This window comes from Styela clava, chromosome 13 (genome assembly GCF_964204865.1).
Source record: "Styela clava chromosome 13, kaStyClav1.hap1.2, whole genome shotgun sequence".
Taxonomy (NCBI): Eukaryota; Metazoa; Chordata; class Ascidiacea; order Stolidobranchia; family Styelidae; genus Styela; species Styela clava.
In genome coordinates this window covers 11416506-11544607 of record NC_135262.1, presented here as the reverse complement: position 1 = coordinate 11544607, position 128102 = coordinate 11416506, and the positions used below count along the sequence as shown (strand labels likewise).

The 128102-nt window shown below is 34.0% G+C and overlaps 12 protein-coding genes across 13 annotated transcripts; 5 read left to right on the top strand and 7 right to left on the bottom strand.

Moving 5' to 3' along the window:
- Nucleotides 1-10083: 10083 nt before the first annotated feature.
- Nucleotides 10084-14905, top strand: LOC120333439 (uncharacterized). The gene is made up of 5 exons (XM_039400868.2): nucleotides 10084-10183; nucleotides 10290-10423; nucleotides 11844-11994; nucleotides 12277-12440; nucleotides 12770-14905. The coding sequence occupies exons 2-5, from the start codon at nucleotides 10354-10356 to the stop codon at nucleotides 13165-13167; spliced, it is 783 nt and encodes a 260-aa protein (XP_039256802.2). The 5' UTR covers nucleotides 10084-10183; nucleotides 10290-10353; the 3' UTR covers nucleotides 13168-14905.
- Nucleotides 14906-20964: 6059 nt separating this feature from the next.
- On the top strand, nucleotides 20965-28596 carry LOC120333410 (solute carrier organic anion transporter family member 4A1-like). Its single transcript, XM_039400830.2, has 13 exons — nucleotides 20965-21158; nucleotides 21733-21864; nucleotides 22021-22290; nucleotides 22807-22922; nucleotides 23030-23120; nucleotides 23198-23404; nucleotides 24089-24261; nucleotides 24543-24704; nucleotides 25124-25284; nucleotides 25677-25829; nucleotides 25912-25965; nucleotides 26048-26218; nucleotides 27459-28596. The coding sequence occupies exons 1-13, from the start codon at nucleotides 21079-21081 to the stop codon at nucleotides 27567-27569; spliced, it is 1881 nt and encodes a 626-aa protein (XP_039256764.2). The 5' UTR covers nucleotides 20965-21078; the 3' UTR covers nucleotides 27570-28596.
- Nucleotides 28597-28616: 20 nt separating this feature from the next.
- Nucleotides 28617-38605, bottom strand: LOC120333402 (solute carrier organic anion transporter family member 4A1-like). Of its 2 annotated transcripts, XM_039400820.2 has the most exons (14): nucleotides 38387-38605; nucleotides 37073-37217; nucleotides 36007-36138; nucleotides 35598-35864; nucleotides 34557-34672; nucleotides 34315-34405; nucleotides 33806-34018; nucleotides 32459-32631; nucleotides 32042-32203; nucleotides 31324-31481; nucleotides 30452-30625; nucleotides 30164-30217; nucleotides 29720-29890; nucleotides 28617-29459 (listed from the first exon to the last, which is right to left on the bottom strand). In XM_039400820.2, exons 2-14 carry the CDS (start codon nucleotides 37204-37206, stop codon nucleotides 29268-29270), a joined length of 2037 nt encoding a protein of 678 aa, XP_039256754.2. In that variant the 5' UTR covers nucleotides 37207-37217; nucleotides 38387-38605; the 3' UTR covers nucleotides 28617-29267. The 2 variants fall into 2 exon arrangements, with proteins under 2 accessions (XP_039256754.2, XP_039256755.2); XM_039400821.2 differs by lacking the exon at nucleotides 38387-38605 and having other exon boundaries at nucleotides 36059-36138; nucleotides 37073-37211.
- A 2100-nt stretch (nucleotides 38606-40705) lies between these two features.
- LOC120333448 (lactadherin-like) lies at nucleotides 40706-44816 on the top strand. Its single transcript, XM_039400877.2, has 5 exons — nucleotides 40706-40991; nucleotides 41435-41479; nucleotides 41762-41914; nucleotides 42815-42981; nucleotides 43077-44816. Exons 1-5 carry the CDS (start codon nucleotides 40724-40726, stop codon nucleotides 43230-43232), a joined length of 789 nt encoding a protein of 262 aa, XP_039256811.2. The 5' UTR covers nucleotides 40706-40723; the 3' UTR covers nucleotides 43233-44816.
- On the bottom strand, nucleotides 44680-49804 carry LOC120333414 (uncharacterized). The gene is made up of 2 exons (XM_039400834.2): nucleotides 48113-49804; nucleotides 44680-44967 (listed from the first exon to the last, which is right to left on the bottom strand). The coding sequence occupies exons 1-2, from the start codon at nucleotides 49485-49487 to the stop codon at nucleotides 44696-44698; spliced, it is 1647 nt and encodes a 548-aa protein (XP_039256768.2). The 5' UTR covers nucleotides 49488-49804; the 3' UTR covers nucleotides 44680-44695.
- A 3696-nt stretch (nucleotides 49805-53500) lies between these two features.
- Nucleotides 53501-67891, bottom strand: LOC120333394 (venom phosphodiesterase 2-like). Its single transcript, XM_039400811.2, has 21 exons — nucleotides 67776-67891; nucleotides 67436-67505; nucleotides 66069-66185; nucleotides 65438-65498; nucleotides 64996-65090; nucleotides 64342-64421; nucleotides 64079-64198; nucleotides 63679-63851; nucleotides 63053-63234; nucleotides 62196-62389; nucleotides 61591-61694; nucleotides 60135-60198; nucleotides 59770-59860; nucleotides 58650-58816; nucleotides 58217-58268; nucleotides 57341-57504; nucleotides 57036-57156; nucleotides 55998-56075; nucleotides 55233-55359; nucleotides 54657-54843; nucleotides 53501-54531 (listed from the first exon to the last, which is right to left on the bottom strand). Exons 1-21 carry the CDS (start codon nucleotides 67797-67799, stop codon nucleotides 54199-54201), a joined length of 2604 nt encoding a protein of 867 aa, XP_039256745.2. The 5' UTR covers nucleotides 67800-67891; the 3' UTR covers nucleotides 53501-54198.
- Nucleotides 67892-70879: 2988 nt separating this feature from the next.
- On the top strand, nucleotides 70880-77903 carry LOC120333446 (uncharacterized). The gene is made up of 7 exons (XM_039400874.2): nucleotides 70880-71065; nucleotides 71357-71490; nucleotides 72446-72618; nucleotides 73115-73275; nucleotides 73620-76015; nucleotides 76945-77093; nucleotides 77340-77903. Exons 1-5 carry the CDS (start codon nucleotides 71008-71010, stop codon nucleotides 73880-73882), a joined length of 789 nt encoding a protein of 262 aa, XP_039256808.2. The 5' UTR covers nucleotides 70880-71007; the 3' UTR covers nucleotides 73883-76015; nucleotides 76945-77093; nucleotides 77340-77903.
- Nucleotides 77904-78634: 731 nt separating this feature from the next.
- On the bottom strand, nucleotides 78635-80809 carry LOC120327225 (uncharacterized). Its single transcript, XM_039393685.2, has 4 exons — nucleotides 80370-80809; nucleotides 80127-80198; nucleotides 79405-79640; nucleotides 78635-79107 (listed from the first exon to the last, which is right to left on the bottom strand). Exons 1-4 carry the CDS (start codon nucleotides 80638-80640, stop codon nucleotides 78907-78909), a joined length of 780 nt encoding a protein of 259 aa, XP_039249619.2. The 5' UTR covers nucleotides 80641-80809; the 3' UTR covers nucleotides 78635-78906.
- Nucleotides 80810-81387: 578 nt separating this feature from the next.
- Nucleotides 81388-88811, bottom strand: LOC120333408 (sodium- and chloride-dependent GABA transporter 2-like). Its single transcript, XM_039400827.2, has 13 exons — nucleotides 88624-88811; nucleotides 87105-87236; nucleotides 86718-87033; nucleotides 86212-86344; nucleotides 85953-86087; nucleotides 85507-85610; nucleotides 85251-85344; nucleotides 84541-84684; nucleotides 84127-84264; nucleotides 83589-83795; nucleotides 83280-83450; nucleotides 82472-82568; nucleotides 81388-82217 (listed from the first exon to the last, which is right to left on the bottom strand). The coding sequence occupies exons 1-13, from the start codon at nucleotides 88766-88768 to the stop codon at nucleotides 82147-82149; spliced, it is 1887 nt and encodes a 628-aa protein (XP_039256761.2). The 5' UTR covers nucleotides 88769-88811; the 3' UTR covers nucleotides 81388-82146.
- A 6369-nt stretch (nucleotides 88812-95180) lies between these two features.
- LOC120333418 (protein-cysteine N-palmitoyltransferase HHAT-like protein) lies at nucleotides 95181-102395 on the bottom strand. The gene is made up of 8 exons (XM_039400838.2): nucleotides 101882-102395; nucleotides 100497-100691; nucleotides 99586-99810; nucleotides 98335-98497; nucleotides 97752-97938; nucleotides 97165-97363; nucleotides 96387-96501; nucleotides 95181-95758 (listed from the first exon to the last, which is right to left on the bottom strand). Exons 1-8 carry the CDS (start codon nucleotides 102251-102253, stop codon nucleotides 95664-95666), a joined length of 1551 nt encoding a protein of 516 aa, XP_039256772.2. The 5' UTR covers nucleotides 102254-102395; the 3' UTR covers nucleotides 95181-95663.
- Nucleotides 102396-106246: 3851 nt separating this feature from the next.
- On the top strand, nucleotides 106247-110437 carry LOC120333433 (collagen alpha-1(XII) chain-like). The gene is made up of 7 exons (XM_039400856.2): nucleotides 106247-106503; nucleotides 106700-106888; nucleotides 107107-107292; nucleotides 108123-108234; nucleotides 108494-108645; nucleotides 108926-109089; nucleotides 109720-110437. The coding sequence occupies exons 1-7, from the start codon at nucleotides 106413-106415 to the stop codon at nucleotides 109876-109878; spliced, it is 1053 nt and encodes a 350-aa protein (XP_039256790.2). The 5' UTR covers nucleotides 106247-106412; the 3' UTR covers nucleotides 109879-110437.
- A 6218-nt stretch (nucleotides 110438-116655) lies between these two features.
- On the bottom strand, nucleotides 116656-125876 carry LOC120333400 (soluble guanylate cyclase gcy-31-like). The gene is made up of 18 exons (XM_039400817.2): nucleotides 125666-125876; nucleotides 125471-125592; nucleotides 125149-125259; nucleotides 124400-124588; nucleotides 123592-123732; nucleotides 123264-123384; nucleotides 123072-123147; nucleotides 122899-123004; nucleotides 122507-122642; nucleotides 122226-122366; nucleotides 121966-122067; nucleotides 120383-120584; nucleotides 120186-120295; nucleotides 119558-119687; nucleotides 119423-119471; nucleotides 118813-118967; nucleotides 118491-118598; nucleotides 116656-117615 (listed from the first exon to the last, which is right to left on the bottom strand). Exons 1-18 carry the CDS (start codon nucleotides 125783-125785, stop codon nucleotides 117404-117406), a joined length of 2331 nt encoding a protein of 776 aa, XP_039256751.2. The 5' UTR covers nucleotides 125786-125876; the 3' UTR covers nucleotides 116656-117403.
- Between the last annotated feature and the right edge of the window lie 2226 nt (nucleotides 125877-128102).

Sequence of the window (128102 nt, the reverse complement as noted above, 5' to 3'; positions counted from 1 at the left end):
TAAAATTCTGCTTTGAAATTTCTGTGGTGCCCCTGTTTGCTTGGTGCCCCTAAGCACGTGCTTATATTGTTCTATGGTTAATCCGGCGCTGACTGTGTGCGACGCTTATTATGGTCTGGTCAGCCAGAAAAAAAACACTGCAAATCGCACTACAAGCCAATAAAACACAAACAAAATAAGCTAGAGTAACCAACTTTCAGGAGAACCATACGAGGTTTCCACCAATTAAGCGAGACACGCGTTGAGCGAAGAGAGAAACATAGCATATTATTGGAGAATTTTCATTGAACTACTGAATCCTAGGGAAACTGCGTTCGGAGTCAATCAAATTCGCACTCTGGCTTTGGACTCCAGACCAAATTCGTATGTACAAAAGCATTCAGGACTCTCATGCAGCATCTCTCTTTGGCCATCTCGTGTTTACGATAAATGTTAGAGTGTCTGTCATTCCTCGGAAATACTACATAGGATTTTGTAGTAAGTACTATAACGTCAACATTATATTGCATACAGAATTTATCGAAAATCTCAAAATAAGAATGAAATATATTGCTTGAGACTAAGTGTTCCAATTCAGAAATATCATGCTCTTTCGAGGTTGAAATATAAAAAGGTTTTCCAATGCAGCTTCTTCAACCTTTTTTTTTTTATCTTGGTATACCTTTTACACTTTTTTTCAAGAACTTTGTATACCTTACAAATACCAATGTTTATTCATGGCATAAATAAACATTTTAAACAATAAAATTTTTAAGCACATATTGTACTGCAATATCATCATGCAATTTAATAGGCTAGTGTTCGCAAGTTACAAATTTGACTGACGGCCTTAGCGGCAACGGGAATAATGTTCAACGTAAATCAAACGAAGTGCGCGGCAGCCGAAATCACCAACCCAGACAAGTGACCGCATTATCTATATAATTTGTGATGTAACAATGTGCTCACATCGGTTCTTTGCGTAAATGACACTTTATATTTCATGTGCGCCGCTTTTGCATTGTTCTCTCCGATTGAATATTTTATAATTTATTATATTAGAGTTTCGAATCCCTGACTTAGGCTGTACACCCTTTGTATACCCTTTATCAGTTGTATACACAACTTATGGTCCGGTATGCACTTGGGTATACCGTATACCCGGTTGAAAAGCATGTTCTAATGTATTGCAACTTTTGATTGTACTATATAGAATTCAGTTGTTGCAAACCGTTTTGCCTCGTCGGACAGGTAACATCAAATAAAATGACTTCGCGGAGCGGCAAAAATATATTGAACTGGCACAAAGCATGGAAAATAAAATAAGAGAAATATGAACGAGGTCTCATTTCATTGAATGCCTTTTTTGCTTTAGAGTTGTTTTTACTGCGTAAAACACTTCAAAATCATAAAATAGGATTAAAAAAATAGCAAATTGTTACACTGTATACAATTTTCGGCATACGTAACTTAATATGAATTTTTCACTAGAATAGTACCGGGGTCTTAAGTTTTGCAACGAATAAATCATCAACTCTGAAACGAGTTTTTCGATTCATGAGACCATCATTTATCAACGCATTGAAAAGCAAACACCCAAGTAACGTTGTGGCGTAATCATAAACTAATCGGAGCTTTAAAAGTTGCACGCTTCAACACTAGGACTGGAAATGGTTAACCGATTTTAGATGGTTAACGGTTACTTTTCATTTTGATCGTTATCTAACATCATTCTCAAATTCTCAATGCATCCTGCGAGATCTAATATTTCCAGAGGTTAAAGATTGAATTTTTGACTAGAAGGCTATTACTTTTATTTATTTCGAATATTTCTGTGAGCTGTAGGCCTATGGGATTAGTTAGTTTTTTTTGTGAGTTATGACGTCGTCAAGATTTTTCCACCTCCTCCAGGTTTCCCGAACGCATATCAACGGATCTCGTGATTAGCCGGAGTTTTTATGGGAACGGTAGACCGAGGCGCCTGAGAATACAAAGTGACTGGATTACTGGAATCAATTGGTAGCCTATATCACATCACGTTGAAACTGAATCAAGAAGAATATACTAGTAAGTTACCGCATACGTATCTAATCTGGTAATACAGAAATGACTCGGAGAATTTGGTATTTCAATTCACGGTGAAACTGAATTAGTATAGGTTTATTTCGACTACATAATCAGCATAACTGAAAATAAAATGATTGATAAAAACTGATTATGAAATCAGGAGAGCTAGCAAACCCTTAGATAAGGTTTAAAACGTACAGATTCACACATGCGCAGAGAAATTATTAAGTAAAATAAAACGCGATAGTAAACAAAACGCAAAAAAGTGAATCCTCGTCAGAAGACCTGTAAAAGCCATGATAGTCTATGTATCGTCACGTACAGCGATGTAGGTACTGGTGAGTTACTGCAGTTATGAAACCGAATAGGCTTGCACGTAATTGAAAAAAATCAATTCCGTAATTACGGCCAAATCGATTACGTAATGACCCCGTAATTGCGATATTTTTTTCACGCATTTAAACCTATCATAACAACCAATTTAATCCACTTTTATTCCGAATGGGACATCGAAGTTTGGTTTTCATTTTCCCGGCAGTACTACACGCCGGCGACAGATGTTAAAGACAAATATCAAGGAGTGAATTCAAAATAATTTTATTCTGATTTTTATCTTTTGTATTAACTTTGATTTTTTTATCCACTTTATCACCAAATTTTATGCGATCAATTTTATCATTACCAACTCTGGTAATATATTTAAGAAACGATAGTTCACTTTTTTTAAATCGTATTAACGTATTAATACGACTTTCGTATTAAATGAAAATTCCGGGTTGCTAATTTATCAATCAACTACAAGCGTATTCTCTCGTTTGATTATACTTTCGCTTGCCTCGCGACGAAGACTTGTTATTTCACCGTTTTTTACAATATCCGACTTTACTACTTAGTTAGCATTTTATAATAATTATTGATGCCGACTTATTGACGATATTCCGAATTCCATGCTTCATTTTACATTAAATCATTTCGCGGCCTAAAAGTTATAACATTATTTGCGATAAATTTAGATCAAATATTAATTATTTGCGCATTATTTAAAATACCGTACTTATATGACATGCCTTCTCCGAAAATACAAAGTTATATCGCAAAACAATGCATTTTGTGACATTTATTTTGCACTCATGAAAATATTAATTTATTTTTCTAACTCAAGTCGACAATCCTATTTGCCAAGATTGACACAAGTTTGGTCGAGTGCCGGTGGTATTCGAGTCGACGATAAATCAAAATAAGTTGCCGCATTTGGTAAAGACAGGTAATCATATTTGGCCGACATATTGCGAGGCATTGTGCAAAACATATTGAGCAATGCCAAGTCCGGACAGATATATAACGATAAAATCGGTAACAGAACATCAATATTTTGTAATAGAAAATGGATCTCGCGCAGAATAAACACGGAAAATCCTGTCGTATTGTTGTTTCTCTGCCGTCTCAATCGCTTTACCGATGCCGAAAAGACTAAGTTGCGTTGGTTCATTACGCAGTTTCTCTTCCGTCTTTATATTGCTGTTTGATAAGCGCGACATTAATTATCACGGCATTTACAAATAGATCATGTTTTATAAGTTGATCTCTTAGATTCTTTAGTCATTTCACCCGAAGAAGTTGAAACCAGGTGTGTTGACGTCCATCGGTCTCAACACAATTTTATTCCTTATCTACGGTTATTATGTACATTGGCCATCCTAGATAAGTTGATAATAGGTTAGTAAATGACGCGTTATGCCTTCCCCATCTGCCTAACAAGAGAGAGAAAAACGGCTGCGAATACCGGAACTCTAACTTCTTTTACTTAAACTTTAATTTTTTACAATCGACGGAATTGGCTGCTCTGAAGAGAGCTCGTTTCAATCGCGAAAGCGCTCGACCAATAATTACGACTTTACGTAATTCGTAACTTCGCTTCCGTAACTCGAAATAATTCCGTAATTCCGTGCAAGCCTAGAACCGAAGAAGAGAAAATGTGATTACTAGGCGCCAAGACGACGCTGAGGCAATTAAAATACCACACCTATCATACACGTAATATAACAACGAATGAGAAATCGCTTCAAGCAACGCAACTTCGGCGAAGTAGTTGTACCAACAGAACAACAAGAAAAACAAGAATATCGGTCGGAGACCGAAGACTTATCGATTGAAACTGCGGTTTCGATTCAAGACTCTATAGTGACACCGCATGTCCCATCACTAATTAATTAATAACTCGCTAATTATACGACATAAAATAATTCATCCAAAATCAATAGGCTTCTGGTCCGAGATATGATAAATGCACATGGAAAATTTGGAGCAGATTCAACCACGCCTTCGTGAGATATCGCGTGCATCTAACAGACAGACAGACAAATACCTATCAACATACTTACCGATCTAAAGATCGATAAGTAATAACGGAATTTCTCACGGCCGACTGAAAAGCTTTGCGGACCAGCAATTGGGAACCACTGCATAGATTAACTTTATGCACATTTATAACAATATTTTTATATTTATACCAGTAAAGCAAAATGTTGTGAACGACGATAAATTGAACGTTTTAAACAAAACGGGAGTAACAAAATAAATTCCCTCTTATAGATGTAACCTTGATGTTTACCCTTGACCCCAGAAAATTTATCCCTATACTTTACTATTGCAAAATTTTGGATGTTTACTCTGTGAGTGTTTTTGAAGGTTGGTACTTACAAACTGAATTACATGATCAAAACATGATTTTATCAAAATATACAACAAAGTGCCGTTAACAGGTACCGGTAATGATAGCTAATTTTGGCTTAGTCTATCGCATAGGTTCTCAAAGTGCTCCGTACGGAGCCCCAGGGCTCCGCGAGAGAAACCTAGGGGCTCCGTGAGCTATCTGATTACTTTTTAAAATAATGACTAGTTTTGTAACTGTTCAAAGAAACAATAACAGCTTTGATAAAATTTGACAACATTATAGCCTCGAAATATGGCAAAGAGGCGGAATCGAAAAATGACATTATTTATAAGCTGGAGCGCAGCCAGGATTCTCAAGAGGTGGGGATTTGAATCGGAAATTTCCGCGCAACATTCTTTGCGATTATAAAAAACGGATAACGAGATTTCTGTTGCGTAAAATATTCAATGTATGGCCGATGCGAGCATTTAAAGTGTCTCGTCGTAATAATTCAATTGTACTCATAGTTACTCAAGTTTCATTCGAGATTACTATTAGGATTACTAAAATGAAGGAATACTATTCTAAAATAACATAAAATACGTGATAAACTGCCACCTATGAATAAATTGGAGTCGTATTTTTGCGATCTTGGAATTTGTCAAACTTGATTTGTTCTTTTGCACTCGAGATTATTATTAAGCAAGATATCGCCGTTAAAAAATCACAAGATCTGGGCAAAATACGACTTCCGAAAATGTCAAAAGGGAAAAGATTCGACCCCTAGTTTATTAATATGTTTGTCAAGTGTCAAATTTACAGCTTTAGTAAGAGTATATATATAATTTATCTTTGAAATTTTGATTTATTTATGACTTGCATTAACCCCATTAAAAAAAGGTTTAGCCTTTAAATTAAGTTAAGTACTTTTAACTTACTCAGGAATATTTATCGGAAAGCTACAATTTTAACATTTCTTTTGGGGCTCCGCGAATAAAGGTCAACCTTTTCAGGGGCTCCGCAACACCAAAAGTTTGAGAACCCCTGGTCTATCGTAGCTTCTCTGGGACTCATTTTTGATTACTGCAACCGAATTAAAGCTCATCGACAGACATAATGACAAACGATTTACTTCAATTACAACTCATTATTTGAAACACAACTAAAACTAGACAAATAACAAGCAAAACCACGAAAACAAGGCAATATATACAACCATGCTTGAATATCTGCCAGAGCGTAAATATGTCAGAGTCAACGGAGTGTCTGAGCGACTTCAAAAATCGCCATTGTTACGTCATCATTTATTTACTTTTAAATAATGTATGATTGCCACCAGGTAAACTCATGTTAAACACCAGGTAAACTCGGTGTTAGCAAAACGATGTAATTTGTCGACGTTTCGAATTTCTATACAGAAAAACGTCATCAGGGCATGATATGGAAAAGACACAAGTGGATATATATAGAGCAAGAAAAGGAAAATAATATGAAACAAGAGAGCTACGCCCAAATATATGGACACGTCTGTTCGCAGTACAGTACGGTTTACCCAAACCAAGTGAGGACAACCATTGGTAACGTTATAAGCGCTCGTGTGACGTCACACCAGCCATTTTGTGTCCAGAGTTCTATCGCTGTATGATCCTAACTAGGTGATTTAAACCTGCGATCGTAAACAGCTGATTAAGTTAAAAAAAAACGATGCTCAATAATTCGGACCAAACTTTCGCAGCGGCAAAACGAATAAACATTCTTCTAAAAATTTAATTATCCGCAGATGTTTCTTAGATAATTCGGCTCGGTGGTATGGTCAGCATACACGAAGTTAAGGTTAAAGTCATCAAACTTCACTCGATAAATCAACAACCCGATAAGACCAAAATATTAAACAAAAAGATACACATTTTATTATTGAAATTATTATAAAATTCCTGGTGTAATTATCGCTACTTGCACAGAACCTATTTTAACCAACTGACAGAACTACAATACAACTTATACTACAGAAACTTGCACTATTTTTGCGGTACATGTCATGATATTAAAATATGCGTATCGCAAATTTTCAACAAGGTGTACATTGCCAAAATAATATCCAAAAAATATACTACATGCATGGAATGAAGGAGAACGGCGTATATCAAGTTTACAGGAACATATAATAATCTGGAGTGTCTAAAATAATATATTATTTATTTGACTTGAGCTCTTGCCGCAGGTCTACTAGCATACCGTTTTCAATAATTTTATTTGTCTCCTCTTTTGCGTGAATATTTCACCTTAAATTGAGAAAACGTTTCAAAATTTTAAAAGCGATATTGTGGCAGGATGGGAAATTTTATTTCAAGCAACTTTATCTGTCAGAAAAGTAACAGGCGAACATACATTAAGAAAGGCATTAATATTTGCGCGAAATATAGTTTATACTTCGCGCAAAAATACGACTGCTTTTTTGGATGGGTGGCATAAATATTGGGTAAAACTATCAATTTTCAAATTTTTATCAGGTGTGTAAGACCTGAAAAGAGTTAGTAACGATTGTGGGCATTCATCGGGATTGACACTTTCCATAGAAACAAACAAACAATTTAAACTCCGTGTCTTTATAGGGTTCCCCCGAAAACATCAAGGCTAATTTTTCACTGTTGGATATCGATAAAATTACAATTAAGTTTTATCAACGAGAACGTAGAAGACATGATGGCGTCGCTAGATCACCTAGTAAATATTTTACATTTTTCGACGCAAAAGAATCGAAATATCCTGCCAATAATAAGTTGATAAGAGATGCAACACCAGTCGCGGCTGCTGGTTTTTAAATTTTGTACCTTATAATGTACATGCTTCGATGAAATTCATTAGGCCGCACAATGTGCTAGCCATGAGATCGTTTACATTCTATAATTTTTGGAGCAACTGTTGCAACAGCTCGTTAAATTAAGAAACATTTTTCCGAGAAAAATCATTTCATCAGCTTCTGGAATGATTAATGTAAAACGCAGGCTTTAAACTTTCGGCATGGTGTGAACAGGTATCATAATACCAGTTCAAATAGTACCTGATTTAAACGTATGCATTAGGTTAATGACGTTTCACGCTTGCGAAGGAAAGCGATATGTTTTTTCCATACAGAACGTTGCTACGTTGCGACGTAATTGCGTAACGAAGTAATTAGGTAACGTTGTTGTTTTACTCAAGTTTGCGCAGTGGACATGTCAAGAATTGGAGAACATTGAATGAAACAGCTTATACAATTTTACTGGTGCACGATAAATTCTATCTAATGTCGAAAGCTATCTTTAACCTCTGCAAATGTGTCGATGTCATATTAGGTTAAATCAAGAACAAATCGAAGTTTTTGGTATTTAATTCAAAAGCTTTTCAAAAAAATTCCACGATTTTCAATTTTTGTATGATAATCGCAACATTTTATCTCCATCTCATAATTATAATTAGTCTCCTGGATTGTCTTTCAAACAATATAAAACTTATCTGCATCTAATATAAGGTTCGTGAGATATGAAGTTTCAAAGTTGCATAACTCACACGAGAAGATAAGATAACTATCGCAACTTTCACGAAACCGCACGATACAAGTATGATTCCACAAAGCAAATAGCAAAAGAAAAATGATGAAATTACCCCAATAAAATGCAAAACATTAAAAAATCTTCAAACAAATTTACGAACGAGACCTTCTGGCGAAGCTGAAACAAACCGACACTGTCGCGTTCCCCCGATTTGTTGGACACAAAATGGCGTCCGATATGCATCATTGCACTCGTGTCCCACTTGGTTTATAGTCACTTTGGGTTTACCGTACCGTCAGATCACAGTCTACAAATATATTTACACCAAGCGAAGCAGTACAGTTGGACACAAAATGGCGTATGGACACGTCACAAGGTGTCGCTGTTTTCCATTCTGACACATAAAAAACGAATCTCTCGAAGTCCACAGGAATTTTTGAAATGAGTAAAAGTAATAGCCTTCTGGCAAAAAAAATCAATCTTCAAAGCAATTGATTCAGTATTTGAAGAGAAAAGCGATTTTTTAATGATAATGATGGAGAAAAATAACAATAACAAGAGAGCTACGCCCAAATATATGGACACGTCTGTTCGCAGTACAGTCATTGCGGTGTATTAACCTCAGTGAGTACAGTACGGTTTACCGTACCGTCAGATCACAGTCTACAAATATATTCACACCAAGCGAAGCAGTACAGTCGGCACAAAATGGCGTGCGACGTCCGATGAACGTTCAGTGACGTCATAGCAAACAAAAACAAATCTCACCGAGCTAACAGAAATATTTGGAATAAAAAAATGAAATTGCCTGCTGAAGAAAGGTTTCATCTTTAACCACTAAAAATGTCGAAGCAATTAGTCCAGTAATCAGAAAGCGTTTTTTTTAATATTTCCACTAGGTGTCCAAAAAGTGTCAAAGAACAACAAGAACATATGTGGAGTTCCACAGGGTTCTACAATTGGCCCATTGCTTTTTTATGCTATATAAATGATCTACCAGCTGCATTTTCTTTCTATTCAATGCTTTTGCAGATGATACTTCTCTTGTGAAGTCCGCCTCATCTCTGTCCGAACTTGAGACTGTGGTTGCCCTAATTGCCCTACCTTAATATAAGTATAACATGGTGAAAATTTTTTCATTATTGTGTCTGTGCTATTCTGTTTATTTATATTTTATACTGAGCCCGACTCTGTTATGGCGATCTGATCTATAATGTACTAGATCGCAATGTAGTATCGGTATTATATATATTTTACACATGTCCTCTAAACTCTATCACAATGTGCTCTTAGTGTTGAATCATGGAACAAAATATCTGCTGACCCATTCTCCGTCTTTTCTATATTTATATTGTAGCAATCAATTCCGAATTTTTGGTAACAGTGTTAAAAATTGGTCAGGAGCCTCGATGACCTTCAACGGTCCTGCATACTGGCCAACACAAAACGATGTCTAAATTGGATTACTTCTATAAAAATCATCGATATTGTTTTATACTGTTTTTCATTGTTTTCATTATAATCTAACTCTATAAAAAAAAATTGTTTTTGTTTTTGGGGAAATAAATCTCTCTCCAAGAACAACATAACAACAAGACGATTCTTATGTCCACTAAACGTGTCCAAAAATTATTATGGCGTAAACTCTAATCTGAAAGGATGATGATAAGATATCATAGATAAACAAATTAGCGCAAGTTCAAACAAAAAGGGGACTATTGTAGCCTATAAATTGTATAAAAAGTATGAATCATTATTTAAATAAAGAACAACAAGAGGAAGAAGAGTGCCAGCATTAAATGCAAAACGATCGTTATGTCCACTGACGTGTACAACAAGGAAATCGCTGCTCTGGGAAACATCTATCAAATCGTAAATATGATCAAATGCATCACCGAGCCTAACGAGGTTGCCTTACTTGACACGTGATATATGACGTCATGGTCATGTGGTAAGTTTTACTTTAGGGGATTTTTGCAATGTTGTGAATAGTTTGGGTGTTTACTTGCGTTTGCTGTCATATACCGGTAATCTACCCTAGGATCTGCCATTTTCAGGGTTAAAGTTAGCTTGAACTGCGTGAATATAAACAGGACATAGATACACTTTCGCGAGGTAAAGATGGGTGTCTCAACGAGATCGCTACCTTTTGGTCTTATTTTTTTACTGAAGAACTTGGACATAGTAACAGGTGAGCTGATGAGTTCTATAGCTTAAAGCTGGCCATTGAAATCATTTTGAAATAATACCTGTACGACATTTGTAATGAAACACACGGTAAAATGTGAACGCACCCGCAAGCATAAAATTACTGTGTAAATGGACAACAGGCTTTATTACAGTATTACCGGTTCCGGTACCCAGTACAGTCTTATTGCAGTACCGTATTGAAATATTTGTTAACAAAAATGAATTTGAAAATAGAGAGATAAGAGACATATTTTTATCGCATTTCATCAAAACCTTTTGCTAGAATAGCCAAAGTCTACCAAAGACACTATCACCCTTGAGTACCGTAGTGCATAGCATATACACATAAAAAATTGAACAATAACACTTACTCAAACATGACCATTCCATACCACATTTATATTATGTGGTACCATCGCTCAAGGGTGTTGTATTTATGTCCAAATTCTAAATTTTAGTATTATTTATACATGCAGTTTATTTTGTGTTGTGTTACGGTATGTCTTATTTATAGATGATGCTTGTCTTACAAACTCTCTTGTACAAACAGTTTGTATACTCCACTCTTACCACACCCACCCACTCTCCTTGCACAACTGTCTATAAAGGACCGTATTATATGTATTCAATTTATTTCTTTTTAAAACTTTTCAAATGGGGTGCACGAGACAAATAAACATACATATACATACATATATACATACATGTTGATACAAGCTAGTTGAACCTCTTTTTGAGTCTTGTGTAGTTTCGTACCTCAAGTACTTTCAGTGGGCGTAGCATAAAGATTTTCACACATGCCAATCCTAACCCCCATCTGACTACGCCATTCAAAAATTATGTCACTACGACGCCACATTTTGGGTCTTGTGTAGTTTCGTACCTCAAGTACTTTTAGTGGGCGTAGCATACAGATTTTCACACATGCCAATCTTAACCCCCATCTGACTACGCCATTCAAAAATTATGTCACTACGACGCCACAATCACGTCATAGAGCTCGCCAAAGTATACCTACGATTGCCCGAAATGGCATCTGCGCCGACGATAAAGAACTCACCAACGGCAGCGATCTCTCTCATAATGGCATCTTTGCGATATGAAAACAAGAGAAATAGTACGTTCAATTTAGGTGATCATCTGCGTGTCTTGGATGACAGTTCGTGTAGTTTGAAGGGCCTTATTATGTCACTGTGACATAATTTTTGGATGACACAATCATATAGGGGTTACGATTAACATACGCAAAATTTTTTCTGCTGCGCTCACTAGAAGTACTTGAGGTACGAAACCACACTAAACCCCGTCTTTTTTATACTTAAAAATTTCGTTCATGCTTCATTAAAATCATATTTTATTGAATTTGTATAAAATTTAGGCCTATAAAAGTTTTATCTATACTTTCAATATTTCGTTTACAGCATATTGCTACTCTCATTCAAGCTGTAACACTTATCCAAATAATTGGTGTTGTACAAGCCAGAGCGAATGCTGTACATTTGAGGACTACACTGGAAATACATTTGATGATGATGATGTTCGAGAAATTGCTGAAACAAGTGGAAAAATTGCGTATGTTCTATTAACTTTCAAATTATTAAATCAGTTTTTGATGTTTAAGAAATGTTTGTAAATTACCTTCAACACTAATAATGTTGTAAATACTTTTAATTCTTTTTAAAACTCTAGCTGAAATTGAATTGAAAACTGTGCTGTAATGTATGTATACGAAACATTGCTCAAAGTGGAGAAGTTCCAATGACAAACTGCAGTTAGAATCTGCCTAAGCATGCATATAAATTTAGATTCAAGACCTAGTTGTAAAAGCAGTTTAATGTGTTCATTGTTTCACAGAGTTGGAATTGTTGTAGCAATTGTTATTGCCATTATTATTGCAATTGTTGCCTGCATTGTTGGATGTGTAATATGCTGTCGTAGGAATTCAAACAGACAGGGACAAGTTGTGGGAGGACACAGGGTTGTGACAACGACCACAACAGTCCATGCTGGACAGCCAGGTATTTGCGCATTTTTTATTTCATAATAAAGCACTATGGATATTGTTGCTGTGATTCCTAACCATTTCGATAAATTCCTCATTTTGCGTATTTTGCCACTTCTTATCCCTATTTTCCTTCTACCCTCCTTCCTATGCATGAAAACTCTGTTTAAGACAAGTGTCTTAATTAATGCTATTCGAAAGTGAAATCCTTTTTTATCACTAACTAACTTTTCAATGGCGACATCATTTAGATTTTCTAAAATGGAAACTATTTGCAATATTATATTTAGAATATCGACACGTTTTTATACTTCTCTTACTAAATTATCAAACATTTATATCCAGGCCAAGTGCAGCAGGGTGGTTATCAGCTTGGCCAACAACAGCCCAAAGTACACTACCCGCCGAGTGGACCAGCCCCACCATATGTACCTCCAGGACAGCCAATGCAACCACCACCTTATCAACCTGGTTACCCTCCACCAATGCAAGGAGCACCACCTCAAGGTCCCCCGTACGCAGCGGGTCCTGGGTATCCACCAATGCCTACTCCTCATGGGCAACCTGGAGCAGCACCTTACCCTGCTGCTCCTGGACCACAGCCTGGAGCCGCACCTTATCCTGTTGGTCCTGGACCACAGGCTCAACCAGCTTATGCTCCCCAACAACACCTAGAGATGCAGCCACAGCATCAATATCCCACCAAAGATTCAGTGCAAGCATCTGCACCACCCATGTCTTAGAACTATTGTTAATATTTTTCATGTAAGTTTCAAAACAACAAATTTTGGTGAGTTGATAACATGATAGTTCAGAATGCAGAATAGCATTTACCATGCATGCTCGTCTGAATGGTACAACATGATTCATTTTTCTCTTGCCTTGGTCCTTCTTCACTTTGAACCACACAATTGAATATTAATACAAACAAACAATGAAAATAATACAATATAAATAATATTGCTCACCATACCTTCCATTGTTTTCGATTATTTTATTTTATTTGATACTTACGTTATGTTACATCATGGATTGCAGTCACAATTGTTTGAACTCTTTTCTTTAGGACTATCTTTTCATTATATTCTACTTTTTCATCTCTCAAGGTTTAGAATTTCGTGCTCTACACAAATGAACTACCTTTTCCCTGTGTATAATACTATTCTCAGTTGGTCATGAGATGTTTAAATGGAGACAAGTTATAAATACATAAATCCCATATCCATATTCTCTCGTATTATGATTAAGTTTTTTATTGGTTCAAAAACCACTAAGTACGGTAAATAGATGTGTATATGGCCATTAATCACTATTGGAATTACCACAGACTATTGCACTATTACACAAGTTAAGTACTGCCTTTCACGTTCAATTTATATTGAATTCTTAGTAATATAAAGTGTGTCTGGAGACAAATGTAAAACTATGCGAGTCACGGTGAATGTGCAAACTCACATGGGTCAAAGTATAAGAAAATATAAATAAACATGAGAATAAAACTTGCATTTTTTCTGGAATGAGAATATAACTTTTTCACTGTTGTGAAAAATTACCCACATAAAGATATTGAATAATAATATCATCGAATCAATGTGTCGTATCATTTCACTTATACATGTGTCACATTTGAAAATGACCATTATCTGCATGCAAATGAACAAACTCTTTAATGTTTGTATTCGTTTTTACTTACTTTTTATGTGTGGCCCGAGGCCCAATGCTAGCAGCCAATAATGGCAATTTTCAATCTGATTTTAGCATCTTGAGTCCATTAAGTCTGTAGTAAAACTATATTTTGATTAACAAGATAGCGTTTAGCTTTATCTTGCTGTCATTTCAAGCTAAGGATCTTGGATTTCACCTTTTTTATTATTTTTTACCAAATATAATAGGGAATTTCAGTCATTACAAACCTAACACTTCCATTTTTTTTTATATCTGCGTACCTGCTTTTATGAAGCCTCGTTCAGGAAGGTGTGGGATACCTAATTAAAAATATATTTCCTTTAGGTGTATGTCGGTTTTCACGGCACAGCCACTTATTTTTTTTATACCATGGTAGCAAATATGATGCACTTGTTTTTCAATCTAGTTTATCAAAAATCAGTTCAATGTGTTAGAAAATCATTATTGATGCTAACTTCTTTATAATTTGTGACACTTAATACCTAATAGTTTCGTTGCGAAAAGTGGTGATTTTCATGTTAAAAACTGGTCAGTATTGCTCATCTTAATTTCTAAAATCTCAATCCGAAAATGTTTCACACTGGACTGTTTTTATATTGCATTCAATTCTTTAGTTTTCAAAACTGGTTATATCCATGTTAAGTGAGATTTATCTGTTTCTCTTGCTGCAAATTTTGTATCTGTAATGGTTGTTTACCTAAGCTATCATGTCTTTTTTATTTCAGTTTTTACAGAATATCATCTTATCGTTTTAAATATATTTCATTGTAATATTGCATGTAACAATCGGGTTCATTTTTGTCTGTTTTTTGAATGCAGTCTGGGTTGTTGTAGCACGGCTGATTACCCAGCACAAGTAGTACTTTTGAATCCTCGAGAAGGATATTTATGTACTAAATGACTAATGGAACTGGTTAATTATTCCATTGACTCCCCCTATATTCGACCGGTAGTCGTACGAGAGGCTTATCAGAGGTTGCCCATGGTGGTTGTATATCAAGTGGGTGTCTCAAATCTGCGTTTTCGTCCATATCATGTCAAGTTGAATTTCCATGAAGTCGGAATTTCAGATCTTAGACGGGATTTCGAGTTGAGAACTTTCTTCTGAAAAGAACAGAAAAAAAACACGGGCGCCAAAGTATATCATATTAGTCCACAATCGGAAGCTAGATAGAGCAGTGTTCTTCAACCTTTTTTACCGTATTATACCTTTTACAATTTTTCGAGAACTTCGTATACCTTACAAATACCAATGTTTATTTCAAGCTAAAATAAACATTAAATGTTAGGCACATATTGAAAAAAACTAAAATCTAGATGGCGGGGCGAGTCATTATAAATGCTGCTTTAATTTTTACTTACAGATGCAATTAATTTAACACCCAAATGTGTGAAAAAGAGGTAAAGACAATGTTAATTTAGTTTCAGTGGCTTTCTTGTTCTTGTAAAGTTTCGGCAATTCGTTCATAACAGGGTTTTAGATCCTTTTCAATTGCTCCCCGCATAAGTGAATTGATATCAAGTATTGAGTTTTGCTTTTTCGACTTGATTTCAACAAGACCGGAAACTCCTTCTTCACACAAATAAGTCGTAGGCATCTGTACCAGGGAAGCAACGGCCTTTTCTGCCAGATTTTTGTACCCGGGAAATTCAAAAAGAGAAACCCAAAACTCCCGAGTTATCAATTTCGCGGAATGAAATTTTTTGATTTAAATCCTCTCGGAGTTCCAACAATTCTTCGTCTTCTGTTGGTTCACTTGTAAATGGCTGCATTATCCACGAGTTTTCTTCCAGACGCCTGCTATTACCTTCAGAAAGGTACAAAGCCAATTTATCACCCAGTAAGTTTAAATGACCAACAATTAGGGTAGACATGGTATTTATCGTTGAAACGTTCTCAAACTCCCACCCAGACTCTTTCAAATATTGATTTAAAAGAGGAAAGTCAATAAAGTTTCCTGAAGAAGCATTGTTTTTCCAGAGTTAAATTTTCATCTTCAGAGCATTGATTTCGCTAGTTGATCGAAATAAATCACCTCCTTTCCTTTGAAGACTGACGTTCACTTGATTAAAACGATCAAAAATCGACGCTATGTACGCTAACTTTGCAGCCCAATATATATTACGAAACTTGGTGGCTTTTTGGTCTCCTCTTTCAGTGTAATACGCCCCTAATTGCTCGCGAAGTTCACACACACGAAAAAAGGACTTTTCCTCGGGGCAGCCACCGTACTGCTGAATGTAAAAGAAGTTTTTTGGAAGTGGCGGCTGTTTCTTCACAAAGTTTCGAGAAAAGTCTCTTTTGTTTTGAACTTTTTTTAATCGTATTCACAAAATATACGACTTCCCGTAGAACAGGCCTGCACAACTCAAATTACCACGAGGGCCGCAAGCATAAATCTGGATGCCCCGCGGGCCGCTAACTTTGTCACATACATATTTCACAAGATGAACTACAAATCAAAATATCGTGAAACAGTTAAATTTAATGAAACACTTTCATTACTGTGGAACTTAAAAATTTGAAGAATCCTATTTTCTTGAGTAAAAACAAGGTACAGTATTTTTGCATATGAGATGGCAAATATGTATTTGGTGGTTCATCTACATTGAAAACCCACCCTTCATTTTCAATATTTCTTTTTTGTTAGAATTGGGTATTGCGTATTGCAGTATATACTGACTGCAGGAAAATATTTCACTCAGGTTCAGTTTTGTAAAATCGTCCCAAATATATGTATATATGACAATTTATCTAGTCATATCTACCATTATTTGATTTTTCCATTGTAGGCTAGACAAACAATCCGTTTAGTATCAATAGATCTTCCTCTGTTGTACTTTTTTGACTGTTAAATTACATTTTTCTACAAAATCTGCTTTAATTTATTCGAGGGGTCAGGCGACGATTTTTAGGGATCGCGAAGGGCAATCCAATTTCACACAAAGTTCGATATTTATTGAAACTAGTGCAAAACATAAATCTCACGTTTCGAATATGATCGGAGGAGCGCGTTGGCGGAATCTCATGGTATAGTGAGAATGACGTCATCGGAAACACCGCGCTCATTAAAATTTCAGTGAACGATTATCAAAAATCTTAACCATGTTTATCATGCCGAAATATTTTAAAAAGATTTAAAAAAAAAAATATTCTCAAAACAGCTCACGTATACAATGAAAGATATCTAGAAAATCACAAAAGATGCAAATTTCTGCTCTGGTGATCACATTCCCCATAAGAGCTAATGTTAAAATTGTTTTGTTTACATCACTTTTCTTTTTGCGCGTAGGACGGGTTTTTAATGAATAAGGTCTATTCTCACTGTACTTTCAATTTATTGCACAATACGTACATTAATCGACAGATAGTTGCAAGATACAAAAGAGTTTGTGGAATTCATAAATCACTGACAAAAAAATCAACGATTGTAACGAAATCATGCCCAATGAAAATAGCACACGTTATCAGCGACGCAGGAGGATTTTCAGTCGACCAAACTTTGTGTCGTGACCCATACGTTGGGAAACACTAAATTCTTATAAAAAAAAAAGCATTTTTGGAAATGAATAATTTTAAAACCGTATAAACTTAAATCGTTCTATACTCCTTCTGCCCGGCTCACCTCATCCGCACATTCTGTGATTTTCTATTTTTCAAGCAACCCGGTCCCAAACAAGCTGTTTATACACGCTCCTTGATTTGTCTCGTTTTTATACTAGTTCTGCCGGCATTCACCGACGTTAGTCATCAGCCTCTTTCCGGTGACGCGACAATACAAATTCCACTTATGCCGGTTTGGATACAGAAACAACTTTTTGATCAGTTCGTAAACACTGCTAGCGTCTACCAGTTTGGTCATGTTGGCTTCTATGAGCGTGAAAGATTTTTTGAAGTCAAAGGTTGAAAATAATGCATGGTGTTCATATTTTAAGTTGATTTTTATATTTATCAAAGGGAAGACGCATATGAATAGGCCACATTTATAAAGCGAATCACGCTCACCTATTCGAGTTGGAAGTTAGCTTCGATTGAATGAGAATTTTCAATTTGTATATATGCTTGCAATCGCGCAACTTTCATAGATACTTTCTCATTTTTTGGCGACATTCTAGATAAAAAAAATATCCGGCGTTAACTGATGCGTGAAGAAGTGAGTAAATTCAGACACATGCTGTTTCTGTTCGGTTATGAAGCGTATCCCTAAATGAGTTTAGTATGCTGCCAGACTGTCACAAAACGATCTTAAATATTAACTTGAAGTAAACGTTTTGCAGACTTCTACGGTTGCTCAATAAGTTTCAAATATCTCATCATGATTACTGGGAATTTCTAGTTAATTTACCTTGGGATAACATGCAGTGTATCTAGTGTTCATACGGAGTGCGTAAAAACAACAAGTTACAGTAACGGGTTTCTAAAATATTCAGAAATGAAGCAACGTTTAGAGTTTTATTTGGATCTAGCAAGGGTTTCCATTAAAGAATAGGTTTTTAGTTTTAGATTCAAATTTCTGGTAATTGCGTGAAAAATTGTCACTGGTTATATGTAACAGTTTTCCTAAAATTTTTCTATCAATTTTGTACAAGTAGATGCCGATAATAAGGAGCAGATATACTGTATATATTTTTGCAAAAATAGGACACGGCTAATTCGGCAAAATATAAGCTATTTTGTACACATTGAGTGAGGTTGGGTTAGTTTATTTCAGACGATAATCTTGCGCGAATAGATTGGACAGCACGATAACCACTAGCCTATCTATGTTTATAGCCAATATATCATAATGTATTTGAGTTGTATAATGTAAAGGAAGATGGGTTACAATTCTACGTTATCTCACTGATATATACAGTTACTTTCTGTCTCATTTCTCCCTCCTCATACAACCCGTGACTTGATTATATATATATAATGAATTTGGCCCCTAAATTGATGTACTATCAAGCACGGTAGAAAATCAACTTAATTGTCCGATCAAATCAATACGTTTTCCCTCAGGCCACGGGTCTGCGACTCGAATGCGAACTAACAACAGCCAATAGTTAGAAAATAAATTATTATGATTATCTCGTTTTTCCCAAAGATTCAGAGGTAAAAACCCGATTTACAACTTATAATATTATTTTTGCCAGAATTACCGAAATTCAATCAACTTGATATGAATGTGCCTGACATTTAACGCGTTCACGAATCACGTGTACGTCATTTGTTTCTCTGTTGAAGTTCGAAGACGTTAATATGATGTCAGCGACGTTAACTTACGCGAATATATTACATCTAAAAACTTCAAACCGTGTTAAAATCGTTAATATGAAACTCTGCCACACCTGACTCAGTCTTACATCCTATATTATAATAAGTAGACAAAAAGTCATCGTTTCCTTCAGCTATGATTAGACCAATATGTGATAGAAGGCGTCTCACATACAGACCATATTATTATGATACGAAGAACGAGCCGAAGTTGTACAATGAAAGTTTGAAGAAGTGAATACTGATATAAGAGCTGGATGTTTTGTGCCAGACATTACTTGTTTAGGAGTGTCATGCATTCAAACGTTGTGCATTTATAAATTTATTTCTGAAGCTTAACTAATGAGTTTGAAAGTCAGTCGATGTGTGCAACCCGTTTACTATTCAATATTATGGATACAGGTACGTAAATGCGATGATATCAGTATTTATAGACGCTGTTGAATTATTGAGAGAATCCCTTTTCAGTCGTTTGCTTCGAATCGATGACAGCCGAGTGGATAGTAATTTTTCATTGCAGTCGGAGTTGAACGTAAGGTCTTAACCGGAATGAAGACGGCACTTATTTTAACTTGCCAAGATCTCGTTTTTGCCAGAATTTCCATGGATTCAGAAAGCGATTTAGAGTCAAGTGAGGTATAGCCTAGTAGAGGCAGACAAGAACTTATAGCAGCGGTTTCCAAACTATGGGTCGCAAAAGGAATCTTAGTGGGTCGTGAAAAGATGTAGAAAGCTTTGGTTAAGTATACTGGTTATTAGAATCGGTGGCGACTCGAATACGTGAATCTTCTAAAAAACAAAACAAAAAATTAAATTTAAGTTCTAATCTGTGAAAGTTTCCTTTTTACGATCTTCTCAAAAGAACAAAAATTTGCTACACCAAGAATGGCCATGTGGCTTTTTTACGCATAGCAGGTTTGTACGCTGTACAGCACTTCCTATCGTGTTTCCCCGAAATTTAGACAGGATTTAGATTTATTTTCTTTTGAAGAATAACACTATGTTTTTTTTGGAAGAGGTCTTTTGTGTTCATTTATCAAAAATAAAATTACATTGTAGAAAATCACAAGATTTTTACTAAACATTATATAAAATCCGACATCCATTGTTTTTAATTTTATATTTCCTATACAAAAATCAAGTGACAAATATCATAATTGTGATATCACACAATCTTGAATAGTGGTGTGATCTTCACCTTACCTCAGGCCAATGAACCTTTCCTCTTCCACACATTTGAAATTTATTTTAAGGGTAGGGTTTAATTAAAATCATTTTGAAAATCAAAAAAATTATCTTATTTCCAGACTAGGTCTTTATTTCGAGGAAACACGGTAGTTTTGCGATGATTAACCATTGCTGTGTTCTGTGTTATGTCATAAAAAACATTAAAGTTAAGTGGGTCGCCATGGGCTGTGGTAATAAATAGTGGATCCCAACTCTAAAAAGTTTGGGAACCACTGAGATAGAGAGATGCAATAAATCTGGCGATCGAAGTCTTAACGAACGAACATGACTAAGCGGTGTCTCAGACAAGCTACAGTATGCGAGTAACCATTCTATGAATTTTTGCAATTTCTTGCCAATTTACATCAACAAATGAAAAGCTAGTATGGACATCACATAAATTTACTTGACATTTGCCAACACGTAGGTAATAGGTATTTTATATATAGTATTACCCCAAGCATCTATTGGAATATATTTTGAAATGGAAAAGATAGATTACGAATCGGATGTCGATGAAACGTGCGGATGTCAAATAAACTGCGGCTGTATAAAATTTAGAAGGTAAGTGTTTACCTGAGATACGTACAATTTTGTTATTTTGGAAATACCTTTACTTGAATGCAATTCTACACCCACTTTATTGCGTGACTAATTTCCGCTGATTGGACGGATCGAATTTCATTCATATGTTATAAGACTGCAATAAAATTAAAAAAAAAATTGGCTGGAGATGAGTACAAATATTTTTTCTGTAGATAGCATTCTAGTATCCTACATTCATTGAATTTGAACTCGAGTCTATGATAAAGAAACGGGCCTTGAATGACCAATAGTCGTTAAGAGAGCTAATCTGGCCTGATACATACCCGTTCCACATACGTAATAAGTTACTAATAACTACGGCAACGATACTAAATCGTACATTCAAATTGAATATACCATTTTTTCGTCATCTAGCATTTGTAAGTCCTTTATTTTACCCTGGTTGAGCATTTAAGATGTCATAATTGCTGTGGGCACGAATTTGTTTTGTGACTATGTGCTGAGACTGGGAATTCAGATACCCACATTTAATGCCTGGCCGCACATGGCGGTAGATGAAAAAATGTTCATGTCCTATCATATCTCATTTTAGGAGACCATTAAATCAATTTGAACGATTTAACAATTCGAAAGGTGCTTTGCTGGTTTTCTGTCTTGCTTTTCTAATACACACTGCTGTTTCCAATGGACTACTAATCGCCGTTTTAACAACATTAGAGAAACGGTAAGATCAATTTCATATTTTTATACCAAGTTTACTAGCCTAAGGTATTTAATATAATAATATCACACATAAATATTTTGAACGTGTCTTGAATTAATTACAGCTATTTTACAACTATGCTCTAGTTCTTTAAAATATCACTTTTTTTTTATATAGATTTCATTTAACGAGCAATGAAACCGGATTCATATTCGTATGCTACGATATCGGCGTTATATCCAGCATTCTGGTTGTTACATACATCGGGGGAAAGGGTCATAAACCACTTTGGCTTGGATGGGGATGCTTCATTGTTGGACTGAGTTTCCTTTTATTTGCTCTACCTCATTTTATTGCACCCAATCACGTAGTTTCAGATTCAACTTCATCTGTTTGTGATATAAATAACACGGCACACTGTGAAGAATCAAGCTTACGATCGTATAGGTCAGATTGGATTTTGAATTATTTCTACATAGTAACATCGGTCATCCACGTCCATGTACTACAACTATGCTACCATCCCCAGCACTTGGGATATAAAATTTGCATTAGTCCGAATTGTATTTCGTCCTATTTAAATTATATCAACATCAAAGTGGGAAACTAGTAACCATAAAAATTTTCATCTCTCTTTTACTTAGATTACATGTTATATAAAGGCAAAGTCTAACTCACCTTTTTATCACGTTATACGTTGTAATCTTTCATATCTTTGGCCATTTCATCTTGGTTCGAAAGAAGTTTACGTCGATTGTTTCTGCTATAAATACAATTCGCCGTTACAAACACGAAGAATGTAGGCTTCTTCCTATACACTTAATCTTAGCGTTCAAGAATTTGATGAAATCATTCACGAAAAGTCCTATTCTCAAAATTTCCTTCTCTAATGATCATAAATTAAAACTTCCAAGTGTCTAACTTATGCTTTCTAACGATATACACCACTTCACCTATTTTTAGGTCATTTTTTATTGCTGCAAGTTTTTTCAACGGCGTTGGATCGTCGCCATTTTATACTCTTGGAATTACATATCTTGATGCAAATGTAAAACAATCAATGTCTTCAACATATAATGGTAACCATTTTGTGATTATCTTCAACACGCTTGAAGTCATCTATACTTTCTTTTCTCGTCATTACTCCTAAACTAAACTCCTCACTAAATATTTTATTATTTTTTAGGAATTATTTATGGCGCTACAAGCGTCGGTCCTGCTCTCGGATTTGTGTTGGGTGGTTTTTTACTTACCTTTTATACAAATATCACTGAAAAGTAATGAATTTTATCTTTGTTTTTTTCTTGATACTAACTTTTTCATAATGATTTAACGAGTCTTATTTTTATGTAAGTGTATTAGTCAATGACGGTGATGCGGAATGGATTGGGAATTGGTGGTTAGGATTTGTAATGGCTGGAATGCTAATTCTCCTCTTATCTGTGCCAATAATGATGTTTCCAAAACAGTTGCCAAATTCGGAAAAGTTTCGTTTCAATCGTGAAGACGAAATTCATCAGATTGCCCTAACTACTGACAAAAATAGACATAATGTTGACAGGTACAGTAACCGCTTTGTAAATATATTTTATAATTCGTTTATTAGTAGGTCAGGGGTTACTTTTTGATATATTTCTCCCTTTACCTATTTCAGATCTCAATATTACTCACTCACTACGCATATAAGGTTAAACAAGGTTATTTGTTTTCGTTAATTGTTCAATATTTAACGAATACTTAGCTATAGTTATACGCGCAGTTCGCACTCTGGCATTTGCAAAGCGGGGAGTGTACAGAAACAAGAGAAAAAAGTGAAGTACTCAGTTATAGCAGGACTAAGGAATTTTCGAATACCTGATGATTCCAGAATCGTATCGAATATTTTTTTCGAATCGAATCTCGAAAACCTTGGAGATATATAATTTTATGCGATTTTTATATTGTAATTGGTCCTGTCAACAAATGAATTACTGAAAACGTAGAATACATCACTCAAACAGATTACTGAGCGTTCACACACAAAAAGCAACAAGTTTTATAAATAAATCACTACAGAAAATAGTCATATGTCAGAATTGCGCTGAAAAAATGGGGAATTTACCTCGACCATTGGCGGAAAGAAATAAAAATCAAAATGGCGAAGATTCGAAATTTTGCTCTGAACCGATTCGAATAAATTACTATTCGATTTAAAATGCCCAGCCCTACTCAGATATGACTTAATATTTCATGTGCATTATTTCAGATTTCGAGACGTTCTTCGTAGTTTAATCACAGCTCTGTCCAATCCCGTTTTACTGTTTCTCTCGATCGCTGCTGCATTTGATTGTGGAGTCATGACGTCAGTTGTTTTATTTGGGCCAAAATACATTGAATCAATGTTTGGAATGTCATCTTCAACTTCTGGGATTTACTGTGGTAAAAATATTTTGTAATTATTGAGAAGTCGTTGTTATTTCTGATACAATTATGTCCCAATACACTCACAAACGTAGTTCTCCATTATAACAAACATGCATTGTTTGGTAAAAAAAACTTTTAAAATATGCATCAAAGTTTAAAGAAATTTAACTCAAAACCTTTCGAAATTGAAGATTTTCCATATATTAAATAATTCCATATGTTCATAAGTACCCTCTGTCATTTTTTTGTGACTGTTCTCGATACATTTAATCTTCAGATTTAAACTAACATTTCAGGGATTATCGCGATCATATGTGCAACAACGTCATATGTTGGTGGTGGAGTCTTAATATCAAAATTCAAAATGAAACTCAGACAAATGTTAAAGTTGTGCATTGTCTGCTCTGTACTTTCTGTCGGAATTTACATGATTTATCTCTTGAGATGTGAAAAACCTCGTGAGTTTATTTTATCAGTTTTGTTCTTTAATATGGTTACACAGATAATTGAGTAAAATATATATGTATAATATCACATGCACACCCCTACGGAGGTATATGATACAATCTAAGTAAGTGTTTACTAATTAATTGATAATTAACGGATGCTTGTAAGACTGATTGTAGACTTTCCTTATTTTGCGGGTGTCTCAAAACTGTCTTACACTTGTCCCACTTGTATCACTTGTGTGTATTAAAAGATATGGGACATGACGGTCAAGTATGGGACAAGTGGACGTGATGTTTTCGTCTTTTTCGACGATATTATCTGAAGTACCATACCATCTGAATTATATACCACGGCTTTTCCAGATGGCAATAATGTTTTTGCAAACTTTCGAAAACCCTTGTTTTAAAATCGCGTGATCCTATTTCAGCAATTGCGGGATATGGTGTCAGTACTGGTAATAATATTTTGAGATGCAAGTCAGTATGCGGATGTACTGTTGACACATATAGTCCTATATGCACAAATGAAGGTATGACGTATTTGTCGCATTGTGATATGAACTGCATTTACACTAACACTGGAGCAGAGGCAAGCATTTTTTTTATGTATATAGGGGTGACCGTACATTTGAACCCACGTAAATTTGACCCCATGTGTATATCCGCGGGTTCAATCTATATGCGGGTGCTAGAACCCATGGGTTAGGGTTAGTTGGGTTCAACTATTCGCAAAACAAAAAAATTTCCATGGTGCAATAGTGTGCAAGTGCAATTGTCGTGGGTTCAAATGTATGTTCAAATTTGATTCAGGAAGCGTTTGGTCGAAGCTGTTTTAATTAGTACAAAACCATGTTATAGAGTCTTTAGACTGTTTAATCAACCATGAATTTCAACCCCGATAACCTAATCTACCTCATTTTTATTTACGGTTCGCACAAGGATGTTCGTGCATAAAAAGTTACCTGTTCTCATTAATTATAGGGTTATTATAACTGTACTGTACTGCAGCGGAATATAACAGTAAAAAGCGGAAGATGTATAAATGAATCATGTAATAGTCGAGGTTACATTTTCCTGATTGTCGCAGGGCTCGGCTTATTTACAACATTCTTGAAAGCCATGCCAGGTTTGCAGGTAGGCTATTTTTCTTTTATGCCTAAAAATTCTGTTATACTTTCTTGCCAACATGGAATAATATAATGTATGTTATTTTCAGACCTCTCTGAGAAGTGTTCCATTTAATCAGAGGTCATTTTCAATTGGCGTGCAAGTAAGATATCATGATTTTGATACAACAATATTTACAGTTTTCTACAATTTTGTTTTATTTATTTTATAACCACTCTTTTTAGTGGACGATTATTCGACTACTTGGACAAATACCAATGCCGATTATCACTGGAAAAGTTCTCGATCTCACTTGTTTAGTCTGGGATAAAGAATGTGGGGAATGTGGTGCATGCAAAGATTATGACAACCAGAGCATGTCGATTTACCTTACATTGTTTCACACAATACCACTGGTACGGAACAAAGGTTTCAATTATCATAATGAAAATAGTTTCTGTAAAGAAAGTTCACAAAACTTGTTAAAATAACACAATTTATTGCGCATCATTAATGAAACGCACATAACTATATATAATTTCTAAATGCTGATTCTGGTCAGCTGTTGATCAGTTAGTCGTTTTTTTGAATATTAACCGGTTACAATTGATTTTGAACGCTAGTCACACTTCATTATTATACGTCAAATTTGATGACGTCAACTTATGTTCAGCGACGGTTAAAAGAATAACCAGCAACCATTTCTCGGCTAACGATTGAATCGTTTTCGATAAACTTCCCAGCGCTGCAAATTATAAATTTATACAGACTAGAGCATTTGTTACCGAGCATCTTGGTAAGCTGCGGAAGGTGTCGGGCCCACTGACTACCCAGTTATATGCCGCGATAACACTTCCTTCTTGATTTACTTCCAACGTAGATGCGGTTGTTGCACTTTGGATAAATATGGTCGATGTTTCGCAATCGTTTAAACGTAAATTTAGATTTTCAATATTTGCCCACTTTCCGGCCAGCCGCAATCGTCGCTTCACTCATACCGCCCATACCTTACTGAAGTCACGTATACTCAGATTTATATACCTAATTATTAAAATGACAATAAAGCATGATGACTTCAAATGTTTAGATTAGATATTCGATTCAAACAACGACTTGAATATTCACCCCTTTGAGCAATATTTAGGGCTTTCTTCGCCTGTAGTGTATTCTTGTTGCAACTGATGATATTTTTGATCCTTTAATTTGATCAGACGCTAGCTCTAGTCCATTAAATATATATACATAAAAGAAGACTAGAGTTCCACCTCACCAGTAAAATGTTTATGCTGAGATTTGTATCCTCCTTGTGGAATCCATTTCCTACTAGTAGTTTCTTGTTGATGCTGATTAGAATTTTTTTCATACCTGACCATCTGACTAATGAACAAGGCTAAACCCTTTTTTTCCTTCTAGAAAGTCACTAGACGATTGAAATTTTTCACTTTTATTTGGGAAATCACCCCACAGATTAAACTAATCTACATATTACTTGATTGCATAAATATAAAACCTAATTTTACATTTTTGAAAATACTTTCAACTGGTTGTCTATTTTATAAATAACTCAGTAAATTTGAATTGAATTATTTTCATTTTATTTTTCAAATGTAGTCATTCAATTCAAATATTAAAGGGGCTTTTATATTTTTTTAACAGGCATTGGGAGGATTTTGTTACATGGGTGCGTTAAAAGTTTACAAACCACCAAAGATGGAAAAAGAAGAATCTGATTCTTCGAACGACAAATTTGACACGAGTTCCAATTAATATGTCGTCATTGAAACATACAATTTGTTTTACTTGGAAACATCATATCGATTTTTAGATGTTTGTGGCTATATTTTTGAATTAGCCTACTTACTTTAAGCATGTGTCAAGATGAAAATAGTATTTGACAAAGCATTTGACACAGCGTTTGTGTGCAACTGCTTTATTTTCATGTGCCTTCAAGTCAGGGTCGGCCAACCTTTTTGACCGAAGGGCCACATGTGGTTCACCAATAATTGCACGGGTCACTTAACATGGTAGTTATGTTCTAGTTTTGCTACACTAACTACAGGTTGATGAAAAAACAAAAAATATCCTCACACCAAACTTTCACAAATATTAGAACAATAAAACTGTTGTTTCCCAACTTTTGGTGGGGCGCCATCAGTGGTTATTCCTGAAAGTTTCGCCAAGGACAAGACAAAACGCTTGATCATGTTTATCACAGCTCTTAACAAACCAATGCCTCTAGTCGTACTATCAACAGGGACAATGGCTGCGATCTCCGCTGTAATTTCATATCATCATTAACTCTCCGAAAGAAGATCGCCAAGTCGCCAACTAACCAGAAATACGATGAAAATTTTCTCGCTTTTGCAATTAAAGTTTCCGCTATAAAGTTCCTAAGCTCTTCAACACGACGAGTTATAATCTATCTGTCTTGACAGGCTATTTTTGGAAACACCTCTTTTATTGCCGGACGTAAAACATTGACAACCCGAACAATACATAATATACATTCCTTAACGAATTTTTTTTTCTGAAAATGGCTTCGATTGTGGCACCTTTATGTATCGATATCTCTTCTCAGTTGGCATCGAATCAAAAAATCACTCATGGCTCGTTTGGAAGAGCTGGCAGAGCGCATTTCAGGGAAATAAACAAAATTTTTGTATCACATCTTTATAAACTACTTCACTCGAAAAATAGTTTTACTCAATTTTTTATTCAATTCTGAAAATTCAGCGTGGGCCACTCAAAATGCTTCCGCGGGCCACGGGTTGGACGACCCTGCTTTAAGTTATTGATCGACAGTGACAATATATATATATATTAAACTGAGATTTATTGAACTATGCAACCATATTTTGCAGTACTGCTGATTTGTTTTTGGTGAAGTAATAATGACTTCGTATTGCATTATTTGAAATTACTGAAAACATGTGATTAGTATCGAACGTTTTTATTTTCTTCCTGAATACAAACAGTTCTTTATTGTTTTACACTTGGAATTACACTCCAGATAAAGCCTACAAAATAACTATTTGGAGATACGAATTCATTTTGTTTCTCTAATACATGTACACATAGTTAGAAAGGTTGTGTTCAATTCCTCGCATATGTTGTTTATCTGAAACCTAGTGAGTTGGGTAACACTGCTGTGGCATTACTCAAAATTTCAATTATGGAATTCCTCATTGGAGTTATTTACCCCGAATGAATTACACTCCAGGAATTACACTCCAGATAAAGCCTACAAAAAAACTATTTGGAGATACGAATTCATTTTGTTTCTCTAATACATGTACACATAGTTAGAAAGGTTGGGTTCAATTCCTCGCATATGTTGTTTATCTGAAACCTAGTGAGTTGGGTAACACTGCTGTGGCATTACTCAAAATTTCAATTATGGAATTCCTCATTGGAGTTATTTACCTCGAATGAATTTATCATATTGGTCTTGTATACAGTTAGCTCTCAACTATCACTAAACGCTGGATTATCAATAGCACTTGGTGGTTCCTTCTTTGTAGATTCTCCGTTAGCAACGTTAGCACCAGTTGATCGTCTGTTGAAGTCATCAGAAGCAACTACTTCTTCGCCATTTTCTTTTTCGACAGGCGGTTTATATACTTTCCATACGATGAGGAGACATATCAAACTTACACCCTGTTATAGACGTAATTTATAAAAAAAATAAATAAACCATATTTTGTGTATTTTTAAATATTACGAAAGTCTTTGTAAACAATATTGCGCCACAAAAAAGTTGTTCGCAAAAAACTCAAGTTGCTAGTTGTTCAATTTCGTAAACTAAATATTTATTGTTTTATTAAAACATTATGGTTGAGTTGTAATTCTGGCAACATTATAATTGAGCAATGAACCTTTGGTATTGTAACATAATAATATTATAAATCTCAACCTACTTTTGCAGTCGTGGCCATTATAGTTAAATATTTTGACATCGATGGACCATCGTACATTTTGCAAGCTCCACATTCCCCACATTCTTGTCCCCATAAAATACAAGAAAGGTCCAGTATTTTTCCAAGAATGATTGGTAGAGGAATCTGACCCAATGTTCTCATAATCAACCACTGATAATTATAAAAAGTTGGTATCAGATTTAAATAACTTGCTGTTATTTAGTTGATAAAAGATAATTTTTTCTTCTTGCAATATTGGGTTGATAAGTTTTAGTCTGCTACTACTATTAGTTGATTTAGTGACCCAAAATAACCAATTTATTGGCTTTGAAATATTAGACTTTTTTAAATCCTGAAGATGGATATTGTCGTACACGTACGTTCAATTAAAATATTACATCTGGTTGTTATCCACTTTGATTATGGCAGATTATTTGAACTCACCTGTATTCCTAACGCAAAAGAACGTTGATGTAACGGAATGCTACGTAAAGATATCTAAAATATATATAAAAGTTTTGAAAGTGATGCAGATATTGTTTTTTTTTAAGTATTTTATATGGGTGGTATCATTTTTCTTCCTATTTGTAAATATGCTTACCAATAATAGAATAAAAAAACAGCAGTTTTGCCAAAAAAGAGCCGATATCATTCTTGACACAAAACATGGTATCAATATATTGAGTTTTTTTTTTTATAGTTATACGAGTTTTAGAAAAAAATGCCATTAACCTGTAGAGCTGATTGCGATTTGAGGTAGCCGAAGAATGTTGCTAATCCACCAAAAAATAAAAATAGTGCAACACTGGGACATGATCCAGTGCTACATTTCCCTTTAGTAGCTGTTGCGTTTTTAAGTGAGGTAATGATAGTGGAATTGAACACCTTGCTGCAGTTTGTATAGCTCTAGAAAAAAATTTAAAACATACATACAGTCATCCTGAGTAATTCAATAAATAGTCTTGATGCACACTAACACAAATATATTTCTGTTCAAAAAAACTAATTCTAATTAAAAAAAACGAGATCCACAGTGTCCTACCCGACCAGAAAAACGGAAATATATTTGTGTTAGTGTGCAGCAAGACTATTTATTGAATGACTCAGGTTAGTTATCTTCACTCTTGCTACAGCATCCCCACAGATTGTAGTTTTCGCTGGAAAGCCATTACTTTTATTTATTTCAAAAATTTTTTTTGGACTCCGAGTGATTTGTTTATTGTCTACGATGACGTCATCAGAATTGAAAGTTGCGCCCCTTGTGGCGGTTCCGCGTTTGCGATCTGGTTGTGAGGCGATGTCGTGAACAATGCCGTACCGGTAGTCTACTGTGGCAGTTGGCATACCCGTACCACTTCGTTTCGGTCTAGTATTCACATATTTGAGCATTGTTCGCTTGTATTGAAGACAAAAAGTACCGCTACCGACGATTTTGCATTAAGATGGAGCACTAATTCGCGATGATATTAAACGGCGGGTATTTGCTCAAAACCTCATCTGTTATCTGAAATTTTGAATGTGATCTGTACAGTAATTAACTTCTGTTTTTGAAAGACAATTAATAACTTCAATCTAGAGTGTGAGAATAAAAGTTGAAAACTTACCGGATCCTCTACGCTGCATTCCGCGTCACAAAATGACACATACGTCAGCTGATCTGCACCACATATAGGACTGAAGAAGTTAGTGCTGCAACCACAAGAAGATTGACACGTAGTCATTTCAGAGTTTGTATTATATGGCATGTTTACTCCCGCAACATCTGTGTGTTAGATATATATATTAGAAAAGGAAATTACCAGTTTTAAATCCTATGCAAAAGACTTTCCCAGTGACATGCAGTCTTCAGAAGACTTCGAAGTAGTCGACTTCAAAGAATCCTCCCAGAGAAAGAATTTTATCGTTCTCGGGGAGGAAGTTTTGTATTTGATGTAGTATTACTAATATTTTTTAGTTTTTTTTTATTATTTGTCACTTTTATACTTATTTATACTTTATGAACTTCCTTAATTGTACAAAAGCGGTAGTGCGACTGGAGCATAACACTAGCTAATGATCCATTAAGCATAGAATAAATAAAGTAGTTTTTACTAATAGTGAGGGAGGACAAAAGAGTGCCAAAATAGGCGAAATGGAGAAATTTAACAAAAAAATGTTTGGAACCACCCCTAATCAGTCATGTGTAACGTTACGTAGATTATTTACCATCGAAAACAAGTTTAAACTATCACCTAAATAGCACAATTCATTATATATACAAAGCGAGTCAGATACAATTACTACAGAATTGATTAATGTTTTCTTCTTCTTCGTTATTCTTACCTGGAGTCTCGCAGTATATCAAAAACGCAAACAAACACGCAAACGCCAACGATGTTGCTACAAGGCAAAACCTTATCATCTGAGGTACTTTCAATTCAAATTTTGACACCAATATTCCACTTAATAAGTTGCCAGTAAAGGCTGATACAATCACGGCAATTCCTGAAGCAATGCAGAGCAAAAAGATTGATATATTAAACAAACCCTAACCTAAATGTTGACAATGTAAAATATATATTCGTGAAACTTTTTTTTACAAAATCCTAAATAACATATTAACATAATTAATCGAACCGAACACAAATATTTAAATACTGTATATATAAACCGATTCTATATATATGTCTCTTCTCGCTTATATACCTTAAATATATATAGTAATGGTGATAGATATTTCTAAAAACAAAAATTTCATACCAAAATATATAGCCGCTGTTGAAGATGTCATATTAAACATTGTTTCAATATATTTCGCTCCAAATGCTGAAAAAGCCGACACGATCCCGGAGTCCATTGCACCACTGATGGATATGACAATCAACGTTGGATTTTTCAGAATAATATAAAGACATCTAGGTGCGTCACGAATGCTACATCAATTAGAAATTGATTTAGGAAGAAAGAAAATGGATAGGTCCAAAAAGAACTCGATTTTGAATTGCATTTTTGCTTATGGTTACCAACGAACATCCACGAATAAAGAACTTGAATACTAAATGGTGAGGCTAAAAACCTATGACTACACTACAAGTTAGAAGCAATTAGATCAGCGTGGTCCAAGGTTGTTGCCTTCGCGGGCCACAAAATTGTTTTTGCATTGTTCGCGGGACACAATAGTGTCAGAAATAGGTAAACAGGGCAATACAAAACAAACTTTTTTATTGTGCAAACAATTGATCATTGTTTGTCATTTATCAAGCTGAAACATTCAAAATACGCCAGAAAAATCACTGAAACATTTATCTACATTTAATATAAGATTTCAAACTCTTCACAACGGAGAAAGTGGTCGTCCCGTAAATGTAAGTGCTCTCGAACATCGACGGGGTTCTCGATATTAAAATTTGGAAATGCTCATTGCTCACATGATAGCAAAATGGCGTTTTAGACTATATTTGTCCTAACTGCTGAATGATTGATTATCATATTTTACCGAATGTAAGGTACAGGAGAGTAATTACTAATTTTTCTAACATATTAGAAACATTTTTTTAATACTGTTTAGGCTGGTTGCAAAACATCACCGGAAAGAATTATATTCTCAGGACATAACATTAAAATTTAGTTAAAATAACTGCTGAAATATATTCCCAACCAAAAAGATAGAAAGCCAGTGAACAATTTGGACTACCCAGGCACACTATTCAACTTTGCTAGTTGCTTCAGCTGGCCGTAACACTGATCAATTCAATGACATTAGTGATGTAACGAGATGTCGAAAAGATTTTCTGGTTATTTTTATGACGAAACAACACCAAATGCGATTTTCGATTACCCTTCAGCAAAGGCGACGTGGGCCACAGATATTGACGCTGCGGGCCGCATGTGGCCCGCGGGCATGGGTTTGGACCACCCTGATTTAGATATTACAAGTGCAGATCGTCAGAAATGGACACGCTCCACTTTTAATGGTATTATGTCATTATATAGCAACATATTAATTAGATTTCAGTCTATAAAATTCCAAATGAACCGCTTGAAAAAAATTTCTTTGCAAGAAATTGCTTTGGACATCATGCAAGTTGAAAAGATGAAAGTGCTCACTCTTTCCCGAAATTTTCATCGCCCTTGATTTTAATTGCGTCTTTCTGTTGATGCATTTCCTTCTCTCGATCCAGTCTGACTTTATCTGTATTTGGCAATTGTCTCGGATACATCATAATAGGAACAGAAACCAGTACTGCTAAACCTCCCATGATAAGAAAACCGATCCACCAATTTCCGATCCAAAACAGACTAGTAGATTCAACTGAAGGACTAAAATATAATTTCAATTAAAATTCTATAAAATGAACTTTGCATAATAAACCACCAGCTTGTGATTCACTCTTTTCAATAGTAATTTACATATTTAATCTCATAATTCGCCTAGTTATGAAAATTTTCTTTACAGATATTTCAAAATATACAAATATGCTGCTATCGTGTTTTTACAATTAATAGTATTTAAGCCAAACCTTTTATGTTTCAGTGACATCTTAACCCTATAACAAAGTAATTTAAAATACTTCACAGTTTGCGTAATTGCCGCTACTTAAAATGAAACAACTCACGTTTCCCAAGGGTTAACATAAATATTGAGAAAATATCCTCCCAGTAGAAATCCGGCACCAGGACCAAGCAAAGCAAAGGCGAAGAATATTCCTGAAAATTGACTCAAATATATCACCCAGCATTGAAATACAGATATGGATTTTTTTTCTCATAAACGGAGGTCTTAGTAATTGAGACCCAGATTCTGTATAAATTAGTTTTATTTTTTTTTGTACAAGGCAAGAGTTTGTGAATAAATTACCATGGTACGTTGAAGAATATTTTTCTTTAACATTCTCATCAAGATAGTTTATAGCTAGAGTATAAACTGGTGATGCTCCTATACCAAGCAAAAGCTGGCCGACAATGAAGAATCCTCTGAAATGTCATACGAATCAAATAATAATATGAGATTATTATACAATTTTAAAGTAAAAATTAAAAAAATGAATCAATGAAAACCTATCAACAACGACGAATCGGTTCAAAACAGCAATGCTTCTCAATTTCATCTTAAATAAATCATTGAACTAGTTTTGACGAGAGGTAATTGTATTATAAGTGGAACTTGTTATCATTTACTCCTGAAATCATATACTAGACATGGAGTTGGCCTATGGTTTACTTTTTATTTTAATTTTCGTTGTTAGTGTTTTGGGTATTTTTGTTGTTGTTGTTGTGAAAAAATCTCTCTTCTTTTCAACTACTGAACCAATTGCTTTGAAATTTCCGGTGGTTAAAGATTGTTGTTGTCTAGAAGACTATTACTTTTATTTATTTCACAAGTTTTTGTGGGCTCTGTGGGATTCTTTTTCACCGCGAAGTTTTGTGCGACGTCGCCATTAACATTAAAAGTTGCGCACCGTGTGGCGGTTCCACAATGTCAGTTCAGTAATCTTGGTGTTCAACTCCGGAGAATGTGTGAATGATTTGATAGTACGTTGTTTTTGGCATTCGTGTCAAATTTATTTGAACATTGCTCTTTTGTTGAACGAAATCATAGTTTTGTAATATATTAATGTCGAAAAAATGGCATCATAAGACAAAACTTCAAGTTGCTTTGTAATATAGATACGTATGACGTTTCCGTCGTTCTGCTTAACTTATTTATTTGAGCATTGCTCTTTTGTTGAACGAAATCATAGTTTTGTAATACATCAATGTCGAAAATGGCATCATAAGACAAAACTTCAAGTTGCTTTGTAATATAGATGCGTATGACGTTTCCGTCGTTCTGCTTAACTTATTACCAATTTTAACAATTTAGTACATAAGGCACATACGGAAACAAAATTACACTAACCTGTATACTCGCAAGCTTGATGCTTCGCAATCTGTGGAATTCTGATCACATACGAATGTGTTGACGTTAATAATTGTATACGTTGGAGCAATAAAGTGGGGTAAAGAAAACACAATTGCTCCAACCCCAATGATAAATATACCCCAGCCCAACCAGATGGGTCTGTGTCCCCTTCCACCGATGTACGTTACGATAGGAATGCTGATACAAACCCCAATTTCGTAGCAACTTGCAATAAAGCCAGTTTCTGAACTTCGCAAATGGAATCTGGAATAGTAGCGCAAGGGTTTATGATCATAGTTATAAATATGGGGGACAGTTTTTAGGATACGTTTGTTGATCAATAGAGTGGCGACACATCGGATACCAACTTTTACTCTTCACAAAATATGACATACACAAATATTACCTTCTTTCCAGTGTACTGATTATAACACTTGATATTCCATTTACAGTCATACCTTGAATGAAAACTCCCATACAGAAGAATGCAAGAGCCCATTTTGCGTTGTTGAAAACGTTCAGAAAAGGTACTGTACACCTACAATAAAAATCAGGTTCATAAAATAATTTATTTGCAAAATGAAACGTCAAATTTGAAGTTTGTACCAACCATGTAATCTGGTAAATAGTTAGAATAGCCTGATTAGTGAATAAATTCTCAATTATCGGGAAAACTTGACATGACCATTTCATTGAGTGGACTATGATTTTGTTTACACGTATTGTGTAACTTTTTGTAATCCGTTTTCATTAATCCCACTCTTCGATAGTACTTCAACCGAAAACCAAGCGCAAATTGTTGTTACTGTTAAAGTGAATCGTACTGAATCATTTGTTTGGAATGCGCTATTATTGCACATAGGGTTGTTTTTGCGAAGTTTGATAGAAAATGCTATTCCTAAATATCGAACTTGATGAAATAAAGTTGCAAATCATTAAAATCAATCCAGCTCAATCGATGTTGATTCTTGGAGAACGTGAATATAGTGAATGCGTCGCGATTAAATTTTATATCAGTAATGCCATCATAACAAAATAGTAAATTTAATGAAAGTTTAGTGAAAGGAAAAGAGATTTTGAATAAATTCAGCCTGTTTGACCATTTTATTTTATGATAGAAATATTGAAATTTATTCTAAATCTTGTTTGCGAACCTATTATATACCCTACCCTGAATTTTCTTTAAGCTTTTTATATGTGCAATGATACCTTGTCGTGCTCATGTTTATATCCATACTGACCAAAACATAAAGCTGCACAGACTTATATTCAGGCATTCAGTTGTATCTTACTATATATAGCAGCCTTGAAACGTGTAGAAACGTTTATCCACAAATTAAAAAAACAAAACAGTATCAATAAAGGTAAAATATAATGTGATGCTAATTACGGCGATGGTGTAAAGTGAAACTGACAACAATTCCTAGAATGTTGAATAAAATATTGTTGGTTGTATAAAGTGTTGAACTAACCTTCCAGTTTTACAACCTCCGCAACCAGTTTCACAACCACATTCTTCATATTCTCTGTAGTTTTCAGTTTCCTGTGATTCCTCTGTGCTATTACGTCGTATTTTAGTTGGCATGATATCAACCTTTTTTTTCATTGTTACTAATCCTGTTTCAAAAAATTGTCTAAACTTTTTGAGTATGAAATAAATGAAAACAAGAACTTGTCGCTACTTATGTGACAGTATTACCTTATAATCTGTGGTAGAGTTCAAAATTTTAAAAACAGATAGTTTTCTATTGCATCGTACTCGCAAAGAACAGGTTTCCTTATTTCAGAAAACAGTGACGAAACAAAACAAATAAAAACTAGAAAGGGTTGGCTGATTATCACGACTTTCAAAGAATGGGTTCGCGAAAACCGTGTTAAATCCCTAACTCGCATCACTGCTTATAATCAAAAACACATTCTTACAGCTTAGTCATATCGTACGCGATTTATGACATCATAACTTAAGTTGTGTTCATAACACTTGGACACAAAACGCCTAACCTGTGGTTTATACATGTACCTTACATACGTTATTACCGTTTCTTCATGGTTGCTTTATTTAAAATTTTCAGTTGATCTGGTTGAATATGGCTACCGCGATACTTCAACGAACACTAATCACTATCTATCCATCAATTATCCCTAAAGCAGCCACGATAAGAGAAAATAACATCCCCGTAGGCGACTATGCTTCATTTATGCAACGTGATTTTACAACCCAATTACATGAAACACTATCCAATGCATTCATCCATAAATTGTCCCGATAAATAAACGAATAAATCGACTTTTTTTACTTTTGGTAAAATGTTTTGAGTAATTGAAAGCTGAACTTCAAATCGTAGAAAACGAAATAATAATTATGTCACAAATACTTTAAAAATTACTTACCGTACTATCAAAATAATTGCCTGTGTATAGTATGATTTTATGATGAATTTTAGTTTCATAAATTTCGTTTTTATTGATTACCTATCTGACATTTTCTCAACTACTAATTTGTGATGTAAGTGATCTTCACACATCATGCATGTACATTTTTACATGACCTCTAATAGACATCAAATTAATACTATCGGTTATTAGACTAAGAAAATGTCAATTGATCGATATCCCTGTGATTACCACGAGGACACACACACATACATACAGATAGATAGAGAAGGAGAGAGCGAGAGAATGAATTTGTTTATAGTATTTTACGCAGGTATTGGTGTAATATGAATCAAGTAATAGTAGTTTACAACTTCTCATTCATTATGACAATACATACAAATATAACATACCTTAGTTCTCACTCACAAAATTCAATTCTTTAGTGGAGAATGGAGCGGACTTGAGCTGAAGCGAAAAAAGAACATATCAAGCGAATTGTGCCTCGAATCTCAAACTCGCATCAAAGTTAATCTAAATGTCTTGTGCCAAGTGAATCATAATGAATCATAAAACTACCATACAAACAGTGCTCATTAATATATATCTCAATGACGTAGTCAGAACAACGATTAACAAGATGCACGTGACATTACAGAATGTGTCGTATAAAAAGAATTTTTGCAAAATTACGTTTAAATTTAAAATTTAAGGTGTAGTTTTAATATCGCCCGAGGCATACCTAATTATAGAAATCATACTTTGTTTCTACTAATTAAATATATTTAACATACTGCTGCCATGGTTGTTGTTTGTTTCTGGCCCAGTGCAGAAATGGCGAACCACTGGCCCGCGGGTCACAAAATTACCCACCTTGTTTTTTTCGCTGACCCGCCAAATGACGAACTATTAAAAAAAAAACATAATAACATTTCTGTGATAAAAATTGATAATGAGACCGTCATTAATTCAATCTAACATAATATGTAAACAACACTATGCCTGCCTGTGTGCTGTTACAATGTTTACGGCATGAAAATACATTTATTTCTTGCAACCTATCTTGTAACAGACGTTTACTTTCGTAAGTGCACAAACTGTATAGGGGACAATATGATAATTAGATGCTGCTGAACAGAAGATGAGCTATTAAACGTTTATATTATGAGGTACCGGTACTGTCACGTTGTTTATTGAGCATTAATAATCTCAATTTGATTAATATCAAATTGATGCGGTGGCGGTTTTAGTCACAAAACACACTATTTTGGTATAAAACAAAGGACTTCAACAATTCCATAGGAATTTTTGGATATGATATACACTACAGTAATGAACTTCTGACATACTTTCTTTTTTGCCTACTAAAAGTTTATAAACGATTAGTCTTTCTCTAGAAAGAGAAAATGAGATTTTTTTCATCTCAACAACAGGAAAATCACCAATTACAATATTAAAAATTTTATGGAAGCATTATGTCCAAGGCAATCTAAACAACGATTGAATCTTCTTAATACATCTATCAGGGGGTTGAGGATGAAGAAAATTAAATTTTCCGCTAAATTTTATACATCTTGAAAACGAAGATATGCAAAATGTTCTACGTTCCATGCAAACAAAAACTTCTTAGCAAGCCAGATGTATGGCTCTATACTGAGTGAGGAGATTTTAATATAACACGTTGGAATACGAAGACAGTCATTTCATCGTAATCGTTTTGTGCAATCAAATAAGAAGCGTAACTCCAGTGCAATGAAATAGTCTCCCGAATTGGATGGAGGGTTTAGATTTAGAATATAAAGAATCGCATGTTCGACCGAAGTCGAGTACCAATCAATGAGAGACTACTTTACTCAGTTCTTTGACTATAGCTCTTGCATGACATCTATCGGATTTCTTATTTTGTCACCATTTGATTCTCAAAAATAGGAAATATGAATCATCAGTGGTTTTACTAAGTGTTTGTCAATAGGCCAAATTTGGAACCCTATATATTTAGTAGAAATCAAAGAATGCATCTCTACAAATAGGATATTTTTTCAAGATTACTTATGTGTTAGTTACATCAGTAAATTAAAGCCGACACCACTAATCATAAAACTTGCAACAAAATCGTGAATTGAAAAAAATATATATATATGATGTATTTGAGTCTCTAATATTTGATTTTACAAATTTTAGTTTGTAAAGGAGACGATATATTTGTCTTTTTTATTAAATATCAGATTTGTGCTGAATTCATTACGAGTCAAAAACTTCTGATCTTTTCCGCTAATCTGTTTTGACATTTCCTAAATAGGTCAATCTGAACATAAATTTTGTTTACACATAGCTAGCATTGAATGTTATGTAATATAAGAACAATCAACTCTCTGTTACGCAGACTCGTGAGGTACAGAATTTTGGTTTGCCTACGGAGAGATTAACAAAATGGTCTTTGAGCAATTGACAAGCTCGTAAACTATTAAATCATTTTATTTACTGTAGCTAAAACTACCAGTTGAGTTTAAATATTATAAAGTAAGAACAGACGTGAAATGTACGAGTGTCATACAATAGCGTAGTAGAGTAGACAGACTTGTTTTTGCATCGAACATAACTTTCAGGTATTTAAAATGTTATATCTACTATTATGGATAATTATTTTTGTTCTAAGAGTTTATTCATTTTGTTAATAAATAGTTTTATAATTTTGTTTAATTCCATACGTATATGTGTCTCTAAACAGATATATTTTTATACGATACTCGATGCGCAATAAAATAGAGTTAAGTTTGTTGTTGATTGTAGGGACCATGGTCAGTTGTGCTGTGTCGCATATGCCTAACGTCAATGAGTTCTGCTCACAAGTTGTTACGCAAGCTGCTGCTGGACATAACCAAGTGTCCTGTGATCAATGCCAGGGTAGACCGGGAAAGAAGGGACCATTAGGACCGCCGGGTCCCCAGGGAAACAAAGGCGAAAAAGGGGAAGAAGGTTCTTGTGACACATTGAACAAAAGAATGAGAAAATTAGAAGGTAGGTTTTATAGCGTGATTGAATATTTTCTATGCTAGATTTCATTGTTGAAATCATCAAAAATCTATTTGAACCGTTAATATTATAAATTTTGAAAAAAACTTACAAATTCCGAAGTGAAGAAGTGATTGTTGATTGATTTAGTCGTCTTGGGATTTTTCGGGCTTTTGTTGTTTGAATTCAATAGATCAGTTGATTTCAAATTTTCAGTACTCGAAAGGTTTAAAGGGTGTTTATTGCTATTACTTTATTTTAATTTTTAAAATATGTATTTCCAATTGGCCAGACTTAGTTGATTCATGACAACACTTTTTCGATATTTGACCTTTGTTGCCATATATTCAAGAATTGGTCTATTGTCTCTATATATACTTGTAGTAAATTTAATATAATGTACCAAAATTGGTTTGACCTAATACGTTCAAGATTGATAAATTTTGCAGAAAAGATACTTGAGTCAGAGAAAAAGTACAACGATCTTCCGAAGTGTAAGTGTAAACATGTTAGTACAATATATCTCAACAAGGTTACTTCATTAATAGTATGCTTTTATATTTAACTGTTATAATATTAATTTAGTCATTCAGGTGGGACAGTACAAATGCCTGTATCCACGGGTCAGTTCAGTACAGTACAGTGTTTTATTAAATTTAAATCTTCCATATAATGGAACAGCATGTTACTGACATAGGCTATTTTTGAATTTATCAAATAATGTTTAGTGTAATGGCAATAAAAGACCTGGAAAAAAATCTATTAATTCTTTTCAGCCGTTCGTTGCTATATGGGAATGAAGAGTCGTGATATACCAAACTCTGCGATTACGTCTTCATCGGACTACGACGCAAACCATGCAAGTAGATTTGGTAGACTGGATATGGAGCAAGATGGAACACGTTCAGGAGCTTGGAGTCCACTTCGAGGTGATTGTGAAATCTCAGGATGGGTTGACCCGAACAAATTTGACGACAAAATAAAGTTTAAAAATCAGAAAACGCACTTGAAGTAAAATCAAACATATAACAGTCTGACTAACTGTATGCATACATCAGAAAAGTCGCGGTACTATGATCAGCCATCGCTAACTCAAAATGCGATATTTGCAGCACCCGCATCAGGAAAATAACCCACATTATGGTAGCACAATTTTCAGAGGAAGACAAAATTGTGGTGAAAAGACGAGTCCCGAGAAACCAAGAGATTTATGAAAAAATTAAAAGTAATAGCCCTCTGAGAGATACAATCGCAATTTAACTACAGAAGTTTATAAAGATCAATCCATTAGTAATGTAAAGCGATAACATGTCTCAACAACAAAATAAAGATAGCAAAAGACAGCAGTTGTCAAAACAACCCACAAGTCCCAATTGTGTACAAAATTTAATACACTATCATGCAACTGATACATCAAAGAACCAAAGTGTGTATTTAATGAGACTTCCAATTTGGGACTTGTTGGACACGAAATAGATCTATGAATCGTTTTGTTATTATGCTGTTAGTCTTTGGGGCAATTTCTTCGGAATTTTCTGTTCTTAAAAATTGTATTTTTCGCTAGAAGGTTATTATTTTTCAAAACTTTCTATGGACTCTATGTGGTTTGTTTTTCACTTCGAAATTTTGTGTGCTGACCTTTTTAAAAATTAATACGAATTAATTGTAGCGGTTCTCCGATCTCTCTCGTGCTACTCTCTATTTCACGCAAAAGTCGGAAGTTTTTTGACGGTACCGGTACTGTAGAAGGTAAGGTAGTTAGGTAGCCTACTGCTTTTCTTGTTTTCTTTATATATATGATAATTGGAGTTGAAACGTTTTTACTCTAGCTGTGCTTGGGGAATGGATTCAAGTCGATCTGGGAGAACCAAAATTCGTTGCTGGAGTTATAACGCAAGGTCGTCCAATACATGGTCAATGGGTAAAAACATTCAGAGCAAAATGTGGGAGCTCAATCAGCAGCCTTAGACACATAACAGAAAATGGAAATGCAAAGGTATATTGTTATATCTTATTATAAGTTAAACAGAATTGAATAGGATTTGTCTTGTTTCCAATAACTCAAATTATACCCCAATTTTATTCATTCAGATATTTAACGGAAACACGGACATGGATACAAAGGTTATCAATTTGTTTCCGTCGCCAATGACCTGTCGCTATATTCGCCTGGAGCCACTCTCTTGGATAGGATTCAATAGTATGAGATTTGAAGTTGTTCGTGGAGATTGTTATGACCAATATTAAATGAACCTTCCAGATACTTTATGTTTTTGATTTGAGAAATATTATAACCATATCTTGAAATAGTGTGTCACGAAGCGTAGCTGTTTATATCCGATTGCATTGAAATACAAATCAGCGGGGCTCGAATATATGGACATTTAAATCAAATATTTACCTCGAGAAGCTTGCATTAAAGTGAAATACTCTATTTTCATTGCCGTTATCTCCCTCGTTTAAAGAAAAATGTCGTTTTGTTGTCACATATTTTTAAATATCGGGACAACATTTTGCGATATTTGCCAGTCCACGCGACGTTAAGTTTTCTCAGTGAGACATCTATTTGATTGGCCTACTTCGCGCTTGTTTTGCAAGTAGAAATGAGTAGAATATGCCGCAATTTATTCAAGAAATACCGAAGTTTTATTCCGGGGTTAGAAAACATCCAAAGTTATTGATTCGGCAGCAGTATGAGGCAAAATTGCCCGCGGGTTACTGAACTTGTCGCCATATTCTTGTCTCGCATTGGTCTGCCTAAATTCTACAAACTTTGACAACTTCGGATAATTTCTGGCGACGGTATTTGCACGCTACAGGTGCGATAATTATGAGTTACAAGAAGCCTTGAAACCTCACATAATAATTAAGTACCATAATCATCGAAACAAATCATTTAAATTAGCATGTCAAGTAGAAATTAGTAGTGCTATAAATACAAAGCGAGTATGCCGTTAAGTTGAACTTACAGACTTGACATTACAACCTCACTTAATTAGGCCAGGTAATAAAAGGTTACTGGCGACCTATATAAGATGCAAGACACGCGTCATCATTACAAAAAAATCGAGTTTATTTAGAATAAATTGAAAATACATGCAAATTGCATTTTTCAAATATCTCAGTATCTTTTCAATCGATTAATAGAATTACAAGTATTAATAGAAAAGCAAAAGCAAAAAAGTAAATTTTTCATAAAATATATATATATCTGTACATTTGTGTACACAAACTGTACATTTGTGTTTTTAAGAATTCAATTTTTTTTTAATATTTCAAAAAATAAACGAAATGCTTTTGTAAAATTGCAGGCGTTTTTTCCAAGATATCGAACAAAAAGTGGACATGTAATATGAGTAAAAGCAATTTTTTGGCAGTATTTATCAATAATCGCATTGAAATAATTAAGCAAGGCCAAGGGCTGAATATTAGTTCCTCTTTGTTCTGTGGTTTTATTTTGTTCTTACAATGTTTATATATAAGGAATACGACTAATATATATAACCTAAAATTGTATTACTTTTAACACTGAATTCTAATAAAATACAGCTCCAATTATATTATAGCAGCATGTTGTCTTGCAAAGTAATAGATAAAAATATGTTCTTTTTAAAAATACCATAATGATTGAGTTGACTACATTTCGGGAAAGTTGCCGTTTAGTAAAACATTCTTCGTCTTTATGAGGATTCTTTATCGAGTTGCCTCCTTCAGCAGTGTGTTACCGGAAAATTTTCAAATGTTTTCGAATATGATGTCAATTTTCTGCGACATTCAATATACATTTTATCTAATTTTAAACCCTCTATTGCGATCCATAACTTGACTTTTTCGGGCCATGATAATTCGGAAAATTTATTCATATCGAGTTCATTAATATTTGAGATTTCTTCCTCTGTAAGATACCCATGATGCCTGAGAACTGATGCTGTTGACGCGAGTAGGTTGTTGACGTGACACCAAGTTTCGGGACAGCCATGTTCTGTTATAAAAATGAAAAAAGACTAAATTTAGTGAAAAAGGGCAAGAACAAGATAAAAACATATTTAATATTTTGGGAAACTATTGAACAAATTTGAACATATGTAATAGTCACAAAATAACTGGTAGATAATCCAAAACTGAATATGTTCAGATAGATTAGATAGAGTACATTCTATATAAATAAATGTGAACTACAAATATTTGGATTGAGTGTTTTTACAGCTTCTTATATTTATTTTGATCTTTTAAATCGGTAAATTTATCCCGAGCCAGTGCATTCCAAAACTACAGCAATAAGATTTAGTTAAAGGTAGATCATTGAATTCATTTTAAAATAAATTTATTGTTTGTTAATTTTGTCTTAAAAAACTTAGTTGAAAAACGGACTTAATAAACAAACATGTTAACTACAATTTTAAGAAAATATCAGGTAATGTCATTGAGAAAATTTATGACACACACATCAAAATCATCAGTAGTTTGCTAAAATTATGACATTTTTGATGCTTAGAGGGTTATTTTTGTTTTAATAATAAACCGTTTCAAAAAACACAATCCTTTGGAGTTGCACTAGCATACTTTCATAAATAAGACTCTTCAAGAAATAATGTAAGTACTCTCTAGAAACTGCGTTCTGCAACCATATTTCGACTTGCAATTGGACTAACAAACTCATTTATGAAAAAAAAAAGATTTAATATTTTTATTTTTAATCCAGAGAACGACACAATTCTTTTTCGTGATATATAATAGATAATCCAGCTGTATAACACTGTCCACTTTAATTGGTATAAACATTGGATAAAACATTGGAATATTGATTTAAAGTTAATGACTCAAGTTTGTTTATAATATTATAATAGGTATAAATTATATCATAAAGTTTTCTATTATTAAACGTGCATAAGTTTGAGTGAATATTAAAAATTTATATTTTGTTAGCTCATAAAGTTATTAATAGGAATTTGACCACGATATTGAACTCACGTTGCGTTTTTAAACTGTAAATATTGAATTATAAAGACGACAAAAACTCATTAACAAACTGTAAAATTTATCCACAACCGGTGCATGCCATAAAATACAAGTATATGATTTAGCCAATAACTGTAAAATCGGATCTGTGCCATAAATAAACTCGATTTTTGGATTGAAATACGTGACGTAGAATATGTTGATGGATCCAAACTATGATTTCAATTCTCGATACAGTTTGGTGAAACTTATTTCAATGTATTTTTTCAGGTTATCTAGATTTTGATTATTTAACAACTGAAACATGCGTCGATTCAGTGTTCGTGAAAAATGCAATTTTCTTTTCAAATAAAACAAGTTGAGTAATAAAAGTCTAAATAAACAACCATGTTCAAATTTATTTTTCTGTATTAATGTTGGTATTCGATAAACATTATAATCCGCGATTCATAATCTATATCTATCCAATATGTATTACATAAATTCTGTTGCATCGCAGGATTTTAACCTTTCATAGTACTTATTGTGTGTGGTCTATTTGATATTCTGATGCTGTTTCGTAAAAGGTAACTTAAAACTAATATGGTTATATGTGGCGATTATCTTATAATGTTTCAAACGGCTACTATGTTACAGTATATCGTCGTATCTTAATTCGAAAATCGTTTTAGCTGGGTGTAATTTCAGGAAGTATAAACACATCAGTCTACGATTTAAAATATCGAGTTTTTGGTACAGGACTATTTTATTAGCTCTTGACATGTCACAATTTTTACTACAAATATCATAAAGCTAAATGAAATACTTTTTGCTTAATTTTTATTTTGAAACATTTATTTTTATGTAATAAATATACTGATACGCTATTTCAGAATCACAAACATTGATGAAATCCCTAGAATGGTCATTTGTTTTTATTTGACCAAATTATGGAATTTAACACACTTTAGACTGATTTATCAAATCCTATTTTTTTAAATATCTGATTCGTGATCGACCTAAAAATATTGCGTGTATTGTTGTTGGCAGCAAGTCAAGTTAAATATTTTTATTCAGCATTCTGGCATCATAACGAGCTATATTATCTAAGGGTGTCATATAATCAACACGATATCCTAACCGATAATTTGGTATTGAGCACCGGAAAATAATACGATAATTGCTTTTTGGCAGGGTTGTGAAGATTGCAAAAGATTATGTCAAATTAAAATTTTTCTGCATAAAATAATATCTAAAATACAGAAGTATAGAAGCTACAAAATACTGCTCGTGCTTGTTTTTTTTAACGTGGAAATCATATATCGTAAATCAAAAAATATGCGAAATGATTATGCTTTCCCGTCCTAGGAAATTTAGACAGAGTAATTATATGGTATTTAGACGCATTATCCTATTCGATTTCAAATGGAAGCCGAGCTATTACCTAGAACCGGATAATATTGTTTTGTCCCCAGGAAGACGCACTCTAAAAAGTTTGTTTGATCAAGATTAGAGCTATTAATTCGTTGAAACCCATGTTCGTTTATATTTCCTAAAATTAAAAACGTAAGACGACATGCGGCTGAACAGAATATTAGTGATACCAAAAATGTTCAAACTTATCACTAAAACTGTGTCATTTTCCCTAATCATAAAATATAACATAAGCCATTCTTTTTATTCTGTGATTAATAGCTTTACAATCCGCGTTTAATTTTTATATAAATTTCACTATTGAATTATTCGATTATAATTTATTGACGTGATGTATACAAACGTTTTCTATAGGACTCCGGTGCTGAACTAGCTTTCTGTTTTGTCATATTTCAGCCTAAAATTTATTCCATGAAGTGACTTTAATTTTGTAATTATTTCATAACCGCGCAACTGTTCTGTTATGAAAATCTTATTTCTAGGTAATTCCATGACGACATTCGAAAGCTGGATTAATATGACGCATGCAGAATATCACCTGTGTAGAAACATCCGCGTATGGTCAATACCATCTGTTGGGAATTTTCTAAACAAATTTAACCTTACTTTTAAATATCTATTTTCAGTTTAACCTTTGTTTGGTTTTAAAGGGATGTTAAATACAAAATATTTGAAACAAAAATTATTCAAAATTCAGAAAGGTTGAAAAATGTTCACGTGTTATTATATATTGTAAGTTTAAAACTTCTACTTACCATGCTTTGTTATGATAATTTCTTCTGTCTTTTCCGGTGTTGACGTTATCGGATTATTTCTTTCACGCTGTTTCCACTCTGAAGATATTGTAAATGGGCGTGTTGTTTTAGTTTTATTTAGACCGAATCTTTTCGATACTTTTAAATTAGAAAGTGAAGTCTTTTTTGAGTTGGTTTTATCACATGATGAAGTTTCATTTTCGCTGCTATTGCTTCCATAATCACTGTCATTTGTTGATGAATCGGAATCTTCAGAAATCCTCGAGCATGCGATTATATTTTTAATGTTTGGAAAAGAAAATGTGTTAACAACCTTTTTAAGTTTTGCTGATCCTGTTGAATTGGACATCTCTTTTATTAACCGTTTCAACATTTCATTTTGATCTGGTAATTCTAAAATTCCCCAGACTTGGCGAGGCTGCAAAATACCTTCTTCGACAAGAACGGGCAAGATGTCTTTTACTGTATTTACGCTATGTTCGTTTGGAATTTCTAAGCATTTTGCATCTATTTTGAAATCTCTTTCTGATTCTGAAGATAAATATTCAAAATTTTCGGAACTTCCACTCGACAAATAATTTGTATCATTAGACGAATCGGTGAAAAACGAACCGTCGTAGGAGTCATTGCTCCAGTTCCGTGATCGTTCGTGTGGGATTTCACTAACGATAGAAGGAACAGGAGAATCGCGAATAGATTCGCACACACTGGCAGCTATCTTTTGAATGTGTTCATAATCTTCGTAACTCGTTAATTGACAAAGTTTTCCCAAAGTGTATTTACAACATTTTGCCAAATCTTTAGTTGGCAAAGCAGAGAATATATCCAAAAGTTTGTCAATTTGGGTTGAGTTTTCACTTTCTTTATCCGAGTTTATACTAGCTTTATTGTTGTTATTATTATCATTCTCATAGGTGAAATTATATTTTTCCACTGTGAATGTAGGGATGACATCTTTTGCATCTTCCTCTTCTAAAATTTGAAGATAAACCGCATCTCTTAAACAATCTTCAATGGTGATATTTTCAACTTCAATTTCCTCTAAAATGTCCATCAACATTTCGTTTACTGAATCAAGATCGTTTGAGCAATCTCTTTCAACTTTTTTTGGTATTTCTACAAGCAGGTGGTCTTTATTCTTCGTGTAACAGCGCGACTCTTTCTTTTCATTCCTAAATTGTTCACATTTGTACGTAAACAATTGTTCTTTTGGAATCGGTGACGCATTATATTCAGTAGCATCGGAGTCAAACTCGATTTTTATAGGCGGGCGTGAACTGAATGATACTCTGCCTTTTAGTTTTCGTTCCTTGTTTCTAATTCTTGGGTCTGCTGGAAGCGATTTAGCTCGACAAGCAGTATGTTTGTTTTTCATGGTTTCTTAAAATACTCAAAATATATCAATACTTTCTGTAAAATCATATATATATATATATTAAGGTTATAGTAGTATATAGTGTAGTTTCAAGTAGTCTCACAATTAACGATAGTCTGTCTGTGATAATATCACAATATATATTCATATTATGTCTTTACGGAACTCATAACGTGGCTGCCTCCTTTCTACTTTGCTATACCAATAGTTTGATGTAAAAAATATAAAATTTATATAATTCAATTGATTAAAATTCCTCGTTCCATAAACTTTTCAAAACCATTATCACGGCAAGTTGTTTTTGCCAAGTCTTACACAAGATCACAGAAGAGATATATTTCCGAATGAATGAAAACAACAACATCATACTATATACATCATCATATGTCTTTCTATCTGTCCACCGACGATTCTCTCATTTTGTAAAACCCAATGACGCTGTTGTGATTTGATCAGCCCCAGGGCACGACCTATCAACGCAAAGCGTGGTTACCATACGCTAGCTACACACTTTGATCTCCGAAACATGTAGTGTAAAACATCGTCAATAATCGGTGTTAATCTATGAAAAAATAAACAATAGCCGAACAATTAGCAAAGTGGTAAACAACTAAGTGAATTACACAATAGACAGTTTATTATTTAAGTTACATTATATAACCGGGTATAGCTCAGCTTGGTCAATTTGTTTGTAAATCAACGTTACGGTTTCTCACAGAGCTTGTCCTATACTGAATACATTATTTCATTCCGATAAAGTTTTTAAAATGATTTTGTTATACAGCGTATTAGGAATAATGAAAATTAGAATAGTGAATTGAAACTTTTGTAGTAAAATTGGCTGTTTATATATTGATGATTTCACTCTCTATGTCCACAAGCTAGACTTTGGACATGCATGACGGATAAAATAGAATTCTATTATTCCTTACTATGACGTAATAGTCATACATTCATTGTCTTGTCGATAGGGATAAATCATTTATTTTCCAATTCCAAAAAAGTATGACGTAACCTAATTTTCAACCAACTTACTGCCCATACCATGTAATTATGATTAAACTTTCAGTAGCGGTAAAATAATGAGAACCACTTTAAAAATCAAATACAATTATCCTTTAAAGGTATATAAGGAGTTGAATGTATTTTCTCTTTAGTTAAAAAAAAAAGTTGACGTCATGCTTAGTTAAATTGCGACCAAACGTTTGCGTTATCAAAATTCAAATCTCTCGACTTCAGTCCTTACAGAATATTTGAAAATAGATATTTTGTATTGTGCGTCATAAAAGCATGATAAGTTGATAAATATTCCAGTTGTCAATGAAGTAAAATAAAAATATTTTTTTTGGTTTCAATTAATTAAGTACAAAACTATTTTTCTGATACGACATACTCAACTGAAATGTTTTTGTTATGACAGTATTGTGTTTTGTAAAAATGTTGTGACAATAAATTCACAGCAAATACAATGGAGAAAGTTCTTAAAAAATGACAAGAGCTAAAGACTTTAAATTAAGACAGAGTCACCACATGAATATTTAGGAAAAGTTGAGCCTTATTTTTTGTATTTCCCCTCAGAGATCCCTAAACCCGTTTCATAATTTGTGCTGCGTTATGGTATTGTAAATTGTCAGAAATATTCATTGATTGCTCTCGTCGTCGTCGATGAATAAAATATGAATCATTCGGTCATTTGTATACTATAAAAGATATAATTTTATTTTCTAGTGTTTGTTGTGCAAATGCCACAAACTAACTCAAAATTCTGACTAGCTAATAGTGACTGAGATGAGATCATTAGAGTCCCAAATCGGCGCTTCAAAATAGCTGTACTAATATGAAAGTAACTAATTTTGTTCGCCTATTTTACATCAGATTGTGAGAAGGGACTGAAACCTATGGGCAGGGAGTATATTAACTTGGCTAACACATACATTCCCCAAACTCGTAATAGGACTAAAATAAGGAAAATCGGATATTCCTAACCTGGTACATAGACTACGGGAGTACCCGCCAATCTTCAAAACGAATGACCAACCACGCTGATATTTCATTTTGTCTGTGCTAAGCTGCCCAATACTGTGGATTCTGTCATATTGACCAGGCGCGTTACAGGCTCAGATGAAACGTTTCTGGTAGATCAACTCGTCAGAGACCTGTTTCTATCCGATGATAAAATGAACTGATAAACTCTTGTAAATTCACGACACTCATACACTCTTGCCCTCTGTATAAACTCGCTCATTTACGTAATTTGCCAACACTGGCATCGTGCTAATATTGTAATATATATTTCCAAAGGCGCAAGCGCTTTATTGATTAACCACGATTGACAATACCCTTCAAAAAGTATACGCCATCATAAATAAATCGCAACAATATTCACCTTAATAAAATAAATAACGTCCCACGAAAACATCACTAATGCGCGTGCTGTAGGTGCTTGCGCATTTGTGGCTTAAGACATTAAAGATTGTGGTTAATTGTTCTGTGCATTGTATAACGTGTACATAAGATAAAAACGTTCGTGTAGTACCAATGAACCATCGGAAATTACGTAGAATGGGTGTGTTGTCTCAGATTTTATCTTATACTTGAGTTCGTGTATCGCTCACTGTACATGAAAACAAAAAGACGAGAGAAAGTATGTTCAAGAAACAATGGTTTCCTTTAGAGTAAACATATCAAATGATGACTGAAATACTAAACTCATCCTGAATCTTAAATAAAACTGGGATTCTCAACTTGATAAAGACTATCACATTATTTCTGCCGCTAAATCATTCTTTCAAAACGTCTTTATGGCGGTAAAATATCCTAGCTAGGCTCAGCTGCAGGCGCCTGTATGGTAATGCTTATTATGATATTTTTCTTTATATGGAGACGCCATACGCTCAAACTCAAACAATGTAATATAAGTTTTGATCTTTTCCGATTTGGATAAATCATCCGCGATCGAACTCATCATATATCTATATATCTATACAGCACCGAAATTACACATAGTTCTAACTTTATTCAAATTCAAACTGGTAAATGAATGAATGGTGGAGCGCCGAAACTATGATGTAATCTTAACTTTAATTAACTAATAATTATATGTGTAATTACAACTTTTATCAAGTGGTAAAGTCATCTCGATAATTTAGCTACAATTAGATTTGTATGCAAAAATAACATGTAAAGAATACTATTTTTATAGAAGTTTGTCATACTTTCAAATATGCTCAAATTTGCTTTCGCTTATAAGGATATAGTTATCACACCCAGATTTAAACTAATTTTCCTGTACTTCTTTCCACAAACATTGAATTTGAAATTTAATTTGAAATTGCTCTAGTTTTCAACAAGTGTATACTCATCTGTTATTTAGATGCTTAATCCGTCTAAATTGCATTTAATTGCCGGGTATAAAAAGTTAAAATGTTTATAGTAATTGCACACAGATAATTGATTTCCTTTCGAGATTCAAGTCACGACATATGAAGTGCTGAGGTTTCGCGTACTCGATTTTATTGTTACTTAGATTCAGAGTTTCTTGCAATTTTCTGTATGGAAAATAATTGCATCAAAACAAACTCGTAACATAAAGCAAATCTATTTTATGCTCTGTTACCGAGCTGCACCTAATTTATTTTTTGCGAATTTAAGCCCTATATTTGCAGTAAATTTATCTTTTTATCGTTCACTTGTTGTACCTTGGGTCGAGTGAAGCCTCGGTAGGGGATAATCACCCAAAAGCCGCAAACGTTCTAATATCAAATAATATTGTATTTAATACAATAGTTTCATTTTGGTGTCCAAATATGTAAATCATGCCTCTTTTTCGTGAAATTTCGAGAATGACAAAGCAATAAATTATTGCACTGATATTGCAACTTGAACATTATTCAAAATACATTATAGTCGAAATAACTCCACTTCCGATTAAGTATAGCACCTGTTGTCGCAGATCAAACAGGTGCACTAAGTCGTAAAACTACAACATCACTTAAAAAACAACACGATTTACAACGAAATGTTCTTTTATTTAGATAAATTAATAAAACACAATAATATAGAGCCGTTAAAATTGAGGACAAAGGGCTGAAACAATTTAGAAATCATTTCGATGGTATTTTCAAGAAATATGTACACAGAGATGGTTAGTAACTGCAAAACTTTAATTTTGAGACGTTTGGTGCTGGCAATCATGTAAACGTACTCGATCAGTCTTATTGTTTAATTTGAAGTAAATGGTTGCCGGTTCTATTCTGAAGTTGTTTCGAAGCTTCACGAATGTTAAAAGTTGCATGATTTTTAATGTCGAAAAGTATCTGTTTGTAAATTTAATATTTTTAACTATTTGTAACGACTATATGCCACTTTCTAATGGTTGCATAGTCACAAATTCTCCAAAATTTCATTATTTTCCTGAATATATAATTAATTTATGTAAAATGCATACAAATATTTGATTCGACAAACTTGGGTTGGGATTTTTGCACAATTCGGATCTTTCTGGCATATGTATTTCCGCATACTGCACGGTTACGAATCGAGTGAAGGCACAACTATGATCCCAACTAAATAGCTACTCTAATACAACTAATTTACTATTTTTAAAATCAGACGTACAAACTGAATATAGGTAAAAGTAAAATTGTTCTCAATTAATCAAGTATGTAAAAAATTATTGGCACAAACAAATAAAAAATTAGAAAACTATCAATCACAGAAGCACTACGTTACTGACAGCAATGAATATCTTACAGAGCAATAAAATATAAACATTGGACACAAATCTTGGAAATCCACTCGTTGTTGATATGAATGGTTTGCTGGTTGGAGTTACTCCCGATAAAAAATCTTGAACCCAGTCGTCTGCCATCTGAGGAATGTGCATTTTTGTTCTTATAGCAGAGAGATGACTATCAGTATTAGCAGTTGGACTAGAAACTTGTTTTGAGAAAAATGAGATCTTTGTTAAAAGCTCGACATCTTTAATCCTTGCAACATGTCTCTGGAGCAGTTTTGGAATCCAATCTTTTCGTGAAGTTCCTTCCTAAAATTAAATTGTGTTAGTATAATTTGTTTTTGAAGACCTTAGAGTTTATAGACTGATATTCATTTTAGGTACTCTCAAGTTGAGCGGTTCCTTTGGTATTTGTTTTTAAATATTTATCTCACCTGGTAACATTGAGGTTCTTTATAATTGGGTATGATAAAACTCAATACATCTATATTATCAATGTTTCCAGCGCAATCTTGAATACTTCGATCACCATTATAATCTTTGCATCTTGTCATGACTAGGAAAAAATGGGTCGGAATGGGAGTCGACTCACTGTCGTCATCTACCGTAAAACTTCCATTGCTGTATAAAACAAAATCTTCAATTCTAAGGGCAAAGTTAGGAATAGGCAATACGACGTATTCTTTTACTACACGTCATATTTAGATAATAAAACGCCAGTTTGTTGGTAGAGACACTTATAGGGTCTACGAAAAGACCCAACACGAAATAGCTGATTGCCACTTTGTACAAATACGTTTTCTTTGCCTTGCAAATTATATATTCGAAAGTACATTGCTGATATAAAATGATTAAATCAAAGCTGTTTTTTAGCTATTTGTTTAAATGCTAGAAGGATTTATTTGTATTTGCAGACTAGACTGTTTTGTACCAATTTGAATTGACAAGACATGGAAAACATCTAAAAACGAAATACACTTCATAGAGCAATGTATTTAAAAGTGCATTACCTTTTCCTTATATTTTGCGAATCAGCAATGCCGTTTGAGTCATAATCAAAAATTGGCCCAACGTCAACAGTTATACCATTGTAAAGATTTGCCCAATTATTCAACGTCATTGACATGTACTCCCATACTGTAAAGAGAAATTTTATTTTACGACAAAATTCAAACTACTGGTTACTTTTAGCATAGGAGAAGAATATTCAAATATATATATGGGAACACAGGTGACGAATCAGTACCGGTATGGCAATGCCTGCTCTGTAGCGTGAGCGGAATTAAGCGTCCCTGTATTTCATAAAAACCTTGTATTGTAATTTAAAATAAAACGGCAAAATACCGCATTCCACAGAGTAGTATACGATAAAATATTTCCCCTCTAGCAATTTTTCGTTTTCAAGTAATGAAAATTTGAAATTAATTGCAGTATTTGGAAAATTAGCGCATAAAATATTTCTTCTTATAATAACAACAATCATCCTTAAATAACAAAAATGATTGCAAACGATCCACTGTTCCCCACTTCGTTCATTCATTTTTTTTGCTCTTATATTATTAGGCTGTAGCTTACTGCCGGGTGGAAAAGGGTACAACTGTTACCGGTGAATACAAATGACTTCTGGTTCATGGAAAAATATAACAAGATTAGGGTTTTTTACGGTTTCAATTGTCCGAATACTGTTTAATATATATACATATATATAGTTTTATGAGCGTTGGTCTCTCCTTTAAAACCAAGACTGTTAGCTTCCGTTTTCAAATAATACTCACTTTCAACAAAAGAATCATAAGCAGGAGCTGTATTCGAAGTAATAGTTGCATCAGATATTGGCTCTTCTTCAGATAAACCTTAGTAAAATAGTAAATATGGATAGTCATGCTATATTAGTTATATTGTTACTTGCCAGTAAATTATATATATGCTAAGCAATTAGTGCCGCTAACTGAACATGATACGACGAGGCCGTTGCAGACCTTTGGTACGATAAATTTTTGGTAAATGAAAACTTTTCGCAATCCAATTCCAGCGGTTTCACGAATAAATATGATGGCCAAGTTTGTAAAACACTCAGGAGAGTTTGTGCGCTGAAAATCCATACAATAATTCGATAATATGATCACGACAGTGAAGAACAAGATTCCATTATTTTTGCATTCACGTACTTTCGCACCCGTACCCTGGAAATGACCGTAGGTGCAAATGTATAGGTGTGCGAATGTACGTTGGTACAAAAGTTCGAGGGTGCAAATGTTCATGGGTGCAAATGTACATGAGTGCAAATGTATATGGGTGCAAAAGTCCATTGGTGCAAATGTTCGTGAGTGCAAATGTACCCTACATGGGTACGGTTGTCGGTGGGTGCAAAAGTATACAGGTGCAAATGACCTGGGTGCAGTTTACGGGTGCAAATGTACTTAGATGCAAATGTGCTTTCACCCCCAGCAAAATGCACGGATTTAAACAGATATACGGTAACACGGAGCAACAAAAACCCGTCCGATCTTAACAGCAGTCCAGAAGGGAGAATCACATGATTCAGTGTCGTGGACAATGGTAGTCGGAGTCGAGCATAAATAGTCAAATTTGACTCATTGGGCAATATTTTAGTCAAAACAACAGCTCCGACGCTGCAAACACATGCACACGACACTAATTCAATATAAATAAATAAATCAACTAAAATGAGCAAAACCAGTCAGGTCATAAAATATAGTACCTTATCTGTGGCCCTAATTTTGTACAAAAACAACATCCCATTTAAAAATCGTGAAGTAATATATTGAAATAATAATAGTGCTGAGTTGTACCTGGATAGTACAAGTAAGTCCACGTTAGATCGTCATTAGTTCCTTCATATTGCGTACATGGGGTAGTGGCATTTGGATCAATCCGAACGTCAGGTCGCGAACACTTGCTCAGCATGGTTTTCTTTAAATAAAATTGACTATGCTTCAAGTACGAGAATACTATTATTAGCACTGTTTAAACACACCTCGACCACTCATTGGCGGTTTTTGCAAATAGTAAAATATAAACTGCAGTTGAAAGAAATATTATTTTATCAAAAAATCTAAACGTGTTGTAATAGTAAACATACAGCAAATGATCTTACCCAATTATTCCCCGCACTCAAGACAAAAGACACTAAACGTGTCATTTTGAGCAAGTTGTCATATGTGGTAACATAATTTCTCTGAGTCAATACACAGAATTCAGTATCTTCGTCAAACAAACGCGGTTGTCCATAAAGCATATTTTGAGCATTATACTGATTGGCTAAAAATGAAAAGAACTCGATTTCGCGTATTTCCTTTCGATATAATTCTAAAGAATCGCTATCACTAAGTGGAAAAGAAGTGCATCTGGCTGACATGAATGGGGTGAAAGTAGCTGAAGGTTGTTAAAACCAATAGCAATCACAAATCATGTTAAGACACAACAACAGTCATCCTTTTGTTCGCTGTCGCACTATTGAAAGGCATAAAAAGCGGTGAATTTCTGATAAATTCAGAACAGTGGTTTTAATCTTTTACTGATCGGGTACTGTTTTTTACCTTGGCCGCCTACCGTCGACAAAGACCTCTATTGGGGTGGGGAACAATGACACAACGAACGCAATATGGGACTATTTTATGTGGTACAACATTCTTTGTGACGTAACACGCAAGACGGACGTGGGCGATCTCTAAAGAGGACTGGTAGCGCTATAAACGCCGTTCAGCGAATATATACAACATAGAAGATAAAAAAAAAGCGTTGACGGTTTGTTTTAGCCAACTTAAAAGTTAATTGTTGCAATAATTCAAACCTAGCATACGACTTGAATAGCTCACTCGTGCCACTAGTGGTACGCGTACCACAGGTCGAGAACCGCTGCTTTGGGACATCACATATGATTCACAACAAATGAAACTTTTCTTTTTATAGTGCACTTAATTAGTTTTGTAACACTATTCGATATTTTTTTCAATTGAATATAAGTTATTACCTTGTGTCTCATCAAGGTTGAGCCTCTGATTTGCTTCGCTATCCGGAATTCCCTGGAAGAAACACACGGTGTAAATCACGTTGGAATTATACATTCATGACTGTGACTGAGCAAGTCGTTTATTTCCTTTTCATATCAATATAGAACAGAGAGCAAATTGTTCTTTGGAATTTGGTGCGCTCAAGGCAGAATGAATTTAAAATTAAACTAAGAAACTCTAAGTAATTTTAATTGTTTGTTAATGTACTGTAGTTTTTCACTACGAATATACAAATCAACCATCAAACATATTGCCCCTCCGACTGCACCAGCGACAAAAATAGCTACCCGGAAGTGGTAGATACTGCTCGAATAAGACAACACGTCTCCTTGAAATTGTAAATAGCAAATATTACATCGTATACAATGAATGTTATGGAGTGATCTTCCTTACCCCACACGGAGTGCATCCCAAATTCTCCTCACTCACATCTCCCGAGTAAGGACAAGTGGAAGACTGCATCCCTCCCCCTTCATTCTGGACAGATGGAGGTGTTACCAGTAAATCATAAACGCTTCCTTGTGTTCCATTGTTTTCAGCAGGCTCAATACCCAGTAATTCTAGTTAAATATTAATACATGAATAGAAATGTATATACAAAAAACTCATTTTGTGGAATTTATTTGATTTGGATATTTTTATCATTTGGCTAACAGTGTAGCTTTAGATTGGTAATTTATTGTGTACAGTTTTGATCCGTTCAAACTCACGCTACAAAGGCCGAGAACGCCAAAAAATCTGAATTAGATATCGCTTTGTTTTACTGAAACTTATCGTAAACTTTACTGTATCAACTTGGAAATTTTATTACAAGTAACATAACGATATCTGTGTATAAGTTGTACACTGTCATTCACTCTGTCGTTATAATATACGACAGTTGTATTGGTGTTTTTTGACGGTTTTTCACTGTTTTTAAGCGTTTTAGCAGGGTTATTGGTGTTTTTTGACGGTTTTTCACTGTTTTTAAGCGTTTTAGCAGGGTTATTGGTGTTTTTTGACGGTTTTTCACTGTTTTTAAGCGTTTTAGCAGGGTTATTGGTGTTTTTTGACGGTTTTTCACTGTTTTTAAGCGTTTTAGCAGGGTTATTGGTGTTTTTTGACGGTTTTTCACTGTTTTTAAGCGTTTTAGCAGGGTTATTGTTGTTTTTTACGGTTTTTAACTGTTTTTAAGCGTTTTAGCAGGGTTATTGGTGTTTTTTGACGGTTTTTCATTGTTTTTAAGCGTTTTAGCAGGGTTATTGGTGTTTTTTGACGGTTTTTCACTGTTTTTAAGCGTTTTAGCAGGGTTATTGATGTTTTTTTGACGGTTTTTCACTGTTTTTAAGCGTTTTAGCAAGGTTATTGGTGTTTTTTGACGGTTTTTCACTGTTTTTAGGCGTTTAGCAGGGTTATTGGTGTTTTATGACGGTTTTTCACTGTTTTTAAGCGTTTTAGCAGGTTATTGACAGTTGGTTACGACAGTTGTACTCTGTCGTTATAATATAGAAATGATAAAAAAGTGTGCTAATACCCGCGAATAAATTGTATAACTCGATGCTTTGAAAAGGTTTATTTCGAACGTAGTTTCTCTTCAGTTTCATACCATGTCCCGTAAAGAAGGCCTACAAAAAATTCAAAACCAGATTTATAATACAGATCAGACATAAAACTAAGATGTGTACAAAAATAATATAAAGTTAAAAGAGGTTTCACAGTATTATATAGAAAAATACGAACATGAGAATTGAAGATTCCCTTTCTATCAAACCTAAAACTGTTTACGAAAATTAGGTTTCCCCGTTAGGGATTCTGCCGCTCACATAAACTCTATTTGTATATCTAACAATAAAGTTATTTATAACTAAATACTATATGAATGAATGCTATTCATCTCACTCTCATATCAGGATAAGTTTCATCATATCCGTGACCCCCTAGATCACAATAATATGGTCTTTCTCTGTTGAAAAAATAAAATGGAAAATTTAAATGATATAAATCAGTGGTTCTCAAACTTTTTTAGTCCCAGAGCCGCATTTCAAACCTCAAAGTTATGAAGAGCCGCACACAAACAACGCAAGGTGAAATAGCAACAAACCTTAAGCGCGTATTTAAAATACCAAGTCATCGTAACAACAACACACGTAACAACTAGGGCTGGGCAAAATATTCGAATATCAAAATATTCCAATGGCATTTTACTATTCGAATATCCGGTACCACGTGACCTGCGCCGCTCTGCTTGGACACCGAACTCGCGCGTCTCCAACTCAATCGTGAATTGTGCAAGATTTCCCCACCGCACTAGCTATCAGAAAAAAACGTTAAATTCGAAAAGTCGTTGTCTTTGCGTTATGGTGTTATATGCTTATTTCCGTAAATTTAGAAACGTCAAACCAGATTAGGTATTTAAAATAAATTTCCCAGATTTTGAACTCCGCATGCTTGGTGACATATCTTTAGCTATTTCTTGCATTACCGAACATAAAATTGATTAAAATAAAATGTTAAAATGACTTTTTGGCGTTTTATTGTAAAAAAGTTGATTTTAGGTCGTTGGAAAACTCTAGGCATATAAATAGCATATATTTAAAAATAACACGGACACCATAGAAAAGTATGAAAAACTCAATTATCATTTTAATAAATATCTGCATCTCGGTTACCGTTCACTTTTTTACAAGCGGTTATAAGGAAGATCAAATCCAAGGCAGAGGATAAAACTCAAAATAAAATTAATTTGGTTCGGAAATCAGCCCCTAATGTATTCAACAGCTGTCGCTGATGTGAACGCAAGGGTATACTAAATACTAAAAAATCATTGAATTATTTGATTTATACATAATATTCGGAAATGCGACAAAAACTGAAAATCAACGAAAGCAAACAAATGGTTACAGCCATGAAAGTTAGGTGAAAAGTGTCCGAGTGGCCGCGAAAACGCTTACTGTTGCGTCACTATTGCATCTTGTAGATTAGTCAACGCTACGCCAATAAACACGGGGGAATTCATTCGACTGACTAATAGACTTGCGCATTTCAATTTCAAGTCAATGATTAGTTTTCAATGAAAAATTTTCTTTGAAAGTAAAGAATTTTTAAAGCATTAACAAGAGCCGCAGGAAAGGTTGTTGAGAGCCGCATGTGGCTCTCAAACCCTAGTTTGAGAATCACTGATATAAATCATCATTATATGTATGTTATTTGTATGTACTATATAAAAGTATATTCATTTAACTTCAAATAAATGTTTAGTGAGATAGATGCCGAGTTAGGGACAAAATTTGTCTCGATTCTAACAGCATATCCAAACTTCGAAACATATCAAAAAATCTGAAAATTTAATCCTTACCCGCCCAACCACCACTCGTCGTCAACAACAAGATGGACATCCTCAATCGATGGGTCTGTGACATAATGATATCGTTTTGGAAGATATTCGTATTTCAGGAACGCCTAAAAATGAATTGATTCATCGATTTTCTTATATATTCCGTGAAATACGGCATACGGCCCTAACATACCAGCATTTGGAATGCCTACACCAGCTGATGATTACTCATTCATACCAGACGCATTGTTTCCCTGATATGTAATAAATTGTATAGGCTATATTTGTGCTCAATGTTACAAGTTACAACCAAAAATTAGAAACATTGTTTTTACAATGTTAAACAGTTATTGCTGATAGATGCGTTATTAAAGTTCGATTTACATTAAACTACATTTTACATTCTCAGGTAGCATATAGATATTGTATGACAGACTTTATTTAATTAAATTCTCTGAAAAAAATCTCCCAGAAGTCAGAACTACCTTTCTTTCTGTCGGTGGCTTGCTGGTCTTAATTAACTTAAAGCACGCTCTGTGATGATTTATATGAAGAAATATGAAATATGAAAAATTGGAAACTGATGAAACACAATGTTGTATTTACTGCAATTTTATCAAACGTACCTCCCAATGCGTTTCGCTTTGTTTGCATTCCAACTTCTTTTTAACTTCTGTGGCGTCGAATTTATCCCAGAGTAATTTATCTTTACTCTTTCCAACTCTACCATATGGACCTCCATCAAAATATACTTCATTCATATTTATTCCGTAATCTTCTAGATATTTTACTTGATTAACGCAATCAACAGAAGCCATTCCTGAGACAACAATACTCAAAATAAGCATTGATTAAAGTGTAACGATAAGATAAGACTTACTGAACTTTTTCTTCATATTTGTCATAGTGTAAATATCATATTTTTTGTAGTAACTAGTTATGATGTAATATTTATTGATTTATTAAGTCAATCATAGAAGTAAGTACATAAACTTTTTATTTTTTTAAAATTGCAAACGGAATTTATCGATACCATATATTGTTTGGCCCTCACAAATGTATTAAATGAAGTATAAATGTCTAAACAATTACTCGTTGAAAAACAACAACTTCATAACAAAATGAAATTGTGAAGGGACTTCATGACTTTCATATAAATAAATGATTTTCAATTGACCTACTTACTAGTTGTATGGCGACTCGATAACATTTTAAATCAATTAGGAAATATATTAGGAATACATTAGGAATATATTTGCCACCGCACCTCTGATTATCCGGTCGGTTACGGTTTTCTCCATCATCAAGTCCATGCATCCGAAAACAAATAACTGAATTATAAACTAATCCCATACCCGACAGGGACTGGTATCCGGATGGGAAGGTCGTGGTTTGCCATTTGATTGAGCCGTCTTATCGGCTATCCCCTCCCCCGGGATAAATATGTAAATCCTAATCTATCCTATTATGAATAAACAATTACCATGATCCGATGTTATCATGAAATTAACACAAGTATCGAGTCCTCTGTCTCTGAGTCCATTCATTATCATTTCAACCATTTCGTCAACTTCTTTCAACTTTTGATCGACGAGGTTACTTTCTGGTCCAGTGGTATGGCCAGCTGAATCCACAATATCGGTGTACAACACAATTAAAGACGGTCTGAAACATTATTTTTCGTTGGTAAAAAAAGTTGAAAGTTTGAACTATATACCGTATATAAAATTTCACAGAACTCATTTTTCTGCTAATATCAAACATTCGGTTAAAGTTACGAAGACTCTAACCGAGGATCCGGATTCCCAAAATGACACAAAACACATTTCAAAAGCATAAGATTATGAATTTCAGACGTTTTGGTCCGCCCTCATCATAGTATCATTATATAATATCTCTTGAACCTTAAAAGTATCAGGCGCCCTCGTAAAGAACGGTGATATTATGTTACTTCGAGTTGCTGAATTTTATTTTCAATTTTAATAAAATCTTATCATTCAAAATCTGATAATCAAAAAGTACTCATATAATCATTAACTCTACCAAAATCAATTAAATCATGAAATACGGGTTTATATGATATTCAGACATCTAACCACCGATATTCACCTCTCTATTTCAGGTAGATCTAACCAATCAAGAACTTGGTATACTCTCTCTTCATTGTCAACTGAGCCGTCATAACGATAATAATAATCAGGATATCTTGTAATGTTGACGTCACTTCCGGGCCAGAAGTAAGCGGCAGTTTTTAGTCCCTGATTACTAGCTGAGACCCATATCTAAACAAAATATATTCCATAAAATAATTCAAAATCAGAGAAAAACAGTATAGGGGAGCCGGGTAGCAATTCGTTTTGAATATTAGGCACAATATGAACGAGGTAAACCGCAATCAATCGTTGTATAAATGACTATGGTAATTAAAAGTATACCGGATTTAACACTTATAAAAATCGTTTCAAGATAATTCGAACACAAAATAAAATATATAAAAAAGGCTTTATACCGGTTCCCCACGCCACCAATCTGGATTAAACGAAGAATCAGCACCAAGACGGAACTCTTCTCCGAAATTATGATTGTACATCCTGTTTGCGATGATTCCATGACTTTCGGGATAGAGTCCCTGTGATAAAAATTAATTTTTTATCAATTCACTTCTAACAAACACGATATTATACAAATGCATTTTTTCTAACTCGAAATATTTCCAGATTTTATTGAACCTGAAATCTATGGAAATATATAAATATATTTTTGCGCACTTACAGTTACAATTGTATAATGATTCGGGAATGTTTTTGTTGGATACACAGGAGTCATATACGGAACACTGACTCCACAGTTTGCTGTAAATAAAAATTAAATAAATTTATTAATCTATTATCATTTAACTGTGTATATCATAAATAATGTGTGCATCATGCACTAGTTAGTCATTTTGTACTTAACGTACGATGTTTAATGCCATTCTTTAATGATTAGTGAAGGCGGTTTGATGATGTCTTTGAGATTAGAAATAGTCAGTCAAATAGGTAATACATTAAAAATAGAAGAAAAGTATTTGGTTGCACACAAAAATTTTCTCGTAAAAAATAATTTATCACGTTTTTCAATCATATTTATAAGTGGATAATTGAAGCTATTTTTACTATCAAAATTCGTCACATGACCCTCAAAGCTCAGAAAAATAGAATAAGTTCCAGATTGGGTCATTATACCGGGTCAAAATAAAATCAATTTCTGTCGTTTTATTACAATGGAAAATCAAAATTATGGTATTCGTTCATTAAGTATGCGAAGTAAATAAAAACCTGTAATTGTTGAAAAAATAACAAAATCGAGAAACATTGAAACACTGAATTGAAGGTTATTTTAGAACAGCCACATTTTTTGCAACAATATTTGTTTGAATAATCTCACCTAATTTTGATATTGTCGGACTTAGATTTCGCTGGAGGTAAATATCTCGGAAGCCATCAATGGAAAGTAAAATAACAGGAACCGGATTAGAGAATCTGAAAAATGAAATGGTATATTAACTTTTTTCAACATGATTTACTGTATTTTTACTAGGTTGTAACGATGAAGAAAATAAAATCTACCACTGCCCATATTCACTCATATTTGATGATTCAACTCAACTAAGTTTGTTAAAATATCAAAAGATTTTGAATATGCTTGAATTGGATATTCAACACGGGGGAGTGGTCACCATGCACGTTAGTATTTGTCCTACTCATCTAACAAACCAATGAGTAAAACATGAAGGTTTTATTTTTAGTATGGGTTTGAACAGATATGTTGTGATTTATGGTAGTGTCCTATTCATTGACGCTTACATTAAATAAAAATAATCAATTACCCTTCAGGACATCGCATATCTTGAGATGCAGTGCATTCTGTTTCCGTCCACGAACTCCCACCTGTACCAAAATTTATGAAATAAAACATATTATTTAGGGTAAATTTCTCTATATTTTTATGTTTATTTAGAAGTGTGACAACGAGGCACCCAAACTCTATGGCATATTGCCGTTTCTAGTCCGACAAATATTTATTTGCCTGTGATAATCTCACCAGTGGTTCACATAACCGCTGGTCGGTTAGGGTTCTCCCCACCATCAAGTTCATGCAACTGAAAACAAATAACTAGCTAACTAATCCCGTACTTGACAGAAACTGGTAACCTAGTGGGATGCAGTGGTATTCCATATAAAAATAAATAACTAGCTAACTAATCCCATACTTGACATGGACTGGTAACCTAATGGGATTCAGTGGTATTCCATATGATTTAGCCGTCTTATTGCCTTCCATTTTCCCGGGGTAAAAATAAAACTCCTAATCTAAATGCTTCGTGTGCATTAATGTTAAACATCCTCTCATATATTATCATCTCTCACAGCGGTATGATGATATGGCGTATTTTAACGTTTACCACATTGGTCCAATTTACCGTTTCTTGTGATATCCTATAAAACATGCTGACATACCTTCACATGACTCAACATAATCGGTGCAACAACTCCGATTCACTTTACAATTACTTGAACAACTACATCGCGTTCGTTCCACTTCACATTCTCCCATGCAAAAGTAATTTCCATCCTCTATTTTGCAAGATAACAAAGTGTAAGCTTATTATTTATATATGGGGTGTCCAAAAATAAATGAAACCCACAAAATTGGTAATTGTATTTATTTATTTCGGGACATCTTGTACAGTATATACTATACCTAACCCATAATTCTATCACATTGCTTCTAATCGACGGAGTATATATCCTGTAATATCTGGTGTTTTTTATCATCTGTTACATGCCTTGCGGAAGGTCTTATTAACGGAGAAAGAGAGAGAGAGAAAATATTAAGATTTGTAAGTTTATCATTTCCGACTGAAGTGTCTTGGACTTTAAAGCTTTTTTTTTATTTGATTGAAAATGGTGACGATTATTAATGTATATGAGATCAACTTTTAATTATGAGAATCAATTTATGTTTAAAGCATCTACACTCCAAGTAACTTGAGAATCGATAAAATTGTAAAAAAACTCACATTATAAACCAAAACCGTTCCGACGCTAAGAAAACTATTTGAATTCAATTCCGAAAGAGAATCAATTATTAACAAAACAGTACTAATCTCAAAAAAAAAATAACCAAACCTAAGACAGGACTGTACCTTGATTCAAATCGAGAAGAGTGTTATAATTAGTATGGTATATCTTGATTGGCGGTTGTACAATTTTCTTTTGAATTGACCATTCAATGCGTAATTGAAAAAAAATGTTTAGACGTTATTAACGTCACTCTTGTGAAACAGAAAAAAGTGAATGGCGGGATGCAAAGACAGCATTTTAAATAAGTGTTTGAACAGCATAAAGTAAATATTTAGAAAGCTTACGAAATGCAAATGGAGGAAACGAAATGAGGTGAATGAATGAAAAACAAGTTAACGATTATTGAATTAGCGCATACACTACCATGCACATGCGGGGATGATAGCGTTGTTATAGCAAGTCATTGGCATTCGAACATAGAGATTTTTTACATCGATTACGGTCCGAACGACGACATCTGATATTTTTAATAACAAATAACAGTGGCATATATGTCCGATTTAAGAACAAATGAATGGTTGTAACTCCACACAAACTTGGCGTATATTTCTGTATTGTATCAAACAATACCACAAATATAGTCAACATTTTACATTATCAATCCACATAGAATAGAGGCAATGTTCCAATGTTAAACCAAAATAAAACACGTAAAAATTACCTCTTTATTCCGAAAAGTATAAAACTAAAAAAAACATGGTAAAATTATTTGTCGCGTATAATATTCCCCATAATAATACCTGGAGCTCTGGGGGCGACTTCTTTTGATACGCAAAAGGTTGAAATGGAGGCAATGACAACAAATGCTACCTGAAAATATGAATCAAATACTATTTAACGTTAACTTCCAATTATACACATATATAAATGTATGGCAGTACTTGTATTATCCTTGCGAGTTTGAGGACTTCGGATTTATTTAGTATTTGATTATTTCCCCAAAATAAATCTCCTCTTTGTGATCTTACTAGGGTGTGATATAAATATTTTCATCATATATTATTATAGCTCAAAAGAGGAAAAAATTATAACGCCCTTAATTCCATCATCTTTATGTCAAATATAAAAATATTTACTTACCGTTAACTTTGTACTAAATTTCATCGCGGTTTCCGAAATTAATGAAGGCGCATCACATACGACAACAGCGACAAAAATGAGGGATAAACAATCACGCAATAGTATATTAACTCAAGTGTTTTTCGAGATTTGAAAAGATGGCACTACAGCGCCACCTAATATATGCTAACGTTGGTACTATTTCCGATATAGTTGCAATGCAGTCTAGTTTTGTATTACGTAAAACAAAAAAAATAAACTCATAAAGCAAATAAAATTTAACAAACGTTTGATAGGGTACATTTTTTGATAAAAAAATCAAAAAATTGTGGTTTCCTCTACATCGTTGGAGTGTTTTCAGAACTTAAGCTCTGTCACATGAACTTCCGTAATCACTGTTTGAGCCAGTGTTTATCAACCTGGGTTCGATCTAACCCCTGGGGTTTGATTGAGCTGTTCCAATGGTTCGACAAAGGTCCTCTGCTATTTTTGCTATTGACTATGTCCAAACAGGAGAAAGTGCGCTTTGGCAGAAAACCAAGTGATTGATTGATAATTTTGCGCTGCGGAAGTAAGCCGGTCTCCATCTCCCAGGAGATTATTTCAAACATTTTGTAGTGAGAAAATAGCTTTAGTGCAAAGCGCCCTATGGTACTGAATTTTCTGGCTAGAATCATGAACAAAATTTAATAAATTTTTTTTGTAAAAGTGTTTCAGAAATTATGGGTTTTATTTATTGGGTCGCCCTAAACAAGTATCACGCGCTTGGCAATAAAAACTAGATTGGTAGGAAGCAAAGCGCTAATTGGCAATTGAAAACTTAGATACTATTCGCATTTACATAATTTAGTGGAAGATATGCACATTTGCTTTACAAATCACATTAGCCTCACTGCCCCACGCTGGATAATTCAATTATTCCGTTGCTTCTAGAAAGCGTGACTACCCACACATCGGGATATATGTTTGCGAGAATGCTTAATAAAAACAAGAGAGCTATGCTCAAATATATGGATACGTAGCGCCACCCAATGGCAATAATTTTGATGACGTCATAGCGAAAAAAAAAGCAATAGCCTTCTGGAGAAAAATTTTATCTTCAACCACTGAAAATTTCAAAGCAATTGGTCCAGTATTCGAAGAGAAAAGCGACTTTTTAAAAACGTGTCAAAGAACAAGAACAACAACAACAACAACATAATACTGACACGATCGTTATGTCCACTTCGTGTCCAATAACTAAAACAAATACTAACCGTCTCTCCACGGTATGAATCAAAATGTATTTTAGTATTCAAATCCAATCCTTATGTATATGGGAATCTAGATATCTCGATGTAGATATCAGCAACAACAATCTGATTTTTTTTTCCTTGGGAGGTGAATATTCCACCGACGTCATTGAAGGTAACACGTCGCCAACTTCCGAACGCAATAAAACAAGTTTTCTGGAATCATACGGAAGATCATGGGAAGGATATCAGTGATAACAGTAAAGTGAGACCAAGTTAGAATACGACACAGTTTTAAAGTTATTTAGATTAATGTAAAGCGTGTAATGTAGCTTACGTTACATTTTCTGAAGTTAGGGAACCTGTTGTGAGCGAGTTCGATACAACAAGGAACCGGTTCCTAAAATTTTGAATATCATCACTTGAATTAAATTTTAATTGTTTCTATTGATATTTTAACACCTTTGTGATATCGGCCCTTGGTAATCAAATATATTACACAAATTTATAAAGTTGATCCGTACTAACGGAGGCATGAAATATTCCAAATATTCGTCAACATGGACAAATAATGTCAACACTTTTGTGTAGCTTTTCGAAAGATATTCAGTGGGCCTAAAACATTTTCAGTATACGGTGAGGTAAATACGAGGTAGTCGCCCCTTGTTGCAATATGCTAGTTTGGCAATACGACATAATGCAACTACCATCATCGAATATGAATAAAAGAAGAACAACAATGAATTAGGCACAGTTGGAATCAGGCAAGAGACCTTGAAGTCAAGTGATTGTTTCTCCTTAAATGATTTTTGTTGCGATATCAAATGCTATTGTAGGCAGGTCACTGTGCGACTCATGTACCCTAACTAAAGTGACCATTACTATCTAATCATCTTTCATTTTTACTATTCTTCTATTATCCTTTCCATTACCATATTTGGTCACGTCAATACTTTGAATGTGATTAATCAATATATTTTTTTCACATTGCTAATTTTCCAAGGTTGTGTGTGACTCTATCAACCGGGTATAGCAAGGGATTATAATGGTTTCGGTCATGGGTTCTCAATCGTCGGCCCGCATATTTTTTTTCATTGGTTCCAATGGATATTTAATATTAATTTTGGTATTGTTTTCATATTTTGATGTATGTCAGACATCTATACATCAGATTGTCAGTTGTTGAATATACCTATATAGCTTAAAATGGATCTTGGTTCCTAATGTTACTGTTGGAATACTAGCTGTATGGGCACGTCAAGTATCAAAATTGTCGTCAAGTATTAAAATAAAATATTGTCGTCTAAAATTGGTATTTACTTTGTTCATGATACTTCCATGCAATATATTTTTATCATGAAATATTTATTTTCTAATCATTTCAATATTTCGTTGTCGGTCATGTCCTATGATTTTTTCCGACCCGCGGCGTAAAAATTTTGAAAACAACTTGTAATTTTGAGAGCACGAGACAGATATCAAGAGTTATGTCACTCAAGCCGCTGGAGTCTTTCTTAATGGAAAAGAAAATTGAAGTTCCAAGAGAAAACTATTGGGCAGGACTGACAAAAATTTTGATTTGGAATCGAATATAACTTTGTCATATTTTTGCATTACATTCGTCTTAACAGTTTATATGTGATTCCGATTGAAAATTGAAAAAGTGGAAACAATAGAATCCCACAAATATATTTCGTAATGTTACACATTAACAAAGAGAGCTATCGCTCGCTACAGAAACGTTTACAATATAATTAGTAATGCGATATTCTTTTATAAGATGTTATTTTTAATTAAATATTTATATTTTATCAGACAAGGACCAAAGATACAGAGCGTTTGAAAGTATCTTGCTGTGGTGGGCCATCCAAAATGAAATACAATAATGTTGAAAAATTAAACATGTGGAGAAAATCCGTTCAATGATGTATAGTTCGGAAATGGTATTCGTAGACTGTACCAGTAAGCTTTACTATGAAAGTGTTAGGATTTTTCAAGGTGTAGATAAATAAGGATGCTTTATGATGGAATATTTTTTGCTTTTATTGGCCTGTTTGATGAATTTTTGTCATTCAAAAGGTAAGAATGTACAGAAACTGCTCGAAAAACTCTTTTTAATTAAGTAAAATAAAGAGACAGCTACTGTAAACACAACACTATGGCGCCACTATTGAGGGCGTTAGCAAATACAGCACAATTATTATGCAATTATCAGATACAGATTCAGTGATTTTAAAAAGTTAAGAAGATATCATAAAAGATAACTTGAGAGAATATTTTGATGGCATATGATTTCATGTTTATATTTGAAAGTGTTACATTATATTTTCACGTATTTATAGTACGATCACACTTCCTATGTTATTATAGACTCTCAGCAACAAAGAATTGAATGCCTATCAGACGAAGATTGCACGAAACAAAACGTCGTTTATTCAAAATTAGTTTGTTGCAGAAACGGAATTTGTTGCTCAGAGACAAATCATTATCCATGGAACACGAAGGTATTTTAAAATCATAAGAGTGTTAAGTATTAGTTTCAAGTATGGGTGTGATATTTTGAAAGCCTGGGATGCATCTGCTAATCAACAGGCTAGTTATTCTTATTTAATCAACTGTATAGTTTCTTGAAAGAGTGTTACATATTTTACCCGCGCAAAACTCTTTTTGAACAGCCATTTTGCTTTTGCACCTATCAATATAAGCTTGTATCCCAAAATATCTAGCAAATGGAAAAACTAGATAGCGATCAGAGATCGCCGACACATCGATCTGCGGTTTCGATTCCTTCGCTCTGACTCAATAGCGAAACCGCGTGTCCCATCACTAATTGATTAATAAATCGCTAATTATACGACTAATCCATCCAAAGTCAATACGCTTCTGGTCCAAAATATAGTAAATGCACATGCAAGAGCAGATTCAACCTTGCTTTCGTGAGATATCGCGTAACATACGAAAGTGTCTAAAAGACAAACAAACAAACAGACAAACGGAAAAATACCTATCAACATACTTACCAATCAAGATCAATAAGTAACAAGAGTCAGGACAATATTTCTCACTAAATAATATAAAATACAATATTTTAATTTAACTTTGGATTGCTATACAACATATGAGTTTGAGCTCCTGCATATAAGACTTTTAAATAAATAAATTGCATCTCATTCACATAAGCGAAACAATAAAAAGTGGGAGCAGAATTTATTTTCTATAAAACTTAGTGATAGGTATAAAACTTTTGTAAGTTTTCCCAAAGCAAGGTCTTCCACCCGAATGTGAGTAGATTTCCACCAGAAGAGTTCCAAGCTCTAGATTCATTGGTGGTAATAGAAGATATTATCTAAAGCGGAGCTTGCATTTGTAACTACTAAAAACGGTTTACTTAGGACAGAAACTCATAAACACTAAAGAGATAGAATGATATTTTTGTAACAACAGAAACCAATTTTTTAGTGCTATTCCGACAATGACTGTACTGGAGTGAAGGGATATTTCGCGAAAGATTTGGAACTTCCTCACTGTTGCCAAGAAGGCGAGTGTTGTGGCGACTACCATCACGACCAAGAGAAATATACGGATAGCCCTTCCAATGATGGCCATGATGATAAGCCGAGCCACTCCATACGGTAAAAAAAGCACTTAACAGTCTTCGTTGTAAGAAAAGAAACTTATCTTATTAAGAACTATGTCTGATTCTAAGTTACATAAACTGAATTGTTGTTAAAGACACATAAATTCAAAGGGATGAGCTAAATACACACCATGTGTTTGCATCTCTTGAGTATGCCGTTCATAAACAAGTTTAGATTTACGGGAGTTTGTTTACTCCGGAAATTGTAAAATTTATTCTGAATACTAACGAAAAAGTAGTTAATTTTGCAGACATGATTACAATAAATTTAAGAAGGCTCTGTAAGTTCTTAAATCTAAATGAGAGTTGGCTCAGAACTTTACCAGCAACCCAATGCTCTGCTCTGAATGTGCTATTAAATTTGTATGTCTTTTCATATGAATACATACTATTATGCTTGGGAGTTGGGAGGAGTTGATTTCAGTCCCTATATCAAAAATACTTTTGAAAGTTGATTAATTTTAACTCATAGCTTTTATTTTATATTTCAGGATCATATATGCTTTCTCAATTCTCGGTTTTTCACTGATAATAATTTCCTTGGTTTCTTTTGCGGTCGCTATGTTCCGAGCAGGAAAATGTCATAAATGCCGCAATGATAATGAAATTAATACTTCAACGCAAGAAAATGATCCACCGCCAACTTTTTCAGGTGAGCCAACATTATTGAAACATGCAAAAATGTGAAGCAACGAAAGGATATTAGTACTATTTCAATTCTTGAGTGCTGAAAATTTGAAATAGGATGGTCTATTAGTTCTAGAATCTAGAGAAAAGCAATATTTCGTCACCAAAAATTCTCCCCATCAATAACAAGACTAAAACAACAGCGAGGGGACAAAAAGATCTATATAGCTATTTAGTGTCCAAAAGTGTTCTTCTAGGACTTTTTGCCTTCATATTTTATAGCTTGATTTTAATTGTAAAATTAATAAAATACCATTAAAAATTCTCAAAAACGCCATCCATAGATGTAATATATGCTTGCATTTACAGATGTAGTTGGTAGTCATTCAAACGGAACTACGGTTTTGGGTACGTCATCGACAATAATCATGTACAATGTAGAGACTGATACAGTGGGGCCGGGGCAGCGAAATCATCAAAATCAACAAATCCCGACGGTCGGCATCCTACAGGACAACGAATGGCCACCACTGCCCAAATATAAAGACATGTTTCCCCAAAACAATAATATTCCGAATTCAGAACCTCCTATATACGAAGAAAGAGAGAACAATGTTAACCGATATCACTGAAGAGTCATTTCTCTCTTTTTAAAAGAGTCGGACTTGAACATTTTGAGCCACTACCAAGAAAATAGAATCAATTAGATTCCGTTTTTCACTACGAAATTTTGTGTAATGACGTAACCAAAACTAAGAATTGCGTGCCGTGGTTCCGTGATCACATCTCAGTGATCTGGTTGGTGGTGAGAATATCCGATTGTAAAAGATTTGATAATACTTCGTTTTGGCTTACGTGTTCATATATTTTAGCATTTCTCTCCCTTTTTTAACTGGAGACTTTGATCTGATACGTACAAAAGATACAGGGCGTTTTAAAAGTGTTCTTCTTTAATTGGCTATTCAAAATGAAATACGTTAATGTAGAATAACTAAACATGCGGGGAAAATGTGCTAACAAAAAACACTTGAAAACTATATTTTTATATTGTATGATAACTTATTTTAAAATCATTGAGTGACTCAACAAATAAATTTTACTTCTTTTATTTTAGCACACAATCCCAGAATAGTTTAATTTAATCATTTATTCTTAGAACTGAGATATTTTAGTCTGGTCAAGATTTTTGAGCCAGGTTAGCTATGCTTGGGTCTAAAACTTTAGCCGATTTATCTTTTTCCTAACCGGTCTGACAATCCAGATAATTTTTAGGTTAGATTTATCTCGGAGCATTTTACCTTCTACACGTGCAATAACGCATCTGTAATTTCATCTAAACTAAAGGCTTGGTCAGAGATTCTTGGTTATTGGGCACGAAATAGACTTATGGATCGTTCTGTTATTATGCTGTTGTTCATCTTCTTCTTGGTATTTTTCTTCTCTATTTTTCAAAACAATCGCTCTTCTCTCAAAAATTCTTGTGGTCTCAATGTGATCAGTTTTTCGTGTGCGATGACGTAATCAAAATTAAAAATTTCGCACCTTGTGGCGGTTCCACGTTCTCATTCGTGACGACTGTAAAGACTGTGGTACAGTAGTCTGCCATAAAAGATTGCACACCCGTACAACTCCGTTTTGGCTTTTGTGTCCATATATTTGAGCATTGTTATCTTATGTTTGGTGTGATCTGAAATGGAGATGAGCACCTGAATTATCTTAGCTTAAATTATAAACCTACTCCATGCCCCTGGTACAACAATACAAGCCTATGCCTAGTATATGAAACTTCAAGGATAATGTTTCCCAATCTTTAGTCGATTATAGATAATAAAAAAATTATACGCAGTCGAATTTATATGCCTCAATATGACACGAAATATAGTAGTCGATCAGCATTGTCTTGTAGGGATGAAACTAGGTAGGTACGTTTTACGACAAAGGTGGACTTCCTAGAAACGCCACAATGCTGGCATTCCATATCGATACCAAGAAAACAAAAGGCCAAATAATAAATCACACGATTCCTATACGTTCCTATTGTCAAACTAGTTTTCAGATGAGCTGATGTGTGAATACTTACTCAATAGCTCATTATGAAACAAAGAATTCAAGTATGTGTATATCTATTTTAAAATTTACAGACAATTCAATCCATTGTTTATTTTAGAAACGTTTGTGGTCGTTTTATTGTTTGTGATATCGCAAAGAAAATTTGTCTGGGATTTTGTAGATGTCAGTATACCTAGAAGAGTATGTATGTAAACTTTAGTAAATTAAGTTGCTCAATAACTGTGAGCATATTTACAATTGGTTCCGCCAAAAAATAACTCTAGTCAAGCTACCAAGTTTTAGAGATTATTTCTCAAAACATACAGAACAAGAATGCTGTTAAGACTTTAATTCTTAAAACTGAGTCTACTATTAAATGGCAGAAATAGATAACACGCGAAATCAGTCTGCATCTTATATGTGTTATACTAGAATGCAGTAACTAATTTAGAAAAGGACTCTAAGCCATTTTAAACGCAAGTATTCACCTTACTTTCAGTTAGACATAAAGCTTATAGGTACATTTTTGCTATTCGGATTAGATGATACAATACAGTTGAAAATAACTACGAAAACAAATTTTCAATTTCAGAGATTGTATATCTTTTTAGATTAGTATTCATTAAAACTGAAGAAAAGTAGTTCAGCATTGGAAACAATGAAAAGTTTTTGCATCCTGATATTTGTGATTTTCTGTGTTGACAGCTGCCTTGCACGTAATACAATATTATGTTATTTATTTCCCCATGTCAAATGTATATATGTAACACCTTTTGTTAAGTTTGAATGTTGTGTGACCAGGAAGATTAACAAAATCGAATTCAATTGTAATAGACCAAAATAAATTACAATCCACAACATTACGTTTAAAGTTACCCTAACTTTGACACATGATTATACTGCAAGTGGAAATCTTCTTCGATTAGCAAACGCTGATGTAGAAAGGTTTCCAATTTTTTATTAAAATACAGTAAAGCTCCTCCTACCTCAATAGTAGCACATACTTGAATTAGACTAGATTATGTAATTGGAGACTTTTACACCCCTGTATAACTTGAAACAATTCGTACTCTTACCATTATCCTCATATTGTTTGCAATATAAACAAATAGCATTAAAAAAAATCATTTTATTTTTATGTGCGTCTCTACTTCCTGTGTGACACATGTGAATAAAGTCGAGTAAGTATAAATTGAAGGTGCTCCTGAAGTATGCGCACCAAGATGTCACATAACCTGAACCTTAACCTGGTACACAACCTGAGTTCAGGTTGTGCGCCATCTTGGTGCGCATACTTGTCCAAATTGAAATTATAATCTGACCAAAATATGTAATTGCAAACAGGAGATAGTGAAGATAACATAATATACTCTTGGCAATATCACAATAAAATTCCCTTAATTTTAAAATATTAGTGTTTTAATTTAAATTCTTATAGAGCACAATTTTAAACTAAGGTGATTCTTCCGAGTAATACAGGGAGCTTGACATTCAGCTGTTGAAAAACAAAATATACATAAAATGTTTTTAATGTTCTGAACCGAAATAAAACAACATGCAAATAAATCCTGGGTATTTCAAAAAAATAATTAGGCATGTTGAACAGTTTTCAACGTAAATTTTTATTACCAACTTCATTTTACAGTTATTGGGCTTGGATTGGGATATCACTCGGTTCATCAGTAGCCGTTATGCTAATTTGGTTAGCAATCTGCATGTTTGGATATTGTTGCTTCAAGAAGCATCAAAGTAACATACCCCAACAGACATATACCTTTCAAAATCAGCCATCAGGTATAAATATTCTAAACAAAATGTAATTATAGTTTGATCACGCAAAAAGTAATACACTTTTAAGAATTATCTGTCACAAAGATTAAGAAGTAAAAAATAATAAATAGGGTTAATTAAGTCAAATTGCAAAAAATATATCACTCAGGTACCAAATGAAAAACTGAGTTATTAAATCATAAAAAAAAATATTAATAGCCTTCGATTTACTTTCTCTAGAAAATATATTAATTTTGCATTACAATTTAGTGTCAACCGTTCCGATGCCAGCATACTCAACGAATCCTCCGCCATATCCAACCGCACTTGCTCCACCTGGATATAAATTCGAAAATCAACAACCTCAAATAGCACCTTATTATTCTCACAATTAGACTTGAGGAAATAAACTACGTCTCAACACTTTTGACTTCATCACCAAGGTAATAACCAACAATGACGTAGAATCAAACGGTCGAATGCATCTCACAGTACAACAATATATTTTTATTATTAAATTTTCCGTGCAATTGCCATCACGGCAAGCACAGACAGGGTATTGATTCAACTGATATATTTGCATGAATTTTATTCCACTGACTATCTATGGAACCGCTACCTTCATTTCTTATTCCTATCTGTAAGTTGTACCAGTACACGTGTGCAACAAATGCCTATCAGAAGTTTCCGCCGTATAACGATTAGGATTTTAGGCGACTGAAGTATCGTTCTTTAGAAATACCCGGACGTTTACATATTGATAATTTTATGAATACTTATCCAGCAGTAGAGAGATTTTTAGTCTTCGAATAAACTTTAGCACCTACTTATTACCTATAACTGTGATTGACTGCCTCTCATTTTGCATGACATTAGGTTGACATGAAGAGTACATATGGATCGTTTAGCTAAGTTACTGTTGTCGCGCTGTTGTTGTTGTTAGCGCGATTGTTGTTTTTGGGAAAAATCGAGTTTCATTTCAATTTTTCGTGAGTCTTTTGAGACCCGATACTTTATCCCAAGTTCGGCTGATTTTGAGTATATTGAGAGACCACGTGGCATTCCGTCAGACTGTCCGTTGATTGCACACTGGGTGCCAAGCAATGGTTTTATTTTAGAAGTTTCTAGCGTTTAAATAGACTAACGCGGTACAATGCATATAGGGAAACGTAGATATAGGACTGAAAAACAAGAGAGAGCACTTTGCAAAATGACAGATAAATTTTGCCCCTTATTAATGTTAAAGCGAAAAACTTTGGATGCTTTCTAACCCAAGAACGCTGGCCAATGGCTATCAGGGTTCGGACCATGGTCACTTGTACAATTTCTTTCTAATTAAAGTCTTATCATTGAAACTACCAGAATGGTACTGTTTTTAATAGAGTGTTTTACAACTTTGCTTGAGAAACTGCTCCGTATATCAAAGAAAGTGTATCTTCCTTACACATTGGTTAGATACCACAGTTTGACTAGCTAAAGGGCTCGGATTTTTTGGGTGTGTGATAAAAGTACAGTTAAGCAAGCGCTAAAGATTTGTAGTATGATAGAAATAAATGAGATGACAATATGTTTTCACCATATATATTAAAATGAAAATAATGATATCATTTCAACTTATGTCACGTCACTGTATTGTCCTGGAGATATTTTGAAAGTTTGTTATTTGTCTCTGTAAAGCCAATAGAACTTTTATTCAAAATACAAGTTAGCCGGTATTGTATGAATAAGAAATAAAGTTTGCGTCAGTTAAAATATCGGAGATTGTGGTATGTACATTGAACAAACAATAGGCTACATCAAAAATGAAATAAATATTTTTAAAATCTTCGGTATGCTACTAAAGGGTTTGACACAACACTCCATTGGCTTCCCATGACGGCCAAATCGACCCGAATCCTTGATCTGTTGACGTCGTGTCACGTAAAACGCGTAAATATGCATGTGTTCTTGGTGCTTCCGCATTTTCCCATTTCGTTTTGTCAGATCTTGCTTTTATGTAAGGAGCCAACTGTCCAGTTGAAAGTGTCGCTTGACTTGCCTAGAAAAATAAACATTCAATTATCTTGCTTCGTCGATATACTACTTAAGGTTATTTGAAGTTCTATTAAATATTGGTCTAATAAATGGTATTTGGGAGCGGCAGAATTTGGTAGCACATTCGGACCGGACAATTGAGTTTTAGAAACTATTTTGTCACTGAATATATTTTTTTTTTCAACTTAAAAGGGAATCGGAGAAGAAAATTATGTAGCGTTTTGATTTACGTATTCATTGTTTGAAAAACATGTTACTTTTGGCATTCACCAGCAGTAAACAAAGAAGTTGAGATACAAACCGAGTTTCTCTGCATCCCAGTCCACACAAACATATCAGAATTTCCTTCGGGTAATTTCATTCTCAAATATTTCATTAGATTATCGTAATGTGTTCTGCTGTAAAGATCAGCCAATCTGGAGTCAATTCTCTCACAAATCTGTTTAGCTTCGGGGATGTTGGTATTCATTGAAAAACTTATTTCTACCCAATAGCATTTTCCGTCGTACATCATTCCATTAATTGCAACACATTTCACTAAAAAATATAAACTCCGTAAATCTGATAAAAAAACGGTTTTTATGAATTTCTTACATAATAGAAAAATCAATTTATGAGATTTCTATTTCAAAATATTATTTTTTTTTAATATCACAGAGCAAAAAGGTTAGAATGTGGTTTCATTTTTTTTTATTATTGCGTCGATATTGTTTTCTCAAAAACTTTTCATTATGATTTCAGTAGAATATTCTTCCCTACAAAAATTCTCGAATCCTGACTGTCAACACTTGATTTTAATATACTTATATGAGAATTATGTCGCGTCCAAATAGCTATAGGAGCAACCACACCTTGAGAAAAATTCAACCAAACGTTCGTTAGCTCCCGAAGTATGTGCACCAAGATGGCGCACAGCCTGAACCCTAACCTGGTACACATACTATGTTCAAGTTGTGTGCCATCTTGGTGCACATACTTCGGGAGCTCCGTTAGCAGATATATATAAAGCACACTCTTACTCACATTCTGGTAAAAGAGTAATGTTTGTTATTCTTCTTTCTATTGATCGTAAACGTTCAGTGATTGAATCTAATTCTGTGAACAGTTTTATAATGATGATAATATAACTTCGGTAAAAAAATCATTCATAATCGTTACATTCAAAATATATAAATTTCAACGTTTATATGCATAAATACAAGCGACATACATATATGTACAAGTATGTATATATGCCTATACAATGTTCATATTTTGTACATTAACCTGAATTGATTGCAACTTTGACGATTTGCTCTACGCGATCGTAGTCCACTTCATCTGATTGGCCAGCAACACCCGGAAGTCCACGTTGACCCTTTATTCCGGGAGGACCCTTTTTCCCTGGAGGTCCTTGCACACCTCTTCTATTAGATGCAGCAATGTGTTCGTCGCTAAAAACAGACTCCATTTCTTTACATACCATAAACTTATTTGGGTCCTCACTTCCAGTTCCAACGAGCAAAGTAAATAGCAAAACTACCAGCAGCAGTCGCATGGTTTTATTTTTTCTAGGCCTTAATTAGCTGGTTGTACTTAATATGAACCATAACTTGTAAATACTGAATCGAAAGTATATATATAATCGAAGCTTAACTCATATTGCTGCGAAACTAGACGCTCTTTCGTGAAGTGTCAAATTTTACTCGTCACCAATCGCTATTATTAATCTGGACTGTCGCAATATAAATCGGTAAGAGAAATGGATCCCAAAAATTTTTTCACCACTTTATTTTATTAGACAATGTTTTCTTCCATGTCTTAGAGACTTAGACCCTAAGCTGAGACGATGTTTGTGTTGGACAAGCTTTTTTATTAATCTTCGAATTTTTACTAAATGAGGCTTCGCTTTTAAACTATTAGAATACAATAATCATCCCTTTCGTTGCATCGAGTCGGGGATTCTTATACTAAAATCAGTCCACGAGATCATTAATTGAAATAAAACTTGCTTAAAAATTAGGTGATACCAACCACCCATATGATAAGACAAACCCTTACTATGCCATGTCAGTTTGACATTGCGACTTCTTCTGACGATCCACAGACACGTCGCGTTGTTATATTATCCGTCACATCGTGTTAAAGATGGGCTGTTTTTTTCGGGTCTTTTTGAAATGAATTCCAATAAAATTCGAAGCCAGTAATTAATTACTGTATAGCCTTGTAATTTTATTAAGCCTATTGTTCTCCGCTGCAGTATTGATTTCCAATATCACACAATTGTAAATAACCACAATAAAAATCATGAAAAATAGGTTTATTGAAAATCAACAACGGCTTCAGTTACACAGATACAATTACTAATGAACAGTTATCTTCGGTGAAACAAAGGAGTCGAGGTCCTGTAACAAAACATGCTAGAATTTCAATATCAAACTAATAAACAATTATTTGATCAACAATAAGGGTATTGACGTAGGAAATTTGAAAATATTTCCGATACAACGCGACATTATGATCATGGATAGTCAGATGTGTTTTTCAGAAAAGATACCCGAAAGTTGAGAAGGTATCAATCAGGAAGACGTTATTAGATTAATATTCTTCATTTTTCAAATAAAAGGTGAAGATTTGAATAGAACTTAGCTATCACATTGTAAATCCTGTTTGATCAGAGAGCAATTATTCCAATATACACGGCATTTTACTACAAACAATTAAGGTCGTAAACAGCATGGGAGGTATTCATAAGTTAAATCTTACAAAAATAATTATTCTATCACAAATACAAAATGCTCACTGCTTTATTTTTAATGGTATCGTAGCTGGTTTGCACGTGCATATAGGAAAGCATAGCAAATTTATTGATTCAGTGTGTATAAGAAAATTAGGTATTGAACTGCACGTCAATTATTCTTGTTTTTATTATTATATATTTTGTATCTTTGAGTGTCATGCTGGTGATTCACCATTAATTTACACAGTAAACTGTAATGATTACTGTGGCAGATTCATCATAAATATATGAGGTGATTTGAATTTGTTTCATTTAAATCATTATTTAAAGTCTGATGGATGAATATTCTGGAACTTCGCATTCGTCTTCTTTGTCATTGTCATCGATAAGTACACCTAAGTAAACATCAATACATTGATAAACACAAAAAGAAAAATAATCACGACCCATGGAAATAAAAGATATATACTTGTATTAATTCTCGTTAGATTTGTGTCATTTCTATTATCAACTCTGCCGCCAATGGTGCCTTTTAACAGAAAGTTATTCTAAGCATTTGTTTCATACTGAGATAACAATGCATACAATTAAATGAGGAATAATTTTGCTTTTGTCGTGTTAAGTTTGTGTATTATGTTAGGGTTCTCACCCGCTTGGGACGGCTTCTCGTCTATATCATCTTTGGGATCCATTCCGTAGAGTCGTTTCTCAATTGCCGCTGGCATTTTTGTTACGGCTTTCCAACGCTGGAAAAGTAATCGAGAATTTACATCTTTTATTTATATATATAATTAATAATACTATAAATTATTGTTTGATGGAGACCTAACACAGTCAACGAAGGGACATGACTGAGTAGACATAAATTGTGCTCAAAATGTCGATATTTTGTCACAATTGATCTTCACGAAAATCAAAGAACGATGCGCTAGTCGGATATTTCAATTGTAGAAAGTAAAGTGTTAGTATCGAAATAATGAATTAACATGTCAAGAAGTATGTTCTGTTTGTATCGGGTATGTATTATTTTCTGTACCGTTGAACATCATTTAATGGTTTTTATTTTCGATTACTCTATGAGTCTATACTCTATATCAGGGCTACTCAACTATTTTTACCGAAGGTCCGCATACAAAACTTCAAACATATTTGAGTCCGGACTTTCCAGAAATTATATTTCGGCATCCTTATTAAACACGCAATTTCTCGGCCGACTAATGATATGATTGTTTGGTATGGCGTTATTGTCCTTTTCATTTATATTTCAAATCTATAAAAGTGATTTTATGAAAAGAAATTTCAAAAGTGGGCTCATGATCCAAAATAAAGAATTATACGCGGTCCGAATCGAATATCCGAAAGGTCCGGATTCGGACCGCGGTCCGCCAGCTGAGTAGCCCTGCTCTATACGACTGAAATGAACAATGTACCAATGTACCAAAGCCCAAAATTCTTACCTCTGATAGACTACCTTTGGCATTCCATATGGCATATATTGCGTATCCCGGGATCCACAATATTGCACAAAGAGCCAGACACCAAGCTAAGAATTGAGCCCATAAAGGATAAATGTAGATTTTGTTGTACGACAGTGGTGTGTATTTGATCAAGCTATAAAGAAAAACGGCCTGGAAAGCAGAGGAAATATTAAATGCAAAACACGGTGAGATAAGCAGAATGGAGTGACCAATAAAACGACAAAATCAAGTAGTAAAATACCCCAATCAAATTTTAAAAAGTGACATGCTTTTAGCAACAATTCTTACCAATGTTGAAGTTGGAGCCACAAACACCCAGCACCATTTAAACCAGGGAATCCGAGGTTTGAACCCAAGCATATGTATAACTCGATCCCAATATTTGTTGATTCCGAAAAGCCATGATATTGTTACGCATTCACATATCCCGATAAAGAAGAGACACCATCCCGCGGCTGCATAGTTGTCATACATATTGAAAATATAAACTCCGCCCTGAAAAAATTAAATTGAGGGTGATTCAAGTATATGAATTCAAGTATATATGAAAAAAAAAAAAAGAGAAAGTTTGAGTCACATGCAATTCCCAACACAGTTTGGGTGTAGATTTTTGAAATCAGTTGTAGTCAAAATATCGGATTCCCTAAAACTATAGCTGGGAAATATTTTAAAAACATTGTAACTGTATATGCATGAGTGATGGTTTGTCCACAATCCTATTTGGAAGACAGGGTAAAACAATTCATAAAATATTTAGCCTACACAAACAATTCTATTCTCTATCTATAGTCCAAATAATTGTGTAAAAATTTGGAAAACAACGTACTTGCGTTACCATTAGTATTCCAATAAGAAATTGTACACCACAAACAACTGCGACAACCATTTCTCTTCTCCATGGCTTCTGAAAGAACCTGGGTCGCATATCTATTAATGACGTCATAAAGCTTTCTTGACCTACAAACTGAAGTTTAAGAAACGATGAAATTGCATCATTTCACATCTGCATTTGAAATATTCAAATATTGAAACATTAAAATCTAAAGGAATGATTTATTGAAATATGAATAAATTCAAAATAAACAGTAACGTTGATTGATAGAATCAACGTTACTCTTTATTGAAATCTCACAGTCATTCAGAGCTCAATAATAATGCGGGTGTAGTCAAATACATTTCATATTAAAGTACCACACAATATAAAGTTAACAAATATTTAGTTTTCATTAAACTAATTCACCTGGCTGTCTAATCCCAGAAAAAATAACATCAAGAAGAATAAAACTCCCCACAATTGCGGGAGTGGCAAAAGAGAAATTGCTCTCGGGTATGCAATAAACACCAATCCGGGTCCCGATTCCGCAACCGAGTCAATATTAACATTCTGTAATGCAATGAGATATAAAAAGTGTGTGCTTTCATGAATACTGTATAAAATTTAATACTGGGCGGTATATATGTCAAACAATTTTCACAAACGTCCCCACCAAGAATTTTACATTCCAAATAGTGCTTGTGATCGAGGATGGAATATCGTCAATATACTTATGTGTTACGGTCGAATGTTTTTTTATTTTGATAATCATAAGTTTTTAAACTTTTTTACCGTTAAGCAATATTGAATTTCTGCATAAAAATATAAATGATCGCTCGTTTAAAAGAGAAAATGATTACATAAGGCTTGCTCATTATCCTTTTTTAAAAGAGTTTGTTTAAAAGAGTAAATGTTTATTCTAGAACTATATATAATAAGATCGTCAGTGCTAATTTGACTTGTGATGTATAAACCTATTTATGTTTGTGGCTTCTTGGGTTTTGTAAGTAGTGTGTGGTTGAGTATTATTTTATATTTCAGCCCTGGTAACAGCCCTGCTTTTTCTCTAATTCTGTAGTCTATGATCGCCCTTGTTGAAACGTGTGTATTAAAATATATAAGTAAAAGATTTGTACCTGTTCTTTTGCCATATACCCAAGAACAGAGAAAACAGCAAATCCTGAAAAGAAACTGGTTCCGCTGTTGAGAACGGCTAACAATATCGTATCTCTGAAAAAAAAAACAGTAATGGGAACTTTAAAACAAGTTGTATCAAGGAATTCTGTGGAATTATGTCTTTTTATGTCTTTTTTGTTGAATTCTCTTACTGGTACTTGCCAGTGCTGAACTCATTCTGAAAGATAATATTTAGAATGATATGTTTCTGCGTACCTGTAAGTATTATGATGATAAGTGTTATAGCTTCCAAGCGCCACCAAAATTCCGTTGCACAAAGAATAAGAATAGAAGACTTGAGTTGCTGCATCTGCCCATACCTGAAAATTTATTGTCAGAATTGTAATATGAATCTCAAAATGAATTCGAACAAATACAGTAGCTGCAAGTTACAATTGAAATATTTATACCAACGATACATGCAAATCTATATATAAATTTGAAGGTGATAAAATCATGAAAAAAATATATATTGTAAAAAGATTGCGACTCAATCTAAAAGGCCTCATTATCAAAAACCTACTCTATGGATCGAAGATTTTTGTATTTTTTCGTACGTGTTCTTCTTATGTGTTTTTGCTTTTACTATGACCACGACTCGTTAATAATATCATTAGCAATATTATACAGAGGTCAGCGTAAACTTGATAAATATGACATACCTGTGGTTCTTTCAGTTTAGTTGCGTTTGGTTTAAGATAAAATTCGATTCCGTCGATTGCCCCGTCCAGTGTTATCCCCCGAACAAACAGGATAAACAGCATTAAAAGCGGAAAAGTTGCGGTGAAGTACACCACCTAATATTAAAAAAAACGGTTATTCGTAATGAGTTAAATCGATCAAGATTTTAAAAGAGATTCGAGACACGGGAGTTAAATGATCCGAACTGATTAATAAAAAATACATAACCCCCTTTCTTACTTTGCTTGTCCAGGCGATGCCTCTCCAAATACAGAAATAAACAACAATCCATCCGACCAACATGCAGAGCAATAGTTCCCATTGAACAGATCCCAATTCGTGAACTCCACTTGAAAGTCCAAGTACTCCCCTCCTGTTTAAGTGAAAAATTGATGAAACTAACGTTAGTGGAAAAGATTTGACAAAGAACAGATAAATTATTTTAATAATATCTATAAGAACTATTACTACGGCTATTATTCCAAAATGCAATTACTCGAGGAAGATTTCCAACTCAAAATTCTTTTTGCGTATAATTTGTCAAATTCAAATAGTTGGTTATGCTATCAAAAAAAGCTTATTGTGTAAACAATAGAATAAATGTAAACCAAATGTAATGGTCAGACACGCAGCTAAAATTATATGTGTACAGTATCCAATACCAAGTTTAAAACCTAAAATTTTTATTTTATTGTTCGCAAAGCAAATAAAAAAATTTGCTTTCTTCGACACACTAGCCAACATACTCCCAAAACTCGACGACAGAAGAAACGCGCACACTTTCATTTTTTCCGCTACTTGTATTTCCTGTCGTCGATATCCAGTTGCCAGGTTCTACTGTTGGGTACAATGGGCTTTGGGTGGTGGAAAGATTGCCCAAATTCGAAGTCTTATTCCAATTCTCAAAATCAAAACAGTTTTCTGTGTTCCATTCATTGTCGCAGGTTGACCATGGTAGAGTTGCAGAAAAGCTGGCAACCATATATCTAAGACCCCACGCTAGAACAGTCATGTAGTAAGTATTCAAATTGACGATTATAACTGTTGACGCATATCCAATACCTGCAAAATAAAGACTTGAATTAAAAAGTTATGTGCACTTCGATCATTTAAAACTATTTTGAACATATTACCTTTCATAATTGGTACCATTTCCCAAGCTCTTGCTACACCCCTGCTTGTAAATTGACCAAGAGTGACCTCCAAGAAGAAAATTGGAAGAGCAGATACCAGAAGAAATATCAAATACGGAATGAGGAATGCACCTGAATGAAATCAAAAACAAATTATTTTGAAAGGAAATAAACAGGGGGAGGCACAGAGTTCGAAACAAATAACTGAAGTGGCTTCTGGCAAGTAGAATCGGAATTTTGAACGTATGATCTTTATTTTTAGGTTTATCCTTAACCACGAAAATGGTTCGATTTCAAACTTGTGACTATAAAGACTTCTAAAGCAAAAATCTGTTTGGTATAAAAATTTATAAAAAAAAAAACAGAAGTGAAATAACAGATAGCCAGAGGACTTGTTTTATTGAATTGCATGCAATTTTACCTTGTATCAGAGATTTGACTGTTTTAGCTTCATGTTAATTCAGTGTTCGGGTTGAAAGTGAAGACATTCAGTTCAATTTACATTCATGTATTTACCAACACACTTGGGGATTGGAATTTCGAAATGTGTGGTTGCTCAACCGTTTTTGGTCGAGGTAACAAGGCAATATGATCATAAAACTTATCAACATTCATATATGACTTGCATACAGAGGACTCCCCGAATCTTAGGCTACCTGTGGCACACGCTTAATTGGAATATTGCGGAAACTTCCATATATCGATATACATATATTCACATAACGTTTGTAATTTAATTATTGCACCACAACGGCTCTACCCGCGACCAAAATTAAATGTTAAAACAGCTGATGATGGTTACAAGAGACGATTTTGCATAGCTAAACCAAACCCCACGAATGCCAATTAGTTTTGTATAGAACTCTCGTGGTCTATTAATGAATTATATTGCCATGTATCGCCTATGTATTGTACCGATAATTGTTTTTATTCACTTATCTCCCATGTAGCAAAGTGGCAAATGTACATGGTTTCAAGAATAATGTTTCAAAGAACCTGGTTTTTTAGTTCTAGTCCTACCTTTTATGTAACATACATTTATATAAAGTTTATCACGTTTTATCAAGTAACGGTGCCTTCGAACATAATAAGCAAAACCTGTCCTAACTTAATCCAATATTCAAAGCCAGCGACTGTATAATGTTCATAGCAATTGGTTGTCTAAAATTTTCAACTAATTGAAGGATTAAGGTGACTAAATTTCCATTGATAATTTTGTGAAATATATACGTCACAAGCACACTATCAATTTAGTTGATTTTCAAACTGTGTTGAAATACGTTTAGAACTGCTCCGCTGTTTAATCGGTAGAAAAGAATTTCTTCAAGTCAATGTCGAAAACCGCAAACCTGTCATCATGAGTACTCTCTACCATGGTTTCTAGCAAGTACCTAAAGTTCATGCGCTGTCATTATAGTGTTGAGTATGAATTCATTAGCAGAAATGCGTATAGTTAACACACAAAAAGATTTTTGTTTCCGACAGTAGAAACGATTTCTTAGATTGTTTCTATATTTACCTCCTCCATTTTTGTAACAAAGATATGGAAATCTCCATACATTTCCAAGTCCGACTGATCCACCAGCTAACCCAAAAAAGAAGTCAACTTTACTTCGCCACTTTTCCCGAGGCTTGATAGATGTTGAAGTCGACTCTCCAGTCATATTACAATATAACTATGCACAATCTGTATATAATTCATATAGTAGACACAATATATTAATAATATTGAAATTTCAATATTGAATTTTACATTTCATATGGTGGACTCCTTCAAAATTACAAAAATATATGACAGCTCTCACACACACACACACACACACAATCATGCTATTCATCAAACTCTAAATTTGACGCTACAGGAATTAATCGAAACCTATTCGGTTCACACTATACAAAACACGTAACAATGGTTACTTGAACGCAGTAGCATAGCCTCATAAAGGATACTCCACATCCGAAGAAATAAAGTAAACGTTGCTTCAACGCCTGGCGTTTACAAAGCGTATGCTTCTAATATGCTATTGATGCTGTGATACCAACTCAATGAAAGTCTATAAAAATACGATACAGTAACAAAGCAACACAGATCAGAGCTAAGCGATGAACAGCTTCTTTCAAGATATTCTAACGAGTTCAATAATAGACTAAATGGTACTTAACACTTTCAAAAAAGCCTTTCCTCGTTTGGTTTCTTTCACTAAAAATTTTCTAAGATACATCTTAAAATGCTGTGGCGATAAATTTTATCACTCAGACTTATAAGATACATAATCCTACATTAACAGGGGATCCACAATTACAGATATGGACCACGTGGCTTGAGTGGAAAACAACGCTATGGTTGCTATGTCGTCTGGCATCGACTAGAAACCTTTCGACAATAAGATATCATATCGATTTCAAGATATCACATGGATCAAACGTCGTCCGTACATATTTATCAACTGAAATAAAACTGGTACTTTTCCCGGTGCTCCTGAAGTATGCGTACCAAGATGGCGGACACCGGAACGTAGCGGGTGTACCAGGTTAGGGTTAGGCCATAATTTTATTCCAATTTTCTCTATTTTAGTACTATTACGAGTTTGGGGACTAGCCATTTGTACCTAAAATTATGGCCGAACCCTTCCGGTGTCCGCCATCTTGTTACGCATACTCCAGAAGTACCCTTTTCCCTGTGGAATAACTCTCAAATGTCAGATAATATTGCGAGTTCTTCTTACAACGTATAATATATTATGCTAAACAAATAGCATGATATATCGCATAACGTTGAACGCATAACACAGTTTGGGCGTGAGTCAAAATAACCTCGAAAGTTATAACTCGTAAGAATTTTCTGTACCTTTAGTTATTTTATAAGAAGACTTCGAATTTATGCTTTATGTAAATAGGTACACCATTTTAAGTTTTGTTAACGGCAGATCGTTCATTTGACAAAAGTGCACTTTGAAGTAAACGTAAATAAATTTCATATAATTTTACTGAATACAGCTAGTAGCGACGAGTAAGAAGCAAATATAATAAAGTTTGAAAATCTTTCCATATCCTCTTGTGGAGATGAACATAATAAAATTACACATAATTTTACTGAATACATCTAGTAGCGACGATTAAAAAGTAAATATAATAACGCTTGAAAACCTTTTCATATGTTCCTGTGGTTTTAACAAATAGTATAGGAATGAAGTGAATATAACGATCTATTGAATTTATCAAAATGAAATTTCCAGCTGCGTATTTCTAATGAAGAATATAGTTGAACGTGAAAACTCGAAACAGCATTTTGAAAGGCATTGGCATAAATGTGATGGTCTCAGCAGTTAAACCCCAAAACGTTGTGTTCTATAAGCTGTGAATCACTCGAACATGGGACAACTAAATATCCTGAACAAGTGCATATATTGTAAAAACCACATCTCCTATAGCAGGGGTTCGGCAACCTACGTACGGCCCACGGGCCGGATCTGGCCCGCGGAGTAATATAATCCGGTCCGCAACGCTTCACTGAGTTATAGTAACAAAACAGCTGTTTCGGAATTTTTTTAGATTCAATGCAATGAGGAAATAAATTTATATTATATTCGAGAGATGTATCACTGCTTGATTTTTATTATAAAAAGGTATCATCTGTTCGGATTTCAACTTTCTAAAAATATGTGCGCCCGCCAATGACTTGCAACCATTATCTGGCCCGCGTGCGACAAAAAGTTGCCGACCCCTGTCCTATAGGTTCTCCCGAAGTATTCGTACCAAGATGGTGCACAACCTTAACATAGTATGTGTACCAGGTTAGGGTTGTTCAGGTTGTGCGTCATCTTGGTACGAATAATTCCGGAGCGCCGTCCCATATATATATATATATATATATATATAGATATATTTAAACAGCGTTCATAAACTTTACATAAGAAAATAGAATTTAATACGAAAATAGGTAAATAATCCAACCTTCATTTGTGTTTATAGCAATTTTAAGACAGAATTATCAAATTATATCTACAAAAGTTTTACCTACTAAAATGACCATAACAGTTACAGAAAGGCGTTTTTTTCATTTTTATTGCTGCCTCACGGAAAACAGAGCACAACTCAAATATTTGTCAAAGGAATTGTTCCACTTAAAAGCAGCGATGTGTTGCACACCCCCTACCCCACATTTCACAACATAATATTGACTAAAGATATTACTACGCCTCAGAGTGATCAAACAAAAACAACCAGTTCTGTAAATAAGCCAATGAAATTGTAGCAAACGAATTAGGTGAGTAAAGACGGTTTTTCAACGGATTGCATGAACTCTATGAACCCTAAGTTCCTTCGGCCCTCGCCCTGAACACTGGCGGTGTCGTATTAGCAAGACTGTAAAATAGTTCGAAATTTTCCTCATTTTAAAAGCCTATAACAAATGTTAGGGTATTCAACGATCTTTTCAAGTTCACAGATGTGATGGTCAAAATGATCACAATCTGCCGTATATACATTCAGACAAAACATGTGAATTGACTTCAGAATTGACTGTTTTTTTTTTTTGCTTGTACGTGAATTATGACCAAAAATCATGTATTTTTCGCAGAGAATATATCATCAATTTTAGTTATTCATATTTCGATTGTGTAATAATTCGCTTTTTAAAATAACAATATTGCATTGTACACCAGCATATTTTGGGCCTACAAGTAAAACTAATAAAGCTAAATACGATAGGTCGTCGTGCAATACTGCCAAAAAAACCTTGACACATAATATGGGATCCAGAACAGAAATATATTACTGTACTACCTAACCTGAACGAAATGTTATTTGGAGACTATTTATAAAAACAGTAAGACAGCGACAAAAATGATAACCAAGATCGCCTACTCTATATCGAAAGAATGTATTTTTGCCGCTCTTCTACACTAAACAAAAACGTAGATCAGACATTATACATATATTAGTGATATACTATTTGGCTTATCTATGATCCGAGGCTGAGAAATTATTCCGCTTGACACAGAGTTTCTCGCATAATACGCAAACGTAAGATAAATGTAGCACCAGCGCAAAAGCAGCGTTCAATATCACCTTTCAAATTTCTATGAAGAATGCTATTTCAATATAGGTAATCAAGCAATATAGTATCATATTATACTAACGTAGACTTATTAACTATATGACGCGAGCATTAAATGGTTTGTTCTATTTAATTCGTGGTCGAGCTACCCGTTCGTGATATGACTAAGCCGCTTATTCGATTTGCGTTTCACTGGAAGAAGTGTGGAACCCTATTCTGCGATATGAACATTAATAAAATGAAATATACCACATAACAAAGAAATAAATACATCCTGATCTATGCTGGCCTTATGCTCGTTTTAAATTACTTACACAAGTTTCAACTGAGCTATCGGAAAACGGGCAACCCTGCTGCTCAACAACCCAGCATCAGGAAATCAGCACACTGATGAGCGTATGTTTGTTTTCTATCACCAAAATGACAGCCGGCGTCTGCCTAATTTTGTTGATAAATACCTAGACTAATTACCCATGATAAGCGCTACTCAACAGAGAGGTGGTGTCTGTTCTAATAGATTACCAAATGACCATTCGATGTACAAGCATGATCCAAAAGCTAGATTAAAACTATGAAATTTTCACAACTACGGCACATAAAGGCTGACAAGCATAGGAATTGCAAGCAAGCAGGTACGCTCTAATTTAATGGTTATTGGCATCATTTGACACAAATTTTATTTTGATAATTTCAGGAAGCGTTTCCCACAAAGCTAGTATCGCATAGTATGAAATCAAATCGAACTAAGCATTGAATATTGCATGACTTCCAATACTTTTTTACTTATTTTGTGTGGTTTATAGTCAATATTGCTTCCGTGGCTATGACATTCATTTATCTCACTTGGTTTGGACTCGCGTATCTCTAAGTTGAATCGGTATCTATGACTAAAAGCTTTGGCAACAAATGCTTGAAAGTTTCCGTATTTATTTCAGTTTTGATGAAATTGGCATTGAATCAATTTGTTATTCAACAGTCTTGTCGCTTCTGTTTCACTGATTTAACCGTTAATTCTTTTATGATAATTCGACAATTGTTTACACACTTTAGTTGAGTCAAGGATTATTTCAAATTTAAAACAATCCCAATAATATCTTTGCTCCACTGTGTTACCTGTGTTTGTCTGGCCTGTTTCCTTAGAACTAATAGTTTGAAAAAATATAACGGCCATAGATTTTCACGATTTCACGAACGCTGTGAACGGATCTGGTGCTGCTCGGAAACCATATTGTTTACCTAATCGGGTCGTTTCTACTCTATTATCCGCTATGAACTACGCTAAACAGAGTGTTATTAAGGTATATATAATATAAAAAACAATGACTGGCGATTGTCGATGAAATTTAATACTAGTGGTGCCTAATATGCAAACAATTTCAATATTAAGAATGATCAACATCATTTTACATTTGGGTTCTAGTTTCATTTTCCTGTCCTTACTTCCTATATTTAGTATTTATTATATATAGGTGTGAAGCACTATGGATTTAAGGATATGAGTCAGTTGATTTTAACGGAAGTTATACTACTCCATCGTGGAAGTTTTCATTCAAATTCTGAAATATATTGTAAACACGAGTGGCAATACAGAAGATGTAGCTATCAACCGGTTTATATCTATATTTTATGAATTATTAACACAAATTAGATCCAATTTACAAACCTAATATATAAATAAGATTGTTAATGTCTTGGGGAATCTGGTGAGACTTTCCCCACCAATAATAAATTTTACTGTTTTGTATAACTATTATGAAAATGCTGCTATTGCAATGGTTCAAAAAGTAAATTCCTGCAGGAAACAACTATCACCTACAAAGTTTCTGTTCATAGATCATCGTCATGTCGAATTGCCATGAATGAATATCATTTGTCTGTAGTTGTATAATATATATAAAACAAAAAGTGTATTTCCATATACAAAAAAATCTGATTTTGTATTCAAATTCGCAATGTTCAACTGTTGAAATCGGCAGTTGCCTCACCATGGGAAACTTTCATCTAAAGGTATTAACCTTCCGATAAAACCGCCTGGCGTATCTAATGTAGTTATCCTTAAATTATCTTGTTGGACTTTCCCGAATTTCGCAACAAATTCCTTCCGCTAGATGATCACGCAATGGGTATATAGATCGTTTTAATATTGCTGTTGTTAGAATTCTTTATCCTATTCTTATGAAATGACTGGACTACTACTGGACTAATTGCTCTGAAATTTTCAGTGGTCAAAGACTGCATTTTTGCTAGAAAGGTATTAATTTTATTTATTTCAAAAATTTCTGTGGGCTCTAGGGAATTCGTTTTTGTGCGCGATGGCGTACAGAATCCGCTTGGCAAATTTGAATCCGGCCAGATTTTCTAATTTAGTCCAAAAGTTCAACTCTGTTCTATCTAAAATACATTTTGTAACGAATTTATTTGTTGTTAACATGTTGGACATGCTATGATACCCGCAACAGAAGTGCCATATACGATTTATTAATGATTTCAAGGCCATTTCACTTTTGTAATAAATATAAATGTAACATGTATACCAAACCATGCATCATGGTATGTGATATGTGTGGAATGTTCGCAATTGTTTCACTTGCAGATATGTCTCCATTCGTTTTAGGAAAATTCACCGCATGAAATTATGCCTTATTTGAAAAAGATTCGTTATTTAACGCGATCCGTCGGCCAGCTAATCATATCTAAAATATATATATATATAAGCTAACAAAACCAAAACGAGAATATTGGTCAGAGACCGAAGACTTATCGATTGAAAGTTAGGGGATCCCCAAAACAGCGCTCCTACTCCATAGTTACACCTTGTGTCCCATCACTAATTAATTAATAACTCGCTAATAATTCGACATAATTCAACCAAAATCAATAGGCTTCTGGTACGACATATGATGAATGCACATGCAAGATCTGGAGCAGATTCAATCTCGCTTTCGTGAGATATCGCGTGCATCTAACAGACAGACAGACAAACAGACAAACAAACAGACAAACAAACAGACAAACACCAACATATTTACCGATTAAAATCAATAAGTAATTAATGAGATTAAAGAGACTGATTTGCTACGTATTTCTAGTTACACTTCATGTTATATACCAATGACGTAAATTATAAACAAGATTCCACAATGATAAAATATATATATTTTAACATACAACGTTTATGCATATATATATATATATATCAGGTAAGCATAAAATAAAGAAATGGAAACTATTCGCTGTTTCTTTGGCAAATCGATTCCAAACATTTATATACGACCAGTTCTGTTTGAGCCTTGTGCCTGTTAATTTCTCCTCTAAAAGATAACAACAACAAAATAAAAATGAGAACCCGATATCAACTTATTTGAGACTATATTGAAGGCACCAATAAAATAGAATAGATGAACCAGTCGTCAACTTAAAACATGTTGTGCCAGGTATTATGCCTTTCAAGTTATAAGCATGTGAAATATTATATTCCCTCCGCGGTCGTGAAATTTTCTTTACTCTGTTTTATCTTTAGATGTTGGAGATAATGTGATGAAAGCTGCGTAGCAATAACCCAGGACAACAGCAACAGTAAAATTCCATAAGCTACCTGTTAAAAAAACAAAAAAATAAAATTGAAGTATGAGTAACTTTGATATGTATAACTTTTACTAAAAATACCAAACGAAACACAAATTTTGGGCAAGTAAGAAGTGATGGCAGCCAGCGTGAAGCTGACCTACCTTCTGTTACTAACAATTGTAGTGTGGGTGTGATTTTACCATTAGCCAGAAATTGAAAAAAAATATATTGCTCTTGATGCTTGTTTGCGTAGACTATTTTCATTGATGATCAAAATATTCGTAAAGCAGCCTTCAGTTTTACGCTCGGACAACAGTCAATTCTAATCAATAGTCTGCAAGGTGGCGATACAGAGCATCAACTAAAAATGCTATAACGATATTATGTACCACAAAAGACATATTTAATGGTTTGATCACCCCTACATCGTATTTTTGTAAAAACTAGGACAATCTTAATGTGACAGTAGTCGTGTGTATATGTAACATTAGTAAATGTTCGTTCCTCAGAGAGAAAGACATCATGCTACTGAGCGGTTTGTAGCTATTCTATGTGATAAATACACGATTAAGCTACCTGTATATTAGTCTATTGGCGCAGATGAACTCAGTTAATGCATAATAGGAAGCCACTTTTCCCTGGTTATTTATACCCACCGTTGAAAAACATAGCTTTTGCGCTTATTCTCGCCGTCTCCATTCCACTAATTCCTACAGTGTTGAAGAGAAGTATGCACCAGTAATTCAATCCCAAAATGAATGCAACCAATCTCTAAAAAAGCACATTCAAATTTAAATTAGTAATAGTTATATATGTAAACGGCTTGAGTCTGTACTGTTTATACAACAATAACAAAGAAGCAAGCCAGAGTATGAAGTTCTATTATTTGAAGCACTCCGTAGAAAAACTCTTTGGTTGTTTCTGGGAAGATGCAGAAATTCCAGAGATATCATTTTTTAATCATAATTCGATTCCCATACACCTTTTGAGACTGGATATCTGGGAATTATATGATTACTACCTAGCTTGTTGAACACAAAGTGGACCTTTGCTTTTGTATACTAAATTGTGTCAAAACAAAATCGATTCTTCTATCAACAACTGGACCTACTGAATCCACGTTTTCACTACTTTAAGATGGACGAGGGCGCAGGTATATTTGAGTAAATATAGAGTTTTACAGGGCCGGTATCTAATCCAAAATTAGGCTGTTTTTTTTTTATAAATTTATTTCCATGGAAACCCTCCTCCATGGCAGCGTGTACACATTTATTAATATTTAATGAGACTATTTTTGTATTTGTTTATTTATTTATGTTTTTGATACGGAACTTAAGTGTCTGGAGTAAGCAACATAGTGAAATTATTCTGGATAAAGTGAAGCATTGTGTTTGATAAAAGTGTTTAGTGAAGTAATATAAATCTCTAATTTACCTTTTTTGATTTGTCTTCTTGTGGTGTAATAGTTCCAAGGAAAAATTCAAAAGTCAAGCCAAGACAGTTTAATGTGGCCCAAATAATAACCTGTATGCCAGGTCCTTGCCACAAAGTCACGAATATAAAAGTGAGAACTGAAGCTATAGTTTCTTTTGTTACATTTGAGTGGTGTTCTCCAACTGGATCGTAAATATATCTGTAAAAGTTTTGGAATTTAGATAAATAAAGTATGACTTCTTGGATTTACTTTGTTCACAAGCGAAATCGGAAAAACTTTATTCGTAATTGTAATGTATAAAGTATATCAAAAGATTTTCTCTTGGCATAATACAAGCAGGTCATTTATCATGAAACTATAGTTTCGGCAAACCCCATACAAAACACCTTTTATGCGTTGAGAATAGCAGTAGTTGAATCATCTGACCAGTTTGAATAAAGAAATCAATACCCTTTTATTTGAGCGTATTACAAAATATACAGAACGCCCATATGGCGACCATATATATTTGAATAATCTAATCTTTGCTAGTAAACACAAACTGATATTTCAGATAGAAATCAAAACAAGTGAAATATTCTCTTACCTACATACCCAATGCTGTATTCCTCTGTCAAAATATGTATCAGCAAATGTACAAATTGTTGCTAGACATTTCGGGCCTTGAGGTGCTCTTTTGTATCCATCAACAACGTTGGAAACATTAGATGTCACTCCGTATAATACCCAAGCTTTCATCCAGTCTAGCATGACGTTTGCAAATAGTAGAAAACCTAAAAACAATTGAATCATAAGTTGTTTCATATCACACCAGAAACTAGTAAATATATATATTCGTAAAGCAGGTGATGGAAATGGTTTAGCCAAGATTAAATACTTCAGAAACGAGTCGATTAAGCTTTCTTCAAAACTGGTAAAATTTTCAGCGAAATTCGCTGTTTACTCGGGGATCCCAAGGTAGCTATGGCAGAGCTAACGCGTTCTGCTACAATACACTTCAGGACACCGCTTGTCAGCTGGGATAACACCCATGATTGCGCACCTGAGGTTTGTTGACGTACCTCTCCTTTTCTATCATAAGTTTTGTTTGGCCAAAGAAGCAACAAATAATACACCTAATATTATAAATAAATATTTTGAGGCAAAATATTCGTTTTAAAATGTCTAACCTACTACATAGACCGGTCCAGTTTGCATATACTCCAAATCCAACGCAACTGACGATACGTGAACAAAATGTAGAAGAAAATCAATAACGGCGATCCCAGCCATGGTTTTTGCAACTTCTTTGAAAATATTGAGCAAGTTGTCTTTTGAATGTGTTGGCATTGTCTGAGAATTAAAATATCTAATTAAGGATTATAACAAACTGGTAACTGAATATATATTACGGATCACTGACACGGATTGAAAAGAAAAATGAATGAATAATATATTCGCTATTGTACAAAAAACAAACACACAAGACAAAACAGGACCAGATACTTCTAAACGGGCTTTAAGCTCGAGATCATTATGAAAATACTTGTCGGTGACTGACACGTAGGTGCAGTGCAAATATGAATAACAAAGAGATACCAAGGCACGTATTGTCACGGGCATTCTAGGTGTTACATCGTCCTCAATAACAATCTTCAACTTTATACAACTGGTGTATACATTTTATACTAAACGTGAACAAACAACAAAATGACCACAGAATTCAAAACAGACTGAAAGATTAGCGCAATCAATGAGCAGTTGAAACTGCAACACTGACAACAACATTCTTATAAATGACTTTCGGTAGACTATTTTTACACGTCCATAGAATTCGAAGCAATCCGTGTGACCTGGATAAAATGCAGAAATGTCGGCTGATAAACTCTGAGCCAACCGTAATTCGACACCCTTTCTACACCAAGTTCAAATGTAATAAATCATTCTTTATAAGACCTATTACATGGTCAGTATTTTGATCTAGCGGTTCTCTTTCCCTGGTCTGCCGTAGGGAAGTTAAAAGAGATAATCAGTAACAAGTTCTCATCGATTTTGCATAGAGTCATTTGCCTGTTCACAAATTTTTCAAAAAAATATTTTTTTAAAGAAATTCCTTATTTTTATGGAATTTACTCCTATATAGCGATCCCCAAATAATGTGGGATTGGAGGACTTGCCTTAATTTCCTATATAAGAGCGTAATTAGGACAGAAATAACTCTACAATCGGATCATTGGAGAGTGGCAGCTTATTGTAACGCTAATGTCATTGATATTTTGTGCTTCGAGCATGATTTGAGAAATCATACATGCCAATAAAATTACTGCTCTATTTTAGATACTCTCTGCCTGCAACATAGAAAAAACATCCACTTCTTAAGACGTGCTTGGCAAGATCACCAAGTCAGACGTTACAAATTAGAAAAAGATGCAAAAAATTACCTCATCTATATAGACATCGTATGTCATGACAGGACCGAAAAAGAAGTATGGTAAATAGAAGTTGTATTGTAGAAGCCTGTGGAATCCGTACTGTTGACCTTTTTTCGAACTTCGATCATCAATGCTTTCAAATGCATAACTGCAGCATCTGAGTGTAACGAATCCCAAAGACACGTATGCAAGAGATAAAAATGTGCCATCGACTTCGATTGTTGATGGAAGAACCTTAAACACAGAAAATGTGAGACAAATAATACAATTTTCAAGACAGACATAGAAAAATATAAATGAATTAATTTATACGAGGTGAACGTTAGTGAACACGAAATGAACATACAGATCGTTTTGTTATCATGTTCTTGTTGTTAGAATTCTTGTTTTTATTGTTGTTGTGATAAAATCGCTCTTCTCTTTAACTACTTGGTCAATTACTTCCAATGGTTCAAGATTGCTAAAAGGGTTTTATTTATTTTAAAATGTGGTCGCCTTTTTGGTTCTTTAATCATGATGTATTACAGTTTTCCAAACACAAACTTTTCTGACGATTATATGAGCACAATTCAGATGTTTGTCTTTTCTGGGTTTATAAATCAGAAACACTCCAATATAAAAAAGTCCACAAAATATAATCATTTGTTTATTCAAAGCAATCACGACCAAGTCGCCCAGAATGTTACTATTTCGGTTACAATGTTATCAAAAATAAAGAGTAAAGTCAAGTTAAAAAAAAGTTATGAAGGTAATATTTTCAAAGTCACATTCTATTTATTATATTTTTGAAGCCAATTATGAATATACTTATGCTAATATGACACGACAAATTAGTCGGCTTCAATTTTAAACAACAATTAGGATATCGGAAACAAATTTAATGGTAAAGAGTAGTAGTCATATTAACATAAACCACGTACTTCCATGTAAAAACTATCAAAATGAAGAAGTAGAATGCTTGTAATAGTCAATATCCAACACATCAATCGGGATTTAGAAAGTGCTGAAACGACGTAGAAAGTTGCGCAGTATGAGACGACGATTAGAATGAATGTTGGTCCGAGAGCGGCTCTCACCCAATAAATGCAATACAACGCTTGTAATGTATGTCGAACCTGTGAAACAATATTATCGTTATGTTAATAAATACCTTAAGCTTAGCCGTTAAAATTACATTATAGCAGGCCTACTCAGTCTTAGTAATAATAAGTTCAGGTAATAAAGTTGTGTATGATGTTCTCAATTTTTAGTGAGCCTTTTTGTTCGGGATTGAACTGGGCTAAGCCCAAAAAATCCCGGATCTAAAAGTTCAGTAACGAAACATTGCACATAATCATATCGATGTCGCAATATAAGTGTGTCGAGATTCTAAACAATGAATCGGCCAAAACGAAAAAGTTTCTGTTTCTCATGTAGATACATTATATGCTTTTCTATTTATCCTCAGCAATTTTTAAAGCAAATTTCCAATATCCCCTTAAATCAGGGGTCGGCAACCTACGACCCGCGGGCCGGATTCGGCCCGCGGAGTGATATAATCCGGCCCGTGACGCTTCACTGAATTATAGTAACAAATTATAGCTGTTTTGTCGATTATCTTCTTTACGCAAAAGAATTTATTTGTAGACTAAATGTTATTATAACGTAACAAGTATATAATTCACAATTACTCGTTTAATGAGCCTATAATTTAATTATAATTTAGACAAATGGCAACAAAACGCAGAAAAGTTGATGCTAAGTGCAAATGGTTTATTGGCGCAAAAAATATTCAAATGATCAGTCTACGGGCGCTGCTTAAAATTTAACTTCTGATCTGTGTGATAAAATGTGATTCATCGGTCATCCATTCGATTTTTAACTTTCCAAAAATATGTGCGGCCCGCCAATGACTTGCAAATTCAATTTTGGCCCGCGAGCGACAAAAGGTTGCCGACCCCTGCCTTAAATGGTTCAAAGTCTGAACTAATTTGTTTGTTGATTTGAAACTCATATGACCCTAACCCAACCCGGAATAAGTATGTTTTATGATGTTATAAATCAAATGCATAATGTTGGCATCAAATGAAATTTGTCAGTATTCAATATACCTATAATCTATAGATATTCACCATCAGACTCACAAGTCATATATATATGTCTTCATTACCATATTAAGACGAGCATGATTCATTAATGAGTGGTCGACCTGTGACTGTACATATCAATCAATATTCAATACTATATCATAGGTTATTATAGGTAATACCTATATTTTATATAAGCTGCATGGCAATTGTCAAGCGTTAGGTGATTCATAACTTACCGGCTTCAGATATCGTGATGCAAAGTAGCTGATGATGACGTGTCCAACCAAGGCTGCAATAATACTTTCACGAAGATCAGAAAACCAAAAAGTCCATTCAAAATCAGCAATATCTTGTTTACGACTCAATGTTCGCCAGCCAAGTCCCAGGACTCGGTTCAATTTTCCATTTTTCAATTTGGCTTCTATTTCGACTGATTCGAAAAAAATGTTTGCCACAGATGCCACGGCGGTGGTAAGCAATAAAACGAGGTAAATTTTTCGTTCGAACGATAAATCCGTGAAAGCTTTTGACAGCTTCTGCTTGAAATCCACGTTGTGATTGATTGACCTTTTCCGTTTGTCATAACTTTGATCTGCATTTGGCGTCATTTTTAGGACTGACGCAAATTTAGGCTAAATAAAGAAATTTATGACTTTGAATTGCTTTTGCGTTTATTACTTTTGCTTTTATCAAACGCTAAAAATATATTTTCTAACTACAAAACACAATTCTGGGAATGATATTTACGTGTCAATTCAATTAAACAGACCAACGGAATGTCTTCTCATGGAAGTGTAAGCTTGGAAGTATCATCAGGAAAATCTAGCTCATTTCATTACTTTAGCCTGTGAATTTACTGGCAATCGCGAGGTATAATTGTCATTCGAACAAATATATATACAGTGAAGGTTCATAGCGATAAAATAATTTAGAGTATATATAAATTTCAATCGCGATGGAACTTTAGATGTGGAGATAAACTAGTTAGAATGCTGGTCTGTATGGCATTAAGCGCTTTTTCAATAAACTTAATACTTTTATTGATATTATTGTACTACTTTCAAATTTACGGATGTTTCAATACCGTTCCCAGTTAGTCAATTGCTCAAGCATAATCATTACGAGAAACACCAATGGGTTATAAAAATTGTACAAATTATATATTGTTAACCTATAGTCTATTTTTCCTGACTTTCTCAAAACACTTTTAAAATACACTTTCTTATAGTAGAAATGCTTCTTCGCTGATAACTATCTACGAAAAGACCCTGCGTTGCCATATTACACAGCAGATACGCCTCGCCAAATTTCTAATCTCGGTTCGACGATTGAATTTACGCACCTATAGTCTTTCAATATTTGTCAATACTAAATATTGACAGCTTTTAATAATATAATCGATGTCTTGCATTTACATCTGGTAGATTTCTAATGCAGCCATTACCACGTTTACTCGAGGAACGATTGGTGCTATTAATGTTCCCCTCTTGGGAAAGCTGTCACGCTTAGTGAGAATGATGGTCGAAGCTTTTGTCACCTTGGCGAGACAGCAGTTAAAGTACTGTACTTTCTAATTCGGGCGTAATCGCGATTTCGTCTGACTAAAAAGTTGACATGTATGGAACACATCACGGCCAAGCATACCGATGTAATTTTATTCGATCACAGTTATTACATACCCAAATTGAGGGCTATCGTATTTGCCTTTACCTAGAATGAACTCTCCAAAATCTCTTATCATTTCAACGCTGCGAAGAAAGAGTTACAGTATCACAGACGACTGAACATCTATTGTCCAAAAACTATACTGGAATGTCAATGCTAAAATGTAAAAAACGATGTGTATAACTAATAACAAGTTAAATTGACGTAACAAACCATGCTCCGATACACATGACTTTACGCACACATTCAATACACAATATGCTTTTATCATACAACTGATTTACTGCTATTTACCAAAATTACTCATTTTGTTAAATTGATGTCTCACTCTATGATTCAAACGTGAAGGAAGATAGACAAGCCAAATTTTGATTTAATTCCTATATGAGGATCAATAGTAATATCTTGTTCTTCACATAAGAAAATGAGATCGAAAATATATAAGCTATGAGCAATGAAACTGTGGCATCATCAATACTGCTATACTTATATGGCGGTATATATATTGGATCTCTGCTATAGGAGACCCTTATTCTCGGTCGTTCTGTTTGTTTGTCTTTCTATGTGTCAAAGCTGTAGCGTCTTAACGGTTGAGCCGATCTACATGCATCTACACCCAAATGTCGGTTCTTTTTATCACGCATGTATCAAGTCATGCACTTCTTGGTGGACATAGAAGTTTTTTTAAATTTCGTGGAACTGCGCGTTCTGTTCGACAAACTCGAAAGCTACTGTGCGATCATCGGCGACAAGACGCTGAGGAAAATTATAGGAATGAATTCGCAACCCAAATTTCCAAATTGGCTTCATTTTGATTATTATCTCGTGTTGGCTTTGATCGTTATTATCGTCACCGTGAAATAAAAAGTGAACAATATCTTTGCGATTCGTTGTATTATTCTGTCGTGTCTATGTTATTTTGCGTTGAATAAAACTCATGAAATATCGTCACTGCGAATCAGTAAAAATTTCTGATAAAATAAATTAAAAGGCATTTCTACATATTCAAATTAATATATCCGTTCAGATAGCGGAGAAATGTTACTTTATTAGAAACTTGTATTGGTCTGTCGAAATTTACAAAACGGCCTACTAAAACGTCGTTAAAATTCACGCGACATTGGCGCACATTATTCTCATTTAGGAATTAGAACAATATCATAGCTACTGGAAACAAATAAATAAAAAGAATTATAACGCAAATATAACACTCAATTTTGATTTTGTCCGTTAGTGAAAAGTGTGTACAGATTTTCGCGTGTTCGTCAGAAATCCGCAGTGCGTTGTGCTGTCTAAGCGTTCGATTCAGCTATGCAGTTTTGGTAACACACTGACATAAAATTGCTGCAGTTATAGGTCCGCAAGTTTCTATGAATGGTAACCGGTCGCTTGAGTGCGGACCTCAACTATCAGCGGAGATCCTGGGCGAGTACCGGCCTGTTTTATTTCTAGCTTTCTGGTTGCTTTCAAGAAATCCAGTTTTGTTCTCCTATCTCATATTGATGCACAATACCTGGAAAAAGGGAATGGGAATTATTGTACAATGCATTGATTCAAATTTTGGTTGTTGTTTGATCATTTTGGAGGGTAAGATAAGCAGTCAAGAACCATTTCAGTTTCAAGAACACGTTTTTATCAGTTGTGCTGCTGATTAAAACTGAAACTTTTCTTCTTTACTCATCTTTTTCCGTTTGTTTACGTTATTACGTTCCATGTAATAGGCAATTAATTCGAACTCCATAATGTCCACGTTCTATACTGAAGTATTTATTATGTTTCTGACCGTCCAAAATAAACTCTACACTAAAGGCTTTTGTATATTGGCTTTCAAAATGCAGAGTTCATAGTTCTGTGAAACAAACAAGTCTTATACATCCAAATAAAAATTATACAAAATAATGTCTTATTTCGCTAAATTCATTTATTTTCTGAGAAAGTACTCTATTAGATTTTAGCAGTTATGACTCCAAAACGATAAATAGGTGCTTCTACATTTGTTTGTATATTTGGTGCATCAGAAATATGAAGGAAATAACAAGTGGTACAGTAACAATACATCATGCATTGTTACTTATCGATTTTAATCGGTAAGTATGTTGATAGGTATTTGTCTGTCTGTCTGTGTGTATGTCTGTTAGATGCACGCGATATCTCACGAAAGCGAGATTGAATCTGCTCCAGATTTTGCATGTGCATTCATCTTATCTCGGACCAGGAGTCTATTGATTTTGGGCTAATTATGTCGTATAATTAGCGAGTTATTAATTAATTAGTGATGGGACACAAGGTGTCACTATGGAATATGGGGGGTTTTGGGGGATCCCCTAACTTTCGATCGATAAGTCTTCGGTCTCTGACCGATATTCTCGTTTTTAAGTTTTGATTAATATTTCCCTTAAAATTATTTAATGAAAACCTTGAAGATTGATTTTAATTTCAAACAAATTGTATTTCTGTGGCCACAATGCTTGAATGGCCAACAGCACATTAGTTGTGAAACCTTTGGTTATGGCAATTCGTTGTTAGTACTAAATTATTATTTCAAAATGGGTGTTTAAATATATATTCATGGATCACTTCATGAATGAGTATCGCACAAATTCAATGCTTTTGCAAAAGGTTAATTATCATGGTCATTATTGTGTCTAAATAGACAAGTGATAGAAATTTTTTTTAAAGAACATATAAAATAAAAAGTTATATTTTTCTGACACATGCACGTTTAATAGCTTTTAGTGGATAGCTGCAAAAATATAATAGTCAAATGATTCGCCCTAAGTAGATCAATAATGAAAAAATACACAGCGCATGCCGTAATGGAATTCAAGCTAGAATTTATTGTTACTTTCATGTATGAACTTCGTTATGAATATGTATTGATCAAGTTTCCGGTTGTCGTTAAGTTAGGGTGGAAGCTAGGATAAGCATGATTACAAAATAGTAGTTATTTATACGTCAAGTTCTACAGTTAGTTTGAAATTTAACTACTCACTTTGAAAGTCTATAATTGTCAAAGTGCTATACTGAAATTTACTTCTCATATATGTATGGTATAACGATATATAATTGAAAGAACAAAGTACTGATTATATTGCAGGAGAAATGCTTCAAGGAAAATTGAAAAAATACCTCTACATTTGCTTGTATATTCATGCATGTCACGAAGCTTCAAAATGTGAACAAATTGCAGAAGGTGATTCGAAATATATTATATTAGTTATTTTTTTATAACCACATAATAATGAATGCGGCATCAATCATACAAATTTGAAAATATCTTAGTTATCTGGAATGAAAAGTACTTTATATAGAGAAAGCTAATTACGGAATTCATGTGTAATAATTGTTAGCGCAATACTTTTTCTGTTTCATATTTACGCGCTAACAAGAAACACGATGTGATCCACTTTCAACTCCGAAGAATGGAAAAATGTATTGTAGAAATGGCAACGAAGTTGGTTCTGAATGTTTATTTGCATGTGAGCCTTATCATTCGTTGATAGGATCAAGTAGAATCAAATGTTTACAAACGTCATCTGGATTAAAATGGTCGAATTCAACTGTGGTTTTATGCAAACGTAAGTAAATTTGTTATACAACCCGGCAAGTTTCTGTATGATGTTCTTTCCTACAATTTTCAATGTTGTGTGTGATTGAAGAAAACTTTTCTGTGTATCATAAACATATATCTATATTTTACATCCAATTCGCACCAACGAATGAATCCAGTATGATAAGTGGGAAGAAATTTTAATAGTCGAGTCTTTCATTGTAATATTGAAATCGTAATTTACAGCTAATCGTTGCAAACCGGAGATTGACATGCAAGTTCCGGGCAAATTCGTGACTTGTTCAAGAACAAATAAAGTCACTTCTGTATGTCATTTTAAATGTTTGAAACCAGGGTACACAGTATCTCCCACGAAAACAATCAAATGCTTACCAAACCAACAATGGAGCGGGAAAGTACCATGTTGTGGTCGTAAGTAACCCACACTCTAGAGCAGGGATCGGCAACCTACGGCCCGCGTGTCAGATCCGGCCCGCGGAGTTAAATAATCCGACCCGCGACGCTTCACTGAATTATAGTATTGAAACGGCTGTTTTGACGATTATATTCTTTATGTAACAGAATTTATTGTGAGGCATGTGTAGACTACATTATATTGTAATCTAACAAGTATATACGAGCCTATAATTTAATTATAGGTAGACAAATGGCAACGAGATTTAAAAAAAAATAATGCTTGATAAGTTCAAATAAAGTTGAGTTCACGAGTTGTCGAAGTCTTCGCGCGCATCTTAATATTTCGACTTTCTGATCTGTGTGGGAGAATTGTGATTCATCGGCAATATGTGCGGACCGCCAATAGTTGCAACCCTTAATTTGGGCCTGCGAGCTACAAAATGTTGCCGACCCCTGCTTTAGTCTAGCATTCTTCGTTTTTATGAATCAACCTCAAAATGGAGCTATGCGTTAGGGACATTTAATTATGTTCACAATCATTCTGAATTGAATTAGTTGCTCGTTAGAATAATCATGATTCGTTCATGTTTGAATAATTTTGCCATGAAATTACACAAGTCGCCTCCGGTGATGCAATAGCAAAAATTTGGTCCGAGCCAAGCATAAATTATTTGAAGTCGGATTTTGACTATATTTTTGTACCGCGATAAGAGAAATTGATGATTTTGAATTGAAATATTATAGTTTTCGTTTTTTTATAAAATCATGGAATTAATTTTTTTATATTGACTGATTCTAGAATAACTTTTAAAATAGTTGCGGATTGTTAACATCACTTTTTCAAGGTTCTTGCAGTCTGTTCACAAATATGGATGTTTATATAATTTTCGAATCTTCTGAATACATCGGAGTGAATATTTGGATTGAAATGAAGGAATTAATCAAGAATGCGATGGGGTACGAACATTAATCTTTTAACGGTCTAAATACAATTCGAAATATTTTGTGAATTTTATTGCATATACCTACAAAATAGTATACTTTTACAATACATAAAATCAAACAAACAAACCTCTCAATACAGTAACAGTCAGTTCAAAATTTATTCGTTATAATACAATTTTTGTTGAAAGCATTTGTGTCTAACATTATTTTTATACAAATAAATATTAAACAATTTTTGTAGATAATAGTATTATTTCATTAACACGTTTAGGCGGTATGAAATATCTTCGGACTCATTAAAGATTTCTGCGATACGATTCAATAAGGATGTGGACACCGACAACATTATTCGAATGGATGATTATCTGAATAAAAAATCTGAATTCTGGTATAAATTTGATAGACTGCCTCACGATGGAAGAGGTATAATGTAGTTTTAATATGTAAATAGTAATTCAGCAATTTTATACCAAGTAAAAACAATATCCGAGAATACATGTTATTCTTACAATCTTTCTTATTATACAGAAGTCGAATTCCGGGAACACATTTCTAGCCTATACAAAAAATGCTATAGATTTTTTATATCACAAACTAACTGTATCTCATCATGGTGTGTTTTAAATTTGTGTTTAAATATATTTACTCACAATTTATTAGCAATAAGTACTATATTAATTTGAATGCCGTTGTATATATTTAGGATCAAATACGGGTAAAGCAATTCGGTATCTTGTCAATAACATGATGAACGAAGAATCTGGTAATCGCATTGATGTGGTGGACATTGTTATTTTGTTATCATCAGGAAAAATTGATGACGATGTTTCTGAAGCATCGAGGGAATTACGAGAAAGTGGAGCTTTTGTAAGTTTTGTTTTGTTAAATAAAAAAATAAATATAGCAATAGATTAATCAATAGTTCGACCGACGGAAAAATTCTTCAATAATATTGCGTTTTTCCATTTTTTGATAAAAACAATAGTCATTTTTCGTGGGCTGTAATATGTAATTTTGACATTCCAACCATGCCCAGCAAGACTTAGTCTTTTGCTAGACTTGCGACATGGTTAGATTCAGGTAACCTATATATTCGTGTTTTTGTCGCGATATAGTTGGATTTCCACAGGTCACTGCAGCCGTGGAGACAAGTATAAAACATTCTACTGGTGTCACTATGCACCCGCACCTCAGAAGTAGAAATGTTCCACCAGCTATGCCGCGATATGAGCAAGTTAAGTCCAATACCGTCTTCCCATAGTAACCACTTCACGCAACGGACTAAAAAATTAGTGAAAAGCCCAGAATAGCTAAATTCCAAATCAAGGTCCAAATTGTAAAAGATGTAACCCGCCCAAAACAACACACATTCATTTATGTTTTGGTGAAATAATTCCTCATAAAACCTAATGCTAAAAATTGTTTCTGTAGGTCAAAATATGTTTTTCCGGGCAGTACTAACAAAAACACTTTTCTTTCTTTGTTTTGAATAAATAGGTAATTGTCATTGCTAGCTCTTCATCAGAGCCATGGTTTAATGAGGAAAAGTTGATTCAAATTGCAGGAAATAAACAAAATTGGCTTATACCAAAAGGTGATGATTTTGGTGATATGCATCACTTGGTGATGACTGGAATTTGCGGACGAGGATGCTAGGCTCAGATTGAATATTATTTGGCGCATAAATACAAGAAATTCTACATAAGTTTTTGCGTCTCTTCCCCTGAGGTCATTCTGCATGGGTCACTTGTAAGATTCCATTTTTCATCAAATGTTAGGTCCTAAACATTCACTTATAGCCTTTTACAAACATATGCTAGAGTTGTATTTGTCTATATATCTTCAAAAACCACTTCTCTAATAATATATTTTTATTCAACGTAATGCGTTAGAAGGTTAACGTAAAAAGCGTTAATGTGTCAAAATGTACATTGCATAGGTAATATTAATTCAACTGTGACTAAAATAAACAAAAAATACGCATTCTGCTTGCCAGTTTATGTACGTTTTGTCTCTGAACTATTAGCCATAGAAATATAAGGTCACAGAATATCAGCTGAATATAGACGAGAGCATGCAAATATTGAATTGTAAGACGTTATTGAATCAATATTAACTTTTTCATTATCGAGTATTCCGTAGGTATCGCAAAAGTTTGTTAAGAAATAATTATTAAACAATCGATTAAAATGAAGTCTGAAGCAATGTTTCGAAATCAAAATATTTTTATACGTCCGTAAACTTTAAAAAATGTTTTTTTAAACAATGACTTTTATGACTGGAGTGTGTTTAGAATGGGTGAAATAAGCATAGACTAACTAAATGAGAAAAATGGATTATTTGTCGCATTCAATAAATAGTCTGTTATTGGAGATTTTTGAAGAAAAAATGAAAAAAAATGCATCCAAAAATTTATTTTTAATGCGAATTTTCGGTGAACAACCCAGTTTTTGTTTTTGATACATATTTAGGAAATGGGACTGATCTACCCTTATAACAACGCATAGCTTAAATTATAGGAGTGAGATGTAAACATAGACATCGAAATAGTACTGAAATAGCCGTCGTATTAATATGTTTTTTTTTTCCTGAAAGAAACTTCCTGACCAGGCCTTTTCGGTTCATTCTCGAGTTCCTTGTTAATATAGGTTTTAAGCTCGAAATTTTTTGAAAAAAAAGAAGAAAGGTTACACTAGAACGCGATCCTTATCTGAATGAAAATTGGTAATTTGGAGCTGTTGTGTCGCGCGTCAAAATTCTTTTCCGCGACGCAGTGTGACGTCGTTTCGGAAGTGAACGAAAAATGATCTATGTGAGGTTAACGGAACTTTTGACGCAGCGTGAAATCTCAATATTTTACGGAATTTACAATTCGGAATTTTAGGTTTTACTCAAATCTTGTACGACATCTTGCGATCACTCTGATAAATTATATTCATTGTTATCGCCCTCTATCGAATGATGGTATTTTGACGATGATAGCCTCAGTAGAAGCTCCGTTGAATAGCGGGTAGTCATTTTTTGGCATAAATTCCGTTTTTTCAATAAAAAATAATCATGCAAAATTGAAAAAAAAGTTAAGAAATACACGTAACAGCGCTAGCCATAAGAATTAAAACTGGCGAAATACTGCAATTTTTAGCCGAGATATGACCGTTTGAAATTTTTGTCCGAAGTTGGAACCGTCCGAGGTTGTCCGAAGGCACTTTTACGGTACGGGTAGTCGGGTACTAGAACTGAAATTTTTTATATGTTTTCAATTTATAATACAACAATGGTCTAGTTACGGAAGTGTAACTTGTCGAAAAAAAAAAATACCTTATTTCAAACCGTTACCGTACCGTGCTGTGTTACGGTACCGGAACTCCAACAGCCCTCACTTTACCAGTTCCTGTTTTGTGCCAGTCTGAAATTGCAAGATGATCCGGACAGTTGGTAGCCGGTATTATAACAGCAGATATCACAGTCTACAAATATAATGACACCAAGCGATGCAGTACCGTAGTTTACCTTACATTTAGCTTTACCGGTACCATGACCTCAAAAAACTTCCGATTTTCTAGTAGCAACAATTTGCGAAATCCAGCCGTCACGCTTGGTGGATTAAAAACCGTGTTCCCTTAATCAAAAGTAATACAGCAAAATTTTGGATGAAATATTAGATCTCATAGAATTCATAGAGAATTTAAGAATAAATAAAAGTAATAGCTCTCTGACAAAAAAATCAATCTTCAACCACCTCAAATTATAAAGCAATTGGTCCGGTATTCGAAGAGAAAGGCGATTTTATCGTGACGAAGGAGAAAACTAACAAGAACAACAACATAATATTGAAACGTTCGTCATGTACACTAAACGAGGTATACTAATGTTTACAATCATGCCCGAAAATCTGTTTGGATGAAAAGATTCTTTAAGGGCTGCTAAATTTCCATTGTTATGCGATCTTCGACATCTTGCTAATTAGCTAATGTTACGGCAGTAAACTAATTGGGAAATTGACTCCCGGGGAATTATTCATTGTTCTGCATATGATTGCACAACTAGGCTACTGTCTGCTTACGACGCGTAGTAATATCCTGTAAGATTTTTGTAGATGAATAAATAACATAAATCTCGTGTCTTTTTTCTACGTATATGTGATTTGCTTCAAAAACTAATTATTATCATAGATAAGCGTTCCCTGGAAAACTATTCATTGCCTTGCACAGCCCAGACATTCATCGATTACAAATATTTATTTTACTCACATGTCTTGATAAAACTCGAGTGATTGAATATCATAATTATACTTAGCTCGATTGAAAGTAGTAGCTCACATGCTTAAATGAAAAAATGGTATATTTTTCGCCAAGTCAGTTGCAAAACGGATAAGTCGATATTTTGCCACAAAATTCACTTTGTCATTGTGAAATTGCGTGTATTTCTGTTGCTTAGATGTCAAACAGCAGATTACTTGCATTCTCCGTCGTTCATAATGACAATTCAATTCAAAATGTGTGATTAGATATTGGATCTCCACTCTAAAAGAGAGAGCCTTATTCTTAGTTGTTGTGTCTGTTTGTATACCTGTTTGTTTGTCTGTCCGAGTGTTTAGCTGCAGCGTCTAAACTGCTGAGTAGGTCTGTTTGAAATTTTTCATGTGAGTAATGCTGTCACCCTAGTAGTGTGCGTTTTACCGAAAATCCGAATTGATTTTTCGTTTCCATGATATCAGCAAAAAATCGCGCCGATCGTTAAAAATATTCTAATTCCGAGATCGCAAAAGTTAGTAGGATCAAGTAAAATTAAATGTTTATAAACGACATCTAGATTGAAATGGTCGAATTCAACTGTGGTTTTATGCAAACGTAAATATATTTGTTGTTATACAATTCTAGAAAGGTCTATGTGATGTTTTCCCGAGAATTACCAATGATGTGTGTGATCTAAAAAAAAAATTCAGTATATGATAAACTTATAAATGAAATTAGTATGATAAGTGGGAAATATCTCAATAGTCTAAGTTGTAATATTGAATGTATAATTTTCAGCCAATCGTTGCAAACCAAAGATTGACATGCATGTTCCGGGCAAATTCGTGACTTGTTCCAGAACAAATGAAGTCACTTCTGTATGTCATTTCAAATGTTTAAAACCAGGATACATGGTATCTTCCACGAGAACAATCAGAGGCTTATCAATGAAGCGGGAAAATACTATGTTGTGGTCGTAAGTAAGCCATACTTTAGAATTCCTCGTTTTTATGAATCGGCTGTCAAAATGAAGCTAAGCGTTAAGAACATTTAAGTATTTTTCTAATCAGCTTGGATTGAATCAATTGCTAATTGGACTAATCATGATACTGTCATGTTTAAATACTATTGCCATGAAATTACAATACCACTCTGTTTCTACTACATGAGGCCTTCGGTGATGCAATAGCAAAAACGTGGTTCGCGCCAAGCGTAAATTATGCAACGCCGGTTTAGAGTTAAACGGTGACTGCACATTTGCACCTGCATACTTTTGCACCCACCGACATTTGCACCCACGGACGTTTCCACCCATAGATTTCAGCAACCGCATATAGATTGCACTTGCGAAAATTTGTACCCCGGTCTCTTGTCAATAACATGATGAACAAAGAATCTGGTAATCCCATCATTGTACTGGACTTCGTTTTCGTATTCTCATAAAAAAAATTTGATGATGATTTTTCTGAAGCATTGAGGGAATTAAGAGAAAGCGGAGCTTTTGTAAGATTTGTTTTTGTCAAATAAAAACATCACAAAATCAATGAGTCTTTGTTGCGGGTTTAAAACCATAAAAACGTAATAGTTTGTGCAAATGAAAATTTTTTTGTTAATATTACATGGTTTCATTCTTTATGATAATAGACAATAGTCATTCTCGTGGGGTCTTAATATGGAATTTAGATATTCTAACCATGTCCAAGAAGACTTAGTTGCGATATGATGTGATTCTGGTAACTTACCTATTCGTGTTTTTGTCGCGATATAGTTGGATTTTAACGGGTGACTGCTGCCATGGAGATAATTATGCAACATTCTACTGGTATTACTATGTATCCGCACTTCACTGCCGCAGTGAAACTCTTCCACCATATATGCCGCGATATGAGCAAGCTAAGTCCAATATCGTCTCCCCATAGTAACCATTTTGACGCAACGGACCAAAAAATTAGTGAAAGACTCTGGATATTGGCAGGATCCCAATTGTACAAGATAATACCACTCAGTGCTAAAGATTGTTTCTGTATGTCACAATATTTTTTCTGGTCCTATTAACAAAAGCACTTTTCTTTTTTTGTTTTAGATAACTAGGTATTTGTCGTTGCTATTTCTCTGTCAGAGTCATGTTTTAATGAGAAAAATGTGATTCAAATCGCAGGAGGGGAAGGAAATTTGATTTTAGCGGAAAGTGAAGATTTTGGTACTTCGCATGATATTGTGGGGACTGGAATTCCCGGACGAGAATGCTAGGCTCAAATTGAATATTATTCGAAACGTAAGTACAAATACTTCTATAGAGTGAGTGAAAAAAGCATGGCAAATAGATAGATTTCTTGCCGCACTCAAAAAGTAGTCTGTTATTGAAGACTTTTAGATGAAAATATTTACAAAGAGATGCATCAAAAAGTTATTAACCCGAACAATCCAGTTTTTGGTTTTGATATAAATTTAGTAAGTAGGATTGATTTACCTTTGGTACATCTACTCATGGGAGCTTTAAAGTGAATTTAAAATCTTACTGTCAATGTGCTTTCGAGTGCTGAACCGGTCCTAGGGCCTTCCCACTCAATTGATTGTTCCTCTATTTTGTTTTGTAATCTGCATTCTATCTGTTCTATAGTCAAGTATATCGTGTAATATTCCATGTGCACAACTAACTTGAATATTTACAAGTCACTCACTTAATCTTGACGCGAGACAGCGCCGTCAGAACACAGGAAAACGCAGGAAGTCGCACGATGATTTTCGAAGCAATAATAATCTGTCAGCACCAAGTCAAGCGTGACGGGCGAATTCAACACCGGGACCAACTTTCCGGAGTTACATGGGGTTGCGATTCAAGCAATCTTTGTGAATCAACTTTTTTTGACATGAACTCCGGAAGGAACTAAGCACGTAATACGCCTTACTGATGAAAATCTACAAGACCAGCTCAAAGTTACACAGTGTCAAGTTACACGCTGGAGTACGACACACTGGTGGAGAGCATTAGACCACATTTGGTTTTTCTCCTTGTTGAAAACAAGATATTTATAATTAGTTAATTGTGTTTGTAAATGTAACCATCGGCAGTACAACTGTCAAGTTCATTTCATCTTAGGGTTATGCAGGGTGTTGCAGCTCGTCTTTTAAATCAAACAGCAATCCTTTGTTACGACGTCAGTGTTTGGTTCAAGCTATCTTTGTGAATCAACATTTTTTGACATGAACTTCACAAGGAACTAAGCACGGAATACGCCTTACTGATGAAAATCTGCAAGATCAGCTCAAAGTTACAGTGTCAAGTTACACGCCGGAGTACAACACACTGGTGGAGAGCATTAGACCACATTCGTTCGATTTTGGTTTTTCTCCTTGTTGAAAACAAGATATTCATAATTAGTTGAATTGTGTTTGTAAATGTAACATTCGGCAGTACAACTGTCAAGTTAATTTCATCTTTGGGTTATGCAGGGTGTTTGTAAAAAAGTAGAAACATTGTGGACATGGTTGGACGTGGTTTCTAAGAATATTATTGTAGTGATCACTTTAAAATCAATTTAAAAAACACTCAGTTTGAAAATGGAAGTGTCATTGCTAGTAATATAATAGCTACGTTGTGATAATCGTTCAATTTCCTGAAGAATCCTAAAGTTTATCAGTGTTTTTACTTGACTGAATACCAGTAATTATCAATATTTGTTAATCGAGCAAACTTGTAGCCATCAGCTTAATCGGTACCCAGAAAGTAGCCCTCGGCTTCGAAAAGGTTGGCGACCCTTGCTGAGTTTAGCGGATCATTGCGATTGAAGTCGCAACATGGTCCAAATTAAGTCATAATATCTTATCAAGAAAACGTCCGTGTGTCATACTAAATTAGGTCGCCCGATGTTTCCCTCAAATCTCGCTGATTTTGGGAACTTGAGTTACCACATGCATTTTTATATGATCCATTTGGTCAAGCACGTGCTGGTACGTTTAAGGGACGACTGCATATCTGCAACGCCAAGAATGTGGTGTAGGGGAATTTCGCGCCCTAAAATATATGCTGTGCTCTATAGGAAACTGGTGTTGGGAAATTGGCATGAAAACGAGACCAATTCAAACCTGTTTGGCTATCAAGTTTAGGATTCGTATAGTTTTAGAATTCATAGTAGATTACAAAGTCAAATTTATTTTTCCGCCCAAGCACTTTAAATATAATAAAAAACTACAAGCGTCTTTAAATGTTTTTGTATTATTACGAAATTACTTGTAATCCCTGGAAAAAATGAGTGTAACAAAACATGTAACCTCACATCACACAACGTTTAATACTTGAAAATAAGAAAGAGGACAGGTTAAGGAATTCAATATTCACAACCGACCTATTTCATATGTTTAAAATATATATGGTTCTTTACCTACAAATAATTATATATAATATAGTTTATTGAATGATGGATCATTTTTTCAGTATTTTATTTGGCCAAATAAATGAAATATTTATGAAGCTGAACTTTGAATCAAAAGTTCTTAAGAAACTGCTTTACTATTCATGCTTTTCGAATACGTGTATACAAAAGTCTAAGAGTATAGAAACGTTACATCTGATTTCCATCCCAAGAATGAAGATGAAGTAATCGAATAGCATGGAATGAATTATGACAAATAAAACATCGGTATGTTGTCAAAAATTAATTTCTGTATCAACAAAAGACAAATAACATCGAAAGCCTGATTTTAACTAAATGTTTATTTATAACACCATGTTCCGTGTGATACATTCCACGATAACGTTTTACAATTGGTATCTAGAAATGGAAAAAGCAGGTGAAGGAATACCCTTTACAAATATGTTAAACACATCGTTGAAAAATTGTTAAACAAAATACACACAATAATTGGTATACTAATGATTACTGTTCAGCCACGTCTATTTACATAAATTATCCCAATGTCAAAAGTAAAAAATTTTCTTTGATAATTTATTTTTTTGCTCCCAATGTAGAACGAGTTCCAAACATGCTTGAATTCTGTGGATAGAGCTTTCGTATTTCAGGTACTCTGTTTGAAGCAAAATCTCGTCCCGGTTTTCTTTTTGGTGGCTTCAGCAATTGTGGCAGCTTTTGAAAAGGTCGAGGCTCATCACTGCGGTCGATACTCGACTTTCCCTCCGTGGATGAGTTCGATTCAGAACCTGTGATAAAATTGAGAAAACGTTGTTCAGGTTGTATTAACCAACAGATGACTATATTAGCCACAAGTTCGACGAACTTAACCACTTTTTTTTTCAAGTTTCCACATTTGCTTCAAAGTAGTCTTTATTGGACACGGAATGTACATCTGGATCGTTTGGTAGTTGTTGTTCTTATTTTCCATTGTCATGTTCTTCTGTGAAAAATCGCTATCCCGCTTAAACTAATGGACTAATTGCTTCGAAATTCATTGGTTAAAAATAATATTCTTTGCTAGAAGGCTATTACTTTTATTTATTTCAAAATTTCCTGTGAGTTCTGTGCAATATGTTTTTCACTTCGAATTTTTGTGCGATTACCTTCTTCAAAATTATAAAAGTTATTTGTGAATAAATTGCTTATTATATGTATTATTCCTCTATCTCTCTTGTGGTACTGTCGTGCTATGCGAAAGTCAAAATTATTTTTCATCGTACTGTACTGTAGACTGGGTAAGGTACCGTATAAGGTAAGGTAGACAGACTACTGTTTCGGTTTGGCTTTCGTGTCCATATATTTAGACATCGCTCTCTTATTTAGAACCACATATAGATAGAGATTATATAAAGAATGCCTTTCATAACTAACCGTCCAGTACTTAGTTGAAGTAGTTTGAGTTATGGCTTAGTTTGACGTATCCACTTCTTGATCTAAATCAGTTAGGATACCAAGTTTTGACCACACCAGTTGTTAACACCTTTTCAGCTACTGTCAATACCTAAAATCGTTTCAATTCGCTAAACAAGTTTTAAATATACAAAATCTATTCTGAAAATAACTTATTTAAAGTTTTAAAATTACCTTTTTTTATATATTATTATTAAGTAGGTAAAATTACCTTTTTTTCCATTAGCTGGATTACTTTGTTGTGAACCCGTTATAGTTTGTGTCTCTACTTCCGTGTCGTTATCTTCTTTTTCGATATCAGCCGATGGCGCCGAAGCATCTTAAAACAATTGCAAATCTAAACGTTGTAGATAAAAAAAAACACTTAAGACATTAAATGCGGATCGCAAACAATGTTACTTTGACTGAATACTAGAAAAATTGTATGAAAAGTATTCCAATGTAATTTGTACACCTGAAGAAAACTTTGTGATATTTACAAAATCTGATCTCTCACGAGTCAAGAGTTTCGTTACTGTTTATTAGTAACTGACCTGATTCTTCATCAAATTCTTCCTCTTCTTTTGCCTTTTCGTCCTTTCCCTCCTCTTCTTCTTCGTTTTGTCCCTCTTCTTCTTCCTCCTCGTAATCAGCATCGTCTCCTTCCACTTCATCATCTGGTTCACCTTCGTCTTCCCCGTAAAACTCTCTGAAATATTTTTTTTAAAATACTGTGTTTGCGAGATTGATTCAATGCAGAATTTAAAGATTTCTGTATCGGTTTGTGTAAAAAGTGTTTTCTAGAAAGTTACTAAAAGTATATATTTCATATTTTCACTAGTATTTGCATTATGGATCATATAATTTCAATCTATAATATAATATGTCTTGAATTATCAAAAAATAGTTCTTTTTTGTTTCCAACTAGCACATGAAACAAATTGTAACATAGCTGACTTCCTTTAATAGAAACCAAAAATGCAACTCAAAACCAGTTGTAAACTTGGAAAGTATTTATATGAAATTCTGAAGCAAGATGTGGCCAGACAGTCAGATATTTAGATGCAAATAGAATTATGCAACATAATTCAACATAATAACAGGCAAAAAACATAACTGGTTACATTAGTCATAACCTGATAGTAAATATCTTCACACACATACCTTCTTCCTGCGTCAGATATATAGTCGAACTTCTCGTCTTCTGTCTTACCTGGAATTTAGAATATATTGCACTAAAGTTATGGTATAAATAATGAAACTTATTTGTGAATATTTTTGTTTTATTATTTCACTTACCATTAAGCCAGTATGTCATAATGTCACCGCATCCCTTGATATCAACATAACCTTTGTCTTCGACAATATATATTCCGCCATATTGATCCAAGTTATCTTTGCAAGTCTGGCTTATTTGTATTCTCATTCCCTATTATAAAATATTTTATATATTTATTCTAACTATTTACTCATTACTGAACGTCGCCCAGGTGGTAATAAAATCAATTTTCCCAGGTCAATTTTCATTTCAACTTTCTAGTAGTTGTTGGGTCTGGCTTAACTATATTGAACTGCTGGTAAAAGATCTCAAGTACCATACTACTTTGGGTATAAGGAATTGCGTAAAGTTCGCTAAATCGATAAGCCTTTTCTCCTGGCTTTGATGGTTACCTACACATAAGTTACTTTATCGCCCAGTCATAATTAAAAGCGGAGGTGTGAAGTTGGAATATTAGAGTTCGTTGTTGCCTATGACCTCCGTTTCAGTATAGTGGTTATAAATATACCAATTTTCAAAGTTTAAATTACTATATTATTTGTAGTTAGTATTTTCCAAGAAAAATTGAACTTGAATATATATTCTCAGTGGCAATATAAACGCATGCGTACGTATTAATTGGTAGCAAATAAACTTCAGTAAAAATACCTCTCCCGTAGCTTCCATTTTAGATGCTATGTTGACTGTATTTCCAAACAAGCAATATCGTGGAATTTTGTGTCCAACAAGTCCCGCAATTACATCACCACAGTGGAGTCCTGAAAAATATTACAATTGTCCGATCTTTGTATATATATATATATATTAAACAAAATCTGAAATAGACTTCTAAAATGGTTGTTTACCTATACGTATTTCAATAGGATCACGAGTGTTTGGATCTTTGACAGTTTTTATTCCTTTCAGCATCTCAAACGCCATGTCAGCCATATTACGAGCGTGGTATTTATTGTAGGTGGGGGCACCAGATACTGCCATGAATCCATCGGCAATAGTTTCCACTTTGTATATATCAAACTTGTCACATAAGATGTCAAAGACGCTGACCTTAGAAAACAACACATAATTAGCTTTAATTAGGATAGTGTGGAAGTGCCAAATCAACTGCATTGTTGAAAAATTAGTACGATATCGAAAAAATGCATCGACTTTTATAGGTAACGCATTCGTCCATCTAATTTGAATAATCTAAGAGTACGTTAGCATTCATGATTTCAACCGGCAAGTTGTTAAATATTATTGTGTAAAAGCAGTAATACTTGAATTAGGCAAATGTCGCAAACACTGACACATAAAGGAACAAAATTGTGTGACGCGCGAAGAAGTGCCAATTTTGAATGGTGTGCGTCCCGCGATTGAATTCAGTTTAATCTGGTAAATGCGAGTAATCCAAATCCTTTTGCATTGCATCCAATTTATTATCTATGCCCAAGACATTACAATGCCCTAACAGCTAGCTTGTGCGAAGCGAACAACGTATGTCATAAGATCAATACCCATAATATTTGTGTTTGCAACTACTTGGTGTCTGCAACTACTAGGCCTATTTTAAATTCGATACGGCCCGTGGTTTCACCCAGTTATTTGTATCTGGCCCTCCTGAAGTAAAGGCTGCACAACCCGCTTCTATGTGATGAGAATCAGGCAAATGATTATTTAGTGGAGAGTCTGTCACTAGCATCAATACCGGTGCTTAATGTTATGGTGAGCGATATGTCGAAATAAAGTACTTATAAGACCGAATTTTGTTGAGACTGCGATATAACCAATGTCAATGGACCTGAGTAGGTCGGTGCCACCGTGTTTCCCGGAAAATAAGACCTATCCCGACAATGAGACATAGCCTGAATTTTAAAAATGATTTTAATATAAGACCCCTTAAAATAAGACCTAGTCGATAGCAAGAAATCTTTACTGCTCGTTTAAAATGATTAATAATCTATGATTGGCAGTTATTTCAAATAAAAACGTGTTATTTATAAGTAATTGAATATCGGTTTTCGTAATTTGTATATTTGAAAATCTCGTAATTCTCCACTTTGTAATTTTGTTTTTAATAAATAAAAATAAAAGACATCCCCCCAAAATAAGCCCTAGTGTTATTTTCTGAGAGAAGATTGAAAAAAGACAGTGTCTTATTTTCGGGGAAACACGGTAGGAATATTGCAGGAAAAACAAAGTATCTGGTTTACCGAACAGCTTTTATAATTGTTGTAAACTGCTTGTCTGAGGAAGTTCGACTTTGGTCGGACGAAACGTTACAGAGACTCTTTAATTGGATAGAATAGATTTTATAATGTTGTCGTCTACCTGGCTGTACACACTGGACGTTTTAGTGAACAAAAATTCTTATGTAGCGTTTACTCAAATTAAGCCGACGACATTTATATGAAGTCTATCTTGTTCAAATCACGTGTGCTCGACTTACCATCATGTTGAGTATAATCATAATCTCGTGAGGTGCGATATGCTTTGATATGCAGGCAAAGTTAACAATGTCGCTGAAAAGAACAGTAACGTCGTCATATTTCTGCAAAATAAATATGTACACAGGTTAGTTTGTGATAACTAAATGAATCTAGTTTGAGAGTGGGGCAAGACTTTTAAGTGAATGAATTGAATGATTTTTTTTACAAATAGGACTCTCATTTTGAAATCCTCGTAATGGTGATGTATGTGTAAATTTACCTCGCATAAACTAACAGTCGTATTTCCATGTCGTAGACTGGTTGCAATCTTTTTTGGTATCATGCTATATAGAAGGTCATCTGTTCTTCGTCTTTCGGTTCCCAACGTTTCAATCATCTCCTCTAATCTCGTTTTCTTTCCCTGAAAAACGTTGATAGAGTTTAAGCCATGTCTCAGCTATCTCGCTATGGCAACTACATCATATTAATTACGAAATTTCTAGTATTAATAAAATAAAAATTATATTTATCATGTTAAAACTATTTATAAATAGTATATACTTGTTCCAGGTCCAATGCCAACTTGTATTCAGTTGTTTGTTGAGGTCCATGCAATACCAAGTCTCTACTCAAATCGTGGAATGTCAAGTCGTTCACATAGATCCCCATTTCGTACAGCGTGTTCAGACCATCCAACCTTTAAAATTTTAATATTGTAACAGAAAATCTGGTATTTCGCCATAATGAGGTCTATTTCTCAGGCCGGTTCGAACGTCTGTTGTTCATTATTATATCTTTATATTTGTATGTAACTACTCCTGCAAATCATGCTGATAGTATGTGAAACGTTGCCGTGCACAAACTTTGTTTTAAACTCAAAATGGTAGAAGACTTGACAATGAAATAATTGCAATTTGATCGTATTAAATTTTTAATATATGTTTTATACTCACATGAGGGTAGACAGGAAAATGACAAAGTTCCATTCCTCAACATACAGCATCTGTCCGCGTAGTTTGATGAAATGATTTGTAGCCATTTGATGGCGAAAACCAGATGCTAAACACATAAAAATGGTATTATAAAGTATTTAAGTATCTGACCAAAAAATATCATTTTTACTTACAGTTATCGGTTTTCCGACGCCTTCCAGCTGCTTTGACCGAAGTCAGTTCAAATACATTGTTTCCATGAATGATAACCTAGAAATGTGGAAAATGTTATAATATTTGCCGAAAAATCAATATCATGATAAATAATTTGCGAGGAAATAGTAAATATATATATATATTAACAAATTTGTGAAAAATCATCTTACGTTTTCCCATGTCAAATCATAACCCAAGGGTCGAGTCATGAAAAAAGTTTCATTTATTCTTTTCCCCTGCAATCCAGAGTAAAGCTCGTCCAATCCATGACCAGTACTCTGGATGGTCAGTCTAAAATGTGATATACATTTTAGTGAGTATCAAGGTAGATAACAAAGTAGAAAAAGGTGTTGTTGGTTTTCCTCTTCTTCATAATAAAAATATATGAAATTTATCTTATTTAATCAGATAAACTGTTCAATATTTTACTTCCGATAACAATTCCGAGCTCAAATTTATCCATTTCTTTGCGCATCATAAAAATAACCTCGAAATTACCTTTCATCAAAGACAATATGGTAAGGAAACAGTTCGAATACGACATGAGACGGAAAGTTGAGACTGTTTTCTTTCCGTAATTTTCGTTTTCTCTGGATTTTCTCCTGTCTGGAAATGTATTCTTCATTTCGAAAGTCGAGTCTGTAGAATAAATGCATTATTTATTTTGAAATATCATATCGACAGCATGATATGCAACTGATTGCTAAACTACAGAAGAAGACTGAGTATATTAAATACGAATTCAGGAAGGATTGGACTTATTGTTGATTGCAATACTTTATTGCAGGCTATCAGTTGATCAATGGTTTCAAACATAATTTGTTGAGTAAATAAAATGAAATGGCTTTAATAAACTATATAACAAACTTAGTTATCGCAACGCTGTAACCACTATTTCACCGGACCCAACGCGATTATTCATTTAAATTACTAGTGATTATTATTACTGAAACAATGCATTTCAAACTTCGCATTCTGAGAATTAAATTCTATAGTATTACTTTCATTTGAATATTCAAGAAAGCAATGCTCAAATATATGGACATGAAAGCGCCGCTAGATGAGCAAGTTTTTATGAAATCATGAAACACAAAAAACGAATTCCATGGAGCTCGCATAAATTTTTATGATAAATAAAATAGCTTCATAGCAAAAAATACAATCTTTAATCGCTGACAATTTTAAAGCAATTATTTCAGTAGTTACTAAGATAAGTGATTATTTTAACAACAATAAAAAGATTATACCAACAAAAACAACATGATAACAAAACGCACACTTGTTAATAACTTATTTTATATTTCACCTGTAAACAGCGCATAATACATCGCCACTGAAACCTTGCTGTGTGATCTCGACTTTAACTTCCATCGAGAAGAAATTTTTTGCAATTTCTAGAAGTATTCCCTTTACGTAGTGCATAAAGCCAGTAAAAGTTCTTCTAGATCGGTAGTGAAGTTCTAGACCATTTTCATCCTCACGTTCAACGATGAAGCTAGTAATCACGAATTAAGAATATAAATGCAAAAACATTTTACAAAGTGTTCATAAAAGTTTTTTGTAAAAATTTTGTTATGAAATCAGTTCTCGAAATATCTTTAAACCAAGTTTGTTTTATTTGGTTCAGTGTTTATTTTAATTTTTTACTTTATTTAATACTTCATATTACCACTATTAGTTGCACGAAGCACATCAAAGTTCTCATGGCTTTATGATCACCATGTGTAAAGACATGATTGAATGTAAGCAATTCAATAATAACAGAATGGATGAAGATCATCAGTCATAGTTTTCCAATTTCTCTTTACAACTCAGTTAAACAATATATATATATATATATGAGCGATGCCAACCAATCCGCGCATTGCAAAATGAATTTGTGTAAATCACCTCTAAATATATATTAGTTTTATTTTACGTTTTTTGTTCATTAGCGTAATTATTCAATATGTAAACAGATTCGATCTTTGAACCCTATTATTTTGGCAACTCGTACTTTAAAAGATTACGTATTATTTTATTTCCACTTGCCGATTTTTCATAAATTGAAATTACCTGGGTGGCTGCAATTCTGGGAATGTCAGTCTGTAGTACTCATGCATGCAATCCAATCCATTCAAAAAATCTTTGAACGTTCTTCCAAGAACCTTTGCAATCCTGTCATTCCTAAAATGTTAAAATAAAATTCATTTAGTATATTTGCCTACCTATAAACTTCACGATGACTGAGATAGCACAGGAGTACTTATTATTCTCAAAATCACAGGACCAGCAACAACAGCATGGCGTCCATGTTGATACAATGGGTCAAGGTTCACACCATCGATACACCAATATCACTTTTTTCTAAAAATAACAAACCTATGACAATTATTACCTAATATCATCAATGTAATCAATGAAATGTCTTCCCGCCTGTTCCATGATCGTGCAAATATCATTTCCCGTTATTTCAACTACTGCATTTGCTATCATGGGAATCAGCTGTTCATCATAAATCTAAAAAAAAAATAATGAAATAAACGTATATTTTAAAATAAATATTAAATATTTTGTTTCAAATCATTTTTACCTTATGAGTTACAAATACTGTGTTTGATATATCAGTCGATCCAACGACGCTTTTCCAAACTTCTTCGCCATACAACTGTTTGATACAGTCAGTCATGCTGTCTAGTATTATCCCATACATATTGTCACTAGTTTTCAGATACCTCTCCTAATTAGGAAACTGAATATTTTTTTTTTGAACTAAAGTTTCTTTCACCTAAATGAATAATTAAAATGGATTTCAAATCGAGTAATATGTATAACTCATAATGTATTTTTCACATGGAATTTCAAGGACAAGACTGAATTTTAGATTGGCTCATAGAAGTAAACGAAAATTATTGCTGAATCTGTAGTTGCTATTATGTTTGTTCTCACACTTTTATGAATTTCACTGGCTTTTTGTCTCTGGCCTTTTATAAAGGTCAGCTGTTGGTTGTTATATTGTTAATACAATACAAATATTACAATATAATACAATACAAATATTACTTCAATTTAATCAAAATCACCCTGTTCTAAATTTACACTATCTATATAAATGAATGTTGGATGATTAAAAGCTGTCTTATCGGCTTTCCTCTCCCTCGAGATACTACATGGATGACATTAGATCCAAACTCACACACGTGATTAATAATAAGACGGACGTTCTTCAATCTTGCTTCTTTCTACCGTATTCGACGACTCATACATTAAAATGGATTCATGCGAGACAGGGTTGAAAAATATAAACACGAGGAAAACTGCATTTGTCACATTTCAAAAAAATTCCGTTTCTAATTTACACAGATTAAAAGATTATTCAAGATCAACGCCGCGGGTTTCCCATATTTCAACAAGGATAATATCTATGTATCAAGCATGATTATTAAAAATATCGGAGTAACGAGGAGAATACAGGGAAGAGTACAAAAATATATAGGTCATCTGGAATGAACACTTATTTTTTATTGATTAGTGATTACAATCACTCACAGCGGTTGAACCAAACAATATTTGTCAGATGCACCTGGATGTTTTGTCCAGAGACTAATGTTTGTTATCAACGCACATACAATCATGGCTACTTACTACTTATAACGACGAAGTAAGTATTTTTAAAACCTGTTCGCGAATAACATATCTTTATTTGTTCAGGAAATACAGCATTAAAACGATTCAGTAATAAAATGATAATTTCATTGCGATTAACTTGCAACACAGCACCGTCACTCATTTTTTTGTGTTCAATTCACTACTTCGTTTAGTTTTGGAATATATCAAGTAATAAAATTTCTTCATGTCATAAAATATTAACAGCCAATTTTTTCTTTTTTTTTTACTTCATTTGAAATTTTATGTGGGGATTAAATTGTATTATGTTCCATATGCGTAGATAATAGAACATTGCCATATAATAGATTAATAGAACATTGAAGCCGAAGGATAAAAAAAAGTTAGGTCACATATTTCGAAACCAAAATTGTGGTGTAGTAGTCTGGAATTGCGTAGATGGGCAAAAATAAAAACAAGATTCCAAAGTTTCACATGGAAGTAGTTCAACAAAACAATTTCATTCTTCTGAAATTAATTAAACTAAGCGGGCTAAATAACTTATATAGATTATTTTGCTCCATGCGCTGTACGTTGCCGAATCCTAGTGTAAGTGTTCATTAATTTAATTGTGTTATGTAAAGTACATATATTTCAGCACAACTTTTTGTCTGAAGCACAAGGGCAAAATTGTTCATAATTATAATTTTCTTTGAACTTTTTCTTCCCTTATTCTTTCGCACTGGTCAATCATCCTATAATGTAATAATGCTATAAAAGACTGAAGATACGGATTTTAAGTTCTAAGTTTTATATTCAATATGTGTGAAATGGGAAATGTTTATCTTAATTATCATTTTCGAAATATCACATAATTTCATTTCTTTATTTTATCTAATATTTTTACTAATGGTATTTGATGAACACGGCATTTTAAAACATGTGTTTTAATTGTAAAAAAAACAATGAGCATAACTAAGCCACAAATCGAGCATTCAATTCTTTGAATAGTGTTTTTGTAAACCAAGTTAGGAATTACTCTATTTTGTTAATTTATGTGTTATAATAATAATGCAACTACTCAAAATGTACCATACTGATTCAGTTAACGGTAAAACGAGTAAAAAAAAGTCCAACATTGCATGTTCAATGCTAAAAAAGCAATGCACTTTCGGAATTCTTCGCATTATTTGAAGTAGTGGAAATAGGTTCTCATTGAAAAGATGAATATAGACCAACTATTCATAATGCAATGTTTCACATGTTCTAATTCCATATGTTTTATATAACAAAAGAACCTTTAGCAGTACAATAAATATTATTCACAATCGTAGTCCTCGTGAAATGAGAACAAAAAAATGCTAAACTTGTTTGTTTCTGCTTTCATATTGATTGTTCTGGCTCCAGTATGACTGGTAAGTTTG

Coding starts and splice junctions, on each gene's coding strand:
- LOC120333439 (XM_039400868.2), top strand. CDS start 10,354: ATGGGTGTCTCAACGAGATCGCTACCTTTTGGTCTTATTTTTTTACTG. Junction 11,995..12,276: donor GAAACAAGTGGAAAAATTGC/GTATGTTCTATT, acceptor ATTGTTTCACAG/AGTTGGAATTGTTGTAGCAA. Junction 12,441..12,769: donor AGTCCATGCTGGACAGCCAG/GTATTTGCGCAT, acceptor ATTTATATCCAG/GCCAAGTGCAGCAGGGTGGT.
- LOC120333410 (XM_039400830.2), top strand. CDS start 21,079: ATGGAAAAGATAGATTACGAATCGGATGTCGATGAAACGTGCGGATGT. Junction 21,865..22,020: donor TTAACAACATTAGAGAAACG/GTAAGATCAATT, acceptor TTTTTTATATAG/ATTTCATTTAACGAGCAATG. Junction 24,262..24,542: donor AACTTCTGGGATTTACTGTG/GTAAAAATATTT, acceptor CTAACATTTCAG/GGATTATCGCGATCATATGT.
- LOC120333402 (XM_039400820.2), bottom strand. CDS start 37,206: ATGAAAAAAAAGGTTGATATCATGCCAACTAAAATACGACGTAATAGC. Junction 34,406..34,556: donor ATATTCTTCAACGTACCATG/GTAATTTATTCA, acceptor GTCAATTTTCAG/GAATATTCTTCGCCTTTGCT. Junction 29,460..29,719: donor TAATGGCCACGACTGCAAAA/GTAGGTTGAGAT, acceptor CGTCTATAACAG/GGTGTAAGTTTGATATGTCT.
- LOC120333448 (XM_039400877.2), top strand. CDS start 40,724: ATGCGCAATAAAATAGAGTTAAGTTTGTTGTTGATTGTAGGGACCATG. Junction 40,992..41,434: donor AAGAATGAGAAAATTAGAAG/GTAGGTTTTATA, acceptor TAAATTTTGCAG/AAAAGATACTTGAGTCAGAG. Junction 41,480..41,761: donor GTACAACGATCTTCCGAAGT/GTAAGTGTAAAC, acceptor AATTCTTTTCAG/CCGTTCGTTGCTATATGGGA.
- LOC120333414 (XM_039400834.2), bottom strand. CDS start 49,487: ATGAAAAACAAACATACTGCTTGTCGAGCTAAATCGCTTCCAGCAGAC. Junction 44,968..48,112: donor AATTATCATAACAAAGCATG/GTAAGTAGAAGT, acceptor TTTTTATAACAG/AACATGGCTGTCCCGAAACT.
- LOC120333394 (XM_039400811.2), bottom strand. CDS start 67,799: ATGAAATTTAGTACAAAGTTAACG. Junction 66,186..67,435: donor AGTCGCCCCCAGAGCTCCAG/GTATTATTATGG, acceptor CTTGCAAAATAG/AGGATGGAAATTACTTTTGC. Junction 54,532..54,656: donor AAGAACCTCAATGTTACCAG/GTGAGATAAATA, acceptor ATTTAATTTTAG/GAAGGAACTTCACGAAAAGA.
- LOC120333446 (XM_039400874.2), top strand. CDS start 71,008: ATGATGGAATATTTTTTGCTTTTATTGGCCTGTTTGATGAATTTTTGT. Junction 71,491..72,445: donor ATTATCCATGGAACACGAAG/GTATTTTAAAAT, acceptor CCAATTTTTTAG/TGCTATTCCGACAATGACTG. Junction 73,276..73,619: donor TCCACCGCCAACTTTTTCAG/GTGAGCCAACAT, acceptor TTGCATTTACAG/ATGTAGTTGGTAGTCATTCA.
- LOC120327225 (XM_039393685.2), bottom strand. CDS start 80,640: ATGCGACTGCTGCTGGTAGTTTTGCTATTTACTTTGCTCGTTGGAACT. Junction 80,199..80,369: donor CAAAGTTGCAATCAATTCAG/GTTAATGTACAA, acceptor AACTGTTCACAG/AATTAGATTCAATCACTGAA. Junction 79,108..79,404: donor CTGGGATGCAGAGAAACTCG/GTTTGTATCTCA, acceptor TTATTTTTCTAG/GCAAGTCAAGCGACACTTTC.
- LOC120333408 (XM_039400827.2), bottom strand. CDS start 88,768: ATGACTGGAGAGTCGACTTCAACATCTATCAAGCCTCGGGAAAAGTGG. Junction 86,345..86,717: donor TCTGTCGTCGAGTTTTGGGA/GTATGTTGGCTA, acceptor TCACTTAAACAG/GAGGGGAGTACTTGGACTTT. Junction 84,685..85,250: donor GGTATATGGCAAAAGAACAG/GTACAAATCTTT, acceptor ATTGCATTACAG/AATGTTAATATTGACTCGGT.
- LOC120333418 (XM_039400838.2), bottom strand. CDS start 102,253: ATGACGCCAAATGCAGATCAAAGTTATGACAAACGGAAAAGGTCAATC. Junction 97,939..98,334: donor TGGACCGGTCTATGTAGTAG/GTTAGACATTTT, acceptor AATTGTTTTTAG/GTTTTCTACTATTTGCAAAC. Junction 96,502..97,164: donor AAGAAGACAAATCAAAAAAG/GTAAATTAGAGA, acceptor GTGCTTTTTTAG/AGATTGGTTGCATTCATTTT.
- LOC120333433 (XM_039400856.2), top strand. CDS start 106,413: ATGCTTCAAGGAAAATTGAAAAAATACCTCTACATTTGCTTGTATATT. Junction 106,504..106,699: donor ATGTGAACAAATTGCAGAAG/GTGATTCGAAAT, acceptor CGCGCTAACAAG/AAACACGATGTGATCCACTT. Junction 109,090..109,719: donor TACGAGAAAGTGGAGCTTTT/GTAAGTTTTGTT, acceptor TTGAATAAATAG/GTAATTGTCATTGCTAGCTC.
- LOC120333400 (XM_039400817.2), bottom strand. CDS start 125,785: ATGTATGGGATAATACTAGACAGCATGACTGACTGTATCAAACAGTTG. Junction 122,068..122,225: donor CGACTGTTAGTTTATGCGAG/GTAAATTTACAC, acceptor TTTATTTTGCAG/AAATATGACGACGTTACTGT. Junction 120,585..121,965: donor TGATTATACTCAACATGATG/GTAAGTCGAGCA, acceptor TTGTTTTCTAAG/GTCAGCGTCTTTGACATCTT.